The sequence below is a fragment of the Eumetopias jubatus genome, unplaced genomic scaffold (genome assembly GCF_037043125.1).
Source record: "Eumetopias jubatus isolate StellerSeaLion01/CBP00866 unplaced genomic scaffold, mEumJub1_p1.0 scaffold_12, whole genome shotgun sequence".
Taxonomy (NCBI): Eukaryota; Metazoa; Chordata; class Mammalia; order Carnivora; family Otariidae; genus Eumetopias; species Eumetopias jubatus.
Window position 1 is genome coordinate 51637579 of NW_028274818.1, and position 136459 is coordinate 51774037.

Here is a 136459-nt window from a genome sequence, read left to right on the forward strand (position 1 = left end):
AAGCACAAACACGGATCTATCGAGGAGAGAGGAAAACCCTGAGTCAGCATCAAAGAGAAGGATTGTACAGTGCACAGAGCAGGGCGCCAGGAGTCAGGAGATCTGCTCTCTAGTCTCAGGTCTACCGCGGAGAACTGGGGCTGCTTCCTCCCCTGCCAGATACAAAGGTCTAAGGTGAGCTCTAAATCTCTGCATCCATCATTTGGCATGTGTACCCACTGGAAGTACTACTCAGAGATGAGAGGGAAGGACCGGAAACTCTCCTCGGACATGACATGACCTCCTCTATGAAAATCATCCTCCCAGCCTGAGATATGAAGGAACACGTGTTCTCACTAAGACTTCTGTTGAATTCTCGCTTCAGGAACCTTTAATTCCTTCCTCAAAAGTGAATCCCTAAAAGTCATCTGAGCTGACATTCAGCCACCTCCCCACCAACGTCTTTCTCACTTTGACTATTACTAACTGCCATGATTTTTGTTGCTATTTGACTTCCTCAGACTTTAAACAACACTAGCTGAAAATGTAGTGAGTTGGTAGGATGAGCTGTCCAAGTCATGCCCTAGGGTTTCAGCAACCAGCTGGAGTGAAGTGTTACTGCCTTCTTCACCACCTAGTGATGACCGACTCAGGGTTATGAAGCAGTCTCACGCGCAGATTCCATCTTTCATGCAGGTTGCATGCATGACGTGCTGTGTTGAGAAGGTCAGTGGGAGAGAGTGTCATGACCAGTCAGCATTATCTGTCATGAGGGAAGAAAGCAGAAGCGATGATGATCATGACATTTACTTTCTATTCCTTGGCCCAGGCTCTTGGGCTATCAACCTGTGCTGAAGACGACAATGGTGAAGACCCAGTTCCTCCAGTGATGCATCTTTCCTCAAACAGTGACGTCATGCAGCATTCTCCCCCCCATCTTCTAGAAGATGGTCCCCAGATCCTACCTTGTTCCAACCTGTGCTCTAAGTCCCTCAGAAGCATCTTAGAAAGAGTATCCTATTGTAATATGAGTCCCATAAGATGCCATTAAAAGAAGAGTCTTTGATCCTACATTTGGAAATGCTACATGCTGAATATAGCTAACATTTTCATCTACTAGTTATTGAGCATTTATCATGCCACAGATTCTAAGTGTTTTACATATATTAGTTAAGCTAATCCTCATAATAACCCTAATGTAATGTCCATTTTACAGAGGAGGAAACTAAAGCAAGAGAGATTGTACAACTAGCAACTATTGGTTCCATCTGGAAATCCAAATCTAGAATCTATTCTTTTAACCAGTACATGATGCTGCCTTTCATTTCTATATCATCTATTTCTTATCTATCTATCTATATAAGTCTAGCTAGCATTGTGATCTGTGCCTTCACCTTCATATCCACACTAAATCTATATTTACATCTATGTCGACGTCTATCCTGATGGTTCACAAATCACATTAGCATATCAAAGTCTCTGAAAACTTCTTCTGTAAAGAAATCTATTTAACTCGCTTAAATAGGTGATTTCTAAATTTATTTGACACAAGAATCCCTCTACAGACACTTTTTTCCCTCTGCTTAGCTTCTACTAACAATTCATGCCATAGAATGTTCTAGAGCACCATGAAAATCTGCTTTTGAGGATTTTCTGAAGGAAGAATGAGAATCTTGAATCCCAGATTCAGCTTTCTGCTTTATTTAGGCCAATATTAGTATAACCAGATGATTCAAAATCCACATGAGAGTTACCTGATTCTTCAGGTCCTAAATGAATTTAAAGGGAGTTGGTAAATGTAGAGAACAGAATGGACTCTATCCCTGAATGTTTGATTAATTGTTTAAGTAACTGATGATAGATGACAGATGAGTCAAGTCAAGTCAAGAATAAACTAATAGTAGATGGTGAGCATTTTCACTTACATAAAATGAGAAAAGTACAGGATGGCATGAAAAGCTTGAAAAGTGGATAAGATTTTTGCATTGGAACTCAAATTCAATCAGTAGCTGGAACTATATTCTTTATTATATGCCCAACACATACTATTGTGCCTGGTAGGTGCTCAAAGAAATATCTTGACCTAAACGAATGTTTGATCTAGAAGGATTTACTTACCCTCCCTGGGTCTTAGTTTCTTGTATACAAAATGAAGGCAATAATAACAATTTCAATTTCCAGGGTTGCTGTGAATATTAAATCAGATGATGTATTTGTAAGCTAGGATTTTTAAAGATTTTATTTATTTATTCATGAGAGAGAGAGAAGCAGAGGCAGAGGCAGAGGGAGAAGCAGGCTCCCCGCGGAGCAGGGAGCCCAATGCGGAACTCGATCCCAGGACTCTGGGATCATGACCTGAGCTGAAGGCAGACGCTTAACAGACTGAGCCACCCAGGCACCCCTATAAGAAAGTTTTAATTTTAAAGCCTGATCTAAATATCTGCTGCAAGCGCTATCATCATGAACAGTGATAAACTTAGTTGGATTGGAAACAGCACCATTTTCATTTACATCAGTTCTTTTAGCCATGACTCCCCGAGAGTTACACTGAATGGGGGTGCTGGTCAGCAGTCAGCACGAAGGGAGAAGCAAGCCCCTCACATAGAAAGAGTTATAAGAAAGGCCCCTAGGGACAAAGCAGGGACAACCCCTAACCAACTCAACCTCTGGCTCTGAAGAAAGATCCCCCCCCAAATACCCTTCGATACAAGGACATTCCTTTACCACTGAAACACAGTAGCTGTTTAATAAGTGTTTGTTGAACTCAGCTTATATCTCTATATAAAGAGATGCTAGCCCCTGCAAATCCAAGCACGGTGGTTGTGGCAACGTGTAGGGAGAAAGGATGAACGCATGGCTGCCGGCTGTCTTTCTGCCCTGCTCAGTTGTGTCCCCGAAGGCCGTTTTCATGACCAATCAGGACAATGCTTCAGGAAGTGATGTCCCAGGTTTTGATAAAAACCAATTCTGGTCCCTGCTCATGAATTACTCAGGGTCCTTGTAGTGAAATGCCTTGGATGGTAAGAACTCAGTCAAACTCATTCAGTTTGAGTCCTGCATGGCACCTCAGAAAGCACAATCAGGCAGACTAACCTTTTTTAGAGTGCTTAATTTATGCTAGGCCCCGTGTCAAATGCTTAATACATATTATGTATGAAATACTTCAAACAACCTGTGAGATAAATAGCATCATTCCTTCCAGTTTACAGACGAGGAAGTTGAAGCTGGAACTTGCCCACGATCGCATGACTAGTGTGCAGCCGACTGACTTCAGACCCTTGGGTTCCCAAGTCCCACACCTGTGACACTTTCTTACCTCACACCTCAAGTATCCTTAACTCAAGATCTTAGGAAACGGCTTGATAAGCCCACAGTAACATTTCAGACCTGAGACCCGAGGTCTGCCTATAGCACTTGGGATAAGAATTACTCTCAGTCTCTTTAAGGGGTGAGACTCCGTCCTCCCCGGACCCACAGGGATGTTGGTAGTTGCAGAACGCTCAGAGCACTCTGGGGTGAGTCACCGTCCAGGGTCTTTGAATGAGTCTTCCTTGCATGGTCTTGGTCCCCAAAGCTCTTCCTGAGGCTGCCCTCCATCTCAGCCAGCAGCTTCTGTCTTCCACTCAAACGTGGCCACTTCCCAACTTCCTCTGATGGAACCTGGCAGGTGCAGCGTGGCGCATGGGAACCCAGGGACTTCTGTCCCCCACCTGTCATGTCCGCTCTGTCTCCTGCTCCAGGCATCCCCACCCCTGCTGAAACTTCTCTTCTCCAGAGCTTCCCCTCACCCCTGCCTGAGGGTCAGCTCTTCAGACTGGTCAGAAATCACAGGGTCAGGAGAGGAGCAGACCCTTCTCTCCCCCAGGGCTCTCTCTAGCAGACCTGGTTCGTGATTCTGATTGGGACTGAAACACAATGTTCCCCACCACAGCTATATGTTCAGACACGAGTCTGCACACACATTAATGAGGAGAAGCGTGCAGAGGAAGCTAGTCAAACTGTCAACACTTGCCTGGGCTCCCCGCGGGCAGAGAAGTGTGCGTGGTGCCAGGGACAGAGGGAAAAATAGCTTCTCCCCACCACTGCCTTACCAGGCCTGGCATCTGCCTCACCGGCATGACCGTGCAGCCTGACAGCTGATGTAGACCCAGGTGGACCGTAGACCTGCCTTCTAGGACTGCCCGAGAGAGGGCAGTGTCACTGGGCGGGGCTTCCCCAAGGATAGCAAACCAAGGAATTTTGTTGGTCTGGAGTGTCTATTTCACTAGGCTATAAAATGTACAGTCTCAATTATGTAAATAAACACAGAGAAAAAAATTTTCTAAATACACCAAAATCACTAGTGACTTTTGCTGGATCAGTGTATTAACAATACCACCTTTCTGGCTAGTTTATAATGAATATGTATTGTTTTCCTAATCAGAGAAAAAGAACATTTAAAAAATGTTGACTTTGTTGGTTTAGCTTTAGGCCATTGTGTGGGTATTCTAACTCCCAAGGCGTATAGTGTTTGGGAGGTGTACACCCACCTTGACCCCTGGGACAGGTGGCATTTGCCTCTTGGTTCTGTTGCTGTGTCTCCTCTCCTCTTGGTTCTGACCCTAGAGGCTTTAAACCAGCTCTGTGAATTTCAGTTGACCCTGGCTGCACCCTGGACGTGTCACATGACCCACCTCAGTCTTGCCCAGAATCATGCTCCAGTCCAGCTCAAGACAGCATCACCCCCTCCCCCCGGCCTTGGACCCTGAAGGTGACCTCCTAGGCCTCATGCTCAGCTTCTATAGCCAAGTGAATAGCTTTGACCCTGGTGCTCCTCCTGCTTCTTAGGGTCCAGTTTCAGGGATCCAACACGGGCCAGGAACAACCAAGGAGTAATTTAGGAACCCCTGTGATTCCCAGGGAGCTATATTCTACTCTTTCTCACCTGGGAAAGTAGACCATTCCCTCAGAGTTACTGATCATCTGCATGAAATGATAGTCCTCCTCAACATGCGTGGGTCAAGAAGATGCACCACAATGCCACCATAGCATTTGTCACTCATTGCCACCTGAGCATCCTCAATTGCATTTTGCTCATTTCAACAATCATTAACTTAGCACTGAATGATGATTCACCTTCCTGCTTGTGCCCCCTCTACCTGCTGGGGCTAACAGAAGATTGGGGAGGAAAGATACTGCCATGGCTGGATGTCTCATAACAAACCTCCAGCCCATGCAGAAATGGAACCACGTGATCCTTTATTCTTCACACGTTAGCGATGCTGATGCTGTCCCATCGATTACGTGACACTTCATAGTTTATACAGGATTTTCACACACACTTGATTCTCACTGTAAATAATTCCCACTTCACAAATATGGAAACTGAGACTCAGAGCCATCATATGACATGCTGGATTTCGTAAAGCCAGTGACTGAAAGTGGCAGGGGACACAGAGAGATGGGTTCTTCAAGGCAGATGCCCTGCCCACCAGGCAATGACCCCTCTCTACAGTCTCCCTGAGGTGGCCCCCAAAGGGGACCATCTATGACCCGGCTCACAGCCAACAACCTCCATCAAATCCAAGGGCAAAGAAGGCCCCAAATCACTCCTTCATTCCTGAGAAGAATCAGATAAATCCATGAGACTGACAGAACCTGAGTAATCAGAGAAATCAGCTTTTCAGCGAAGATGGACATGCAGCAGGCAAAGACAATTAGGGGGTGTGAGTGGTCTGACGGGTACCAAGGTCGATAATAAGAAACAATGTGATGGGCAGCATTAATCAAAAGAGAAGTGAGGGGGAAGACCTATAATCCTGAAGCTATCAGTGAGAGAGCCTGGAAAGGGATAGGCAAGACATTTATTAACCTAACAATAAACTGTGCCGATAGCTAGCAGGACAGCCTGTTCCCAGTCCCCAGGGCCACCTCACACACTTCAGCAGCAGTTCTCGGGAATAACATGGCATATAGGACAATTTCAGAAACTTTGGAAATAGGAGAAACCAATCTGTGGGGAAAATGTGGACACCTAAGTAGGTAAGGCTGGCTGAAGCCACATCATGTGTGTATGTTCATACGTATTTAGATAAAGAGCCCCTGAAACTTCGGTATCTGTGCTATATGCTGGGACAAAAGATAGCCAGGATGATAGACCTGCCCTCTAGGGACCCTTTGTTTGGGGGCAGACGCAGGGAGGAAACAACTCCGTAGATAACTATCCTGTTAAGTGTAGGAACAAGTTCTATGTGAGCTGAGAGAGAGATCATCGTCGCAAATTCCTTCTTAGGTGAAGGCTTCCCGGTCCACTGGTTACATCCTTTGACATTCAAAAAGTTTGAATCTTGGTGCCCTCACTTAAAGACTTTGTGATTTTAGACAACTCACTTAACCTCTCTGTGACTCAATTTCCTCCTCTATAAAATGGGACGATCATGGTCGCTTGTATGGTTGCTCTGAGGGTTAAATGAGTTAATATGCAAAAGCCTTCAAAGAGTGCCTGGCATGTGCCTGGAATATGTATGTGTCAGTCAGAGAAAGCCCTCCCTTTCCCTCAGAGCACAGTCCTGCAACATATCCCAGTGGGGCGCAATGCATAGATCTTTAAGGGGTGGGTCTATACTAATGAAGGTATAATATCCTAGACCAGGACAAGGACATATCACTGCCTACCTCATAATTATCTTCCAACATAGCCCCTGACGGATAAGGCATGGAAAATTCTCAGCGCTGGCTCAGGAAATCGTTCACTGGCTTTAGGCTTCCTATTCAGTGAATCAGCTGGTGTCTTGCTCAGCAGGGGGAACTCCTATAATGATTTCCCTGCAGGAATCCTGTTTGATAATGCAAACTAGGATCAAAGGGATACGTTTTCCTATTACAAACTCCAAAGAAAGGATCCAGTTTTTATCTGTTCTTCGGGAAATCTGAGAGCTTCTTGGGGGTATAGTCCTCAGGCTCTTCACTAGAGGAGAGCTATTGAGTAAATCCACAGAGAGAAACAGAGAAAGTCCCTTATGCACTGACTAGCTTGGGCTTCTCCACTCCTTCTGGGCCTCCGCTGCCAGACCCCACCCCCATCTCCAGCCCTGCAGCTGACAGTCAGTGTCAGTGAGCCCTCTGTCCCTACCCCGGTCAACTGCTCATTAAAGCCCATATAAGTGGCCAAAGTGTAGATAAAGTAGAAGACTGAAACTTTTCTCGTTAACTTATAGAACATATTTTTTTTTTTTTGCTGAGAAATGAATAAACCTGTGCCTTTATTACTATTATTTTTAATGTCACTGTATTTTCCCAGTTTCCCTGTGAGGAAAACAAACTCAAGAAGATGTGAGCCAAATTCCTTTCTACCCTGTAAACGTGCAGAGGTTACCCTGAGAACCCTTGATTTCTTTACTACCAGCTTCACGGCATGTCATTCACAGGAATAAGTCTCAGTTTACCCCTCTGTAAAGTGGGGCAATATGCCTACCTTACGTATTTTACAAAATTCACGGAGGGATGAACCAACATTATGTTTATGAAAGCATTTTGTAAACTATAATGAGCGCTGTAAATGCCAGGTGTTCTGGTCCTCTGGTTCCTTTTAGTGCTTTTCAACGGGAGGCAAGGTGGAAAGATCCATGTGAGGGAAGATGCTGAAACCTTTCACAGGCAATGAATCTTATTCTCCGCAACTGCATGAAACCACACTGAACCATGTCCACCGTTAGGTTAGATGAGGCTGTTGTTCAAATGAAAATGTCACTGTTATTTATGGTCTAAGGCCTACCTGTCTCCAAATAGGTTTTCAGAAGGTGTTAATTTATTGCCAATACTGTACCTTGTATTACTTTGGTATTTGACTACTGAAGGAATGAGGCACAGAGGACAGGTAAATTTTAAGCAGAACTGGGGACAGGAGGAAATGCCCAGGGTAAATCACCCTCCGCAGGAAGCCATGTCTCTGTGGGTACTCGCAGGGATGAGCTCTGGAAAGCCATGCTCAGTCAGTGAGGACACTGCATCCAGACTTCTAGGGTGAGTAGAAGCTGAGCTGCTACCATCTTTAAGGTCCAACAGAGGTGATGGGAGTTGGCAGAGAGGTTACTAGAATCTAGAAAGAGAGTCAGTGGTGTAGAGAATGCCACCTTGAGAGGGACACAGCTGGCCTGAGCAACCTCCTGGAAGGAAGCCAGGACCCTGCTCTCCTCCAGACTCCAGCTGTGGTTATCCTGCTGGGCCTCCCCCTTCCGCTGAATCGGAAGATCCAGGGCCAGATAGAGAAGGGCTTCTGGGGAGAGAGATGAGGGGAGGAGAAGGGTGGAGAGATGGTCTGGAGAGGTCCATGGAAGAGCTCCGGAGCTGAGTGTGCCGGGAGAGGGAGTGGTGTGCACGGAGGCTCCCTCTCTGGTCAGGGGAGGAAGGAGAGCTCCCGTCGAAGAGAATAGGGCACGATGCACCAGTTACTGCAGGTTTAAACCCACCCCACCGGAGACATTTTGCACCCTCAGTGGGCTCTGTTGTACTTTTCTGTACCCTGTATGGATCACGCATGGACTCTGAGAACCTTCAAAACACGCTTCGCTCACCAACGCCTCAGCAGCCTGGCCACGCTCAGAGCCACCTCAGAAAAGCAGCTGCTTGTAGCAAAATGGTCAATTCTTTTCTTTATTCAGATTGAAAACATTTAGAAGTCCAATATTTTACAATACATATCCTGAATCGAGCAGTTAATAAGACAACATTGGCATTCCACTGGAGCCTCCTTTTAACAATAATGAACAAAGATGATGCTGTATAACTTAATGGAGAACAAAATGCATTTTGTCAAGACCGAGTGAGAGCAAAGGAATTTAAGAAATTATGTACCCTGCAAAACCACTCTGGAAAGTAATGAGGAAAGCTAATCTGAGCCTTACTGACTAAATAACTGCAAAATAAGATAAACGACAAGCAAACAATCTTTTGAGTTTGGCAGATTAGTATTTATCTTTGGCGCCAATTGCTGCAGCAGATGTCAAAGCGTTTCTTAATCACGTCACGCCCTGCTTACAACACGTGGAGGGCTCGACAGGCCCACAGAGGACAAGGCAAGTTTCCACAGATGCCAGTCAAGGCTTGCTGACAACTTGCTGCCTGAAGACACACACACACACACCCCTGCACCACCACCACGGTGGAGATGGTGCCCTGCCTCCGGCATGATTTTCCTAGTTCTCTACCCCTCACTGCCCACAACTGCCTTTCCCTCTGCCTCCTCCCTTCAACATCTTCCTAATTCTTCAAGACCCAGCTCAAAGGCCACCTTCCCCACTGAGCTTTCTCTAGAGTGTCTTGCAGTTGAGATGCTTCCTTCTGCTGGGCCCCCCCAAAGGATTTCCCCCAGACTTCTGTTACGGCACTCGTCGTGGTCTCCTGTTTCTTCTTGGTTTGCAAATCCCTCCCTGCCAGGTACACAGGGAGTTACCTGAGACTTCTTTAGCTCACCCCTGGCGTCTCAAATGGAACCTGGCATGGTTGCTGGCATGCAATCAGCATGTAACTGAGTTTAATTAAGCCAGTTGTGCTCCATATACTGGTACCATCAGAGCTTCCTCGAACATTGGTGAGCAGATAATGATGTTATTTCATGCTCTAGAAAATATAATTCACCTATGTGTCATCTCTGGGTCAGGGTGATGCTATTTCATGCTCTAAAAAACATAATTTACACAATGAAGAAAATAACTCCTTTAGACCTCTAGAGCTGAACTTTTATAAGTTGCCACCTCCAATATACAAGTCATCTGATGAAATTAATGGATATCCGATAGGAAAGCAATTATTCGGTTCCTGCTGGAGAGATCGACTCTAACATAGTTAGGTCATATAACTGGAAACAGCATGAATTTGATATTTGAATCTGTCATTAGGCATTTTTAGGGTGGATGAATTATCTCATATTCTGGATGTGGGTGAGTATAATTTTTGCAGGTGACTACTCCTAAGATTTGTCTGTTTCTAAAAGGTTTCAATGTCCTAAGCTCAAGCAAACAATTTCTACATTTATAGTTAAAATTACTTAGAGGTTTGGAGCTCACATTTATAAATTGGCATGGCCCTGAGTTGGCCTCCTGGACCCATTGGCCCATGGACATAAGCCCTAGAATCCATGCAAAGACATGGCCAGCTCCCTGATCTCAGAGATGCAGATAGGGCACTTATGTGTTGTTTCTATAATCTAGTTTTAATTGATTTTAAGTTTTTGTAAAGACTGAAGATGGTGCCTCCAGAGGGAGAGCTACCTGGCCTTTGGCCTTGGGACTCCAATAAACTCTGCTTATGCTACACCCTTTAACCCCTCTCCCCTCTCCCTACTTGCCCTCCACAACTCCATCTAACTTTCCAACCCCTCACCTCCATCAGAGGTGGACTGGAACCTCTACGTCAGGAAACCTTCTCTGGCCACTGCTCCCACACTTAGCTCTGTTCACCGTGTGAGAGATACCTGTTAAACTTGGTTTGAGGATCTCCAGTGTAATAAGAAAAATAGACTGCCTTGTTTTTTCTTTAGGTGTCATGTGTACGAGTCTAGTCTTCTCAACCAGGTTGTAAGCCCCATGAGGACAGAGACCACTCTTATGTGTCGAACCAATTTCTGTGTTCTCAGGAGTATCTTAGGCGGGAAAGAGAAACCATTGATTTGGGATGCAGTTAGGTGGGCAGTTCCTCTTACAAGGCAATCTTCTTTTAAAAATTTATTTATTTTAAAGATTTACTTATTTTAAGTGAGATAGAGCAGGAGCAGGGGGAGGGGCAAAGGGAGAGGGAGAGAGAATCTCCAGCAGACTCCCGGCTGAATTCAGAGCCTGACGAGGGGCTCGATCCCACAACCCTGAGACCATGACCTGAGCTGAAATCAGGAGTTGGGTGCTTAACTGACTGAGCCACCCAGGCGCCCCATCTTTGCGTTTTTATTAAATGTAAAGAAGAGGGAGATGAAAAGTAATATGATGACTCTTCAAGAAGAATAATTGAAAAGCAAATGGTGACATGCTGTTCTCTCAGCTCAGTAAACACCAACGAAAAATAGCTATTAATGATAGCAAAAGGTCAGACTCTTGGAAGAATTTGTGACCAAAAGGGTGGAAATTGATGAGGAATTTATTATTTATATTCGACCTACTTCCAAAGGATAGAGGCAGATGATGTATGGGGGCTGTGGCATCTATGACTGAACCAGAAAGTCTGGAAATATGACTCAGGATTTAGCTTGGTTCTAACTTACTATGTGTAATTGGGCAAATCATTTCCACACTTTAAGCTTCATCTATAAAATGGGAATAATCCCCTGGACTGTTATGAGAATTAAATAGGATTATATTCAAAAATAAATATATATTTTATTATATTATAATATATTATGGTATTATATATTATTGCATTATAGTAATATTGTTAATATATTACAATATAATAATTAGTATATGATAATCATAGTATATGTTAACATGCAATATATTAGGTCATTATTAATATTTTATATTATATATTTTCAAATATCCTACAGTTGCTATAAAATATTATTAATGTATTAATCAACATAATATATTACTACATTAAAATCTATTAACATATTACATACATATATATGTTCAAATACAGAATTATTGAGGATCTATAAAAATTGGATACATTCTCAGCTAAATGGAATCTCCCTTTACCAAAAATCATGGGCAAGCATGGAAGGAAATCAGTGCTGTCTGCGGGGGAGGGGGCGGGCGGGTGTGGAGGGGGTAAGACTTGCCCAGCCACCTGTATTTTAAAGTGGGAATTCAACCCGGGATGACCTCATACTCCCTTCCGATCCTGAGATTTTATTAATCATTTGGTAATATTCCCATGACTGATACTCAAGACCCCATACTTCAGGTGAAGAAGGCGTAGCTCTGGGCGGTCAGGCCAGGTAGAGTGCTCGGAGGTAGCGCCAGACCGAGCCAGGCGGGGAGCCAGAAGCCAGACTGCCCGTCCCAGCCACCGCGGTTTCTCTAATCCGCTCTGACACAAAGTCACCCACGTCCTGGGCTGACCATTTGTGCCGAAAAGCGAATGTGGCTCCGTGGGATTCGAGACAGCAGACCCTCCCTGCTGATGCTCAGGCGGGGGGCACGGCGAGGCGAACGTTCACCCCTCAGGAACGGGCGCCGGCCAGGCCGGGTGGCAGGTGACAGCCGGCCTGGCCCCGCGTCTCCTCCCCCGCCACCCCGCACCACTGCGTGTCCTTCCTGACAGCTCGGGGCCAGCCACGGGCCCTGTCTGCGGGGAGTTTTCTGCTCTCGGGTTCTTTTCAGAAATCTGACAGGCTCAATAAGGGCGCAGTGCTGAGGGAGACTGCGGGCTCGGAGCCCTCCCCTAGCCCGGGCTGTGCCTCTGCAGACACAATGGGGCCGCCTGTAATCACATTACACCCTCGTCTCTCATAATTACCCTCTTTCTCCGAGTGACAGAACATCCCAACGTCAGGGAGGGAACTATTTTTAAACTAATTCTTACAAAAAAAAAAAAAAGGTACAAAAAAGAGTGTCATTTTTCCACAGATACAGTTCTGGTTTATAAATTCCCCCCAGGGACAGAGTGGGGACTAAGTTTGGCAGAAGCTAGAAAATCCAAACAGAGTTCTGGCCGCCCACCCCAGGAGATCACCTCTGCTCACCAGCCCAACAACCCACACACTCATTTTTTTCTCTCCTGGCGTTTTTTCCTGAGGTATTTCCACCCATCTTGATCTCTCACATCTCCTCTCTAAATCTCGGGGTTGGGGGGGAAAGAAAAGGAAAAAGGAAAACCCCAAAAGCATAGCTTCTGTGTGAGTGACAAGTGGCTTTTCCTCTTGGTCACCTCCCTGTCCTTTCCCACCCCACACCCCCACCTTCTGGAGACCAGCTCTCCTCTCCCTTCTCTGTGCCTGTTTTTCCATAACCACCACAAAGCATCTCAAGGTGAAAAAAGAAAGCCAGGGGAGGGCCTGCAGAGGAGGCCAAGGGAAGGAAGAGCCCCTGAAGACCAGCTTCAGCTGGGGCAGGTGCTCCAGGAGAGCTGGGTGAGCAGGCTCTGCCCGCAGGTCTCCGGAGAGGAGCAAGCACTTCAGCCACAGGGTACCAGCTCGCCTGGAGGACCGGCCTGCTCTCCGCCTCATACAAATTACCCGGAGACACCTCTGGTGCCGGCCCCGAAAATTGCACTGATAAGGAAGCGGGGTGGAGGAAATGAATCAATGGCCCCGCACGGATTCCCTCAGTATCAATCTATCGAATTACTGCAACTCTATTGCACTCTTGTTCAGAGGATCATTAGCTATCTGTCTTGCTCACAAATGCTGGTGTATCACTGAGGCCCGGGTGTATCATCTGTCCCTCAGGTCTACATTTGCTTTCTCTGCCTCTAGAAGTCTTGTCTGAGCCTCTCGCCAGCTTGACGCCTTTCCTGTGTTTCCTCCTCCACCTCCCCTGCTTTCTCCTCCTGTCCCCCCCGGACACTCATATGCATCACCGCTCTGACCAGCCCATTGTGGTCCTAGTGTTGGAGTCTTATTAGTTGTAGTTGGATGAGCCATCTGAGAGGTAGGGAGACCGTGAGGGGATGAGGAGGCTCTACTGGTCCCCTCCAGCCTAGGTCACCTCTGATAACAGATTTTGCATCTAGCTTACAGATGATGCCACCACCTCGCACCGAAGCCAGGTCATGGGTCTGAGAGCAGGTGGGACCCCTCTACAGGAGACAAGCTTGTTGAATGCAAGCACTCATGGATATGCCACGGGATGAGGCCAGGCCTTCCTCAGAGGAAGCTGCAAGGTCCTGTCTGCCAGCTTCCCTGAAAAGCACCACGGAGAGAGACTGCATGCAGAACGGTCAACATTCTTTGTTGGAATAGGAGGTAGAGGTAGAGGATGAAGGTTTCAGGGACGCGAGAAAGAAAAGCCACTTGGAAATAATGAAGTGACATGAGCTTAGCCCAACTAAGGGCATATTTAGTCAGTCAGCATTAAATAAACGTCCGTTTCATTCCGCTTGCCCTTCAGCAACATCAGATGAAGTGAGAAAAATGGAGCCCTGCATGCCATTCACTCCACCGTCTGTCTCTGCCTGCCCCCAGAACAGCCATGGAAGCCACATGGAAGTGTAGACACAAGAGAGAAACAGAAGGACCTGCGGTGTGGTCTGGGGTGTGCTTGTGGCTGAGCCAGGTGGGCCCTGGTCTCCATAACTCCTTGGAAAGGACAAGTTTTTAAGATGTCCCCTAACTCCTCTAAGATCAAGGTTTACTGGTTTAGAATTGTTCTTGATTCTTTGGGACACGGTGGAGGCTGGGCACTTTTAAATAAAAAGCCCATCAGACAAGCCTTCCCTCCAGCCAGAAAGACTAACGCGGTTTCTAGGGTAGCTGCCTGCATTGGTGGGGAAAACATTAAGCTAAAAGTCATCGCTGTCAAGATGTCCTAAATCTGATTCCGGGAGAGGAGAGTGTTGATTTTTAAGAGCTCTGAGTCTTTTCATGAGAATGGTGTGTGGCCACTAATTAAAACTGGCTGAAAACAGTAGTTAGGAATACAGACTATGGTCAGCAAAATCTGGGTTCAGTCTTGGCTCCTCTGTTCATTAGCTGTGCAATCTTGGTCAAATTCCTTAGCCTTTCCTAAAGCTCATTTTCCTCCTCTCGAATAATGGAAAGAAAGAGGACCTAGCATGTTAGCAAAATCACCGCAGAGCCCTCCCTAATGGTTGTTTACAGAGGGTCTGACTGATTGGTGCTTTCTTCTGATTGGCTGTGGCCCGAGCCAAGCCAGTTGCTCAATATCTTGACTCCTAAATATCACTCCTCCCTAGTTTATAGGATTATTGTCAGGAATGAATACAAGAATATAAGAAAAATGCTTAGCTTGTTGCCTGGTAAATGCCCAATTCACTGTGGGTTTTGTTATGGGTTGAATCGTGTCCTATAAAGAATATATGGTGAAGTTCTCACCCCCAGTACCTCAAAATGTGACATTATTTGGAAAGAGGGTCATTGCAGACGTAGTTAAGATGAGGTCATACTGAAGTGATGGGCCCCCAATCCAATGTGACTGATGATGACCATGTGAAGACACAGAGAAGACAATATGACAATGGAGGAGGGAATTGGAGTGGCCCATCAACAAGCCAGGGACTGCCAGCTAGGCGAGGAGTATAGATTTTCCCTCAGAGCACTCAGAAGACACCAACCATGATGACACCTTGATTTTGGACTTCTGGTCTCCAGAACTGTGAGACAATAAAGTCCTATAATTTTAAGTTACTCAGTTGTGGTGATTTGTGACAGGCCTAGGACACTAATGCAGTTTTATAGTGAGTAGACTTCTCAAAGCCACATGAGACCATGAATTCATAAAGTGTCAGGAACAAGGAGATTGTAATGTCCATTCTAGTTCATCCTCTCACGTAATGCTTGAAAGCCCATCTTCAGCATTCTTATTAAGTATTCTTTCCACTTGTGCCTAAATACATCTGGTGACAGGGAACTCACTACCCACCACGACAACACAGTAGTTCTGACTGTTAGAAAAGCTATTCTTCATATGGAGCCAAAATCGGTTTCCTTATAGATTACCCCACTTGGGGGAAACTACTTCCCTTGGACCTTTTGCCAAATAAAAGTCCAATCCTTCAGCCTTCCACAGTCTTTCAAATACTTACATTGATTAAGCAAGTGCGTGCACGATGTTTGTTTGCTAAATGTTTGTTTACTAAAACACACGTCGGAGTTTTAGCAAATGTGATGTCTTTCGCACATGACGCACTTCTGCTTTCTCTACCTAAAGAGTAATCCAGTTTAGTATCATCTCCTGATAGGCTAGGTTATGCTGTGGGAAAAAAACAATACCAAAATCTGTGCTTCAAAAACCGAAAGATTATTTCCCCCACACATACTGCCCATTCGTTGTGGGTCAGCAGGGGGCACTGTGTTTGTTGTCGTCACTCAGGGTCCCAGACTGAGAAATAGCCACCGTCTTGAACCCTGCTAGCCACTACAGGAGGGAGAGAGCTCTGGAGTGTTTCTCATCAGCACTGAACGCACCAACCCGGAAGTGACACACATCACTTCCTCAGAACTGACCGGCCAGTCCTAGTAGCATGGCCGCACTGAACCAAAAGGAGGCCAGAAAATGTAGTCCTACCATGTCTGGAAAGCCGGGCCAGAAGTCCTTGGCAAAGGGCACTGACAATTATGCTACCCCATCTCTAGCTGTCCCTGCTACCCCTGACTGAGTCATATTACCTGCAGCCCTCTCTGGGCATTCTGTGTATGTGTTGGTCATCATAATTATCACATCACACTGTTATTCTATTTATTGTGTTTTCATCTTCTCCACAAACTGAGAGTTTCTCAAGAATAGGGACTGGGGGGGCACCTGGGTGGCTCAGTCGGTTAAGCATGAGCGTTGGGCTCAGGTCATGATCCCAGAGTCCTGGGATCCAGCTCCGCATCTGGCTCCCTGCTCAGTGGAGAGCTGCTTCTCCCTCTCCCTCTCTCTGTCCCTCCCCCTGCTCATGCTCTATCTTTCTATCTCTCTCAAATAAATAAATAAAATCTTTAAAAAAAAAGAATAGGGACTGGGTCATAAGAAATGTTTTGTTGGGGATGCATTTTAAAAGAGTAACCATATAGCTACAATAAAAGACAAAGTCCTTATAGTGGTTTACAAGGGCCATATCTGACCTGGCCCCACTATCTCTCTGACATCTCCCCACATCTGCTCCTTCATTTGCTTGGCCACAGTCTCACTGTTCCTCAAACTGTTCCTCAAAGTCCGGCTCCTGCCTCAGAGCCCTCACATTTGCTGTTCCCTGTCTCTGAAATGCTGTTCCTCCACCATCTGCTTGGCTCACCATTCCACTTCTTTGAGGTCTCTGCTCAGCTGTCACCTTCTCAAAGAATCCTTCCCTGACCGTGCCCTACTCCTTCTGCCCTGTTAGTGCCCTGGCCCCTCATCTTTTATTCCCCTCCATTTGCCACTTGCTGATACAAAAACCCACAAATGAATGTTAGATCATCATACATTAAATACCATATGCTATGCTTTGTATGATACATTATATATGATATACAGGTTTCCCTGCTATCTGGAAGTAGAGTGTCCCTATGAAAGCTTTCATAAGTTGAAATGGCATAAAGAGAAGAAGCATGTACTATTAATTTATGTGGAAAAGTTTTTGAACCTTCCAAGACCCAAAAAATAACCTCCGTTGGGCTTTTCTAATACCTTAGGATACATCTTGCTAATGGATGCACAAAATAAATTGAGATAAAGCACAGATGCTCACAGACACAGTTCAAAGCTCTCACGACTTGATGATGAGATGCTGAGTGTTGTCCCCAGGAAGGAGCAGGGGGGCACCCGTCTCGCTGCTTGGGGTATGCACTGCCTCTATCATGGTGTACTGAAGAATCAATGCTGAACACTATTTTTGCTTTTTGCCCAATTTCCCAAATGCGAAAACCCTTTGTGGAACTAATATAGGTCTCTCCTGAGTGCAAGGTGGCATAATGCAAACTCTCAAAAAGCAAGAACTACCTGCACACGATTATTTTTACAATTTATTGTTTGTCCTCCTCCTGACACATACATACAAACACACTTGAATGCAACTTCCCTGAATGAAGGAACCAGCATATGGTAGGTACTCAATAAATATCTGTCAAATGAATGATAAAGGAAACAGTGTACCTCCTGAGTCTTCACTGCTCTGGGTTCAATGCCAAATTCCTCCCTCTCATATGACAAGACTGAGTCCCTTCAACATCCTGGCCACCCAGAAGTGATCAATGATCAGTGCAGTAGAGAGTGAAACAGCCCCTTGCTTCTCCTTTATTCTGTATTTTAATTCATAAAACCTAAATTTAAATAAGATTTTGGCGGTTACAAATAACACGCTGTCAACTGACTCATAATAAGTTTTGTTATTGACTAGGATCTTAGGTGTTGTTCAGAGAAAGCTAAAACTTTCTCTCCATAGATACTTTTGTAGTTGTTGCTTTGGATCTAAGTGTAGGACCTGACATTTTTCCCTTTTAATTTTCCTATCACTTGCCTTCCTGTCCAGTTATAACATAATTTATTTGTTCACTTATTTATTGAGGGTCAACTATGTGCAAAAAAATCTACATTACATGCTATGGGTTTTACATGATAATTTTACAGTTCCTGGGTTTAAAAAAAAAAAAAAGCTATTCAGCAATAGCAACACGGATCAGAGAAACCAACGTTGTTGAGTAAAAGAGATAGCTAAGTCTCCTCAGCCTTCAGTGTGAGAGTGAGTCTCAGTGACTGATAGCAGAGCTGTTCCTGGGGAGCTTTCAGTGATAGAAGGGGCAGAATTGACCCTCCAAAAAGGCAATGGTTGGGTACCTGGAAATGGAGAGTCAGTAGCACCTTAGATTGAGGGCCTTGGAAAGAGTTGACAGCCATGAAGGTAATTTGGTTCAGACACGTCACTTCATCTAACCCCGAGGTTGATTTACCTCGTCTGGATGTGGTCAGTGGATCGCCACCTCCCACATTACTCCAAGAACCTACCCTTGTTCGAACAAAGGTATGCTAAGTTTGGGCTTTCCTGCTGTCCACTAATGGATGAGACTTCTCGCATGTTTCAGTGATTTCAGGGCAGTCCTTGGATAGGGGAAGAATCAGAACTATTATTCTACTTGTCTGCAAACCATATGTATTTATTTTAATTAACGCCAGGTACTAGGTAGGTATTATACAGATAAAAACTCAATCATCAGTACAATTCACTACATCAAAAATCACTACTACAGGCATGTACTGTTATAATCCCCACTGTATAGATAGAGAAATGGGTTAAATGATTTACCTACAGCTAGAAAGTGAAGGAGCTGGGTCTGAACCCAGACATTCTGGCTCCAGTGTCCATGATCTTAACAGCTCTGCTCTGTTTCCTCTTCATATTGGAAACAGGGACCATATCCAGTTATGGTCTAATATATAACATAAAGGCTGAGTAATGAGACATGGGTTTTATACTAGTAATACAGATTACTCCTACCAAAATTGACCCTCAGACATTATTCAGTTGAACTGAAAGGGACAAGAATAGTGAATAACCTGAGGATAATGGAAAGAGATCAAATAAGTTGGAGAATGATTCAGCCCTTTGCTCACTGGGCATTCACTCATTAATTCATCTGTTTATTCATCCTTCTAGGCGTCCATTCATTCATCCAACAGCCACGTATTGAGCACTTCTGCTGCCCTAGGCACATGTCAAATGCTGCAGATAAGACGTGGTCTGATGAGAATCGATTTAGCAGTCCAGGTGGGGAGAACCAGGCAAAGGAGACATAGGTCTAGCTTGAGAAATGCTGTCAGAGGGGCTTAACTTTGCCTCACTGGGGAGAGCAGATGAAGCGACAGGAAGGAAAAGGTGAGAGGAGGAGGCTTCATGGAGGAAGGAACACTGGATCTGACCATAGCAAAACTTTTTAATCTCAATATTCCCGGGAAGATCCTAGAATTAACACAACTGCCATCAGAGACAACAGAAAATTGAACATGCTTGTCAAGAAAAGCACTAGAGCAGTTAGGAACACAGGATTTCAGGCTGTGAAAGTCAGTCAGGCCTGCATTCAAATCTTAACCTCTCCAGGAAGAATTGCCTCCATCATGAGATGGGGATAATCACCAGGCCCCCTCCTAGGGCTGTCCCAAGGGCCAGGAATATCATGTGCAAGGTACACAGTGCTGTCTGGACACCGAGCACCATCAGTAGGCATTAGCCATCATTCATGTCTTCTCTGAGTCCGAGCTAGCCTTACTCCATCCCTCCGTCCTTAATCTTCTTAGAAGCTCTAACACTACCTTTAAAACCAAAGTTTGTAAGCCTCTTTCCTCTTTTACATAGGGGATAAAAAAGAAATATAATTTCTGTAAAACTGATTTGCATTACAGTAAATTTATCGTCCTCTGTGGGTTTTGGTGACTAGGTAATCAGCAGAGGAGCTAATTCATTATTTTAGCAATTTAAACAGGACCTCGGAAGAAAGGCACCCCGTGGTCACAAAGCACCGGGACTAAACTAATGAGAAGATTAAAAGAAAGTTCTGCTCACACAGTCCCCAATAATCACAAATGTACCAAGGATTATTAACAACCACAATTACCTGGAACTATATTATCTGCCTGGTTTGTTATTCTAAAGTCAACTCTTATTGAATACATGAACTTAGAGGAGTTAATAAGTTATTTTGAAGTGGCTGGCGGGGCCCCTTGCTAATAAATATGTGGGAAAATATGAGGGTAAGCCTGAGGCTCCGTGGTACCCTTCTCACCCAGATGTGAAAGGAAGCTCTGAGCTCTCCTTGGAAGAATAGCCTATCCACCAAGCCCCAGTTGTCAGTCTTCACAGGTCCACTGTGCTGGGGCTACTTGCCCACCATGGGGCTTGGAAACGTGCATTCTAGGTAAGCCTTTTGGGAAATCAAAATGTCCTCCTGCAGAAGCAGTGTCCATTTTCAGGAATCCATCCCTCTTGGGGACAAAGTTCTGGGCTTCTGTGACCCTGGTAGCTACTGTCCCTTCCCAACCTCCCTGTGGAAAATCTTAACTGCCTATTCTTTAGCTTTGTAGGATTGTGCCCAGCCGTGGTGCTCTACACAGCTCTCAGGGGTCATCTGGTTCCTCGGTTTCTCTTGCAGATTCCCACAACTCTGCGCTGTGCGCTGCAGGCTGGTCTTGACCCGGGAGCTCTGGCTGAGAGGATGGGGGTGGATGGGGAAACCGTGGTCCTGAAGAACATGCTCATTGGCGTCAACCTGATCCTTCTGGGCTCCCTGCTCAAACCCTCGGAGTGTCAGCTGGAGGTCACCACTGAAAGAGTCCAGAGACAGGCGGTGGAGGAGGGAGGAGGGGTGGCCAAATACAACGCATCGGGCAAAGAGCAGCCTATGGTCTTCAACCACGTGTACAACATTAACGTGCCCCTGGATAGCCTCTGCTCCTCGGGGCTGGAGGCCTCTGCCGAGCAGGAGGTGAGTGCTGAAGACGAGGCGCTGGCAGAGTACACGGGCCAGACCTCAGACCACGAGAGCCAGGTCACCTTCACGCACAGGATCAACCTCCCCAAAAAGGCCTGCCCGTGTGCCGGCTCGGCCCGGGTGCTGCAGGAGCTGCTGAGCCGGATCGAGATGCTGGAGAGGGAGGTGTCGCTGCTCCGGGACCAGTGCACCAGCAACTGCTGCCCAGAAAGTGCAGCCACAGGTAAGGGCTGGGAGCTCTCGGGTCCACCAGGGGCAGCCGAGGCGCGGGGGGATGGGGGACAGTGCGCCAGGGGTGAGCAGCCCCTCCCGCGAAATCCTGCACCTCCTCCTCGCACGGAGGGAAAAGTGCGCTCCTCTGTGCTCTAGTCGGCTCCTCTGCAGCTCTCCGCAGCTCTCCGCTACTACATCTCAGATCTAAATGCGGTCCTTCCCGGGGGAATCGGGGCAGGGATTCTCTACACTGCTCAGCCAGTTTGAAATACATTAACCTGATTTGGGGGGCATGAGTCAGGTAATGGTACATCGGTTCAGCGCAGCAACTTCTGTGGCGAGCAGGGAATTTGGTGTCTGTCTTCATTCATCTTTGGTTTTCACAGGCTGTTGAATTGATACCTCTCCATGTTAACCTCAGGGACTAGAGAACGCAGGTGCTCTGTTCGCTCAGCCACAGCCTCTCTCCCATCTGAGTAAATGATAGTCATTAAGGTCTCAGAGGACCTGTTCCCATCTTCTCCCGCAAGATGCAGGTTTCAGCTCCCTCCACAGACACACGCGTGGGTGCGCATGCACGCACAAACACCTGCTCACGTGTGCGCGCGCCCAGACTCACACACATTTGCAGAACTGATTCCACGCCCCCAAAGGCTGAGGGTCCAGGAGATTTACCTCTCGCCTCACCCACCCCCTGACTAGAAACATTTAGGAATTACTATTTTGACCTCTCTGGGAGAAGTCATTACATCTTCAGAGACAGACTCCCTGAGTTCAAATCCTGGCTCTGCTACTTACTAGCTGGTATTTAAGCAAGCTATATAACCCCTGCCTTCCTTCCCACCTAAAGATGTTGATAGACTATACAATGATAGGGATTATTACATATAAAATTTGGGCTATTCAGATGAAAGGCTGACTTCTGGTAAGCATCATATATTCAACAGCTATCAGCTGACCCTTAATAAATAAAAATTGTGTTAGTCCCCTTTTGTGCTTGGTCCTTTCACCCAGAAGGTATCTTAGACCCATGCCATTCATTCTTTAATGAGAAAAGGGATTCGTCTTAACTATCTTGGGTTCCAGTTTTCACCTCTGTAGGGTCTGGTGTCTCAAGGCTTTCACAGGGCAGAGGCGGGAGGTGGCAGGGATGACATGTAACAGGGCATGGATGACCTGCATATCCAGAGGGGTATCAGACATGTTCATCCTGAGACACACCAAAATTAGGGGCAGTTTCTGCGTGGTGAAATGTTTCACAAGTTTTCTCACCTCTTTCTCATCCTTATAACCAAAACTATAAATAAACAATGTGAAGAAGAGAAAGCCCAGTCATTCCGTCTCCCATTCTTCTAGTTCTTCCCATTCTTCGGTGAGAACTTTCAGGCCAGTTTGCCTTTTCAGCAGAGCTGAGGAATACAGGGATGTTATAGGTGTCCGCGTACATGAACTCTTCGCTGCCCAAGAAGCCGGGTAGCTTCTGAGTGGGCTTTCTCCCAGCCTCCCATCAGGCTCCCTGGCAGATGTGAAAAAAATCCACAAGCAAAAACTACATTAAAGCAATGTGAGCCTGGTGTCCTTTCAGACCACGGGGCCAGGTAAAGTGGCAGAATTATAAAAGGATATAACTTGGGCGCCTGGGTGGCTCAGTTGGTTAAGCGACTGCCTTCAGCTCAGGTCATGATCCTGGAGTCCCGGGATCGAGTCCCGCATCAGGCTCCCTGCTCGGCAGGGAGTCTGCTTCTCCCTCTGATCCTCCCCCCTCTCATGTGCTCTCTCTCTCTCTCTCTCTCTCATTCTTTCTCTCAAATAAATAAATAAAATCTTTATGAAAAAAAAAAAGGATATAACTTGCTTAACTTCATCTCCCCAGAGCCAAGTGCAGAGAAGGATGCCAAGCAGGTACTGGGCTCATGTTTGCTTTATTAGTGTATTTGACTCATGCTAGACAGATAAATTAACCCCTGTAGTTAAGGTGTGGTAAGGGCTAGGACAGAGATATGCCTAGAATCCAAAAAGGTCACAGCAAAGAGTAACTAAATGAGGCTGAAATTCTGGGAAGCCTTAGAAGTGACCCTGGTGCTGAGTTGTGATAAATGAGCCAAGTTAGCTAGATGGCAGGAAGGAGAGGGAGCAAGATGGTCTGTAGCACATATGATCTTGCCCTGCATAGCAGACTCAGCACTCAGTCTACATCCCCTTGGGTCTCCATCAGTCCCCACAGCCAGCTCCTGGGCATCTTTGTCAGGGACTATCCTTGAGCTGAGGGAACCTCCTTGGCTTGCCCGAGGAGACAAGGGAAGAGCTGGAACATTTACACCACCCCAGGACAGCCCGTAAGCCATGGTGAGGTGTGACCTGTGCTATGGCCAGAGCATTCTGCAGGATTAAACCTGGTTTATCCTCCCTGAGACTTCGCCTGTTAACGAGCCCTGGCTTGAGCTCCTCCCTCCCCAATCTCCCCGTCTCTCTGACCAGTTTCTCCTGGGAGCACTTTCTAGTAAGTCCCCTTGACCTGAGTTCTCATCCAAGGTCTACTTCTAGGGAACCCAAGCTAAGACACACTGAAGGTGAGCTCCTGGAGGACAAGGGGCCAGATCTCATTCATCCTTGCCCCCAGCACTGTGCTAGATACAGGCAACCCAGATTGGGTGAAAATAGTTATGAAATTGGATATGTACCAAACTAGGTTGAGCTTGACTGTCAGCCACACAAATCTGACCAGAGAGCGAGGAGAGGTCTCTGTCCACCCCTCCCCATGCGCCACTTACAGGAGGTGCCACTGCTGCCCTTTGACCTCCTCCTTGACTCTTCCAGGACAACTGGACTACATCCCTCACTGCAGCGGCCATGGCAATTTCAGCCTCCAGTCCTGCGGCTGCATCTGCAATGAAGGCTGGTTCGGCCAGAACTGCTCAGAGCCCTACTGTCCACTGGGCTGCTCCAGCCGGGGCGTGTGTGTGGACGGCCAGTGCGTCTGTGACAGCGAGTACAGCGGGGGCGACTGCTCTGAGCTCCGGTGCCCTACAGACTGCAGCTCCCGGGGACTCTGCGTGGATGGAGAGTGTGTCTGTGAAGAGCCCTACACAGGCGAGGACTGCAGCGAGCTGAGGTGCCCGGGGGACTGTTCAGGGAAGGGAAGATGCGCCAATGGCACCTGCTTCTGCCAGGAAGGCTACGTGGGGGACGACTGCAGTCAGCGGCAGTGTCTGAATGCCTGCAGCGGGCGAGGACACTGCCAGGAAGGGCTCTGCTTCTGTGAAGACGGCTACCAGGGCCCTGACTGCTCGGCAGGTAGGAAAGGGGGGCTGCATAAGGCGTTTGGCAAACTAACCAGAGGTGGAAAGAGAGATGGGAGGGAGGATGTACTTCGTGCAAACGAATTCCCAATTGGGTTGTGCTCATTTGCTTTCCAAGAGAGCCAATTTCTTAAGTCGGTCACAGTTGATGAGGCGGACTCAAGGAGGAAAAGACAGACACCATAAAAGGTCAAATTTAGGCTGAAAGCTGGATCTTACCCCTGAGACTGAGCAGGGCCAGTGCTAGTAACAGTAACAGCACTCCACTGTCCTTGTGGTGGAGGAAAGCAGAGAGTCATGCCATGGTACCACCTTAGGCAAGGCAACTTTCTAGGTCAGGGGGCTTCTGAGAGCTCCACCTGCCCCCAGGTATCCCCCTTGCCTGTTGCTATACTCCAGGGACAGGACCTTTTCCAATGCTACTGCACAAGAGGTGCTTGGTCTATGATAAAAAGACTAGCTAGGCACTCTAGTTATTTCATAATTTATATATTACAAGGGCTTACTAATTGATGAAATGATCTAGTGTCCACACGGAAAAAAATCATTTATAGGCAAGGAATTAAATGTAAACAGGAATAAAATCCTAAAGTCATCAAGCAGCAACTTACATTCTAACAATCAGTACAGAATATTAAAAGGCTGTGACTCATTTTGCTCTGGATGACATTGAGCAAATTGGAACCCATACGTAGTCTAACGCTGTGGAAACTGATACAAAGGTGATATCCTGAAATGAAGATCTAAATCCAGCAGAGTGGAAAATATTAATATCTCACTGGAGTTTTTTTTCCTAAAATTAGATGATTTTCATCATTTCACTGTTATTGCTCATCTTTTTCTGACTGAAGCAGTGACTCTTGCTGATACGTTTTGTTTGTGTATCAGGTTATGTGATTGATCTTGATCCTTTCCGTTTATGATTGAATCTGTAACAGTGGGTTCAGAGTGCCCACTGGGAGGACTTAAAATAAAAAACTACAACAATCAAATATCTTTAGACCTACTGATGGGTTGTCTCCTGGGAAGTCAGCTTCATTAGCTTTCTGTTCTTTAGCATCGCCAGCGATCCCCCCCAGATAAGCAGACCAGTCCAACAAGGTCCCTGCACCTGTGACTTCAACTTAAATTCTTTTAAAAGACCAATGGCAATAATGGGGGGAAAAAAACCACAGTAACACACTGCTTAGGAAAAAAAAATCTTTTCACGTTCCTTCATTTTTTTCCATATTATTATTTCATTTAGCCTCCCAATTTTGTTTACTGAACTGAAATGTCTTTCTAAAAACACATATAGTTGTCATACCAATTGTTCCAAAGGAAAATTCAAGCAGAAGTTAAGCTTCGTCACTACGTGAAGACTTGTTTGAATCCAAAGTCACAAGGGAGTTGCTGGCAAGGGGAGGTTGAGGCATGGCCCTGGGTTCCAGCCACAGGATGAGGCTTTGGTGAGGGGCAGAGGATGCTAAGGGTCAGCTTGAGCCATTGCTCTGGATGGCTATTCTGTAGTCCACCTGCTTCTTAATAGAGACCTTTGTTCGGCTATATGAACCTGCCATATTCCTGCCATATTCCTGATCCTGCTTTTCTACAAGAATGGGTCCATTTGCAAACAAAATCTTAATCTGATTCTTGATCCAGACTGAACTGGAGATAAACCCACCTCGTCACTCAGGGAAGATTCAGCCTCTGCTGGCATAACCACAACTGGGTGGAGTCCAAACCGTGAACCCATGTTATCTCCAACATGTTACCTCTGTGCTGTTTGAAGAAGACTTCAGGAGGCCCAGATGAATTATTTTACAGGTTCCAGAAGCATGTGAGGAAGGGCAGTTGCATAACCTCCACCTGTTTCTATAGCAACCCCAGAGCCACCACTCATTGCAAGAGGTGCCGCTCTCAATGCCTGCCTTTTAAACCGAACACCACAGGTCTCTTCCAGAGAAGTATCTAGGTCATTATCTAAAGTGCTACTTTGCTTGCTCTTTGAGAGAAGGCTGTGGGAGAGGGGACTATTTACCCACTGTTTGACATTTCTGGCCAGATGCACACACCATGGCATCACTGCTTTCCTCGCCAGCAGGAGTGAGGACAGGAGAGAGAAGAATAAGGAAGGTAAAATCATGGAGATCCACAAAATATACCTCTGCACGAGTCCTTCTTTTCTCTTCAGCAAGGCCACGGCATATAGCTGCCCATTGTGTGGGCTTCATTCTGAGCCCCCTAAACCACCAGAGCTTAGATACAACCGAATAGCATCGACAAGGCCACTATATTTGACTCCAAGCCTTGATCTTTGCTCATAGTGTGCCACAGGACAAAATCTCAACCCTCCTGCCCCTGTTCTCTGGCCATGTAAAGATAATAGAACGAAAAAGTCATGAATATGAACACTCAAAACAGGCTGTAGAGAGAAGCTACACTGAGCTTCTCATTTTACAAATTTAAAAAGCAGCAGTCCAGAGAGACAGAAAGATTTTTCCAGAGCCAGACCACTAATTAATGGCAGAGCAAGAATGAGAACCTTGGTCTCCTACCAACTTCTAGCACTCTTTAATCCTCTCTGGGATGCTAAGTAGAGCGGAATTGAAAAATAAAAATTGTAAAAGCCGCATACACAAAGAAATAGTCTTTTGATAGGAAAGCTGAGCCCTGTCAAATGATTTTTTTTTAAAGGCATTAGAGGTGGAGGAGAAAGCACGTCAAACTATTTGTCCACATCTGTCCCCAGTGAAGGAGGTTAGCACAGGATCTGTCCAGTGAACTGGCCAAAACTCACTATGAGTCAGCAGGATTAAAGAACCACCAGAGCAGGACTTGAAACAATCCAGATTGCTGTTCCCTGGACTTCAGTCAGACCTGTGGAGATCCATCAACGTCAGCCTCTGCCTCTGCCCGCACTGCAGTCAGCCCAACCTTTGGCACCTGAAATTACTCGCTCCTTGGAGCAAGACACTTTGTGGAACTGGTTCCAACTGCTCTCAGCACATATGTGCACAACTGAGGCAGGATCTAAAAAGTAAACAGCATGGAATCTTCGCAGATAAGGCAACTTTAATCTTTCAAGTCACATTGTATTCCTTTTAAACTGCTTGCTTTTCCCCAAAGTTCAAAGTTGGGACTCCAAAGAAAGTAAGACTATGAATACTTTGCTTCCATCCTCAATTCATTGAATCAAGGCATATGGCTCTTCTACAATCTCTTTTAATAGTTCAGTATCATTTCATCTTATGAGAATTACTGACATCCAATGTACACTGCTGTTATAGGGCCAGTGCCGGTGGTCATGGCTTCTTCCGTTGAGCCACGGCCCCCAAGAGTACTCCCTCCACAAACAACACCATTGCTGCTTTATCATCACAAGTGAAGGTGGTGTTTACCACCAGGCTCAGGTCTCAAGATAAAAAATTTGCCAGGTTAAGCTGTCAAGATAAAAAATCCTTCTACACTCCCTTCTTACTTTAAAATCCCAAAGTTCTCTGCTTCTATCATTATTAGCTTTATTTTCTGGAAGAAGGAACCAAAAAAAAAATACACTGACTTGTCCCAAGTGCCCTAGGAGTTGTTGATGACTTGAAATTTGGAATGGTCATTTCTTTGACTATGACAGGAGAAGTCCCACTTAGGAAATTGGAATCATTTTTGTTGAATCACAAGAGGCAGGCAGTAGAGAATCCTTTTTAAAATAAGTTTCTTACCTCTAGGATAAGCACCAGTCTGGAATTCATATCTTCAAGAATGGTCTGAACTCTCCTTCACTGTAGTTTACTTTAGATGGCTGTGTATAAATGAAAAAAGGCATTGGGCACAATTCGCAACCTGTCCTACAAATTGTAGGGGAAAGAACACTAAGTGTAGAAGATCTGGGTCTGAGAACCAATTCTAATCCAACTCCCTGACTTTTAGCAAGTCCCTTAACCTGGGTCTCAGTTTCTCCATTTGTAAAGTTGGGACAATTCTATCTACCCAATCTACCTCATAGGGCGGCCATTAAAGGACTTTATACATTTCATTTAGATGGTGTATCTGAACATGTTTTATAGACTGTGAAATGCTGTGCAAATGTAAAGTGGTATTGTTTACTGTCTTAGAGGTTCTAGAGCCATTCTGCTTGGTTGAAATTCTTGCTTCTGTGTTTGCTGACTATGGGAGCCAGTTTCCTCATCTATGAAATAGGGGTAATAATAATACCTATCTCATAGTATTGGTGAGAGGACAAAACGAGACAGTCCACATAAGAGTGGTTGGCATTGTGCCTGGTGTACAGTAAATGTTCAATAGAATCATGCAAAGTACTGACAGATTCTATATATAAACTCACCTTCCCTTGTTCCAGGGGCCAGGCTCTCCCAAAGATCTTAGTGCAGTTCAGAGTTTTAATAATGTCAGAATTAGAAATGATATAAGCTTATAAATGATCATTTGAAGTTTAATTATTTAAATCTCATTTACATATATTTAGTTTTATAAATTAAATTTTTTTAAAAAAATGAATGTTTAATTTTTGTTTGTTTGTTTCAGTCAGCATTTGCCATCTCCAATCACAGGGAGCTCTGCTTTCTAGACTGTTTTATACAATGAATGGTTTGGGGCAAAAGCAGTCAAAGCAAATGCCCAGCACTGCAAATGTATGGTCCTAATTTCCATCCCATGAGTCTGAGTTAGAGGGCTTGTCATTTCTGACTCTGCTGAGGATTTGAAGGCACAAGTGTGAGCAGAACAGAGAGGACAGGTGCTCTCCACTCACACAGTGTGTGAACAGCAGCTGGCTCAGTCCTATGCTCTTGTGAAGATGAAAGAGTGAGGACATTCAGAGGAGACATCCAAAGCCAGTGATGACTCTTAAACTAACATCTTCACCACATGTAAATTTATAAGTTAGTTACGACTATTTCAATATTGTTCCCAATTTTTTATTTAATCTCTGGGCAGGTGCAATGACAAGCACACTGGAGTTAGCCTCCCAAAGGGTCTTAAAGTTTCAATTATTTAATACCCACACTCCTGGTGAATCTTCACTTCCTAAGGGAACCATACATGAAAGACTATTTCACTGAGGCTTATTCTTGGGTGATACTTTGAGTAACATTTGAGATGTGGAACAAGAGAGAAAAATAAGCCCTCAAGAATGCTTCTTTATCATCATCCCCAAGATCAAGGCTAATAAAAACTAGTCTAACACAAGTTACATTTCTTTCAAAACCTAAACAATTTCTTTTTAAGAGGGAGAATAATACAATAAAGGGTTATTGAATGTCTTCATTGGGCCATGGCATCCAGGACTTACTGTTTTGGCTTCTCATATTTAGCAAGATAACCAGGAATAAACTTTTATTCCCACTTGCCAAATCAAATATGGGTTCCTAAGGTAATCTGATGACATAGGCTTATTTAACTACCAAAAATGTTGGCCAGTGGTGCACTGTTAAATACGTAACAACTAGCTCTCTGAGGGAATAAATTAAAAACCCTACTTTATAGCATTTTCCAGTTTCAGTGGTGGAACTACTCCTTCCATGGCCAATTTCAGACTACCAACATGACATATGTCACTCAACATGGGTCTGGAACAGCTGTGCAGTAGAATCCAGTTCTATAGTATTTCCACCAGAGAGGTGCGACACACGTGAATTACCTCGAGGGCATGGATAATGGTAAAATGTCATGAAATAATTTGAAAGTGATGAGTTTTGAGTATTTATTCCCTTTGTTTTTAATACAATTTACTTAACTGTACGTTTATACAATTTAATCTTTAATGATGGCTGTATTTAACAACAGTCTTGAAAAATTCCTGAAAATTTGACATTCAACTTCCACAAGCTAGCAAGAGCTGGTCTGGTACACCACTAGCTCATGGCCCTATGGAGAGAGAAGTACTAAGCACAGAAAAGACAAGAACCTGCCCACAGAAGGAGTTACAGATCACTCTAAGCCAGTGAGAGGAGCAGGACATATGGACAGGGTGTGTGGGGTGAGATGTGAGGAAGAAAGTTGAGTCCAGGATGGGGAAGGCAGTCCTCTGAGCTCATGCTTATCTGTGTATTGCCTCCTGGTAGTTGCCCCTCCAGAGGACTTGCGAGTGGCTGGTATCAGCGACAGGTCCATTGAGCTGGAATGGGACGGGCCGATGGCAGTGACGGAATATGTGATCTCTTACCAGCCGACGGCCCTGGGGGGCCTCCAGCTCCAGCAGCGGGTACCTGGAGATTGGAGTGGTGTCACCATCACGGAGCTGGAGCCAGGTCTCACCTACAACATCAGCGTCTACGCTGTCATTAGCAACATCCTCAGCCTTCCCATCACTGCCAAGGTGGCCACCCGTACGTAACATTTCCCCAACCTACTTCATTTTTCTTTTTTCCTACATGAGATCATGGGCATTCATGATAGTAGTGTCTTTTCTTAATTCTTCAGGGATGCCTGCCATAATCACTGCTCTTGAGGGGAAGGGTTTCTGACATGACCCACTTGGAAAAGGGTAAATCTTTTAAAAAGGCACTTCTGATTAAGAGAATTTCCAAATCCAGGCAGCTCCCATCAGTTATAGAACCAAAAGGACAAAAAAGCACTTATTGAGTTCTGACATGTTATAAGCTTGAGTCTGATTAGAAGTCAAAGAAAGTATGAGACTTATACAGACTTTGAATCTAGTTAGGGATTCAAAACCAGAAGATATGAAATAGGACGTATAATAAGCAAGTGCTAAATGGTATGTTACAGATGGTAAGTGTATAGCAGAGTGGGAAAAAAAATCTTATTTAAAACCACACTGACGACACCCACTTCTCCTCATAGAGAGGTGGCATAATTTCTTCATGGTCTTTTGTTTAGCAAAATATAGTCTATTTTGATTATAAAAGTTGAGGCTCTAGAGGATAGTTTTGAAAGATTCAGGGAGAGAAAGAGAGCTTGAGACAGACAGAGGCCAGCTAAACTGCTCTCCATAAGAAATAGTTTTTCTTTTTTATTTAGAACAGGGGAAAATTCCTATAGGTGCCTATCTGTATTTTACATGTATTCTATTTAAGCATAGAAAAATTTTAAAAGATTGCATACCAAGTGTTAACATTGGCTACATTGAAGAGTAGAATAAGAAGCAGATAGAAAGGCACTTGTTTTTTTTCTTTATACACCTCTGGTTTCTTAAATTGTCTTTTCCAATACTGCTCCTCTACCTCTCAGATGCTGGGAAGGTGACTTACAATTCAACTCTGACACTATCTACCTGAAGTGAGTGTCAGGTCCCACAGCTTAGGACCTGAGTCTCACAGGACTGTCCCCACCTCAGGCGCCACTCACAGGTCCAAAGCGGGTACTTCTGACTGACCAGCTGTAAATTCAAAGGGTTCCCACAACACTTCCTTAGGTTTGATAGTTCCTTAGAACAATTCACAGAACTCAGGAAAGTGCTTTACTTGCTCGTACTGTCTTATTTCCAAGGATACAACTTGGGAACAGCCAAATGGAAGAGATGCTTATGGCAAGAGATGGAGGGACGGCGTGTGGAGCTTCCGTGTCCTCTCCGGACACATCACACCTCCCAGCACCTCCCTTCACCAACCTGGAAACTCTCCAAACCCTGTTGCTTGGAGAATTTTATGGAAGTTTCACTATGTAGGCATGATTGAATAGGTTACTGGCCATTGGTAAATAACAGTCTCCAGCCCGTCTCCCTTCCCTGGAGGTTAGAAGATGGGGCTGAAAGTTCTGATCTTTTAAATCATGCCGTGGTTTTTCTGGAAACCAGCTATCTAGTTATCTCGCAATCATACAATAGATACTCTTATTGCTCCGGAGATTCCAAAAGTTTTCGGAGCTGTGTACCAGGAACCCAAGGACAAAAACCAAATACTTTCTATTATATCACGCAGAGATTTTAGCAGTAGCAGGAAACTGGATCAGGAAGTAATCGTGAAACAGAAGCCCCTGGGTCAGGAAATGGGACTTCTCACCAAATAAGGGATAAGAGATATCAGTCCATTTTATGTAGGTCTCAAGGGACAAGATGGTATTTGGATAACAAATGCCATGAAAGTTCAGGGAAGGGAGAGGTCAAAGTAAGAAGAGCTGGCCTTGAAGGCTTATTGGACTCGATTGCACTCGGAAGGATAGGGACCGGCAGAGAGGAAAGGATTTAAGAAATCATCCCGTCCCCTTGCTTTCCAGGTGACAGAGCTCCTGTTATAATACTGGATTCCCCCTATGAATGCTGACTTTGTAAATATGCCTATAATTATCTCTGTTTATATTTGACCTTTTTTTCTAAATTCCTCTGGGGCCTGAGAACCAGTTTTAAATATCTTCGATGATTGTGCAGAGAGGCAGGTCACCATCTGCTGCTTTTCCCACCTTGCTCCAGGATGAGTCACCACAGCAAGTGCCTGGCCCGACTCCCAGGCGTCTCTTCTCTCGTGCACGTGCACGAGCAGTTATGAGGTTTCCATCCCCCCGTGGCATGCATTACGCCAATTCAGGGCATCCCCTAGGGCAAGCTCCCAGGTGACAAGGACGAAATCATGTAAACTCACCTGACATGCCTTCAAGTGGTTTCAGAATCAGACCTGCCTTTCAACCAAGAAGCATGAGGAAGTTTCCAAACAGGAAGGATGAGAATCTGTCAGTTTTCCAATGGAATATCCCACAAGAGGCAAAGCTAAAATGGGAGCAGGCTCCCTGGAGAACTGAGAAAAGTCATGCTGTCGTATCTCAGGGCTGGTAATTGGAACTCCATTAGGACAAGCATACCTCCACCTCACTGAACCTGTGCATGCCTCCGTCTGTGTGTGTGTGTGTGTGTGTGTGTGTGTGTGTGTGTGTGTTGGGGGGGATGGGGTTAGAAAAGGGGGAGATTAAGAAAGGAATGAGAAACAAGGTAAGTGAGGCAAAAGTAAGTGAGGGAGAGAAGAGACAAATAACGAAGAACTGGAGAAAAGAGGGAGACAGTAGAGTGAGAGCAAACATCCCAGGATCTGCCATTGTCCTTTGTGTGTGCCTTTGGTTGCCTCGTGTACATGAAATGGAAATCTTAGACCATCCTAGACATGGTGATTTGAGCTGAACTAAATACTCTGACTGCACATTAGATGATCAAGAAAGGCATTCTAGTCTTTATTCTGAAATTGGCTTGTGTCCTTAGCCAACTCTCTCTGTGCCTCCCTCTTCCTGGGTGTGAAATGGGAACATTTTATTGCCTTTCAGGAATCCTTAGAGCCTCCAAAGATAGTGTTCAATTCTCTGAGAAAGGCATCGTATTAAATACCAAGATTTGCTGTATTAGTAAGGAAAGGAAAGGTCGTCTTTTTTGTATTTTAATATTAACCTATGATGGAATAGAAAGCATTAAAAAAGTATTTATTAGGGGCACCTGAGTGGCTCAGTTGTTAAGCATCTGCCTTCAGCTCAGGTCATGATCCCAGGGTCCTGGGATCGAGCCCCGCATCGGGCTGCCTGCTCTGCGGGAAGCCTGCTTCTCCCTCTCCCACTCCCCCTGCTTGTGTTCCCGCTCTCGCTGTGTCTCTCTCTGTCAAATAAATAAAATCTTTAAAAAAAAAGTATTTATTAGATTATGTTTGTTAAGTTCACTCGGGTATCATCAATATGGAGCAGCACCAGGACCATGACAGAGTGGGCCAATCCTGCACCTGGGTTCCTCATGTTTGCAATAAGATTGGGATTGCCCACCTCACCCAAGCTGTGGAGGGATGACACCCAGGCAAAGCTCCAGGTGATGCTCTCTGTCCCTGCCAGGGATAGCCATGACATGGTCACCCACATTGCTGTGTTCCAGATCTCTCCACTCCTCAAGGGCTACACTTCAAGACCATCACAGAGACCACCGTGGAAGTGCAGTGGGAGCCCTTCTCATTCTCCTTCGATGGGTGGGAGATCAGCTTCATTCCAAAGGTAATGTCCACCTGTGACACTGCCAAACAGCCTCATTTGGAGTATTTACACCCTCAACTTGGAATAAGGGGCTGCCAGGACAACGCTCCCCAAAGTCTCTCTCCATGTGGCTAAGGATGCAAAGGGACCTTTGGTGGTGTCTGGGCTATAGAACATCTCTTCCACAAAGGCATGTTGGACTGACTAGCAAGAGTGGCCCTGAGCCTCACACCCTGACTTTAGAAGACAGGATGTGGGAAGCAGCCACCAGGCCCAGCTCTCTGCTCAGAAAGCTCTAGGGTTTGGCAAGCTATGATTTTAGCAAATCTAAAAACCAAATCTTCAAAATGTTGGGGCTTTTCTTTAGGACATAAAGAAAGCCAGACTGAATCAGTCACATGGCTTCGTTCTGTGCAGAAGATGCACCAAAAGTCAGCTTGCATGGCCAGGCTCTCAACATCTGAGGCATAACACAAAAATACCTTTTGTAACCTATTAATTGAGAAAATTTGTCCTTAAACAAATTATGTTATTAGTTTTTGAGTTAAAAAGTATCCCAATTCCTTTCTATTCTTTAAAGTAGCATTTTATTGTGTTAATCTAGAACTAATTTTTCCAAGTCGCCAGAGGCGCCTGCCTAGTTCTGGTTTTCCAGAATTTATTGGCCCTACTGATATTCTCCCTAACTCTACCACTCATGGGAGTGTAATGTTTACTCATAGGCCTTAACCCATCTTCATCTTTCAATATCAAATAGCATTTTTCCAGTCATTCATCAGACTTAATGACAGATGACACATATTTGGCTAACAAGACAGTGATCTCACCATTATTTTACTTCAAAATTCTTCTAGGCATGGACTGTTGGAGCTACCAAAGACCTTCAAGTTCACAGAGTATGACCCTTCATTTTCCATTGAGTTTGTTTAGTTTAAAGAGACTAAGACTCAGCAAACTTAAACAACATCAGATAGCTAGTTGGTGGCAGGCTTAACACAAGAACCCAGGGCTCCAGAGTTCTGTCCACTAAAGTAAGACTTTCCTTTCTATGTGGATAGAGTCATGTCATGGCAAGCTAAATACATCTGAACAGGCATTCTGTACAAATACCTTCTTATATGTCTTATCTGCATTGAAATGGCCACTAAAGTATGGTAGGCAATGGGGTGTATAACAGGGCCGAGACAATCCTATCACCCTGATGCTGAGGCAGGAAAAAAACTATGCTAAGTTGGCCTATTTTACATCTAATATGTAAAATTCTAAATAAGACCTTGGCCAGGGCATGCCAAGGTCAAACACACGGCCACTGTGTGACCTGTAGGTTGTAGGCACTGGCTTGGGGGGGGTGCAGGGAGGGGGGTGTGGAGGGGCATGTGTTACAGTGATTTATGGGTATAGTTATAAATTACATATAGGGCACTCTGGGTGACATAAACAGAGTCCAAAGAATAGGGAAGAAGGGCAATAACACAAAAAGAGTCTTCTCGTCCCTTCCATTTCCAGGGACATGCACAGAAAATGTATAATAACAGACAGATGGAGAGGTAGGTAGGTAGATGATCCTGGACCCAACATCATCAAGTTAATGCTTCTCATTTCCTCTTCCACCAATTTGTCTCTTTCCTTCCTCCTTTGTGTTATTCTTTGTTCCATGCTTCCTTTTTCTCTTCTTTGTACTTCCTAGCTGGTTGTGTCACTGACTCCTAACTCATCTGGATGAAGAAAAAACAACACACTGACAGATTTGCACCCAGTGTAACAGCATGGAAAACTCCAGATAGAGCAAAATAATAGCTCCAGCTCATTCAAAAACTGTGACTGTCTTAGTTTGAAAAATGTTGTATATATACATAAAGATAGATATCCACAGGCACACGCAGATACAAGTTCACTCTTCTAAATAGCCAAGGGCATGCTCATTATAATAAATGCCCCAAAATCTGATGGATGTTAACCGTAACCATCAAATATGGAATCTTTGGCAAGAGTCAATCCACATCACCTCATGACCAATTTTTATTGGCAAACTCAAAAGACTCAGGGAAGGCCAAAGAAATGTTCTTGAAAGTTGATTCTCCATTTGCCAAATCCTCATAGAGTGGTAAGATTCTTACTGAGTCTGCTGGGAGTTTTTCCTGGCTCCAGACATTCAGCTGTCAGCATCACGGGAATAGATGTGGGTCCCATTTTTGATTAACAATTCACAATCGATGTTCCACACTTTTCTCTCCTGGTGATTTTTCTCTTTTGCCTTTTCTGCCTCTCCTTTCTTCCCACCCTCCAGAATAATGAAGGAGGGGTGATTGCTCAGCTCCCCAGTGATGTTACATCCTTCAATCAGACAGGACTAAAGCCTGGGGAGGAATACATTGTCAATGTGGTGGCTCTGAAAGAGCAAGCCCGGAGCCCCCCTACCTCGGCCAGCGTCTCTACTGGTGAGTGCTTCCAACCCTTCTTCCTACATCTAAGCATTAGGTCATGCTGAAAAAAGGACAACGAATTTCCCAAGAAGTAGAGAGACAAAGGGTGCTGGGTTTTCTCCCAGAGCTGAAAATGATTTGGATACCTGGAGATGGAGCTACTCTACCAGATGCTTAGCTGAACATCTCCCCTATTGCTAATCCTTGCAAGCACAGAAATCTGGGAGAGTATTATACAGGGAAAATTCTTTGTTAAGATTTCCAGCATATTTCTTCTGAGCTTATTGATTAAGAGGCTTCATTTGTCAGCCCCTAGTATCTTGAGCTTAGGAACCAAGTTCTTGAGCAAGAACTAACTCTTATCTATTGTGATATTTAGCAAAAGTCATCCAACCCTTCCCAAACTTGCCATCATTTTCCAGTGATGAACGAAAATACCTCCTTCTTTGAGTTGACATGAGGATTAAATTAGAAAAAGTACACAAAGTGATTAGCACTATGTTGATGAGAGAGTGCTCAATACCCAGTGTATATACATATACTTAAGAGAACACACTTAGAAGTGAGAGCAGGTGGGGGTGCCTGCATGGCTCAGTCTGCCTTCAGCTCAGGTCATGATCCCAGGGTCCTGGGAGCGAGCCCCACATCGGGCTCCCTGCTCAGCGGGAAGCCTGTTTCTCTCTCTCCCACTCCCCTTGCTTGTGTTCCCTCTCTCACTGTGTCTCTTTCTGTCAAATGAATAAATAAAATCTTTTTTAAAAAATTAAAAAAAAGAAGTGAGAGCAGGTGGAAACAAATTATTTAAAACCAGTATGTGTGAGTTGAGCCACTGTTCAAGGTGATGACTTAAATTGATTATTAGTTCATCCCCACAGTTAATCTTATGCAAGATCGTTGTTTCTAGATTCAATTCAGTAACTGCGTCATCTCTTGCCTTATTGTTTTCTTAGCTAACAAAGGATGGCCAACTTCAATGTTGTAAATTAGCAATTATGATGCATATGTGTGTGATCTCCCAATTTCTCAAAAGTTACAAGTAGCATCTGGTATCATTTTTTGTCTCATTTTATTGATGGGGGAGCTGAGACTCAAAAGTTAAGCACTTTTCCCTTTTAGTTAACAGAAACTGAGATAGGTGAATGTTGGTACAGCTTTATTTTTCATAAACTGACATTGACACCTAAGAAAGCCAGTTATGGGTTTAGGACAAAGGCCAAGTTGGCCAGAAAAAAGAACGACAACACCGTGTAATGAGACCATGTTTATGGATTAGTGATTCATACTTTGCTAATTGGATCCAAACTAAATAACATCAGGTGCTGAGGCTTATGCTCAGCCTAGAAAACATTGGTTTTAAACTATTGTGGCATTAAATTATGTTCCATTAGAGCACTAAGCCTCCATGGCAGTGGCTCAAGGCAAGGATGAAGGGGAGATTCAGGCCTCTGATTACATCCACACCCATGCCCAACACAGCCTCCAACCAAGGCAGCTCCACCTGTTTTATATTTTGTATGGTCAATTAAGATTTTGTTCTTTAAAGGAAAAGAGTATTATTCCCCCTAAAAAGACTTTAAAACTACTGTTCTAATGCAAATATGTTTTAGAAGAAACGCCATAGCCATAAAACCTAGAAGTTCTCTGTAGGAATTTCTTCAGATGCCAGTGACTAGAGTTTTTACAGAACTCCGTTCCCCAAGATTATGCTGGAACCTGACATTTCATGACATGTGTAGATGCTCCTCCTCTGGGATGAAACATTTCACTGACTCCAAGTCATTCCAGAGAACTGATATTAAGAAAACATGACTGGAAAACAAAAGCCTAGACAAATAAGATGGTTCAAAAGAGGGCAGAGAGCATTGCAGCTGTAGAAAGTTTTTCCTCCAAATTTGGGGAAGATAGTCTCACCCGGCCTCAGTTTTCTACTCAAAGCACATTTTTACGAAATTTGCAATATTTTTTGGTTTGGAAGTTCCTTAAGATTCAAATTCCAGATTTAAAAATTTGTGGTAAAGCTAGGCAGATTTTTTTTTCAATTAAGAAAAATGTCCTAGTTAATACTTTGGCATTGCATACAGAGTCATGAAGAAATGGAAAGAAAAATATTTATTCCAGTTGACTTTCTGAGTAGAACTTGTGTTTGTTTAGAAATTAGGACCTAAATTGAAAACAAGCTGATACCAACTTGACTGGAATGGGGACACCACTACTGAGTGGCCAACAGAAGGGCAGAATCCAAGCGTGGCTACAGAAAAGAAGGTTGTCTCCCAACCCTGTCTGCTGTTTTTAGGAAATGATTGGTTAATTATTTCCTTCTGCTGAGGTCTGACAGACACCAACCCCCTCCTGTGAAGCTCTGAGTCCTCAAAGGCACTCAGACTGGCTTCTTCCCAGCAGGCCTTTAGGGAATGCAAATTACTAGACCTCCTGCAACTAAAGCCCTCTATGCTGCATGATTATATTCTAATATGGACAATCCATTATGATTAGGGTCTTGGGGGTTTAAAGAGTTAAAAGGACAAAAGCCTTCCAATGTCATTTGAGTTTCTGTGACATCTTTTTTTTTCTCAAGAAGCTTGACTTCTTTGAAATGCTTCCCCTTCTTTCTCATGGATACAGAGGATATTCATTCATTTCATTTACTCCACACCCATGTACTTAGTGTCTATGTTTCAGACTTTATGCTTATATAGCAGCTAGAAGACCACTTCTCCCATTTTGTTATTAAATTAAATTTAATTTAAAAGCCCCAAGTTACCAAAAGCCATTAAATTCAGCATGCTGAAAACATCTGGATGTGTTCTGTTAAATCATACTATTACCTCAAATATGAAAAACAGAACTTCATTTTAACTCCAAACCAGGTGGCACCAAAATGGCCTGGTGATTTTCATTTGGCTGGTACTAAGCCAAAAATCCTAAGCTGCTTAATAAAGAACAAAACTGGACTAGACCCAGAAAGAGGGAGGGGTGCCCAGGAAAAGACCCAACTCTGAAAGATTGAGAAGCTCAAAGTCAGGCTGAGTCCATCCTGCAGAAGGTGCTCCATTTTGGAGACAGTAGGAGGTGGTGCAGAGTGGATTGGTTTAAAAAACAAGTCTTAGTCAAGACTCTCTAGTAACAAGGAAGAAAAAAAATTTTTAACTAGCTAAAGCAAAAAAGAGAATTTACTGGAAGGACATAGAGTGTCTCCTAAACCCTAGGACCAGGATATATCCTAATGTCACAAAAAACTGAAGAATGGAAAGCCAGGTTCAGGTTACTCTCTCTGTCTTTTCTAGAAGCTCCACAGAGTCACTCATTTCTCCTTCTCTATGTATATGTGTTCCTAAAATTCTGCACCCAATTCCAGTGTGTGTGTGTGTGTGTGTGTGTGTGTGTGTGTGTGTGTGTTGAAGAGGGAGGTCCCCCCACAAAGCAATTCTCTGGGCACCAGCTGGGTATCCTACAATTCCACTCAATTCTGACACTATCTACCCAGAGACAGGAACAGATTCCACAGATTGAGGGCTCAGTCCCATGAGACTGCCCTGCACTTCAGATGCCAATTGCATATCCAGGTCATTACCTGTGTTTCTGTCCAGCTGGCTATAAATCAGAGGTTCCCACCACCCCCTCTTCAGGTTTGATTAATTTGTTAGAGAAGCTCCCAGAACTCAGGAAATCCATTTGCTCACAAGATTACTGATTTACTACAAAAGATATTAAAGGATACTAATCAACAACCAGATGAAGACACACATTGGGCAAAGCCCTGAACAAAGGAGCTGCTGTCTCTATGGAGTTTGGTGGCCCCTCATGGTGGCACATGGAAGTGTTCTGGTTCCCAAACCTGGAAGCTCTCTGAACCCTGTCCTACTGGGTTTTTACAGAGGCTTCATTCCAGGCAGGATTGATCTTACCAGAGGTCAGAAGCTGGACTGAAAGCTCTAGCCCTCTAATCACATGGCTCACAGCCCTGGCAACCAGCCCCTATCCTCACCTCATTAACATCACAAAAGACATTAGTACTCTCATCATTTAGGAAACTCCAAGGGTTTTAAGGTTTGTGTCAGGAAGGGACCAAGACCAATATGTATTTATGATAAATCACCCTCTCCCTTCTTCACTCCCCTCTCACCTGTTTTCTCTCTCTTCAGATCAGATGTTTTCTATTTATGTGTGAATATGGTAGAGAATGGTCTCATACCAGCCCTGGCTCTACATGGTCCCAAACCATCTAACCAGAGAAACTGAGCCTCTGGTTCCAATTCCAAATCCTTGAAGAACATTAATATTAATATTAAAAAAAAATCAGCTCCAGCCAGAGAGCCATAATCATATTATAAATGCAGACATGGAAGCTGGGCCTACTCTTTTAGAAGGTAATGAGTAATTCAAAAAGGACACATTGGCCATGCAGACCTATCATGAGGAGTTGAGGACAGCATTTTCTATTCTCCTCACGAAGTTCTTTCTTTTTCTATTTCCATTCTACATTCTCTCCCCTTCCCCAACCTCACTATTGTCTAATTCACTATGAACCAAGTGGGTGCTAGAACCATAGATGCTGGGCCCCCTGGGCCACCACTCAGCTTTTCTAGGTCATGCCACCCCACAATGATGTTCCCCTCAGCCACTCAGTGGCAGAGGCCAGGGCTTAGGAGGGACACACAGTGCCCCTCTAGGTCAGGAATATGCAAGAACAGGTGCAACAAAATAGCCCACAAGATGCTCTTCCTAAACCAAGGTCCTTTTTTGTTTTTTTCCCAGAAGAGCAAGTTTCCCCAGAAGGCATGTTTACGTCTGCAGTGCAAATATCTGCTGGGTTGTGGTACTCTTAGCAACTAGACTGACTGAGTTGTAGGTGTGGCTGAGCAGGGACATCTTTTGGACGTTCACGATGCCCTCTTTGGCAACCAAGTTGGAATTCTGAAATGTTTACATGGGGCTGATAATCTTGTAGATCTTTCATCAGGGCTCAGAGAAGGTGAGAGAAGAGCAGAGCACACACACCAGAAGCACATCTCGCAGTTCTCTGGCCCGTTACCTCCAGACAGAAGCAGTGCTGGCCTCTCAAGCCAGTGGGTGCTCTTCCCCTGCCCAAATGGAGAGTGCCAGGGCTGAAACACCAGAGCCTGCTGAGAGCGAGATGCAGGGGAACCGACTTCTAATGTCGCTTCCCCTGTTGCGAAACTGTGTGTCCTCAGGAAAGCAATTTTGTCTTACTGTGTCTCATTTTCCCCATCTGTAAATTGGGATAATAATACCCATCCTCTCTTTGACTGACCAAGCTAACCTAAGGAGGAGAGGAGTTGATTTCAAACACCCATTTCTCAAACTCTTTTTTTCTACTTGATCCTTTTCATTCAGTCATTGATGGGCCCACGCAGATCCTGGTTCGAGATGTCTCGGACACTGTGGCCTTCGTGGAGTGGACCCCACCTCGAGCCAAAGTCGATTTCATTCTCCTAAAGTATGGCTTGGTAGGCGGGGAAGGCGGGAAGACCACTTTCCGGCTACAGCCTCCCCTGAGCCAATACTCAGTTCAGGCCCTGCGGCCTGGCTCCCGCTACGAGGTGTGGGTCAGTGCCGTCCGTGGGACCAACGAGAGCCAGTCCACGACCACCCAGTTCACGACAGGTAGGCTGGGGTGGCGGGGGGCACCGGGGGGGGGAGAGAGGGTTGAGCCAGCGGGTGCCATGTCACATCAAGAGGGGTGCCGAGGGGGCACAGGTGACATTGCTTGGACGCTCACCTTATCACAGACCCAAGTTATAGGACAGCACAGAAGAACACACCTGTTTGAGAAAACTAGGTGCCCAACCTGCCTCTGCTACCAGCCAGATCTGTGACCTGATCTAAGGCTCTTCTCCACGGCTCTCAAGCGTCTCCTTGGTAAAATTAAAAGTTCGTCTTGAAGGCATTTACACGTCCATATTGCTAGCCCAAGTGGCAATTTTGTGAGAGTTCAGGAAAGGTGCTCTCCCTCGAGGTGCTTTACTGCTATTTGCTGGCACTTGTAATAATTCTATAAATTCATAATGATTATACAGCATGGTGGTGCCCCAAGGAGTTGTGTGAGGCCCACATTGTGCAGCTGGCAGCAGGTCTTCTGCCTGAGACTCCGTGACTCACTCTGCCCTTTGCAAACACTAGCAAGAAGCCTCATGGGAGGCCTGCTCCCACAGACAGTAGGCAGGATAAGTCCCACCTGCGTCACTGTGATGACCACTCACCCCCCTTCCCAAGGCTGTTAGAATTTGGAAAGAGCTTCCCCCACAGTCAAGAAAGGCCGGACCTCACCGTGACCTGCTCCCTGACTTTCCCGGAGCCTGTCAGGCTGGCCAGATGCGGGCACCATCCCAACACAGGCTTCCCAGCACTCTCACTGGGTCAACAGGGGCCGGGATCAGATAGTGAGTCTCCACTTGACCCAGATTCTCAGTCTTGGTTTCTCTCCCTGGAGAGGTCACACAGCAAGGAATGTCTGCCAACTCCAAGTTGTGCAGAGATCAAGGGAAACTGCTAGCATCTGTAGGATCTGAGAACCAGCATCTTCTGAGGGGGTAAAGTAGGAGAATTAGCAATTCAAGCATCCTACTTGTGGTGTGGCCCAAGAGCTGTTATGGGATGGGATAAACCAGCTGAGGGGCTGAGGGGTTGTTCCATCAACAGCACCATTATCCTCCACCTGCATTTAAAATCAACGGACAAAGAAGGCAAAGAATAAGACAGATGGAAGCCAAAATATCCCCTGGATTGGAGCCTGTAGCTTAGTGTTAGTGCCAGATGGGCTTGCAAGGTCATGGTCCCTGCGGACCTGGGCCAGTCCTGCCGTGCGGCGGAAGTTAGAGGACTACTCAGGTTAGGATTTACACCATGGAGGAACACACAGAGTCCTGATGCCTGGGGAGAGCTGGCTCCCATGAGAGAGGGGAACAGAAGAGCAGAACTAAGTGCCTAGGTCCTGCGACAAAACTCACCACTGCGGGAAGTCCACCTTCCCCAGTGTAAGGAAAAGGCCAGAGTCTTATAATGGGGCTCCCTCTGCACAGAAAGACTAATCGAGAGTGGGAAAAGCTTCCCTGCTAAGAGGCAGCAAGTGTGGACCCTGATGGCAGGGTTTGATTTGAAGAGAGAGGTTCTCTCCCAGGTCCTGTGCCAGACTCCACCCCACCCAGGGGATCGCGGGTCAGATTGTTTACTGAACACATCTTGGGATCACCAGTGACTAACTATGCATCTGAAGAAAAAAAAAAGGGAACTAAATTCTGCCCATTTCTCTTTCCTTCTTCTCCTCCACTTAATCCACATTGCTCGGGGCTGAGCATGACCTGACACGATGTCCTTTTGTGGAGAGTTCAAGGTCAGCCGTTCCCCCCTGTCACCCCTCACACCCCAAAACACCACCCACTCACTCGGGTGGTGGGATCTCCTGGGGACCACAAGTCCTGCATTCTGTTCTGAATTTCAAGACGGTTTTTGTTTGAAAAGAGGTTTCTTTGTGCTTTGCTCAGATAAGGAATTTGAAGAGACAGAAAAGGAGAAGAGCGCTCTCAAGCAGCACGATGAAAGGCAAATTCTTGATGTTTAGGTCGACAAGATGGAAGCAGGATTGGCTGGTGGCCCAGGAAAATTCCAATCAAGACAATTACATTCTGCCTCCTCCGAGCTCCCCCTGAGTTTCAGCTCACTGCTGCGTGATTCTGTTTCTGGTAGCCTGGCAGATCAGCAGCTGTTAGGAGGCTGCCTCCTGGTCGGCACCTCCAACCTGCTCCCCTCCACTCAGCAGGGGAGGGGCCGCGGGGGCGGGGAGACGCCAGGAGCTTTGCAGAGGAGCTGGGCGGGGGTGGGGGGCTGGCTGCCAGCCGAATGAGGGTGGAGGGGCCCGGACCCTCGCAGTAGGGCCCTCAGTCATTTCAGAACTCCGGTTAAATTCAAATTAGCCAAAGTGCTTTTCCAGGTGATGTCTTCGACACTAGGAGCACACTAATTGCCCCGGCAATTAAAGCAGAGATTTGTTCCCTGCATGGTGAGTGGGATATTTACCTGGGTCTTGGAGCTGCTCCCAAAAAGGAAAGCACCCTGATGGGAGCACAGTGGTGAGAGAGCAGGCCAGTGGTTAGAGGTCAATCTCGAAAACCTCCCTGCCTCGGGTGGCTCTGGCTTCAGTAACCTTCATGAAGGCAGCCCCAGGACTCTTTCTCTCCATTGGAGGCCTTCTCTCTGAGCATATCCCTCAGGGCACCAAACTCGGCCTCCAGAGCATTTGGCCAAAGCAGAGGCTCCTGCTGTAATCTGAATGCCCTAGATCTCTCTTGAATGCTGTTATGAGTTGAATTGTGTCCCCTAAAAAAATGTTGGAGTCTTAACCCTCAGTCCCTGTAGATATGACCCTATTTGGAAACAAGGTCTTTGCAGATGACTAAATTAAAGGAGGTCATTAGGGTGGGCCCTAATTCAAGATGACTATGTGTCCTTATAACAAGGGGAAATTCGGACACAGAGGAAGGTACACAGGGAGAAAGCCATGTGAAGATAAAAAGCAGAGATTGGGGTGATTCTTCTATAAGCCAAGGAATGCCTAAGATTGCCAGTGAACCACCACCTTGCCCCAGGCATCCTCATAGCGCCCCCCAGCCAAAATATTGAACGAGACTTTTCTAAAGGCTTTGAGGTGGCAGACAACACCGAAAACTGAAAATTTTCATCCAGGCACTTTGCATGTGCGTACTGAACACCCAGCAGATGCCAAGCACTGTTCTAGGCACTGAGGCTCCAGAATAAACAAGATAGACAAGAGCCTAGTCCCTGTGAGTTACATTCCAGTGGGAGAAGAAGCAAAGAAACACACAGGATCCTTCCATCCTGAGCGCTATGCTCAGAAGTGAAAGGGATGCTGGAGAGGAAAGGCTGCATGGGATTGAATCATTCAGAAACACCTCACTGAGGAAGTGAAGTTTTAACCAACACCTAAGTGACCTAAGCCATGTGAGGATCCAGGAAAGAGCCTGCCAGCAAAAGCAGCAGCCAGTGCAAAGGCCCTGGGGTGGGAGTAAGTTTGATGTGTTTCAGGAGTAGAGAAAAGGCAGTACAACTGGAGCACAGTGAATTAGGGTCGAAGTCTTGTGAGACAATGTCTGAGAAACAGAGAGCTGTGCAGGGGACAATCGGGAGTTTATAATAGGAAGCAACAGGCAATTTTTAAGCAGGAGAAATGCTTGGTCTAATTTATGTTTTGGAGACTAGATGTGGCTATTACCAGAATCCACAGCCCCAAGCGTCTCCACAGGGTCCCCCTGGACATCGGTCTTTGCCTTCCCCCGGCTTGCTGACGAATTACAGAGACCAGACCAGCTCCTACCCCCAGGGAGGGGTGACCTTGAGTCATCCCTCCTAGAGGTCAGGCTTCAAGACCCAGGGGAGGGGCCTGAGTGGCTTAGTCAGTGAAACATCAGATTCTTGATTTCAGCCCAGGTCATGATCTCAGGGTCCTGGGATCAAGCCCCTCGTCAGGCTCCATGCTCAGTGGGGAGTCTGCTTAAGGATTCTTTCTCCCTCTGCCTCTGCCCCCCCCCACCCCCGACTGCTCCTGCTCTCTCTCTAAAATAAATAAATCTTTTAAAAAGAGAGAGAGAGACCCAGGGGAGCAAACCATTTCACTCCACCCCATTTCTAAGACCTCTCCCTGTTGCCAGGTGGACTGGGGAGACCTCAGGCCCTGAGGCTGTGACCCAGCCTGTCCAAAAGATGTCACTGGAGGCTCTTGGTGTAACCATGAGAAAGAATTCAAGGACAGACACAATACAGCAATGAGCAGTACAAGCAGGAAAGTTGATTAAAACAAAAGTACACTCTGGAGACTTGAGAGCGGGCAAGCTTGAGGGAGAGCTGTGTCCACTGGGGTTTGGGTCTCCATGTTTTATTGACAGTTGTTAACAAGGAAGTGGAATATTCATTACTGGGGGCAGGGATTTCTTGGAAGCAGGGTGGTTTCCTGTCACAGCACCCTTAGAGAGGAGATTTTAGTAATGTAGTCTAATGAAAGAATAATGTGAACTTTGGCCTACTTTGTCAGCCATCTTGGGCCTGTCTGGTTTGATCCAGTTTCTTGTGGTTTTGTTCTCCGGTGCTGCCAGGTCAGGTCAGGCCTCTGACTTTCTTGTAGTTGGCCATGACTTCCCCTTTGCTGGCCTCCAGGGATCCTGTAAGAACCTAACTAACTGCCTACTCTAACATTCCCAAGCCCTCATTCCCAGCATTGATCTCTTTTGGCATCACGGATCCGGAAAGCGTCTGGTCCCTTCAGAGACAACACTGCCCCCTATCCACAGTGCGCAGGTCCTAAGGCCAAAAAACTCAAGAAAATCAAAAACCATAGTTTCCAAAGTCTGGAAGTTTTAGTTGTGAAGAGCAGTAGGTGGGTACAAGAGTCAACCTAAACCCTAACCCTAACTTCTTTTTTACTCCAATTCCATTCAGGCCACACACCCCACACCAGGTCGGGTCCCTCATCCCAGCCTCTGCTCCTGCATAAGATTGAGTGGCTTAGGGTCCAACTCAAGCCCATTCTTCCCACCTGCCCCTGTATCCAAGCTCCTCTCTCCATCTGACTCCTCTCTCCATCCACACAGCACGTCCAGAATGCACAGAATCCGGCACGCTAAATCCACACTGAGTAAAGAAACATTTGTCAGAAAAATAAGCTGCAGAGACATAAATCTGCTAAAAGATTCACCTAATTTACATCACTAAACAGAACACTTCTCACTCTGAAGCAGTTGCACTCAGATTGATTCACAGTGTTCCCCTCTTCCCCAAGAACAATCGGTGTATACTTGCCTGGCATTTGCAAATTAGAAGTCTCCTGGAGGTTTTCTCAGAACAAATGGCTGGTCCACGTCAAAGTTAAATTCAAGTCCCAAAGACAAAACTTATTAAAAACTCTTTAAGTAGCAGTTTTTCATGGCTGCACCTTCTTCCCCTGTGAGTTATTTGTGTTGTTTTTGCCAAGAGAAGTCTGAGGACATGACCAGTCCAGGGAGAGAGAATCGGCCCCTCTGGATCGTGGGAGAGACAGTGTGCTGGTGGTTTCTCCTTTGCATGGGAATCTCTGGAGCTCCAGAGAGCAAGCATTGGGGTGGGCCATGTTGTTGGAACTCAGGATAAGCTTCAGAAGCAACAGGGAGTCCTCCCAAGGCTGGGCCCCTGTTTATGCACCAGGCATCACGCCACATACTTCACATGCATTGTCCTATCTGTACAATTACTAGGCTATTTTACAGATACAGACATCAAGGCCCAGTGACACCTCACTTGACCAAAGACTTGATCATGGTCCCATTATAATAAGAGACAGAGCTAGGGCTCAGCTTGAGCCCCGATCCCAAAGCCCATATTCTTTCCACTACATCACATCCCCTATGTGTTTACTTAATTTCCTACAAACCTTGCAGCAGTGTCTATGCAGGTAAGTCCGGGGAAGACAGCTGATACTTCAGAATCTTGCAATCAACTGTCTTCTTTTAGCCTGGTGGCCAAATTTGATATTACCGTATTTCATCATAATCACTTAGAAGCTGTCTCTGATTTTTTTCTTGCTGGGGTTTCCCTTACTTAGTTTCAAGCTTACGATAACTGGCTCATTTTTAAATTTCTAGGATACCCCCACATCCATTCAGGAAATATTCTAGAACATACCCTGAATGGAAATGGAGCAAGTGTAAAGCGTGTTGATAACTAACTCCCACGTAAAAGTCTCCAAACCACCAATGGATCTGGCAGAGCAAAAGCTCAAGGGCAGACCTGAGGTTCAGTCAAAACAGGAGGCAGAGGGTCAGGAGATGTGAGCTCTCAACCCAAAACTTGTTAAACTTCAAGGCACATGACAAATGCACATTATCCCATGTGATTTTGGTGATGACTAACTCTTTTTAGAGATTGACGCCCCCAAGAACCTGCGGGTGGGCTCACACACGGCTACCAGCCTTGACCTCGAGTGGGACAACAGCGAAGCAGAGGTCCAGGAGTACAAGGTTGTGTATAGCACCCTGGCGGGCGAGCAGTACCACGAGCTGCTGGTCCCCAAGAGCATCGGTCCAACCACCAGAGCCACCCTCACAGGTGAGTACACCCTGGCTCCAGGGGCACGTCGGCTCCCCAGTCCACACTCTCACAGCTCTCTCCCCGGTCCACCCAACCCCCATCCAGCCATCGCCAGATCCCACTCATTCAATCTCTCAAGTACCTATCACATGTCTACTGCTCTCCATTATCTGCTGTCACCTGGCCTAAACTACTACTAAGTCTCGTCTTCACCACTGCAAAAAGCCTCCGCATATTCTCTCCTAACCCCCACAATGTCCTCTTCACACCCTCAGTGATCTCTTCAACGATGCCGTCCCATTCTGCACACATTGCAGGGATTTCCCATTGCTCCTGAGATAACCCCCAACCCTAGTGTGGCCGCATCCCCTGGTCTCCCCTCCCTCCCGCATCCCCTGGTGCTCCCCTTGCTCCAGGACCACAGGTCTGCATCAGACAGTTCCTCAAACACCTTTTCCCTGCTGTCATGGGGCTTGGCGCATGCCGTTCCCGCTGCCTGTCAGGCTCTCCAACTACCCTCTTCACCCAGTTATGCCTGCTTCCCTGGTTCACTTGTCACTTCCTGGGGAGACTATGTAGTCCCCAGGTGAGGTCAGGTCATCCTGTCCCGCTGCCTCATCTCTCTGGTGACCACTATCCTCACAGCGCTGCTCAAGTTATCACTGTACGCTTTTGGGTATGATTATTCCATTGTCAGTGTCCGCCCTAAATCTAAAGCTCTATGAATGAGACCATATTTAGTTTTGCTCATTATTGTCTCCCCAGTGTCCAGAGAACTGTCTAACACTAGGTCCTAGATAAGTGATGGAAGGATGGATGGATGGATGGATGGATGGAAGGATGGATGAAAGAAAGTGCAAACATTCACTATGGGGGCATAGACTACAAGATAGGGTAAGAGCCTGCTCATGCCTATACACCCCATAAAGGGTTTGAGTTTATTCTTGAGAGCAATGGGGAGTCATTGAGGGATTTTAAGGAAGGTGATGTAATGATCCATATATGCAGCTGCTGCATGGAGAGCGGGGGGAGGGGGACAAGGTCAGGGGCAGAGATAGGTCAGGTGGCTCTGCTGGAATCAAAGGGTGAGCTGGTGATGGCACAAACAAAGTCAAGACCCTAGGTCACCATGCCACATGGCTGGGGAGCACTCTCTCTCCCCATGGGGATGTGGGCCCCAGCCAATGCTCCTCCCTGGCCCTTAGACACACCCATCCAGGAAAACCTGCCCGCTGGACTTGATTGAAATGTGGGCCATGGTTTCCAGGTGAAGGAGACGGTGCAAAGCAGCTGCCCAGGGGCCGCAAGTGTGCTCACAGAGACACTGTTTAACTTGTGTCTTGGCTTCCTGCAAAAGCATTTACCATCTTAGTAGACAAGGGACACATAGCACAGAATGCACACAGTAAACAAGGGCAGTATCATCAAAGTTGCTTTCCTCCCAGATTGCCTTGCAAAATGAGGCCAGTTAAAGTAAATATAATAAATGCTTTTTCCAGACAGACGCACTCCTAGAAGCCCAGCAAGGAGATGGAAAGATATGCTGACCAAACAGGTTAATGGGGGTGAATTAAACATAGCAGGAACACACCAGCTGGCATAAGGCCCTCTACAGAGAGATGGAGACATTCACAAAGATTAAGCTAAAAAAAAAAAAAAAAAAACTGAAATGATGCAGGAGGGAACTGAGTCTAAATGCAGCCCGTCGCTGCCTAGAGCCGCAGGCTAATTTGGCAATTAGCAATTTACAAAAATGATGGCTAGTTGTTCAGAGGGAGAATATGCCATAAAATCATGAGTGGTATAGAGAAGACTCCAGACACATCCTCGTTATTATTTCCCACGGCTGGCAAAGAAGATTCTACTTTCATTCATCATCTGCCTTATTCCGGGCACCCTCACGTAATCTTTACAATGACCTCGTGACAGATGTTACCATCCCCACTTTATGGATGAGGAAATCGAGGCTCAGAGAGTTCGGAAACTTGCCCAAGCTCACAAAGCCAGCAAGGGGCACAGCTGTGGCTCAAAGGCAGTTCTTTGGAGACTTGCCAAAAACCTCCCATTGCATGGCTACTGGTACTAAAGAACTGAAATGCAAAGGACGGTCAAGACATAAATGCTGTAGACTTACACGGAATGGAAAAGTTATTATTGAGGAGTGGGCTTAGCTGGGTCAATTTTTTGATCAGAGTCAGGCTTGTGAAATAAAACTATAAATATATATTACACATAATTATCCTGGGGAGCTCACTGCTGGGGAGATTTATAAAGGCAAATAGCTTTATGTGATTTAAGAAGGAATTATAGGCATGTAAGGAAATCAAGTGTGTCTGTACTTGCTGAGATGCGAATTACAAGGGTTGTTGGCTCTCTTGCTGTGGTGTCTAGGGGAAGAGAAGAACCAACCACGCAGGAGGGAAAGCAAAAGGTGGGAGACGTTTGATCCCAGCTCTAGATAACTTGTGTTCTTTCCCTCACTCCCCAACTTGGACCCTAAAGAGGAGAGTTTTTCAGCCTCTGAGGCCTGTGTTGTGTTATGTTTTGTTTTGTTTTCTGGCTCCAAAGAAGTCATTTGTTTGCATGTATAAAGCCAGACCCTGGCCACCGGGTGGGAAGGGCACTTCAGGCTCACCTGTAGCACTTCATCCCTGGCCAGAAAGAGAATGTAGATACCTCCCACTCTCCCCATCTGAACTTTTCCTATCTCCTAGTCAAGAACAACTGGGGAACCCACAGATACAGAGAACAGATTGGGGATTGTCAGGAGTAGGGGATGGGGGGGAGGTGGGCAAAGTGGGTGAGGGCGGTCAGAGGCACAAACTTCCAGTTATTAAATAAGTCATGGGGATGCAGTGTACAGCGTGGGGACCACAGTTAATAATACTCGACTGTGTATAAGAATGCTGCTAAGAAAGCAAATCTTAAAAATTCTCATCAAAAGAAAATATTGGAACTCTATGTGGTGATGGATGTTAACTAGACTTATTTTGGTGACCATTTCCTATATTAATATTGAATTGTTATGTTGTACACATGAAACTAATGCTTTATGTCAATTTTTATCTCAATGTTTTTAAAAAGAGAAAGAAAAATAATAATAATTGAGACTCCTAGCATAAGGTCCCTTTGTGTCTTGCCCGTTTTATTTGAATGCTTTGTTCTGTGGTACTTGTTAAGAGCCAGGACTTTGGACCCTGCATCCAGGCACAGCCACTTCCTGTGTGATTTGGGATAACCGACTTAACCTTTCTAAGCCTCTGTTTTGTCTTCTATAAAACGGGAATAACACCACTTAGCTCGTAGTGTCATAATGAGGCTGATAAGGCTTTAATGAGATCATGTGTTTAATAAGAGTAAAATAGTGCTTCTCACATAGCAAACTCCATATGTGGCTGATGATGGTGATGACATGGAGGAGGAAGAGGTCTGTGAACTAATGGCGGGGTTAGGACTTCCTGTAATGGGTGTAGCACAGAGTAGGAAATGTGCCTCTCACAGAGGGGTGTGGGCACCAGCAGCAAGGCATCACGGGGAGGGGGTTTACCCTCTCCCCCCTCCCAGATCTTCCCAATCAGAGCCTGCATTCTAGAAGACCCCCAGGGGATTTACGTGCCCATTAGTGGGTGAGAAGTGCTCATTCAGTGGCTTCTGAAGTTGCCCACTCAGGTTTGAGACTAACTTGGGAAATGTGCATTTGGGGCAAATTTCTTCAACGTCCCATGCTCCCATTTCCTGGTCCAAAGGACATGGTGTCTTTCTCCTGGGGTTGTTGGGAGGATGAAATGAAGTCACACATATCTACATATACCAGCACTGCATGAAGACTGGTTCCTGGAGAACATCCAACAGCCATTTGACCGTCTCTGGTTTTGAATCCCCACTAAGCTCAGACTGGATCCTCAGCAAGCTGGCCTCTGCCCAGGACAAGTTCACACTCCCATTCCTCTCTTGGCTGGCTCTAAGCCCCGCCATCCTGTGGCATCTGTACTTGCTGCTCCCGGAAGAAGCCCTCATCTTCACAGCCACCATTTCCCCTCCACCGTGGGCCACCGGCCCTCGCAGACTCTCAGCGCCTTTGAGTCAGGCAGAGGGCTCGCAGCACGCAGCCTCCAGCAGAGCCTGCCCCCCTCACATCCCTCCTCCTGGGCAGCACAGAGGACAGGCTCAGGCACAAAATGCCAAGCATTTCTCTTCCATTATTCTCTCCAGTCGATGCCCAGAGAATTCCCTTGGGAGTATGAATTTGGTTCTGAACCACAGACTCAGTGTCTGCAATGATTTTTTTTTTCTTTGCTCCGGTGGCTTCTGTGTCCTTAATGATAACATTTTTAGGCTCAGCCTCTCCCCCGGGATGATGTGTGCTTGGCCTGTGTACCAGACCCGGAGTCCCAGAGGGGTCCTGAGTGTTAGATATTTTATGGGCACATCAAGGGACCTCGAGGTTAGAATGGGTAGCACTTAACCAAGGACGGACACCACCACTGTTTTTTGGTTAACAGTGGAAAATAACACACCCTGTAGAAAACTCTGAGTGGAAGAGGGGGGAGATGTGGGTGACTCTAAGGAAAGAAGGAGATTCTCCTTTCCTTGACTGGAATTTGCTCAAAAAATCCTGCCTCATACCCATGCAAATGAGAAATACTGCTCTTTTTCTGAGGTGACCCCTCTCTAGCTGTCCTCAGAAAGGCCTGCGGCTTCAGTGCTTTGCCAAGAGGGAAAAGGGGTTTGTCCTCAGCTAACTACACGTTCTTGCCTGGTGCCCCCCCATGAATGGGCGCGCACACTTGAGGAGCCCTGTGACCAAGAGAAAGGTCAAAGGAGCTAGTCCCTATGAGTATGTGAGCATGGGCTCTAACCCAGCCCCCCAGAGCCAGTTCATCACAGCCCTGAGCAACCCCCTGGGGTGTCTGCCTACGAGCCTCCTGATGGCACTTCCCACCCAGCTGCCCCTCTCTGCCTCGTGACTAACTCCATCCCCAGGCCACAGACTGCCAATCAGATAAATCATCCACCAGGCTTAGGAAACCCTTGAAGATTCCCACAGACATCACGGTACAACACAGGATTGCAAGAAAACAAAGACCCACGGCCAGACACACGTGACACATTCACACACACGCACAAGGCTGACACTGCAAGTCGGGCGTATGAGGGACCACTTTCAAGGCCACTGGTTTTGCCGGGGACTTGGAACAGTAGCCTCTACCCAAAACCACATTTTCTCCTGGGGCTTAAATGAGGGTCTAAGGGTGAGAAGGTGGGTTCCTCCAGGTGCAAAGGTAGATGTGCTTGTCCACAGGAGGATTTTCCATGAAGAAATCTGAGCCTCCCAGGGAAGTCCAGCTGGCAAACCAGTGCTGACCAAGGCACTTGATGTTCACTTCACCCTGTCTGCACTCCCTGATGTGCCAGGGCACAAACACCAGACCAAGTGCCAGAACTTCAACTCCCTGAGGCTCTTCTGAGGAGGAGTAGGAGGAGTCGGGCAATGGGCCCGTGGCCTGAGCCAGACTGTGCTCAGCCTCCTTCAGGTGAAGTCACAGTGACCCCAAGTGGCCACTTTGGTAAGGCGCCCTCTGAACAAGGTGCCACCTTTCAGGGGCCAGAAAGTGGGAAGTGGGCTGCAGAGACCCAAGAAGAGAAAGGGCAGAAGCCTCCACATCCCTCCTCCTCACAGAGCTGGTGCATAAGAGCATCTGTCCCCTTATTTGTGTTAAAGGACTGGGACCAGGGAACCAGGAGAAAACCAGGTGGGAATTTTTCATCTCCAGCTTTGGCTTCTTCAGCAGGAAGTGCTTATTCACAGTGAAGACCCAGAGATGGGATGTTCCTGTAGGACAGGAGGTGATGAGCCATGTTTCTTATTAATCTCATTCGCAACAAGAGAGTTGTATTGAAGAATGTTCCTTAGTATTGTTATTATTATTTTAATATAGGTTTGTGGGGCCAGTCCTTAAAGACAGCACACTCAAAAAGCAGGTAGATGGCCTCCAAAGCCTGATTCATTCAGGTAACCCTGGAGAAGCATCTACCATCACCTAGGAAAATAAGGATGGGGAGCCTGGGAGCTTAGACCCCCATTATATTAAAAAGTAGATTGTTGCCCATCTGGTGTGATTTCAGGGGTTCTCAGAAGATCTTCTGTTGTCTCCAAATATTTCCCATCTATGAAATCTCTAGTACAAAAATTCTACTGCTGAACTTTTGCTATCAGGGGCCCTACATTAGCTCCCTGGTTTTCATGAATTATTTCACCAGATCCCCCTTCGCATCTATTATTCCTTCTGCCTGTGATGCCCTTTCTCTACCTAAATACCTCTGATCCTTCAAAACCCAGTTGAGACATCCCCTCATAAGTCTTCCCAGTGGTCCCAGCACCCTGGCTACACTGCTTCTGTGCATCATATATTCCTTTCACTATGCTATGCACTGAATTACATAAAAAAATCAAACCCCTTGACCCAAGACCTAAGAGTCTAGTGAGGAGACCGACATGAAAACTAAAGTAACAGTATAGTAACATGATTGCTGTAAAAACTGAGAGATGGACTACAAACTCTTTGGGCACAGAGGGTCTTCAGGTTGCCACTCCCTTTGAGAGCAGGTGTCCTGTAAATGCACTAACCCTCACCCCAGTTTGGAAGAATGGAGGTTCACAGTTCTCGGGAGACGAGCCCAGGGATTTGGAGATAGAAAGGTCCCTATTTCTATGGGTCCACCTGAATCCCAGGGGTCTTATTCATGTTTTTTGGCTGGGAAGAGGGAGCAATCTCAGCTGCTTGGGCCTGCTTCCCCCCACGACTTCCCTGCCAGCAGCAGGAAGCTAGAAGAATAAGTCTCCTAAACAGGGGGAAGTGAGTCATTCTACTTTCATCACCCACGGTCCTTGCAATGCAGGGAAGAATTTGCTCATTCCTGTTGTTCTTCAGCTCTAATTAATCTCTTCCTGCTCCCGTGCCCCATCCTGCCCACCAGAGCATTCCATATCTCCTTCCCTCTACCTTTCCTAATCTTGGCTAGCTTTCAAGGTTCAACTCGAGTCACTTCTCTAGAAAGCTTCCCCTGGTCACTACCGCCCATGCTGATCTCATCCCTTTCCTTAGCTAGCAAGCCTTGGTGTAGTGCCAAATTCCTCAAATTCCAATCTGCTACTCCACTCCCCTCCACTCCACGAGCCTGTAAGATTCTTAGGGACAGGGACAATGCTATGATAGTTCAGAAAAAAATAAAGGACTTGAGTTCCAAAGCCAGTTTTATTGTCTATTAGCCTCACGACCTCAGTCAAGGAATGGACTTCTCCAAGCCTCTATTTGTTCATCAGTAATGCCCGCCCAGCAGAGCTGCAGGGGAATTAAACGAGATAATAGGTACAGTCTTTAAGAAACTATAGCTAATATTAGGACTCTTGACCATCAGACACTCAAAAAAATTGCCTTCAATTTTTATCCCTCCTTTCTTCCCTCCCTATTCTTCTATATTACCTACTGCATGCAGCTCAGTGCTTGGCATATTATGGGTGCTCAATAAATAATTTCCTCCTTCAGTACAGAGTTCTTTTTATGTCATTAAAGGAAGGGTAAGGGTGATGTCCATTCAGCTCACCCGGCACAAAGGAAGTCCTCAGTAATGTTTGGTGAGTGAATGAACTGCGTGCTTTGGGAGTTCAGAGAAGAATGGGTGTGCCATGAAAGAGTTGAGAAAAGCATCAGCCTCCAAGCTGAACAAAGGAAGTTCTATAAAGCATGGACAGTGGTGGTTTCCTATGGGATGAATTTTCTGAGCTATTATGAAGCAAGGCAACAGAGCCATTCATGTGCCACCACTTTCAGAAGGTGGATGGAAAGATAAAGGGAGCATTGATGGAGAGCAATGGGGTCTTTAAAAAGTGAGAAATCCCTAGGAGTCCACAGAATGCTGATGTATAAGTGTGCTGGATGTGCCTCCAATACACATTTTCTTTTCCAGCAGAACTGTATTTTACCTGCTAGCAAAGAGCAACAATTCACTTGTAGCACAGGAAGAAAGCTACAGAAAATCAAAGGGAAGTAGCAGGCAGGAACCCATAAACGAGTCCCACTTTCCCATCCCCTAGACAGAAAGCCTGGGACGAGAGTACTTTAAATTCTGCTCTGCCGTTTCCTGGGAAAAGATGATTCCACTGTAAATTATTGAACATTTCATTTAAGCTTCATAAATAAGAAACCCAGATGAAAACATTACATGTTAGATCCGTTTGGCAACATATAATTTCTGTCTTACTCCCTCGATCTGTCACCCTTCATCTACGTCAGAGAATTTCTACTTCATTACAGGCAATTGAAGGTTTCAATCAGATGCCTAAAAAAAGTAGTTTATGTCCCAAAGGTAATCTAATTTCTCCAACCAAGGATGTACCTGGGGCTCGTCGAACATATTGACAGAGATAAATGTGTGCTTGGAATGGCTCTGGGGGCATTACAATCACCCACTAAATCTAGTGACAGGTACTCCACCCAGCCAGGGGTCCGGCTCTTCACTGACAGGTGGACTCCCTGAATCACTGATTTCGTTGGAGCCAACAGGGTAAGCCTCAGCAAACTGATGACAGGTGTGCCGAGGACTACCTTGGACCTGCCTGGGGCACACAAAAAAAGACTCAAGATCTTGGCATAGTCCTCTGAGCAAGATAATAATGATATTGGCTACTATCAGGACGGGCCAGGCACTGTACTTCATTTCATCCTCATGATGACCCTCCGAGATACACACCATTGCTCTTCCCATTCTACAGAAACTGAAGCTCAAAGATATCAAGTATCAAAGTTAACACCAGTAGAAAGTGGCCGAGCCTGAATGTTAATGTAAGCACCACAGACCTCAAAGTCTGTCAAACTACAAACTTGACCTCCACTGGTGTTGACATTTTAGAGAAAGAAAGAAGGGTTGAGAAGTGGATGGAGCTGGTTTGAGAAAGACAAAAGAGGGCTGGTTCTAATGCACTCCTTCAAGGGAGCCTGGTCAGTAAGGCCTGGTGGTTCTGCCATACTCAAGCATGGAGGGATTTATTGCATCAACTGTACTAAAGCTATACTGAGGAGGTGGGTACAGAACCCTCTGGCTACCATGCAGCATTCCCCTTCATTAAACCAAGCCATTTGTGGGGCACGTGGTGAGGGGGTGTAGTCAGTCAAGCATCCGACTCTTGGTTTCAGCTCAGGTCGTGATCTTAAGGTCATGATCTCAGGGTTCTGAGATTGAGCCTCACATCAGACTCTGTGCTCAGCGGGAAGTCTGCTTAAGATGCTCTCTCTCCCTCTCCCTCTGCCCCTCCCCACACACACTCTCTCTCTAAAATAAATGATAAATCTTTAAAAAATAAAAAGCCGTTTGTTAAGGGAAGTTTGCTCAATGCATTTCCTGTCAAAATCATTCCTATTACCTCAGGGATCCAGGGGAAGTCATAGCTGCTCAGGGGAAGCGATGACATTGGGGGCAGGGTGGAACATTCCATTCCCCCTAAAAGCCCTGAATCTTTGCCTTAGTTTCTTTTTATAATATAATGGTGTACTGGTTTGAATAGTGCCCCCCCAAATTCATGTCCAACTGGAACCTGTGAATGTGACCTTATTTGGAAACAGGGTCTTTACAGATGAAATCAAATTAAAAAGAGGTCAAAACAGATTGGGTGGGCCCTAAATGCAATGTGACCAGTGTCTTCATCAGAAGGGAGAAGACACAGACATACAGGGAGAATGCCATAGGTTACAGACTGAATGTTTGTGTCACCCCAAAATTCATATGTTGGAAACCTCATTCCCAATGTAATATTAACTGATAGGGTCTTTGGGAGATGATTAAATCATGAGCAAGGAACCCTCATGAATGGGATTGGTGCCCTTATAAAAAAGAGACCCCAGAGAGTTCTCTTGTTCTTTTCACTGTGTGGGAATACAGCAAGAAGATAGCCATCTATGAATCAGGAAGTGAGGTCTCACCCTATGTCAGATCTATTGGTACCCTGATCTTGGACTTCTCAGTCTCCAGAACTGTGGGAAATAAATGTGGTTTAAGCCACCCAGTCTATGGCCATTGGTGGCAGCAGCCTGAGCTGACTAAGACACCATGTGACAACAGAGGCAGAGCCTGGAATGATGCAGCTACAAGTGAGGGAAGCCCTGGATGGCCGGCGACCACCAGAAGCTGGAAGAGGCAAGGAAAGATTCTCCCCCTTAGAGCCTCTGGAAGGATCCCTGCCCATCAACACCTTGATTTGGGCCCTCTAGACTCTAGAACTGGGGGAGAATAAATTTCTGTTGTTGTAAGCCACCCTGTTGTCATCATTTGTCATGGCAGCCACAAGAAACTAATGCAGATGAAGAAAAGACTCCCCATCCCACTCCTCAGGTTGTGGTGAGGGTCAAATCACATTCAGGTATTTTGAAAAGAACATATGTTATATAAATGCAGAATAGCATGATCATCAAGCCAGGGCTCTTGTGGGCCGACACAGAGCCCCCCTCCCACAAATGCCTACCAGAAGCACTCAGACTCATCACGGGGGGCCGCATAGGTAATGATTTGATCTTGTATTTTTCTACAGTCCCACTTCTAGTAAACAAGGGCAAATTTGATGCTTGTTTGATGCTAGAATAATGGCCTCCAAAGATGTCCAAGTTCTAATCCCAGGAACACATGACTCTGTCATTTTACATGGCAAAAAGGAATTTGTAGATGTGATTAAGTTATACAGGTGGAGCCAATGTAAGAAGAAGGGCTCAGTCGGTTAAGTGTCTGCCTTCAGCTCAGGTCATGATCCCAAAGTCCTGGGATTGAGTCCTGCATCGGGCTTCTTGCTCAGTGGGGATCCTGCTTCTCCCTCTGCCTGTCGCTCCTCCAGCTTGTGCTCTCTCTGCTCTCTGTCTGTGTCTAACAAATAAAATCTTAAAAAAAAAAAAAAAAAGATGGATACAGGAAGATCACTCAGAGTAGAAGATTGGGCAATGGACACAGAGGTTGGAGAGATAAACAGGCTTGAAAATGCTGTGCTTTGGCTTTGAAGATGGATTAAGGAACCACAAGCCAAGGGATGCAGGAAGCCCGTAGAGGCTGGAAAAGGCAAAGAAATGATTTCTCCCCCAGAGCCTCCAGAGGCTGCAACCCTGCTGAACCATTTAGACTTCAGACCTGCTGAATGCTGAACTGCACAATAATAGACTTATGTTGTTTTGAGCCACTAAATTATGGTAATTTGTTATAGCAGCAATAGGAATTTAATATGCTGGTCAAACCACTTTGTCTGAAAATGAATGTGGGAGAGAGTATGGAAACACCCCCAATAATTACAGATATCCTGGGAGGCTCCCAGTGATTCTTTGTATTAAACCCCCAAAGGATTTCCCCAAAGAAGCTTATATCCTTTAGTTGGACAGTTTTTGCATCTTTTCCATCTGCCGCAGTCCCCATCCTAAGATTGAATCCATAACTTCAAATCCTAAGATTGAATCCATAACTTCAAGTACCCTGGGATCTGAATTACCGACCTTGGTAGGGAACCCACAGCCACAGGGCTTCTGCCTGCCCCTACATTAAAGGCCTGATAGTCTGTGCTCAGAAAGTTCATCCAGTGTTGCTCCCTAGAAGGGATCCTGGAGTACCCATATGGTTTCAGTCCTTTAAAAGGTGCAGTTGATGTTCACACACAATGTTCAAGAAATGCTTTAAAGGCCCATGTCCACACAATCCTTCAATTCACAGCTTATACAAGGACTCCCTTCACCAGTTGTAGCCAACCTGAGACTCTAAGTAACACGGGGAGACCTTCCACAGGAGAGCACATTTCTGAAAGTCACCGACAAGGGCAGCCTCACTGCCTTCCCAAGGTCAGCAGCAAGAAGGAAGCTCTGCACTGAGCAATTCATCCTGTTAACTTGGTATGGATTTCCTAAGTGGTGAAATTGGGATTTCGTACTAGGTAAAATTAGGAGGAGATTCAGGAAGGACTAAACATAAGATAGGAACAGGAATCTAAGCTCATTTGCTTCCCTCCTTTCTGCCTTCCCCACCACTGACACACACATGGAATAATGTTTGTTTCTGCATCTACTGACAGATCTGGTGCCTGGCACTGAGTATGGAGTTGGAATATCTGCTGTCATGAACTCACAGCAAAGTGTACCAGCCACCATGAATGCCAGGACTGGTGAGTAGGAAGATTGGTGCAGAAGAAGACCAGGATACTCTGTAGGCCTAAGAAGCCATGGAGGCTTGTCCTGGCAAGGCTGAGTCAGAAGGCAATGCCCCTTAATGAACAGGTCCCTGGATGACAGTTATCAGCCTAGAAACAACATCTACCTGCAGATCTCTGATCTCTGTGCCTAACCTCTGACATCAACATGCAGGATAGTCTCCTTCTCTTCCCCACAGATCTATGCACATCTCCCATGGTCTGAAGGGCTGCCTGCCCACAGAGGTAGAAAATTCCAAATCGGTTAGTGTCATAACAGGTCCTATTTCTTTCTAGACCACCCCAGAACAGGCAGAATGTGATGTCCCTCACCATGCATGACAGAAGCCCTCAGAAAGGCCACAAGGATAAAGGTTTAGATTTGGAAACAACCCATTAAATCTAAGGACAATGGAAAAGTCCACCTGAGACCCTTGTTATTCTGGATCCAGAAGATTTGCTTCCAAATTCTGGGTAAATTTCAAAGTCACTCTAGTACCTTAGGTACAGGCAGCCCGGACTGAGCTGGGGATTTTGAACCAATCCCTGTCCCAAGGCTCATTCTAGTATAGAAAACCTCTCTAGAGAACCACAAGGACATGGGTCCCCAGGAGTTCTCAGACTTGTACACCCATGGCCAGGTCAATCAAAATGGCCTCAGGAACAGGGATAGCTGCTGTTGCCAGGGATGGCATATCCTTACTTAATAGTGGCTTCTATTTTACCCTGGTTGGCTTGCTGAAAAAGACTGCGAGAAAAATGAGTATGGAGAGCTTGACAACCAGCAGCCAGCTTTGTCCCAGAGGTGGATTATTCTAGTGATGTTGGACCTACTAATGCTTTTATGCAAATTGTCCATCTATATACCAAGCCCTTGGCCATCTTTCAAAGAGAAGGTGCTTAAAAAAATGTGAGATAATTGTCAGCAATGACAACCTAATCATCGTGGTCAACAGGCCTGCTGATAGCTTAGAAATCCACAGGGAGGTCCAATTCCAATAAATACTGGCCGATCTATGGAACTTGTGTAAAATAGGCCCCTTATGTTGATCCACAGAACTTGACAGTCCCCGAGACCTTATGGTGACAGCCTCCTCGGAAACTTCCATCTCTCTCATCTGGACCAAGGCCAGCGGCCCCATTGATCACTACCGAATTACTTTTACCCCTTCCTCCGGGATTGCCTCAGAAGTCACTGTGCCTAAGGACAGGACCTCATACACACTGACAGATCTAGAGCCCGGAGCAGAGTACATCATTTCAATCACTGCTGAAAGGGGTCGGCAGCAAAGCTTCGAGTCCACCGTGGATGCCTTCACAGGTACCAGGATAGCAGAAATCCCAAATGGGTTCAGGGATTAATGGATCTTTGTACAAGAAGGTCATCTAGGCAACCGACTCTTTGAATATCCCATTTTGTTTAGAGAAGGTGGAATATGGGTAGAGAAAGAAGAGATAGAGGAGAAATTAATAAATATATCAAGATGGAATGGTTGGAAATAAGGGGGAGAGATGAGCAAAGCTACTTACATGCCAGAAAATTTGTATCTGGTTTTCTACAGCCTGGACAAAGGGGTTGATTCTGTTCATCTTCCCCTGCCTGCACTAAATCAGTGGGCATTCAGAGGATCCAGGCAATCATGTTAAATTTCTCCCAGGATAAAGATTTTAAATCCTGGGTGAGTATTATGAATAACTCACAGAGGTTTTACCCTGCTGAGGGCATTCATTTTTCAGTATGTGGCTTGGAGAAAAGAGAGTGGACAGGACTGGAGAGTGAGAAGGTGGAAGCTGTGAGTCAGCAAGTGAAGGTGTAGTCCTAGTTTACAAGGAAAACAGATTGCTTCAGTCAGTTGGCTCTTCTAGCCCAGGGTCCCACACCTCACATATGTTTCAGAACCATCATCTCCTCTGCTTTGCAGGCTTCCGCCCCATCTCCCATTTACACTTTTCTCACGTGACCTCCTCCAGCGTAAACATAACCTGGAGTGACCCATCCCCTCCAGCAGACAGACTCATTCTGAACTACAGCCCTCGGGATGAAGAAGAAGAGATGACAGAGGTCTCCCTGGATGCTACCAAGAGGCATACTGTCCTGATGGGTCTGCAGCCGGCCACTGAGTACATTGTGAACCTGGTAGCAGTCCACGGCACGGTGACCTCTGAGCCCATTGTGGGCTCCATCACCACAGGTGAGGCTGGAGGACTTGACAGTAGGTGGTGAAGGGAGTTCCTACGAGGTCTTTAACAAGTCAATGAAATTTACAAAGAGAAATCCCCAAGTCGTAGGGGACTGCCTCACTTGGCTAGAGAGGGTTGCACAAAATGTATAAGATGGGAAACTTCCTTTTGGAAGGTAGGATGGACTCAATGTCTTGAGGAGGCCCGGGTTTGAATGCATTGGTCCAGAGGTTCTCACACTACCAGCCTGAAGAGAGCTAACCTCCAAGAGGAAAACCCATCTCTTGACTGCTCAGTAAGTACTGAGCATACAAATGATGCTTCCTCAAAATTATATGGGACCAGCACGCAACCATGTGCGAACCTGAGACAGAAAATGGGGTTGATTTGCATGTTGTTTGGAAAACACAGCACCCTGAGATGAATTGGATCATTCTTGTCTCATCATTCTCAGATACAATCCCAGATATAAGTGTGCATGTGGGTGAAGACATGTGTATTTTTCTGGTTTCCTACATACTAACAAGAACTTACAAACTGGACAAGTGGATTAAGCACTAGTTGGTTTCAACCCTGGGATCCCCCAGTAGTCAAAAAAATGAAGTATCCAGTACAGATGAAATGCAATTTAGGAAAGTGGATTTGTTTTGGACTTGTGCTCTGAAATCCCTCTAGACTCAATAGGCAGTTTTTCCAAATTGAACCGTAGGTGGCTGCTAAAAAAAAATAAGAGAAACAGTTGGGTTTGTCCAAGAGAAGTTGCTCCAGAGAAAACGGCCATGTTACTCCCAGTTCAAAGCAAAACATATGAACTTAAAGGAAGCTTCCCAGTTGGCATTCACACACAGGTAGTAGTTGTTGCACAGCACAGAGCTTGCCAACTTGACTTCATGTTGTTCAAATATTCCCCACGAACATGGTTTTAGCCAATAACTCTGAGGTTTCATGTGAAACTTTGGCCTGAGCACGGCTTTAAGGATGCTCTAGTATAAAGATCTTGTCTGCCTCTGCAACACTATTAGCTCTTGGTCCACATGAAACCAAGGATAGGAATTGCTTTTTCACACTGTGCTTTCTGTCTTTTTCCCACAACTACCTGGGTCCTTGTAGGAATTGATCCCCCCAAAGACATCACAATTAGCAATGTGACCAAGGACTCAGTTATGGTCTCCTGGAGCCCTCCTGTTGCATCTTTTGATTACTACCGAGTATCCTATCGGCCAACACAAGGTAATAAAGTTATTTGATTTCTCACAAACGGATGGGATTTAGAGCTAGGTGAAGATTGCTATAGGAGAACTACATATCCCAGAGGATATCACCCCTCGCCTGCATTCTCCTCCTCTCTGTGACATGTTCCATCACAATGAGAGTGGGCTGAGGAGCAGCAGCAAAGAAACCCTTAACTCACCAACTCCTCTCACAAAAGGTTTAACTGTATTCACCCAGAAAGCAGGCCCTCCATCGGCAGAGTGAACCACGATAACTGGTCACCTTATCTAGGCAGTGTAGTAATGAAGAACCCTAAAGAATTCTGCCAAGAGCCAGGGTTACATTCACTTTCTTGAGAGAGTGAAGTCCAAGACTAGAATCCTGAGGGATGCCTAAAGACTCAGCTGGACCAGATGGAGCCTTAGAGGGAACCACGGTGGTGGTGGTCCTATTTCTGCTACTCCAGCCAAGTTATGAGTCAGAAAAACTTGGCCCAGACACCCCCGGCTTCCTGCCAGTTCCTGTTGGTGCATGCCACATTGTTAACAAAGTAGAGGGCATGCCCACTTCCAGGGAGGTAGTGGCATAGTTTTCCAGACTACCCTGTCTCTGGGCTGCATGGACCACTCTTTGTAGCCATGACCTCTCGACTGCCTTAAGAAGACCAGTATGTTAGAAAACCACCTAGCCACCTTTTTTCTATGATCCAAGGAATCTATAAAATGAGGGGGTCAGGCCAGCATGCAAGGTCTTTTCAAGTTCCAATATTCCCAGTCTATGAGCCATTTCTCCTCCTTCCCCACTGAGTGCTGGGCCTTGCACCCATCTATGCTTCATGACAAAGTACAGCCAGAAGCTTCTATGTAGATTATACCATGAGCTGTGTTGATGAAGGATCTGCTGAACTTTAACAGTGGCTTCTTCTCTTTCTTAGTGGGACGGCTGGACAGCTCGGTGGTGCCCAACACGGTGACAGAATTCACCATCACCAAGCTATATCCAGCCACCGAATATGAAATCAGTCTCAACAGCGTGCGGGGCAGGGAGGAGAGTGAGCGCATCTGTACCCTCATTCACACAGGTAGGCATGTCTTCCTGTCATGAGCCAAGTCAGGACCCTGGTTGAGGACCTGCAACAGACAGAAGAGGCAAACAGTGGAGTTCTTCTGGCTAACACAGAGGACACATATTCTGGGCTCAGAAGCTCCATTCCTGGGTGCTCCTCTGACTCACTGTGTCATGCAATGCAATTTGTGATTTCTCTCCCCTCTGGTATTGCCCTCTAATTTTAGAGTTTAGAGAGTAACCCTCTTCTAAGAGTCTTATTGGTTTAGGTCAGAAATTTTCATGGAATTTTCAAATGGAAAAGTGACCTTTCAAAGACACATTATGGAAGTGAATCCCAGAACAGACATCTGAATCATCTCATCTAATTTTTTAAAAGACTCAGTCAAGTAAATTTTATCTCAGAGAAGGAAAGTGTTATTATTCCAGTAAAAACCCTTGGGTTCCTGAAATTCTTCATCCTGGTCAGAAGCCACCAAGCGGCTGCATTTGTTATTGCTTTAAGATCAAAAGGTGGAGGCCTTCCTTTGGAAAATGAGCTCTTTGGATTGGGCATGGGGACAGGGCTCCTGCAGCAGCTCTATTTCTCCTCTTGCTCTGGCCCCTGAGTCAGCCCACCATGCAGAACTAGGAAAGATTTTCTATAGAAGGCACCAGAGGGGACAGCCAAAGTTTTCTGACCCCAGACTTAACCTCCCAGTTAAGCTATCATTCCCATAGCACATCGGAAATTTCCAGCTTGCCTCTTTAGGAGAACACCAGAATTTCTTAAGGCTGCTTAATTTCCTCAGAGAATGGCATTTCCTGAATGAGGAAAAAGTAACTTGGAATTCCTCACCGATTTTGTAGATGCTCTCACAGGCCCAGAAACATCTGTAGAGTAATGGCTAAAGAAACATGCCTTCAGAACGTTTCAGAACCTAAAAAAATTATTCTTCCAAAAAACACCATAGGATATTCTTATCTTCCCTAGTCTCCTTCCAGGTCTGTAACTACACATAATCCAGCCATGTTTTTGGTCCAATCTTTCCTTTCCATCAAATTATCTGTGACCATTAAGGAATCAAGAAATATTGACCCAAAGTGATGCCCAATGAATCAAAAGAAGCCCCCTCTCACCTTCCTGAAAGTCTTAGAAATTCATGGTAAAAATATTAAACTTTTTCTCTTTGAGGCCTGTAAGATGGATTTCAAGAGCCTCCTACCCCCTAAGGTAAAAGAAAGCAGCAACTTGGGTCAAAAACACCTCATTCCTTGGGTTCTTGGTCATAAGCAGCAAGTATCTGTAAAGCGGATATTCAGCAGTGTACCAACACAAACCACCCTCCTTCAGGTTCAGACAGAGCTATTGTGGCAACTCCCAATAAACAGATTGCCCACAGAAATGTCTTCTTTTGTTGTTGTTTTAATGTGAGGTTTATGATTTTACAACTTTGGGAAATGAGTACTCCTTCAGGGTCTCATAGTTAATCTCAGCGAGATCAAGCTAAATAGTCTCCCAAGACTTTTCTTCTTTGTCTCTTTTCATATGATTGCATTTGAAGAATTTGTTAAAAACACAGATTACGTATACAATTCAGATATTAAAATTTAAAAAAATATTTCACAGTTGTTGCTTCCGAATAAGTAACATAGGCAAGCAATAGAAACCTTCAGTTAGAGAACAGGGCCAGATCAACAGCATCTCTTGGTCCCCAGGAGTAAATTACATGACACTTAAGTTGAGTTGATACCTAAACTATTGTAATAGCATCCATTTCTAAAATAAACCCCAACTTTATAGAAGGGAAGCATAGTAAGAAACAAAGGCATAGATCATGGGTAAATAAGAATATGAACTTGGTCCCATGATGAGGAAACTCTGTTCCCCCCAACAGACACTAGTGACCTTTAGCCTGAAAGAATCCCCATGACTCTCTAGGCCACAAAAGGGATACCCAGGACTCAGTACAAAGGGAGCCTGTGAGTAGCAAAGCAAGAATTCACTCATCATAGGTGGCTTTCAAGGCAACCTGAGTCCCATTCAGTCATTCCACAAGCACTTATTGAGTACTTTGTAAGTTCTAGGTGCTGTGGTTACTCCTTCACTTCATGGAACTCCCACCATACTTTCTGAAGTTCATTAACAGAGATCATTCCACAAGGCATGCTCCTTATATTTATGAAAGTTCAAATAGCCTGGGAGGCAAATTATCTCATTAACGAAAGAAATATAACAATTCCTCTATGTTCTTAGTTTCTCCATCTAGGTTTAAATGTGTAAAACACAACAGCCATACCTTGGGATTCCCTGTAGCACCTGACAGTGCTCTGCACATAAGAAGTTAATGAATGAATTAAAAGGAAGATCTGGGGCCAATCAGGAGAGAACTGGGTACTAGTGAGGAAAGAGGAAAGGGAGAAGAGAATAAGATTAGAAGGGAAGGAAGGAAAAAGGTCTCCACTCACTTCATTCTTTTGTACGGCACAGCAGCAGACGTACATGATGGATGAAACTATAAGAGATAGTTCACTGCACTTCCATCCTTCAGTATCTCCTACCTTTACCTGCTATTCTCTGGCTCTGTTTCAGCCATGGACAACCCTGTGGATCTGACTGCTACCAACATCACTCCAACAGAAGCCCTGCTGCAGTGGAAGGCCCCAGTGGGTGAAGTGGAGAACTATGTCATTATTCTCACACACTTTGCAGGTGAACGTCTTACAGGTCTATGCATCAGGCAGGTGGAAATGGTGAGGACAGGTGCTGAAGACTATTATGAAAGTTGTTTTAAATGGACATTTTATCAATTTGAGGGACAGCTTAGAAATTTTCCTGCTTTACTTTCACTGTAAAGCTCTCAAGTGTTCCTAAACTCTGCAAACTACATCAGCTATAGGAATTCAGAAAGCTGAATCTGAAAGGTACAAGAATTCACTCATCATATGTGGCTTTCAAGGCAACCTGAGTCCCATTCAGTCATTCCACAAGCACTTATTGAGTACTTTGTAAGTTCTAGGTGCTGTGGTTACTCCTTCACTTCATGGAACTCCCACCATACTAGAAAACTAGGAAAGTTATTTCCTTGCCTAAATTATACATGTGATCACAGAATTGTTGTGGGTTATATTCAGGAATCCAGAGAACAGAGATACCAAAAGACAAGACATAAGCAGATGTCTTAATTTTCAAAAATGACGGAGAAAGCCAATATTGTAAGCTGCAAAGTAAACTGATTGTTAAAGCTTAGGAAAATAAAAACCAAAACAGACTATTAAATAAATTGGAAAAAGATACCAGCACAGGTTCACCAAGAATAAGTTTACCAAAGTCTTTTTATATCTTTCTTTTTTATTGGCAAATCTGCTAGCACACTTGGATTTCAGCAAGGCATCAGAAAAACCTACTTATCACTTAGATGGAAAAATACATGATGGATCATATTTGGAGTAACATAGAATGGTAGCTGATTAAATAGCTCTCCTCAAGGAATGAATATCATGACTATAGATACATCATAACCCATCTATGTGCATGCACAATCCATTTCAACTGCTGCCACCCCTCCTTGCATGTCATGGGCCTGCATTTCTTAACTCTCACCATGCCTTCCCAAACCACTACTCATTTGCACGTGTTGTTTCCTCTACCTGGAGATTCTCTCCCCACTTGTCTGCCTAGACAAACCCATCCTCTAAGTCTTAGTTTCAACACCATGTCCTCTGTCAAAGCTTCCAGTATTCCCCTAAGGTAGTCAGACCCACCTGCTCACAGGTACAAAGTACATGCCTCCATCATAGCAACTAACTTCCATTCATTCAACAAATATTTTGGATGTCCTCCCACGAGCCATACACTCAACAAGGATGTAAGGATTCAGAGACAAAACATGGGTGCTTCTCTTCACAGAACTCACTTCTGGTGATGATGAGACCAGTACATTTTACAACCCAATGTGAGCAGTGTCATGACAATAGGCAATCACAAAACAGCTTGAGCCACATGTGATAGATCACTCACTGGAGGTGAGGGTGTTGAGAGGAAGAAAGAAAGCAGATCTTAGATAAAGTTAGAGAAGGAGACTAGAAGAAAGGGAATTCTAAGACTAAGAGCAGCCTGAGTGCATTTGTAGAGATGTGAGAGAACATGAGGACTTTTGAGCAACTGCCATGGTTTGATATGGCCAAGCAGTGATGGCTGGCAGGATGTTGCAAATGAGGATATTCAAAAGATAGAGTCATTATGTTTGCTCTTTCAAAGAGCTGGTTTGAATTTTTACTTGTTTGCATGCCTTCTATGCCTTTAGACCACAAGAAACTTGAAACCTCAGACCCTACCTTGTTTGGGGAAGTGCCCAGTAAACTTTCTTAAATGCTGAATGACTCAGGAGTATTCTAAAGACACCATAAAGGGTGTGGCCCTGCTCTAATAAGCAGTTTTGCTCACAGCTAAATGAAAACAGAGAAGACATGCGGACCACATTTGAATATAAAACAAAACTGTGTAAGTCAATGATATTGTAATAGCACTGTGCAGTGAGAGATGGTAGCTATGCTTGTGGTGAGCATAGCATAATATATGGAGAAGCTGAATCACTATATTATATACCTGAAGCTAATGCAACATTGTGTTTCAACTGTACTTAAATAAAAAAATTTTTAAACTGTGGTCAATAGAATCCAAATTCAAATATATTTCAATAAACGGAAACAGTGGTCCAAAACTTAATTGACAAGGCAAAATGCAGTAGAAATAAATGCAAAGTTCTGCCCATGGGTGCAAACAATCAATACTTTTAGAATTGCCACATACATGTAATGGTGGTTGGGAATACATTTTCTCAGCCTAGAGGAGAGAGGACTTGATTAGGAGGTATGGCGGGAAGGAAGGAGCCATGTAGACAGAGGATTCAGCTTATTCTTTGTAACCCCAGTGGCCTGAGTGGAAGTCATGGAAAAGACAATTTGGCCTCCAAATAAGGACTATTTTTCTCAATTAAGATGCAAAATGCAAGGGGATGCTCATGTGGAATACAATGCTCAATTAAATAACCTTTAAGAGATTCTTTCCAAAACTCTCTAATACTGAATCTTTACGAAATGCCTTTGGATTTGGTATGGCTTTCCTAGGTTAAATAGCCTTATTCAATTTTTATCCATGTTCATCTGATTTCAGTTGCTGGAGAGACCATCCTGGTTGATGGTGGCAGTGAGGAATTCCAGCTCGTTGGCCTGCTTCCTAGCACCCACTATACTATTAATATGTATGCCACCAGTGGGCCTCTCACCAGTGGCACCATCAGCACCAACTTCTCTACCCGTGAGTACATGGTTGGCTACACATCCAGCATCTCTAGATGCTTTTGTGGATCTGAAAATTACCAGTCTCCATGTGGTGCACTGGATGATAGTCTGTAGGCTTTGGACAGTGCAGCTATGAGCTGTTTGTATTTCAGCTGACTGCTGCCCAAATGCCAGTGAAAGTGAGCTGCAGCTCTCGGGCCGCAGATACCTGTCTGTTTCCTGCTCTCATCCTGGGTCTGGCTGACAGCAGTAGAACCAGGCCCAAAGAGGCCAGTACTAGACATGCATCTGGCCTAGAAAAATCTGATGCATATTACAGGGCTTGATATTTGGGAGACAGTTGCTGAGTACAATCATGGCCAGAGAGTAGACAGAGGTATAGATGTGGGAATGATATAAGCTCAAGAGTGAACTCACAGACATGCAGATTTAACAAGGTCATGGTTTCAGACATAGGTCAGATTGGAAGATGTCACACCTAGACCCAGATGCCCAGGTGAGGGAAAGGGGGAATAGTTGCAGGAATGATCATGACACTGACTGATTATCTTCTGACCCAGGAGCACCCTTTCTGCTCCTGTCCAAGCTAGAACTAGGGACAGGGTGTAAGCTGCCCAGAGACCACATAGGTGGGCAGAGAGATAATGTGCCTGGAATGCAATCCAACAGAGAGGAGCTAGATAGGCAGACACTCCTGGCATTTTCTCCTCTTTGTAGTCCTGGACCCTCCAGCAAACCTGACAGCCAGTGAAGTCACCAGACAAAGTGCCCTGATCTCCTGGCAACCGCCCAGAGCAGAGATTGAAAACTACATCTTAACCTACAAATCCACTGATGGAAGCCGCAAGGTAAGATTTTTCTGTAAAGGAGATTTTTCTATCAAGCAATCCAAAGGGAGCAAACTGGATTTGCCATGATAGATACATACATGCTGTTGAAGAAAGAGCCTGAGTCCGCAAGCCAGAGACTTTGGTGCTAGTCCTGGCTTCGCTATTACTCTCTTTACAAGTTGAAGCAAAACAAGAAGCCTCTCTGAGCCTTAGTTTCTGCTCTAGATGATGGGGTGTCTACCTCTACAGCTGTACTTGGTTGTGGTGGGGCTTTCAGTATGATGATGAAAAGCACATTGGAAACTTCCAAGCCTATATAAGTACATAGTTTTGGGAAAAAATTTCGCTAGCAGGGCCAAGCAAACATGAGCAGGACACCAAATTCAACAGTCTTTTATGCCTCTTGATAAGCATTATAAAGGCCGCATCTATATAGCCTGCAGTAAAGAGATGACAAATTTCTGTGTTAGATGATCAGTTGAAACAGTACTTCTAGAGCACTGGTTGTCAAACTTCTGTTCACAATGAAATCTTATTTTTTAAAGTGAAATCATATTCAGAAGCCAAATATACACAATAGATTTAAGCAGAGCTAGTCTGTTGGATATGGAGGATGGAGGCCTGGGATAATGCCTCCCTGGGTCCTGAGGAATCTTGTACAGTCAGAAAACCACTGGATTTGATCATTCACATGCCTACCTTTATGCCAATGTGCATCTGTGAGGTAGGAGCTGCCTAAATCTCACACAGGAGCTGTCCTCTCTGCTTATTGGCTCTGTTCTCTCCTTATTGTGGAATGGAGAACACACAATGGCCTTGGCAATCCTGACCTAGCTGGCCACAGGCTCTAGGCTTCCCTTCCCAGCTCCTTTCAATTGCATGCTGGTCACTCCCTTCCACCTGCCTTCCTCCCTTGTTCCACAGGAGCTTATTGTGGATGCAGAGGACACGTGGATCCGACTGGAAGGCCTGTCTGAGAGCACAGACTACACAGTGCTCCTGCAGGCGGCCCAGGACACCTCCCGGAGCAGCCTCACCTCTGCCACCTTCACCACAGGTGAGAGACACCACCCCTGTGATGCCTTCTTCTTCCCTGAATGACTTCTGCCTCTTCCGCAGCTTCTGCTGAGGCTTGATCAGGGAAGAACCTACCAAAGAAAATCAATTGCCTCTTCCTGTGAAGGAAAATAAGGGTTTCCTCCACTCCTCCCTCCCCCTTCCAAGGCCCTGCCAGGAAACTTCTTACCTGCCAAGGCAACCATAGGAACCAGCAGTACAAATCCCTGGTCCACCTGGACCCACTAAATGCACCAAGTGAAGACATCAGGTTCCTGCTCAGATTTTCTGCAAGTGTTTTCCCAGCAAAGTTCATCCATCCCTCCTTCCTTCCTTCCTCTGCTGCCTGTGATCAGAGAATCACTTAATAAAAGTACCAAGAGTAAACCCTCCATATTAAATTTAGGGTTCTCTTCCATATACAAAGCACTTTTGCATTCCTATGGTCTCAACTAAGTCCCTATAACAACTGGTGAGGAGGGCCTTATTATTCCCATTTCACAGATGATGAAACAGAGTGGATGGAAATCAAGTGACTTACATGGCTAGTAAGTGGCTGGGTCAAACTACAACCAAGGTCTTCTACTACTAAATCCAGCTGCTCCTCCTGCATTCCTCCAATTAAGTATCAGCAGAAATTACCTGAAATATCCATAAGGGATAAGGGTGTCTTAATTTGTCTAAGATGAAATAAACTAATAACAGGCACTGTTCTGACTGCATTTCATGTACTACCTAATTCAATCATCATGACAGCCTATGAAGTATGTTCTATTATCCCTATTTACAGATGAAGAAATTGAGCCACACAGAGGTGAGACAACTCACCCAAGACCCCACAGCTCTTACGTAAGAGAACTAAGATTTGACTCCAGTTGATCTGGTTGTGGGGACTGTGCCCGTTAACAATCCTTTCTGTCACTTCCCAGCGTCCCTCTCTACAGTCTGTATTGTGGAACTGCCCAGTTCAAAGTCCTGGGGGTGTGGCTATGCATATGTGTGGGGCAAGTGTGAGCATTTCCCTTATCCCTAGATGAATGTCCACCTGCCATCTCAGAGTACCAGGATGACAGGAATCCTGCCCATGCCCCAAAGCCCACCCACCCCCATCATGAGGGAGGTGACAGAAGATCCCCCATCCCTACCTAGGTGCCTCTCCCTGTAGACTTGTTCTAAATGACAAAGCAGGACACTGGATCAAATACACCAAAATGTTACCAGTGGTTCTTTGGGGTAGTGAGATTATGAATGAGTCCTCTTTTTGCCTCCTTTTTTATATTTTCAATATCTTACAAAGTGTCTAGAATGAGCAAATTAATCAGAAAAACAATTTTTATTTAAAAAAAAAAAAACAAAAATAAGCCTTGGTCACATAACCAAACATGAATCTAAGATGGGTCTTTACCAAGTAGAACTTGAAGGACACTTGATCCCTTTTGGGGGCTAAAGTCAATTATGCTCACCCTCCATACTCTTTCACAGAGTGGTTTATCTCAGTATCAAGGTGCTACCCTCTCTTGCTCAAGCCCTTCCCTGAATATTCACAGGTTAAAGGGTCTTCCATGGTCCTCTTTTTCAAGCCACCACCCAAAGACCCATGGATTGGAGCTTTTCACTGAATTAAGAATTTCTTCCCCATAGAAAGGACACAGATGACAGAAACATAAACAGAGCTCCCAATTTGCATATTTATTAGGTCTAAACTAATCATTTCATCCCCAAAATGCATGGGTTTCAATGCTTGCTCAGTGTAGTATTAGCTTTCAATTCCCATCCTAGTAATGCCACAGCTAGCAGGTGTGAGTAGTATGATAATATGCCTGAGGTTTCTGCAATATCTGGCAGCTGTGCCTTGCTCCAGATCCACCTGGACTATAAAAGTATACCAGCTTCTGTGCCCACCACTGGCCTCTCTTATATGAAGCTGCCCCAGGGGTGTGTAATAGTATGGGTCTGGGATCTCAAATCCAGCTGGAGCCTCAGAAAGATCCAATAAGCTGAAGGTTAACAATTCATGGAAATCTGTAGACGAGGCCAGGGTAGTGGCTTTGTTTGGTGAACAGTGCAGAGGGACCATCAGGGTGTATTTAGGTGTTTGTTTCTTTGTTTTTATGAAACTCCAATTGACACTGGGCTCCTGGGGCATGACCAACACCAACTCAAAAAGGAGAAAACAGAAGAGCCCACATTCCTGTATAACGAGTGTAGTTACTGACTGAGCCTCTCCATGTAAGGTTTGGGGTACCAAAGAAGGACTTGCCACTACTATTGTGGTACATGGCAAAGATGTGTCCATGTTTGGAAGCCTTTGCAGAGTTTTACTGTAAAGCTCAAATTTAAATTTAAGTCACTGATGCGCACCACACCTTGCTGGTCCCCCTGAAATGACTGGTTACAGAATGAAAAGTTTGTGGACAGAAGTAAGGCATATGAAAGTACCTTGCCCAAAGCCTGACAGATAGCAGACATAACATTCAAAATGTTGGTTGAGTAGAATAGTTAAATCCCAGCTGTAGAGCATGGAAGAGGGGTTTCTGGTGAAACAAAGCTATAGAAGGAGATTTTCAACATCCATCACAGGGATGGGACAGGCAAAGAGGTACCTCCTACAGAGTATGATGCCCAAAGTCCTTCTAATTTCAGGTTCTTCCTACCACCCCAAATGCAAATTTCCCTGAATAAATTACACTAAGCTTACAAGTGTCAACATTAGTGAGTCCACTGCCTGCGCCATGCCCCTCCCCAACCTTTTCTACCACCCGCCCTCCAACTCCCCTGCCAAAAACAAATTTTATGAAGGAGGAAGAGAATACAAGAGTACCAGCTTCCTAAATGTGGGGATCAGGATGTTATCAAGAAGGGAACGATTGGGGTTTGCCTGATGTGTGGCTTGAGTTAGATGCCTTGAGGAAGAGACGAGGAGAAGGGCCTCCAGTGTACAGGGCAGGTGTTACTCATACCAGGACTCTCCTGTCATCCCTGTAGATCTCCTACAGATCCCTCAAGATTAGGCTTCCTCTGGGAAGAGTGGTCACAGTGGCCATGCCTTGAGCCTGATTCTGCCTCCCCTGACCTTCAGCATATCTCAGCTCATCCTTTCCCTTCCTCCCTAACAAGACCCTCACTGACAGCCCCCCGTGACACGTACACATGGGAGCCAAATAGTTCACCCTGCATGCTCCATCTGTGGGCCCCTGTTTGCCTAAAAAAGAAGAAAGGGAGAAGGAGAAGAGGGAAAAGAAGGAGGATGAGAAGGGGAAGAAGAAGGGGAAAAAGAAGAAGAAGGGGGAAGGGGAAGGGGAAAGAAAAAGAAGGAAACAAAAAATGAAGAGCAGAGAATCTTTTCACTTACTTGAAAGATTGGAGTGCTGTCAGTCTGAACCCCATGAATTATTCCTGCTGAGCAAGAGGTCTGAAAAACACCAGAGCATCCTATATGATGGCAAATCAGGGCTGATGGATTTAGAGGCTAATTTCATTCTAGTAACCAGCATCCTTTCCGACTTCATTGACAGTACCTGAGCTTTCCACTTAGCAGCATCCTATTCTTAGGATGGGCTGATCTCAGCTGATCGTTCTAAGCATTTTTTATGCCTTGTCTTACGGAACAAAAGAGCCTAGAGCTGGGCCCCTAAGTGGCCTCCATCCACTGACAAACCCTCCTCTTGCCTTGGGTGGGCCAAAATAAGAGATTCATTTCAAGCAGATGTCTACTTAATGGTCTGGAAAAGAGTTGTGATGTTTGTAAAAATAAAAGAGAAAGAAAGAGAGAACTAAAAGAAAAGAACTCACTCCCACAAAACCTCAAAAACTTTCTTTGATCAAGATATCTTCCCTTGTTGCCTTCCTGCCATATAGCATAAACCCGTTTCATTCTTTCCATCATGTTAATAGCTTCCTGTCCTCTTGTCTCTGGTGTTTGCACAAGACTCGGGGGGGAATTAAATACAAGTAGTATGGAAGAGAAAAAATACGGATACATTATTTATAATTTACTGTTGCCTGAAATTTCATTCAAGGTCTACTTGTCTTTCAGAGACATGAATATAAATGAGGAAACAAATAGTCCCCGTAGAGCAACAGAGACTTGGTGAAATGATCTTCTGAGAGGCAGGTTTCATTGTCTCTTTTAATACTATAAGAAGCAAACAAGACGCTCACTAAAGCTTGTCCTCAGAGACAGTGAACACTATAAAATAGGTTGTCTTGACCTTGAGGTTAAGCAAAGACAATCATTTGTGGAGGTGCCCAGAGATGAGTAATGAGAAGTTTTCTTTATTGCCTTTGCTCTGGTCCTATCCCACATCCAGGCTGAGCTGCTCTCTGGGGCTTTTCACAAAAACTCTGGGAGTCTACTCTAACACAAGCTTCAGTTTTTGAACCTATAAAAATTAATAAAGATTGGCAAATCCTGGGTCCTGAGACAATAGATAGTGGGTCATGCAAATCCACCTAATTATCAAGTTGGGAAGTCCAATGACCACTGTCCACTGCTTTCTACTCTTATATACACCACACTTGCCCCCTCACCAAAGTAGGGAATCAACGGGTTTCTCTCTGCTCCCCTATTTAGAAACAGTTAAAATGCTAGCTTCATTGAAATAAGCAAACCCCCTAAAGAAGAAGTCCATCTTCTCCTTTCTTTGACAACTGATTGTGTGGAAGGAGGCGGGGCACTAAACACCCCATTTGAACAAACCATTCCCATCCAGGTCCAGAGGAGATGTCTGAATTAACCATACTGCTCAGTTTATCTCACATCACCAATGTCAATCTCCAACAAGGTCCCTCTCTGTACTTACTCATTTATTTCCTCCTACCCTCATCTCTTCTTCCGCCTTCTACATGCAACCATTCTGAGGTCTTGAATTTGTGCCGTCATTTATATGTGTTTTTGAAAAATGTGTTCTTGTAAAAGTTTTGAGTAGAAATATTTTAAATGTATGTAAATGGTATTGGATTACATAACTCCTTTGTTCTCCTATTTTCTACTCAGCACTGTTTTTAAGATCCATCCATGTCATATGTGCATCTAGTCTTTTGCTTCCAACTCTTGCAAAACACTGCATGCTCTTCACCCATCACATTTTACCTCTCCATTCTCCCAAGATGGACATCAGATATTCCCCAACCTCCCACACCACGAATGGTGCTGCAGAGAATACCTTGTATGTGTCCACTTATGAATCAGTGAGGCAATACCTTTGGGATATATATACCCAGAAGAATGACTGGGTCACGGGTATGTGTTTACATGGTTTATGGAGTATTGCTCTTTGGGATGGCTATTTTAGTCTACACTCCCTACAACAGTGCAGGAAAGCTCCTGTTTCCTAATGACATGCATCATTCCTAATGACTTGACATGAGCCAGCTTTGTAGCTTTTGACACTCTAATAGGCATAATTGATATTTCATTTTCTAGATGAATTTCTTTAAATAATAACAGTTTGAGTTTAAACATCTCATCTATGCTTGTTAGCTCATCTATGCTTGTTAGCTGAAAAGCTTTTTCTGTAAATTGTCTGTTCATATAGTCTATCTTTCTATCAGAGTTCCTGTGCTAAATAAGTATTAACTATCATTATTTGAGCTTTTGAAGTCTTTATGTCTTTCCCTGCATGTGGGACACAAAGATATCTCCTGTATGTACTTTTATTAGCTTTCTAGAGTTTTTTAATATTTAGTCTTAATTTTGTATATGGTATTAAGTTAGGATGCAGTTTTCTTTTTCTTTGTATGGTAAGCCAATTTCCTCAACATCATTTACTAAATAATCCATCCATTCTCTATTGATTTGTGGTGCTTTACTTTTATTAAGTTCCCATATGTACATGAATCTCTCTCTGAACTCTGAACTCCATGTTGTAGTCCATGGTCTATTTATCTGTTCTTTTGCCAACACTATATTGTGTTTTCATATCTATTACTTAATATCTTAACATTAATCTTAACATTAATCTCTCCATAAGTGGTAAAACAAGGAATTGTTTTACCTCACTTTTCTTTTTCGAATTCAACTTAGCTCTTTGGTGACCTTCATTTTTTCCATAGGCATCTCAGAACAAGTTTATCAAGTACCCCAAAAGAAATCTCAACTTGAATTTAGACTGGAATTGCAATAAATGCATAAAGTAATTTGGGGAGAACTGACATCTTTAGAATACTAAGTCATCCCTTCTATAAATATACAGTGTATCTTCATTCAAATCATCTTTGTGTTGTTTCATAGGACTTTAAGAAGTTCTCTATAACATTATGTTCTTGGTTAATTTCTAAACATTTTATAATTTCTTATTGCTTGGTGACTTGTATCGAACTTTAAAAATTATTTCTAGTTTGTTATTGCTGATATGGGAAAATGCTATGGATTTTTGTATATTGATCCTATACCCAGCAATCCTGCTGAGCTCTTTTATTAATTCTAATTATCTATTATTTCTGTTAATATTTTTATGTAACTGTTTTATATCATTTACAAATAATGATGGTTTTATCTATATATTTCTAATCCTTATGCCTCTGATTTATTTATTTTTCTTTCCTTGTCATATTAGCTGGGACCTCAAGAACTATGTTCAGCTGAACAGTGGTACTAGGTAACTTTGACTCATTCCCATTCTTAAAGGGAATGCTTAGTTGCAGCTTCATGTCGTATACTTTTTGCTAGGTGTTCATTTTTAGACCTCCTTTTGGTGGGGAAAAAACAGCTATTTAAGCTTTTATAAAATGAAAAAATATGTATAATTGGCTAATCTTATGTAAACCAGGATATTTGCTTAGATTTGAAGTTTAAAACATTTAAGTCACAGAATTTTCTTCTATTTGAAGCTAAGAGTTTTTGTGATAAACTTTGTTGCTAAACATTATCCAGTGGCTTTTTTCTGCATCAGTTGAGTTAATTATATGATGTTTATCCTTTATCTTAATAATGAGATGAAGTACATCAATAGATTTTTTTGATACATTTCTTTACATTCCTAGGAGAAACCTCACCTGAATGTGACTTTTTTTAGTGCACTGCTGGGTTTAATTAGCTAAAATTTTGTTTAGCCTGTTTACATCTACAATCATAAATGAAATTGACCTATACATTTTTTCTTGTATATACCTCCTTACTGAGTTTTGAAATCCATGTTTCACTAGCTTCATTTAAAAGAAAAATCTGAGCAGTGTTCATGCCTTTTTATACTCTTTTTGGAATAACTTACAGCAGAACTCATCACTAAAGCCACCTTGGGATATTTTGTTGTTGTTTTGGTTGTTTCTCTTTGTTTGTTTTAGGAACATGAGATGTTCAACTAGTACTTCTACCTTATCTAGCCAAGATCTCATCTTCATCTTGCACCAGTTGTGATGCTTTATAACCTTCTAGGAATTTATTCATTTCACCTGAGTATTAAATTTTAATAGCATAAAATTCTTCAAGAGATTTTATTTTTAATCTCTCATATATCTGGAGCTCTTTTTCCTTTTTCACTTTATTTTTGTCAGCTTCTCTCTTTATTTCTTAATCAGTCTTATTAATATTAATATTTTCAAAGAACCAGCTTAAGACCCATATTCGTGTTTCTGTGTCCCTATTGATTTCTTAAATAGACCAATAGACCTTCCCTGCTGCAATCCAGGTACTTGAGCATGTTCTCAAACCCCTCTGGATTCCTCCTTACTCCCTCCTTTCACCTTCCCCCAAACAAACCCTGTTTAGATTTGGGCTGTGGGTTGCTATAAATAGGCTTTCTTTTTTTTTCTCTTCTTTTGTGATAGTCTTTTATTTAAGGCAAAAGTAAGACATTTTACTCAAGTGTTTAATCACCCTTACTTTTCAGAACTTTAGCATTTGTCACTCTTCTGAATTGTGTGCTTACTCTAGATTTTCCATAAAGGATTTTGTAAGGCAAATCCTCATGAAATCTCATATGCCTAGAGCATTTTTTAATCATACCCTCACATTTGAACTGCAATGTGATCAGAGGTATAAAATGCCAGGTTCAAATATTTGTTTCCTTCATATTTTAAAGTATTCCATTGTCTTTTGATATGCAGTGTTGCCACTGAGAAGTCTGATGTCAGTCTGATCCTTGTTCCCTCTGGAGGCGGTCTGCTCTTTCTAGAAGCTTTTAGAACATTTTTTCTTTCTTTTTTACAGTCTTCCACTTCACTATATGTCTTGGGGTTTGTTTTTCTTCTTATCTTTATTCTGACACTCTGAAAGCCCTTTAAATCTGAGGTGTTTTATCTTTAATTCTGAGACATTCATCTTTATTATTTCTTTAAACATTTCTTTCTGTTTTTATTTCCCCCTTTTAGGACTTCTTTAGCTAGATGTTGGAATGTATATTCTCTCCTCCAAATCCCTTAACTTTGTCTTTATGTTTTCTTTTATCTTTACTTTTAATCTTTTTAGAAAGTTCCTCAATCTGATCATCCAATTCATTTATTTGTGTTCAGCTGAATCTAAATCCCCCATTCATCCCATCCATTGTGTTCTTACCTTCAACTATTATATTGTTCATGCCTAATAATTCTACTAATTATTCATAATTTTTGTTCTTTTTTCATATTGTTATTATCCTTCCTTACTTCCTTAAAAAAGTGACGTATCATGCTTAATTTAAACTTGGACCCTCTATTCTAATAATTCTTCATCAGGTGATGGGTGTCACACTGCCTGTGGTCTTTCTCGGTAGTCTTATTCTTTAATGGTAGATATTCTGGCCTGTGGGCTCATGTTCCTTTGGCGTTATCACCTGTTATGTCTATTACGGGTGCATTAGAGAAGAACAAAGTACATGTGAAGAGGTAGGTAATGATTAGTCCAGGACAATACAGGGGAGAAGCAAAAACGGAACTTTAAAACTTTTTTCTAACCTACTTTCTCTCTCTTTTTGTACTGTTTTTGTCTGGTTTTTGTATCAGGGTGATGCTGGCCTTATTGAATGAGTTGGAAATGTTCCCTCCTCTTCCATTTTCTGGAAGAGACGGTATAAAATTGACGATGTTCATTTTTAAATGTTTTCTAGAATTAATAATGAAGCCATCTGGGTCTGCAGGTTCTTTTTCTAAAGGTCCTAACTCCAGATCCAATTTCTTTAATACTTATGATATTATTGAGGTTATCCATTCATCTTGGGTGACTTTTGGTAGATGGTGATTTTCAAGGAAATGGTCTATTTTATCTAAGTTTATAAATTTATTTACATATAATTGTTTATACTATTCAGTAGGACAGGGATATGTGATCACTCTATGGGATAGAGGGCAGTAAATTTCATCAAACATCAAACCATCTGCCATAGGTGGTTAGTACTGTGAATGTTATAGAATGTTATATGTCACTATATACAGGATTTGATCTGGCCAATTTTTAATTGTATTGTCCCAAATGTTTTCAGAAAATCTAACTTTAATTTCCCTTTTCATAATCATAGGGATGGATATAGTGCTCATATGGTATGGTACATTTAACAAATATTGATTGAGCATCTACCATGGGTCAAACACTGTTCTAAGTTCCGAGGATAAAGTGATGAACAAGATGAGCCAGATGCCTACCTTCCTGAAACTTATATTCAAGGGGGATAAGCCAGTTGGGAATAGACAAAGGAAGGAAATATGGTAATGTCAAATAGTGATAGTATTATAAAAAAAATAAACAGTAATGGAATAGGGACATATATGAAGAGCTAACTTCTAGGACATTTTGTATGGGAGGAAGCATTTTCTGATTGTCACTTTCTTCCCTTATCACAGACTCTGGCCTCAACTAGGATGGTCAGGAAAGGCCTCCCTTCAAGCTGAGACATTTGAGCCAGGACTTGAATGATGAGAGTGAATCACACAAAGAAGAACATTCCAGGCATAGTAGGAGTAATTATTATACCCCAAAGAAGGAATAAGATTGACATGTTCAGCAGATTAGAAAAAAGCCAGCCAGAAAGGGTGGGAAATACAAGGCATTGCCAGAGCATGCAGGGCTTTGTAGGCCAAGGTAAGGATTTTGGATTTTCTTCTAATTGCAAGAAGTCATTGCAATTGCAGCCATTGCATTGAAGAAGCCATTGGAGGGTTTTTGGCAAGGGAGAGATAAGATGAGATAGGATCACATCTACATTATAAAAAAAAAAAAAATCACTCATTAAAAAATGGATAATGGATGCAATTAGGGTCAGAGTAGCAGGAAAAGACCAGGCAGGAGGTATTACCATGACCCAGCCCTCTCCTTGCCATGAGCCCCTTCCTGGGGGCTAATAGCTGGCAGTCTATGATCAAAACTAATCTGCCATGGAACTGAGTCTCCTGATATAAGTGAATCCAAGAAATAAGGCAAATTATGTCAGAACATATCTCTATCAGGGTGCCTTCAGCTGATCTTTGGGAAAGGAAGATTCAGAAGTTTATTGCATTTGCCCATGGTGGGTAGAAGGCAGGTGATCTGCAGAGCTTGAGGATCTTCCTCAGAAATGCTTCAAATAAAGGCATCCAAATTGTCTATTGTTCAGTTGATTCTCCACTCCTATTACATCCTTAAAAGCTTTTGTCACCTCTCCTCCCAGATTCCCAACTGAATGGGGTCTTACTTATCTCTAATCTTACCCCCATCTAATTCATTCTCCACCCCACAGTAAGAATAATCTTTATAAAAACTGAGCTTAAAGTCCATAATCTCTTCATTCTGTAGCCTGCCTGAGAAGGTTCAACTCCTTATAAATGGAATGATCTAGTCCCCCCCTTGCCTCCCTGAGTCTCTCCCTTATCCACCCAACCCAGCTTCTGGCTAACTCTGCAGTTTCCCAAATAGACCATGCTTTTTGTGCAGACTTGGGACACCCTTCCCCCACCAATTTGTAGCTAACTTCTATATCAGCTCCTAAAATAAGAAGTGCTTTCTGATTAGCACTTGCTAATCCTGCCCCATCCCAAGCTCCACTGTTGGCCCTACCCTCATCAGCCCCAAACTTCACTACATACCCACCTCCACGTTTTGATAGCTCCCTCTGTTTATCTCTTTCCCAGAGCACTTAGAACTTGGGGTTATAATTGTCTGTTTCTCCCACAAGAGTGTGAGCAAAATGAAAGATGGGACTGTATCCTTTTACTTTTTATATTCCTATCTCTTAGCCCAGTTTCAGAACCCAACGATGCCCCCCATATGTTTGTTGAATAAATACATAAAAGAATAAACAGGTAAATGAATTAAAAGATGCTATTAAAGAGGCTGAAGTGGTAGGTTTTCACAGCCCATGTGGGCTGAACAAATAACTTTACCCTGTCCATGACCTCAGAGTGCCCTCCACAAACCTGCCAACCAGAAACCCACTTCTGGGAAGAACAATCTAAGCACTGGTGAAAGAGGCAGTCACCTGTACTTCTGTGGAGCAGCACACTTTGCTGTGTAGTTACACAGAGATCTGCTAAGTCTGTCCTCGGAGGGAAACATTGGCATCATGGCTTTGGTCCTGATGCTTAAGGCCATAAGAATGGGCAGGAAGCAAATGCTCTCCAAAGCCATCAACTCTGACCATTTTAAAGACTGCATCCAAGAATACAAAACAAGTAAGAACAGGGCAGGGACAGAAAAGTCTCTTCCTTCACTCCCAGCCAGCTGGGGGTTATCTGATCGTGCTGTGTGTCACGTAGCTCACTTCACCCCACTCAGCACTCAGCCTTCGGATGCCTAACACAAACCAATTTCTGAGCAATTCTTCCGCTGAGTGCCCCAGTCCTGTTGATCTCACAATTTCATCTAGAAACACTTAACCATAAGACATTTCAGTGTACCGATCACTTGGCATTGCTTTCCTCTTAACTTGGTAAACACCACAGCTTGTGCTTTAAAAAAGAAAAGAAAAGAAAAAGCCTCTTTGTCAGGCCAGGCTCCGGTTATTGTATGAAAGGAAACAAAAACCTTCCAGTTTTGCTCTTGGTCCTAAAATTTCCGCCTTGGGAAGAATTATTGGAATGATCTATGTTAGGGTGAAAGGTGAGTTTCCGATGATATTAGATGATGTGACATCCAGAGAGCTAGGGATGCCTGAGCTCTGCCCTGACAACCTCCTAAGAATGTATGAAATCACAGTATACATGCAAGGAACACAGCAGAGTGAGAATCAGTGCATTCTTTATTATTAGTTAGGTCTAACAACCCTCAAAGCAGAACTTAATGGGAAAACTAGAACACAAGGTTTAAACTCAAGAATAAATAGAATCTCTTATTCCCTCTCTTTCCCCTGTCACCCTGTCTAAATCTTGGGACCAGCCCACCCAAGACATACCTACTTGGGGGGCACATGGGTGGTTCAGTCAGTTAAGTGTCTGACTCTTGATTTCGGCTCCAGTCATGATCTTGGAGTCATGAGATCGAGCGCCATGTCAGGCTTTGTTCTCAGGAGTCTGCTTGAGATTCTCTCTCTCCTCTCCCTCTTCCATTCCCCCGTGCTCACTCACAGTCTCTCTCTCTCTCTCTTTCTCATAAATAAATCAATCTTAAAGAAAGACAGGAAAGGAAAGGGAAAAAGGGATAGAAGAGAAGGAAAGAGGAGAGGGAGGGAGAGACCGAGAGACAGAGACATTCGGTCTAGTCACTAGAGCATAGGACCTAGGCAGAGAAAGCAGACTACCAGGCCCCTCAGGGGCATAGTCTAGCTCTTACAAAATTCCACTTCTTGGCCTCTTTGAGAAGAGGAAAATATACCAGAGAAAGAGTGGGGTTCCAATCCAGCTGCTCTTCAGACTCATCAAGGAGATCTGGTAAGACACTGATCCCCTGCCACCCCCCAACATTCTGACTCAGTTCATTTGCCGCAGAACCCAGGAATCTGAATTTTAATAAAGTCCCCATTTGGGAATAGTTAGTGAGCCTCTGACTCCTCTCATCTGATGAAAAGGAATAATGATTTGATCAAGGACATGTGGTATGAGGCAAAACTCTGGCAATACTGAGGGCCAGAGAGGGGTTGAGAGGAGTGGTTTCATGGTAGACATGTCTTCTCCAAGTGCCCAGGATGTAAAAATCCCAGTCACTGCTCCTGATATTCTATGCAGGCAAAATGCTTGTTGACTGAATTTCCATTAATGCCACAGACTAAATCAAATCTAGAAACAACCAGGTGGCCTTGCAATTTGTCAAAGGTAAGATAAGTGTACCCAGCAACTATGCATCAGCCCTGAACACATTTGGTGAGCCCCTCCACCAACCAGCCCAGTGTGGGGGCCCAGAAGGACAAAAACACAGCCCTTCTTCTCTCAAGGGTACAGTCTGAGAGCTTCATCTCATCCAAACTTTTGACACCACTTAAATCCACTTTTTTCTTAAGTGATTTTATTCCCATTTTCTGACTTTAAAAAACATGAATCCCTTTTTTATATGACATTCTTTCAGATATGTAAAAACTTCTCCAGAGCAAGCCATCTCAATTACTATATTTGTTTTTGGTAAGTCTATCTTCAAGGCAACTAATGTGTTTGAACGCTTTTAAAGTATCAATAACTTAAATAATCAACATCATCAAGATGAAGAAAGTAAAACATTATTTACTTACCTATTCTGAAGTTTGGCTTGGTTTTATAGGTGTATTTATATGAGGTTGTCATTTTAGGTTTAGAGGAAGATGTTCTGCTGGGAACATACTGGATACTGAGGAAAAAATGGGAGTTCTGGCCCCTTTAAGGAGCTAAATTGGTTAAGAAAAAAAAAACTATTTAGTGCATAAGGTAGGAGGAGCTGAAGCCCAACATTTTGTGCTGATCTCATAAAATGAGAAAGTCAGGCAATGAGAGAAGAGTGGAGAAAGGAAGGCAGACAGGCGGGTTGCTGCAGAGACCAGGTGGAGAAAGGTCTGGGAGCCAGGACATAATCATTTGCTCCCAAAGTAACAGGGAGAGGGGAAAGAGCTCACTTGCCCCTGTCTCCTGACACGTAATTGTAACCTCTAGGAATTACAAAATTCCACTTCTTGGCCTCTTTGAGAGGAATATGTGGGATCAAGAACTCCGTCAGGTTCTAGGACATGCTGCAGATGAAAATTTAGAGCTTTCCTGCAGCTATTTCAGAAAATCAGTTTGGAGGATAAAGATGTTTAATTTGAACATAGAACTTTTTGAGGTAACTTTAACCTTTGGGGTTTTATATGCTTATAAGATAAATACAGACATCAATTAATCCTTTGCTGTATGGATAGATGTAACTCCTGTAAACTGTATACATGTTACATTGATTGTTTAGTCAAGTGCAGGGAGCACTTGAACTCAAAACTTGAGTTCAAATGACCTGTGGAAGTTGTGCAATCTTGCTGAGTGCAGTTTCCTTGTCTGCCAAATAACAATCTGTCTGATCTATGACAATCTCCCTTACTCTCAAAGTTTCTTGCAAGAATTAAGTAGAAATAAAACACACCTTGTCAAGTACAAGTTCTATAGAAATGTATTGTTACTCCATGGTGCAACCGTGCCTGAAGTAGGCAGTGCCCTTGTTCTAAAGTACCTCACATGGGAGCGAACCTTGACCATGGTATGGCCCCAAACTGGACAGTCCCTGTGCTAAGAGTTAACAGATCTACTGAACCCCGACAACCTCTTCCTAACACAAGATGCTTCACAGATGATCTGTGACAGGAGCCTTAGATGACCAGGGCATTTAGTGAGGACGTTACACCGCCTTCCCCGTGTGGCATTATGCTGTCCACTTGCTCTGATTTCCCTCCCCCACAGCTGACTCCAAGCAGCCCTCTGGCAAACCTGTAGTGCGCCGGTGCTACCACTAGGGGTCACTGTAGTGCCTGCCCTACCCGCCCACCTTCCTAACTGCTACAGTTCAAGGATGCAAAACCGCATCAACCGCCTTTCATTGACCCTGAGCATCATTTTATGTACAGAGCACCCAAACCACTTTTCCTTACACGGCAAGCTCTCCCTTTTACTTGCTCTTTCCACTCCTGCCGTCCAGAAATCTCCTCCGGTGGAATCTCTGCTTCTTGGCTTGCCTGCTAAGCATTGAAATTTGCCCCGAAGCTAAGCTCTTCAAGATACATGATTTAAGCTTCTCTTCTAGCTAATTAGATATTGTTCTACAAATTGGGCTGTTCTCTCTGAAAGATGAGCAGCAATTTATTTCCCCTGCCCTTTCCTTAAACTTAAACTGAACTGTAAAACCTGGCCATTTGATTGTTTAGTCCAATCAGGAGATTATTTTGTGCAAGGAGTAGAGATCCATCTTCTTGCTAACTCTGAGCTTGTTTAGGCATTCCTTCATGCTGCTGTGAGGATGACAGAAGGTTTTGCTTAATGCCTGTCATCTCTTTGAAAGGCCAGCCCTACCGGGGCGCCTGGGTGGCTCAGTCAGTTAAGCATCCAACTCTTAATTTTGGTTCAGGTCATGATCTCAGGGTCATGAGATCGAGCCCGTGTCAGGCTCCGTGCTCAGTATGGAGTCTGCTTAAGATGCTCTCTACCTCTCCCTGTGCCCCTCCCCCTGCTCATGTGCACACGCTCTCTCCCTCTCTAAAATAAATAAATAACATCTTTAAAAAAAAGAAAGAAAGAAAGGTGGGCCCTACAGTGATCTATTGTGGCCCATGCATCTGTAATCATCACCTGAGTAACCCCACTAACTGCATCAACACACTTTTTTTGTCTAAAGCCAAACAAATAATTAAGAGAAGGAGCCAGACTGTGAACCCAGATCTTTGGTCCTCAAATACCGTAAAACTGTATATTGTTTGTTAAATCCAACATCATCTAGAGAGGGGGAATGCAGGATGATGTGGGGTTCCCCACACTGCTTGAGATCCAGTAAAGATTTCTTACAGCTCTTGATGAAGTACCACAAGGCCCTCTACAACCTTCTCCAATCCAAGGGGTCATTACACATTGTAGGATAAAGGATCCTTTCTGAAAATTTCCTCTTTTCCTATGCAGGGGGCCGGGTGTTTCCTCATCCTCAAGACTGTGCCCAGCATTTGATGAACGGAGACACTCTGAGTGGGGTGTACACCATCTTCCTCAATGGAGAGCTAAGCCAGAAGTTACAGGTGTACTGCGACATGACCACTGATGGGGGTGGCTGGATTGTAAGTACCTGTGGCTGTTCCCCATACACACAAACATCCTCGGTGTCTAGTACATCTGGCTCAGCATCTATGGATCCAAATTTCATCTCCCTCTGACCAATCTTCACCTATCCCCCATTTGTCCATGTTGGGGCTCTTCCTTGCCTCTGGGCCTTGCTCAGCAGCACAGTCATAGGTTTGGCCAAGCACTGGAAGGATTAAGCATATGGAGGCAGCAGTGGCCTGGCCCATTGAAGGGACCCCAGGAATACTGTTCCTTCTGCAAGAATAGTTAATGCAGGAGGCTGCCAGGGAAAGGGAGGAGTGGCTCTGATAGGCCCAGGGCTCTTGCCTGCTGAAGGCTGCAGCTACAGATAAAGGAGCAGAGGGGGTGGATCCTCTGTAGGAGGAGGGTCCTCTACAGGAAGAGGTGAGCCTCAATGGGGAGGCCTATGGGATGACTGCATATGGGGGAGCAGATGAGGGGCAGAGAATGAATAGCTATCTCTAGTTACCAAGACCACCCCATCCCCATCTTCCCTGGCCTCCCTGGTTCTTCCCCAGAGCTGCCACAGCCTTCCGAATGCACCAGTAGTCAGGAAAAGAAAGACACCCTCCTTCCACAGCTAATAGGGCAACACCAAGAGAAGAGAAAGGACAACCTCACAAATGGCCCCGCCTAGCAGTGCAGCCCACTATGCGTACGGGAGAGTTCCTGCAGCCTGACCCTAAAGCAGCCCAGCATTAGCTGAGTCCTGCATACATGCAGTCCCTCTGTCCTCCTGTGGTTCCCCTCCAGCACTGCTAACACACAGCACTGGATATTTCTTGGTGCAAAATGGATAGATTTTTAATGGAGTTAAATGGTGGCTGTGCTCATAAGCTACTCTTGGGAGACATTTTCTTTTATGTTTCTGACATATTTGTGCCTCCTTCTTAAAGCATAATTGGAAATTGAAGCTGAGGCTGATGCATTGGAGGTTAAATGAAATTAGCACTTAAACAGCTCAGAAAGTAAGTGATACGTAGTTGCTTTGCCTACAATAGGATGATGACATTTACTAAGCTGATTTGAAGATGGTCCTGTTCTTTTGGTGAGAAATGCTTTCTACTGCACTCTGTCCTGCAAAAAGATTAATTTGAGAGCCAAGCCTATTTCCCCTTGACTAGTTGGGGGCTTGAGATGGATCCTGAATCCTTTCTACATTGCAGAGGTGCAAATTAGTGTCAATATCACACCCTGGCCTATTCATCAGGGGCCTCTGCACTTGAAGAGAAGGGCTCTGAGCATCTTTTACGAAAATGGCTGTGTGAAGACCGAGCTCTGTACTGCAATATTCCTTATCTGAGCATCTTTGTCATGGCAGATAGAAAACTCAGTTACAGCGATTTTACTCATGAGGGTTTATTTTCTTCAGCATCACTTTGTTTCTCCCCCTTGTCTCCCCGACAGGTGTTCCAGAGACGGCAGAACGGCCAAACAGATTTTTTCCGGAAGTGGGCTGAGTACCGTGTCGGCTTCGGGAACCTGGAGGATGAGTTTTGGCTGGGTAATCCTCCTTTGTGCTTTCCCTGGGAACCCTACTCTGGCTTTTTGTCCCTCTCCCTCCTTTCTGTGTCCATCTGGGATGATCAGAAACGCCGTGTCTGTTGGGAAGTCGACAGCTCGTGAATTGCTTTCAGTACCTTTTGCTCTGTTTGGCTCCACTATTGATCTGTTTTTATCTTATTGTGGTGTTTTCCTCTTTGCTCTGTCTCTTCCCATCCTCTTTAATAGTCTCTTATGCTGATGGATCTTGACATGAGGCAACTACAAAGGAAGTGAGCTGTCTGGTGGGGGAGGGGGCGCAGGACACAGCTAGCTGGCTGGTCACCTCTCAGAAGCTGGGCACCCACCGGTCAGCCTGCAGGTCAGGAGAGAGAGAGGAGGCAGTCGCCCTGCCCCAGCTCCCCGGGGGAATCTTATTACCTGACTTGGCAAGGGAAGAGAAAAATGAAAACAGCCTTGGAGGTGTCCTGCCATCTCCTAGAGGTCTGACACAAGCAGGAGGTGCAGATTGAGAACAGAGCTGGTGTGAGAAGGTGAATACACACCCCATCCAGGCAGGTGGCAGTGATGCCAACCCCAGAAAGCAGTAAGTTGATTACCTGCATCTCCCTCTGGTTTAGATTTTCATAGTGCTATGTACAGGGAGGCAGGGGGACAGCAGCATAACCGGGTTCCATATTTGCGGTCTCCTCTCTATATCTTGGTCACTACATCATCCAGGCCTCACTATCTTTCTCCTGAAGGCCACACGACGGCTCCCAACCTGACCTCTCTGCCTCTGGGATCACTCCATTGTGCACATGGCCATCTTCCTCACACCCAAAATCTGAGCTGTGGTTAACCTCATTTGTAAACCCTTTCACTGACTCCTCATCACCACCAGGTGAAAACCAAACCCCTTGGTTGAGGTACAAGGCTCTTTCTAATCTAGCTCTGGAAGCAGCTCCCCGCCACTGAGTACCCCACGCCTCTCACCCTCACCCCCATACACACGCCAACACCAAACTCCAAACCTTCAGAATCACTGCAGCTTCCTCTGCAAGGAATGTTCTCCCAACCCACCATCCCCCTCCTCTGGACACCTTGGTCCCCATCTGTGTATATTCAGAGAGCCAATTAAACTCCTCTTCCTTCGTAGAACCTGTCCTGCCCAATTTTCTCACCCTTTGCCTATGGGAGGATTGGCTACTCCCTCTTTTGTGGGCCCAAAGCAGTGTCCAGTTTTTCTTTCTGTCTCTTTTGACTATGCTACAGAAACTTCTTTCAGGACTGGGACCACATCTTGGTCATGTTTTCATCCCATTGCCTCTTATATATAGTGTCTGAGGTGGTAGGTACTTAAAGTATAGGCACTGATCGGTCTGTCAATGATAAGAATTTATCGAGTACCTATGGGATGCCCAGATCTGTGTTGGCTAATGTAGGTAATAAAACTACACGATAAGAACATTGAGAGAGAAATCAGGTGATAGGAAGTATTTTTACCTTCTGGGAGTTTGCACACAGCTTGAGGGACAAGTACAATGCACACAAATCAGGCACCTGGCAGACAGGGCTCGTGTTCCCCGGACCTCAGCAGCTGTGCACCGATTCCACCATTTTTACATTATCTGTGAAGTGGCTGAACTATCCTGCACTTAAATGTTGTCTATATCACTTGCTTTATTTAATTAAATCAACTGTTTTGTGAAAGAAACTTCATAGAAAGCTAGTTATCACGTGCCGAAACAAAAGGGAGCCTTAAAAATTCATACAAGGAAAAGAAAACAATATTAATATTATAAAATGACAGTTAAATATAGGGGCTCCAAGCCTGATGTTGCTGGCAGTGATACAAATGATGGTTAGCAAGTGTTGGGTGTTTCACCACAAAGTACTAGAACCAAACTGAGACTGAAAGTCAAGGTTAGGATCTGAGTTACAGTTTTTCCTTAAACTATTAAGAAAGAAATAGAATTTGGAAATACCTTTCTCCCTATATGTTTAAGTTTATTTTAGTCCTTATTCCCAAAGTATTTCTTCTATCATGAGAGATGCCATCCCACACTGAGAAACACTGTACTAACCGATGAACTACCAACGAGAAGGCACAGATACTCAGAGAGAGGAGGGGTCAGCTTTGTGGAGGAGGCTTTGGGCAGTCAATGAATAAGAAGAATGCAGGAGGGAAAGGGACAAGAAAAGAGGGAAGGCAGGGATTCTTTTGACATGTGCAAATGGGATAGTAAAGAAACCATTCAACCAGAGGAAAGATGCAGGACAGGGAAAGAAGAAAATAAGGTTAGGTGGGTTGAAGGAAAGCACATTATGGTATCTAAAGCCAGGAAGAGAAGTCTTGATATAATGCCATAGGTAATAGGGAGCCAGTGAGGGCTCTTGAATAGAGGCATGGCTTGGTGATCTATAGTTTGGCAGCAATACTCAGGTTGGGGGTAACTATGACCCATGGTTTATATCCCAAGTTGGGTTCCCCAGAAGCAGAAGCAGAGTTCAAGGGATCTATTAGGGGAGTGCTCTCAGGAGTAGGGGAATGGAGGAAACAAGGTAGAGCAGAGGAAAATATGCAAACGTAATTTTCGTGAGAGATGATCTTTAGTCTGATCCTTAGGAAAGATCTGGATTATGAATTGCTCCTCGGAGTTGGTCCCCACCAGGACAAGGGGGATGGTCTTTCCTACCCCCTACATCAGGCATTAATGTAGGTCTGCTTCAAGATACGGGGGAGGGAGAATGTAGTTGCTAAGGGGAAGTGACTCCTGTTTGGTCAAAGGCAATTGTCCAAGAAGAAGGCAGCTGTGAGCTGTTAGCAGCCAACACATCCAGCAGCTGGGGGACATGTCCACCATCTACTAAGGGCATCCGAGCAGGTACACCCAGGATCCACTATATCCACACAAGCACAAGTCTAGGGTAGGTTGTGGGTCAGCAACCCAGCGAACAGCAAATAGCCCTCAATTTATAATTAAAATGACTCAAACAGGTAGGGAAGCAGAAAGATCCAGGTGGCCCTCAGCCAATAATAGCACCTGTGTAGATTTCAACCTCTTTTTCCACAAAGAGATTAGCCTAAGTAATCTCTAAATACCCTTCCATCACTGCAATTCTTTTATTCTCATCATGGTATACTCTGATAGATATCAGATATGACAGCAAAGCAAAAGGACCTTGGTTCAGTAGGCAGATAGAAATCAGGAGGACTCAGAGATCACCAGCAATGCAAGGTGAGTGGCTCAAAGTCTGGACAGGTAGGTCAAAATCAGAAAGTCCCAGAGTCCAGCCAGCCAGGGCAAACGGACAAGAGAATATACACGAGAAAACATCGCCAAGGAGAATGTGGGCTCACAGAGGTTTGCACCTTACTATTAGACCAAGGTCCGGGAAGCTTAGAGCCCAAAGGGAAGCAGATGGGTGAAAATAACCCCCAGAAGACCAGTGCAGACGGGGCAAAGCAAACTGTAGCAGGTAGATTAGACAAAAAGGAACTGAAGTCAGGGGGCAAATGGCAATATCCCCTGACCAGGCTATGGGAGCCCCAGGAGGGCTGGAAGCTGAGAAAGGGCAAGGCAGTGTAATACAAGGTGAACAGAATCTCTTTTGCAGGCCACTAGGCGATGGTAGGGTATCTGGCCCTCCTAGGCCCCTAGCGCCTGTCCTGAACTCCTCTATCAGTGTTTCTACCTCTGGCTTCCTATCACTCAAGCCAAAGAATTCACGCCTATGTAATAGCCTTGTCATTTTCACCCAACACCATGGTTTGGAGTGGAAGATGGTAGGGGACAGGGCCAGGAATCCCAAGGCTCAAGGTTTGTCTGCTACTGAGTCAAGACTGGATGTTAGGACCCCTGAGCTGACATGGGGCAGGGCGGGGGGCAGGGGGGATGTACCCACCAGCAGACCAGGGTTTGTCTTTTTGCAGGAGGAGTTTCTGAGTCTGGCAAGGTCTGTCTGATAAATGACCTGAGAAGGGCTGAGGGCAGAAGCAATCCAGATCCCCCTCCCCCTCTGTAACATCCATTGTGAGGCCACAGCCCCATTTCGCTCCCATTTCCAAAGCCGCTGGGACGGGGCCCCCACCTTCTCTGCTCTTCTCCACAGGGCTGGACAACATACACAGGATCACATCCCAGGGCCGCTACGAGCTGCGCGTGGACATGCGGGACGGCCAGGAGGCTGCCTTCGCCTCCTACGACAAGTTCTCGGTGGAGGATGGCAGAAACCTGTACAAGCTGCGCCTAGGGGTCTACAACGGCACTGCAGGTACCCCCGCCCCTGAGCAGACGCCGGGCCGGTGGGTGGGCAGCAAGTACAGCGCCCCCGCACCCCCCTCGGTCTAAGCCTGAACTGCCCCGGGAAGCGGCAGCACCCCCACAGCGTGTGAATTCCCTGCCAGCCAAAGAGCAGGGCAGAGGGAGGGCTGAGAATCACTGGCGCTGGTCCCTTCGGTCCCTAACCACCCAGGTGACCTGAAACCAATTTTTCAGGATTTCAGTTTCCTCATCTGGAAAATCATAATAAGGATGCTTGCCCTACTTCACAAAGTAGTCAGAAAAAGATGCGACCAGTGCAGCAAAAGTACATTTAAAGTTTAAAAAAAAAAAGCGCAGTGTGAGGGCAAAGCATTATTTTTCTTGTCTAGATTAATCAATATGGGTTCTTATCCAATGAGAGTATAATCATCTACTGTCTGGGGAGAAATGCCCCCCTGTGATGACATCCAGGAAAACCATCTTGCAACTCCATATTCTGAGAACACCCCCTCCCCTCAGTAGTCATCATAAGGCCTTTGTCAGGTGCAAGCAAGAGCACTAGAATGACCCTCACTGACCACGTTTCTTTTCATTCCTCCACAAGAACCAAATACATGCTCACGTTTCCTGTATAGATTTTTATGACATTTCTACTAAGTAGAACAACCATCTCTATAAGCTCTGTTGCATTAATAGTTTTATCGGAACATAATATCCAGTCTGCTTCTTAGGCTTTGCCAATCTGTTTCCTGGGTTCTATTATAGCACATTTCATAAAAACCTGTTTTGCCAAACTTTCTACTGTTTGGCACACAGTTATTAGTCCTTTCATTAACTCCAATTTTAGGGCTAAATGCTAGTGTATAATTTTAGCAGCATTTTTATGCCTCTGGGGATTAAGAAGATCATCAAGGTGTTGCCCTTCCGAATACTGCACCTGTCCAAGTATTTCTCTTCTCAGCCACGTGTTGTTACTCCATAGGAAGACATGCTTTGTTATTGTTCATATTGGAGATTATTCCCAATGGCAGTTGGTCAGATCTGCCTGAGGTGCCCCTAATGATAGCTCCAATTTACTACACGTTGGGCATAAAAGAACCATTGAAATGGAGTGTATTAAACCAGATATCAGACTAAATCATTTCAAGAAAACCTGATACAATCAACTCCCTAAGATTAGAATGGTGCCTATAGAAAAGTAGTTCTTATTCTTCCCACAGGAAGAAGAGCAAGCCTTGCCCCTTGCTCCCATGTCCCACCTTCCTCCCACCTCTTCACCTGCTCCAGGCCTTTGCTTCTCTCTGCCTCCTGTGGGCTCAGCCACTGCTTCCTTTACCGCAGCTCCGTCTTGCTGCTGGGCCCCATGGAGGGCAGGACTGTGGGACCGCACTCAACTCTCATGTCTCCTAGGCAAATCCTGCCAGCAAACTACCAATCATCATAAATTAATCACACTCTGACCCCTCCCTTCAAGTATTCAGTTCATCTTCCTCAAAAGATGAAAACCTGGGCTTATGTAGGCTGCCCCCTTCTCTGGGCAACTCTACCCAATGGTTGCTCTGTTGAGACCAGAAGGACTCCAGTGGGCAAGAGCCCATCCTCTCTTTCTGGCATTTACCATTGCCCAATTCCCCTGGTCTTTATCTTGACCTGTTGCTCATTTTATTGGCCCTACTGGCAACAATGCATCCCATGGCCTCCAATCCACCTTCAGCCCTTTCTCCTGTCCCCATTTCTCAAGGCTACAAAAATCTAAGTCTCTAGTCAGGACTCTAACTGGAGTAGAACTGAAAATTCCAAATCAAGTTGTCAATAAGAGGTTGTTGAGCAAACCCTAGAAGTTCATTGCACAAGTTACAGGGACTCAAAAGAAGCATAAGACATGGCCTCTGCAAGAACTAAGCATCTATTTTTTTTATTTTTTTTTAAATTCATGATTTCAAAGTGTTCAGGTCAAGAGCTTTTATTTTATTTTTTAAATATTTTATTTATTTATTTGACAGAGAGAGAGACACAGCGAGAGAAAGAACACAAGGAGGGGGAATGGGAGAGAGAGAAGCAGGCTTTCCAAAGAGTAGGGAGCCCGATGTGGAGCTCGATCCCAGGACCCTGGGATCACGACCTGAGCCAAAGGCAGATGCCTAACCAACTGAGCCACGCAGGCACCCTAAACATCTATTTTTTAAAAAGAACCACAAAAGAAATGGTACTCATTTCCAGCTTACCAGGCACTCGTTGGCCTAGGAAGGAACAACATCTGGCTGGTGTCCCAATGGTGAGGGAAGGCAAACCCTGGAAGAGAAGTCACGGAAGGAGCAGTTACCCTGGAGGGAGGGCCCCTGGCTCCCCAGGGCAGGGTGTGAGTTCAGAAGAAACAGAAAGAAGATTGGGGGAGGAAGGGCCTTAAAACCAAGGGACTATGGTGAGCAGTGAGGAGCCATGGTAGGTCCTGAGTCTTTTGGATTTGGGGGTTTTAGGAAGATCAATGTGACGCCATAAACTGAATAAAGTAAATCTGAGTGAAGAACAGAGACAAGTTGTCGGCTGCTGCATTAATCCTGGTAGGAGATAATAGGAGACTTAACTAATGCCAGGAATTAAGAGAAAGGTATAAATCTGAACAGCAGTTTGAGAGAGAAAAACCAAGACTTGGACAATGTACTAAATATATGAGGTGGGTATGAGGCAGAAATGGGAAGGGAAGCCAGATTTGGGGAGGAGATAAAGACCAATGCTGGGATGTGGCCAAGGCAGCTGCAGGCAAACATCGGAGAGGAAGCTGGAGAGCATGCTGCAGGGCAGCGGTTGAGAGCACATTCTAGATTACAGAAGGACAAGCAGGAGATGAGAAGATAGGAGGTGAGTAGAGGCAACAGAGTCAAACCGATGGTAAAGAAAGGGTCCCTAGAGAATAGGATTAATCCAAGAAGTTTTAAAGCTAAAGGATATGAATATGATTTAGGATTGGAGGAGATAAATATGCTAAAATATATAAATATGAAAAAGAAAAAGATAAGAAATCTTTTCTGCCTTCTACCAGACCTGGAAGAAATGGGAAAGAATGAGTTTCAGGGGAGCACCTGGGTGGCTCAGTTGGTTAAGTTTCTGCCTTCAGCTCAGGTCATGATCCCAGGGTCCTGGGATCAAGCCCCACGTGGGGCTCCCCACTTGCGGGGAATCTGCTTCTCCCTCCGCCCGCCCCTGCTCATGCTTACTCTCTGTCTCTCTCTCTCTCCCAAATAAATAAATAAAATCTTAAAAAAAAATAATAAGTTTCAGGTAGTGGGATTAGCTCTCAATGGACACAAAACCAGATTCCTTGGAGAAGATGAAAAGGAGGGGACAGAGACATACTATGTTGAGTTAGGAATCCAACTGATCTGAGGGGATCAGGCTTCCTCATAGGATAAAAATCATCCCCTCAGAGTTAAGCTGTGGCAGGAAGCAGTGGAGGCATTGAGTGGCCACCATGAATGCGGACTCAGATACCACAGATGACCTAGAACGGTGGTCTCTCGTAGTTTAAAGCAACCTCAGAAGCATCTACAATAACATTGATTCAACAGCATACGCCCCTTCACGACATCTCCAACCACAAGTCCCACCAAAAGTTTAGCCGATAGTTATAAACTAATTAAAGTTTGATCCCTCGCCTCAAATACTCAATTCATATGAGTCCCCTGCACAACATCCCAGCAAGACAACATCCAGACACCTCTGTTTGCCTCTAAGGCTAGAGATCTTACCGCATCTCCAAGCAGTCTATCCCATATGCAAACTTCCCCAAGATACAGCCCTGCTTTTCCCAACCACTTCTCGGACATGATTAGAATTTTCTCATCATGCTTTCTCCTATGGATAGGAAGTCGAGCTGGCTGAGATCCCTCTTTACATGTGGCACCAATTTCTGAATGTGGGGTTTTGGGTGAGGGTTGACCCGGCCTAATAAACCATGGAGAAGGCCAGGCCGTGGATGCACGGTGGTAACCCAGATTGACTCAAGTGGCCATGGCTCATCACTGTCTCCTCTGGGGACAAAGGAATCATGAATATTGGTGCCCAGTGCAGGCCTAGAAGAAACAGATAGAGGTATGAGGTGGACTGAGTGGACAGAGCTCTGAGCAGAAAGTCAGAGGGATGAGGAAATGGGTTGCTGAGAGCAGCAAGGAAGCAGCTGACCCAGGGGTTAAGGTAGAGTGGAGTTCCGTACAGCCCAGCTGAGGAAATGGGTGGAAACGGGAGAGGTAAATGGAAGGTCCCTTAAGTGGAGGCTAGGTGTGTTGGGAGTGGGTCAAATGTCCAGACAATCCTGACAAAAGAGGGACAAATCAGATGGCCTTACGAAAGCATCTTTTTTTTTTACAGGGGACTCCCTCAGCTATCATCAAGGACGCCCTTTCTCCACAGAGGACAGAGACAATGATGTTGCAGTTACCAACTGCGCCCTGTCCTACAAGGGGGCCTGGTGGTATAAGAACTGCCATCGGACCAACCTCAACGGGAAATATGGAGAGTCCAGGCACAGTCAGGTAGGTGAAGCTCGCCGCCGTTATGAATGACCCAGGGCTGTGAAACCCACCGTCACTTAGCTTTATGTGTTCAGTGCACAAGTGGGTGCACTTACATTTCCCTTTGTTAAAAAAAAAAAAAAAACTCAGTCTTGAGAAAGGACCATCGTGAAGAGGAAAGTAAGGCAGGCCCTGAAATAAGGGCAGGACAAAGCAGAAACCAGAGGAGAGAAAGAGAAGCATTTGGACTCAGAAGTTAGAACTCACCCAGAGAAGCCTTTGATCACCACTACGTTCCATTTCATTTCTTCATCTAAACCATCCCATGGAGAGCTTATCAATTTTAGGAACAGCTTCACAGGCTCAACCTTATCTAAAGAAGGGTCCCAGGAAAGGAGAGATCAGAAAAACCAGTGTAAACTGGACTATGTTTCCCCATTAGAGACTTCAAGTCCACAGGCTGGGCTGGGTGATACGATGAACAACTGGGACTTTCCCAGTTTTAGCACCCAAAGGCCAGCAGCCAGGGAAACCCCTCAGTCTTGAGCCAACCAAGATGGCTGGTCACCATGGGTGGAAACTACCTGACTCTCCCATCAGGAGTGAGCAGTCAAACACAATCATTCTCCACAAAATGCTCGTATACTGTTGGGATTTTGAAATTCAACACCAATAACCGGTACATGCAAATCTTAAAAGCCAAAAACATAAAGATGGCAGTAAAAAATGACCTGATGTACAGGCCTGATGAACACTCAGGCCACAGGCATGCTTAAAAAGAAAAGCTGGAAAGAGACCCAGCTCCTTGGACAGTATCAGGAGCTGGGCCGCAAAGCTTCCCGTTAGTGGAGAATGGCTAAGTCCTCATCTTGGATTCCCTGTTCCTGGTGTTGTCCCTCTTTTCAAGCTGGGTGTTCCACCGGCGGGGGGAGGGTGGGAGGTGGTGACCTGACATGCATGTCTTTCTCCTTCCTAGGGGATCAACTGGTACCACTGGAAAGGCCACGAGTTCTCCATCCCTTTCGTGGAAATGAAGATGCGCCCCTACAACCACCATCTCACGGCGGGGAGGAAACGGCGGTCCTTGCAGTTCTGAGCAGTGGGCGGCCACGGGCCGACTGACCTTTTCTGTCATTTGTTTGTATTTTATAATATGAAACAAGGGGTGGGGGGTAAGAGTACTGTGCTTTGCAACAAGGGAAGGGTGTTGGAGGAAGCAGGATGTAGCTTCTCGTGGGTGCCTGCTGTCCCAGGCCTGGGCCTCGGTCTCCATGCTCCCACCCCCCTAGTCATCCTTAACCTTCGCCTCCTTTCCCACCAAGGAGGGCAAGTCTGGAATGTTTTAAAGAGACCAACTTAAAGCAAGTCCTGGGGTCAGATTGCTATGGCACCAGGCCTTCTTTCCCTGGACTCCCAGGAGTTGCCTTTCACTCCCAGATATTCGTGCTCTGGTCACTGCCTTGGATGGCCAGGTTCTCACAGCAGCCCCTGGGAGAAGCCTCGGGAAGAGAGCTCTGCCATCAACAGCCCTTCAGAGGAAACAGAGTAACCTCACCCCATCCCAACAATCCAAGTCCTTTTTAGTGGGCCAAAGATTCTCGTCTTCTGACACTCTTACCAGCCAAGTGTCCTATTACCTTTTAAGAGCGGTGGCCTCCTTCCCAGCCCCAATTAATCCTGTGCTCCGTCCATCCTACCCTTAGGCCCCCACGGCCCCACAAGCCCAAGGCATTGTCCACACCTGGCTCTGGGCTGCATAGTGGCTGTGTTCCCTGAGGGTCATAAGTCATTGCCCCCTCTCTAGGGTCAGCCAGACAGAACTTCCCTTGTGGGTGAAAGGGGGAGATGGTTGCGGGTTGAGCACTTTGGGGTCAGACACTGAGGAAAGGACAAAAGTAGAAATCAGGGCATCTGCCATTTGAGATTACAGGTACCGTGGGAAACACAGACCTTACCTAGCTCTATTTTCTTATTTCTGGTCCTATTTGTCATGGATTTTTTTTTTTTTTCTGAATTGCAAACGGAAGGCCTCATTTCTGTGTTCAGCCAAGCTCTCCTTAACGTGGGTGGCTTAATAAGGGTCAGAAGAAGAAGTTATATGACCAGTCAGCCATTCCCCTGACTGATAATTCCTGGAAAGAGGTGAAATTCAGGAGGAGATTGTTTTTGTTTTTTGCTCTTTTTTGTTCCTGTGGGAAATAGGAATGACCTCTGTAATGAGTTGACATCATGAGAAGCCTTTCTCCATCTTCTTTTATTATTCTGCCTCTGAGAGGAAAAATGAAAAGTGCCAGAAGAAATTACATCTGGAAATCCAAAGGTGAATAGGGGATGACTGTGTGCCTACCTCCCATTTTATGAGATGTGCTGTCTTCACTACGGTGATTTGATTTTTAAGCCCAAGAGAGCTGAAGGCTCTAAAAACCATGACCCTTTGGCTTCTCTAAATCCAATGTCAGCGGTAGCTATCCCTGAGGCATCTGCCAAAATACTCTCCTGGCTCCCCAGCTGCCCTCCCCTTTGCCCCTCGCGTTCCTCTTCTGTTTTCTGTAATGCCCATGGTTAGCCAAAGTGGGTCATTTGTTCCTTCCCCAACCAGTTGCCGGAAGAGCCGGAGAGTTGGCAGTTTCCTAATGGAAACAACTACACTCTAACCCAGCTCTGATCCCCAGGAAAGGACAGTCCCTTGGGCTGCTGATCACACTTTATGTGGATGAAGCTGGCTGCCACTAGCTGCAGGCACCCTGCCTTAGCGGGCCTCCAAGGCCTTGCCCACCACTCTGTGAGGCTGTGACTGACAAACCTGGGGCTTGGAGACATGGAGACCACATCACCATTTCTCAGGTCAGCATGGGCTTCAAAAGAACTAGGAGAAGGAGGAAGAAAGGGAAACAGTCCTTTCAAGAAACATGTAAATTAAATGTGATTCAGCTAGAGAGTGGGAAACCAATGAATAGTAGGGAGCACACTGAAAGGAAACTGGGGGCTAAGGTATAGGCCCATCTCTGCCATGTTGTTTGCTCTGTGACATCATCAGGGAGGTGGTTTTCTCTCTCCAGGCCTCAGGTCCCCCCTGTTGAATGGAAGCTTGGACTAGAATGGCTATCAACTTCCTTTTTGGTTTTGATAGTCAATAATGCTAGTTTCTGATCTGAAAATCTAAGTAGAAATTGGCATTGATGAGAGAGCATGACTAGTAATGGAAATTCACCAGAAGCCCTGCTTTATTTAGGAAGGAAGGAAGGAAAGAAGGAAGGAAGGAAGAAGGAAGAAAGGAAGATTCAGAAGTCATAAATAAAACACACACACACACACACACACACACACACACAGGAAAAAACACTGCAGAAAAGGTAATGCCAAGTAAGAGGCTGAGTCCCTTTTGCCCATAAAAGCAGAGCCCAGGGGCCTGGGTGGTACCAGTACAGCCTACCTCATCAAGGGACCTGAAACGAAAAGAGATTATGATTCCTTGTGTGGTCAGTTCAGGTGAAAGCCAGAAAGTATCAGTGGAAACCAAAACTCACTTTTCATTACAACCATTTTACCCTATGGAACATTTTTATAAATAGTATCTGCAGCATTGCCTGAATTCATTTCAAAAACTTTTTAAAGCAAGAAAAGGACTTCAAAGATTAGCTCACCCAACCTCCTATAAAAGGATGTATAGATTCCTTTTATTAAGTTGAGTGATTTTCTCATGAGCTTTTACCATCTTCAAGAGACACTGTGCCCGTTCTCTCCCTAAGATCCATGATCAACTAAGCTCAGAGCTTCTTAACTTCACTCACTGATTCCTGCTTATCTTGTTCCTCCAAATTTGTGTTCTTCCCAAGGGTGGATCCAGTAAGCGATATTCACAATGCACTCACCTACACACACCACTTGCTCTCAAGGGACTCACAGGAATAGAAGTGGACTCTGCCCAGAGGCAATTTAAGTGCAGGATTAGGATTTAATCCCAATCCTAATATAGGCATTTACAAACCAACAAAACCTACCAATGACTGCAACAGACCCACTGCCTAGATCCAAGATCCAGTTTTTCCTTTTCTCATTTCCCCATCAGATAAAGACAGTTCCCAACACAGTAACTCCCGTTCTTCAGGGTTCTTTCTGGAAGGTGGGAGAGAGCGGCGGGGGGTGGAGACCACAAATCTGTGGAAAACACCCGCTGGCTTTTAGACTGGATTTAACTGGAGGAGGGAGACTTGCTAAGTGTGGCCACAAGGTGGCGATCACCATCCCCAGTCACGGCCAGTAACTATGAAACATGGTGGGGATTGAGGACAGCCAGCCCCTCGGGGTCTCCAGAACTCACACCAAACCAAGTTTCAGGAAAACCAGCCAACTGATTTGCACACGGGATTGAATTGTTAAAGAAAAAGAACAATAAAAACGGCAGCAAGGAAATGCAGAGCAAACTTCCATAAATAGTTAAATCCACCCTACGCCTCACCTACACGCCCCCCAACTGGGCTGCCCAAGCAGAGGTAAGCCACCTCCCACCCTGTTCCCTGGAAACCAACCAGTTCCCTGCACACTGAAAACTGTTATGTCAAAGACAAACCCGAAGAACCAAGGTTGCCAATGAGCTCAATGCCAAACCAAACAACCTTAATCACATTTATACTTTTAAAATCTGGTCCCAGCACAGAGCTGTAGATTAAGGGACAGTAGGTCATTATGGAATCGTTTCAAAGAGCTCTTTTAAAAGCATCAGTTGAGGAAAAGTGGAACCTATGAGCAGTAAATGCACCAAGCTGAGGAGGCTGAAATAGACGAGCTCATGACCTGGACTTGCAAGTATTCCTGGGAAATGAAAACATTTTTCTTCTTTTTCTTTTTTCTTTCTTCCTTTTTCTTTTCTTTTCTTTCTTTCTTTTTTTTTTAAATTTTAATCTCTGCCCAGAATTTCAGGAAAGGTAGAACTACTTATTCAGGGTCTGTGCTTGCTTTTGATCACTTGACTCCTATTCAGTCTCATTCCTACTTCCTTTTCTTTCCCTCCAAAGCGGACACTCTTCTTGTATCTCACTGTCTAGTCCTAAAACTTTGAAAAGGAAAGATTCAAACTTCAGTTTAGTTCCAATAATCCCACAGAAGATGGAATAATTTGTTCATTGGCTTCAAACTTGCCAAGGTCTTGGGACCTTGGAGGCCTGGGGGGGCGGGGGAGATCTCTGAAGTTTGGGAGTCTGCCTCTTACACAAAGCTCCAGATGCCAGGAGCAGCAGACTCAGCTCCACCCAACCTCCCTGGGTGGCCCGTCTTTCTCCAGATATCAGTAACAGAGAGGTTCCACGCTCAGGAAAGGCGAGACAACATGCTGGCTTCTGGGTGATGCCTGTAGCCTCTCTCTGGCTAGACCTCCTGGTCCTTTGGCCATGTTCCCAAACATCTTTGACTAAATGCTCCCCCATACTTTTGTTTCTTCCATAACTCCACCCCACACAAATGTGACCAAGTTTCCCTCAACTGTACTCTAGCATTTTGGCACCACCAGGCCAAATGAGAATTCACAGAAAATGAGATCTCCAAAAGCAAGGAGGGAAAAAAGGTCTAGTATACTTAAGTGGGTGTGTTGTATAGATACAGGTCCAGTTTGAAAGAATGGCTCTGGTTCATGCTAATGGTAGCCACATTTGATTTGCTTATGTCCATTCTGTGTACTTCAAGCTTTGAGAAATAGCAGGGAAGAAGAAAACATAAAATATAAAACATAAAATAAAATAAAACAAATAAAAGAAGCTGATGGATGATTGGAGACTGAAAGCAAGCCTTCTACCAATGGCCCACAGTAGAAGTACAGAGAGCAAGTGTAAGGGTCTAGGGACCTGCATTAATTCCTTGAGTTCTGGTTTCACCTCCCACCAGAGAGCTCCTGTCAGTTCACCACCTCAGGAGAAACTAAGGCACCAGAGCCCTGTCACTGCAGAAAATGAGAAGCAGAAGGGCTTAACCAGTCCTGCTTGGACCTCACTTTTCCTTCACAGCACTCGCAAGCCTGATTTGTCATCTCCAGCATTTCTGAGTAATTTTTCAAGGTCACCCCTTGCCTGAAGCATGACTTCATTGCACCTGCAGCACTTCATTGTCCAAATGTCCTTGGCAAATCTCACAGTCTTTGGACAGTGTTGCATTTTCTCCAAACCAGAAATCCTCCCTCCTTCCCAAGCTTAATAAGGCTATTGCAGAGTATCCAAATAACACAGCTCTTGTTTCTCAGATAGCTCTGCCCCCTCTGTTAACTTGACAAATCAGCTCCTCCTTGTCTGCTGTGAGGCTGGGCTGATGCTAAATTTCCAATTCAGAAACATTTAACCCTTTTCGGTCTCACCGAATCTGCCCTTCCAGGTACTGGCTTTGGCTCATTGGCACCATGGGCTTATGGAAGCAGAGCAAGATCCCAGGAGGCCTGAAACATCTAAGCCACGGAGAGGGTCCAGATGTGTGACCAGGAGGCAAGTGCTCCAAGGAGAACTATTGTTTTCTTCCCATTTCTGGTTTAGCAGCCCCAGGGACACCCTGTGTTGCCAACATCCTGCCATCGGATGCCACTGTGTTCAATGCTGCCTCCAAAAGACAAACGTTGGGAACATATCTTCAGAGCAGGAGGGAACTGGAGACCATCTAACCTGACTCTCTCATGTCATACTTCAGGAAAAAGAAGTCCAAAAACGTTAAGCAACTTGCCCAAGTTCACACAGCTAATTAGTAACAGAGCTGAGATCAGATCTGGCATAGGCCTTTTAATACTTCTCCCCCAAAATAAAGACTAAGAGAAATGGTATTTATTACACTCCTACTACTTTCTAGATGTACTGTGCTAGGAACTTTACCTGTATTACTTCATTAAATCCTCACCACAGCCCTGACTCAAGTTTAACCATTTGACAGATGAGGAAATGGAGGCACAGAAAAGTTTAGTGACATGCCCAAAGTCACATAGGTCTAAGGAGAGCCATAATCGAATCCCTCTGTCTAATTCTAAAGCCCTTGCTTTTGCCGTGTCAGGAGACTGCTGCCCCTTCTACTTGTTTAGCCAAGTGGCCGCCATCTTGGATTTACTAATGTTTGCACAAAGGGGCTTCTGAAGCCACTTCTCTCTGTCTTCTAAGAAAAGGGAGTTCTTATGTTGTTTTTTGCCACATACTCCAGGGGACCTTCCACCTCACCATCAGAAGTAAGAAACAGCCAGATAGCTCTTTCCTTTTCTTTCTTTCTTTTTTTTTTCTCTTTTTATGTTTTTAATTGGGGAGGTAAGAAAAAGTTCCACAGCAGGTTGGTAGCAGTTAAAAAAGACTAGGACACAAACATTACGTCCCCAACCCTACTCCTTTGGGAATATAGTGGCCTCTTTCCCACCCAACATTAGAAGAGTAGGGAATTCCAGAGTCATTCTTCTCAAACTGGGTAGACAGGGTTGGCAAGATTGGGGAGAATAAACATGGTGCATGTTTCTGGATCACCAGTTTTACTCCAGAACTTAAGAGGAAAGGAGTTATATTATTAGTATATTGAAACCAATATAGGCAGTATCAAACGTAGAAATCCCATGAATTTTTAGGCTAAAACTAGCAGGCTGCAGACTGAGTGGGCTCTTTCCTCCCAGACTTTCATGAGTACCATGAGAGTGTCCTCGTAGGGACACATCAGTGGAAAAATTGGGGAATGAAGATAGAAGAAGGCAGTAGACGGATGTTACTTACTCCCCTTTTCCAACCTGCCTCTACCTCCTCAGTGGGGATGTGTGTTGTCATGGGGTCTCAGAGAACAGTTAGGTACAATCTCAGTTCTCTTTGCCATACTGAGGAGTTTAGAAGGAAATTGGTACTGGGTAAATTGTATCTTTGGCAGCCAGGCCCAAACTCCAGAAATGAACCCCTTCCTCTCAACTGAACACTACTTAGCCATAAAGGAATAGATTTCCCCAAGAAAGAACTTGGCATTTCATGGTCCTCTCCCATATGGAGGCTGCTGGGGGAAGGTGAGATACCTCTGTGTTAGATGCAGCAGACGCCATGGTTTCTACAAAAATGTCAGCCAAGTAAGTGCCCCCCTACCAACCCCCTTTCCCTGCCCATGCCCTCTAGATTCACACCATGGTTCCACAGACTCAAGGGTCAAAATCTAGATGCGTTACCAATAACATCAGTCTCCTCCTTCTTATCCTGAACACACACCCAGGCATCCAGTCATTCCGACTTCAGATGCACCCCAGGCCCACGGGGCCTCTCAGGTACCCTGAGCAAGTCTCTGTGACTTTGAGGGAGCTGTTATGTTGGGCCCGGGCAGCTGAAACCCACCCTGGTGGTCTCTAGATTGTTGTTCTGAGAAACCATAAGCACCGAATCCTCCAGGCCCCCCGAATTTGAGTTTGTCGTTTTAACCTTTAACGGCCTTTTCAGGTAAAAATAACACCGACCAATTTACTGCCTTTGTAGCTACACTGTGCTTGGGAAAAGCATTTACTTAAAAGAAAGACTGGAAGGAAGAAAAAAAAAAACAAGAAGAAAATGGAGTACATACTCCTCAGGTGATGTACACTTTAATGAACTGAAATAAAAGTAAAAACAGAGGATGGGAGAGGAGAAGCCAACCTCCCCCTCCTTTCGTGGCACTGTAGCTCAAAGACTGGAATCTCCGCTTGTTAACCATTGTTAACTAGTATTTTTAGTCCTGATTGCTTTTAGCTTCTGTATAGTTCCTTTTTTAAACACATTTTCTATACGTCAATAAAAGATCCAGAAGGAATGGTGTGCGTCTTCTGAGTCCTATGGGGAACTGGGGAGGCATGCCTTTCTTAATGGCCAGCCTGCCTTCTCCTTTTCTCTGGGCCTCCTCCCCTCCAGGTTTACCACCACTTCTGCCAAAAGATCTTCTCTGCATCACCTTGTTCTCATCCCTGAAGGTCCTGCTACTCCACCTGTGTCCTTTGCCGTCCTTGATCCTGTTCTCTCATTATAGCCTTGCTGCCCCTACCTTCCTTCCTCTTCCCACTATCTACTCTTCCTCTCTCTGCCTCTCTCTCTCTTCCTCCTCCACCTCCCACCCGCTCTGAATTCTTCATCTCACCCATTGCTTTTACCCTCAGAAGAGGTCCCTGACGGGTGCTAGCCTCTACTGGATGCCCCAGCTTCACCCAGACCAGTCTGGTCTATGGTGTGGAGCCCTTGATAGGCCACAAAGACTGACTTGCTGTCCGGTTCCCTTGACCCAAGAGTGCCCAGTGGTAGCTGGATCTCCAAGGCTCTAGTGCCATCTAGGGGCACTGGCAGAGACTATTTAATTATCCTAACTTGCCCAGCCTGTCTATCCTCAGCTCAGTCTCCAGCTCCTGTGACCACCTGCCTCTCAGGCGTGGTCACCTGGGAAAGCATTCCCCCTTTCCCTCCCTTGAAAATGAGCCCTGTGCACATTGTAAGATCAACTCTCACCTCCAGACCCTACAGGTAAGACCCGGCCAGGTAACAGCCCGAAGAGCAGGGGCATGAGGGAAACTTCCATCCAGCTCAGCTCCACAAGCATGCAAGGTAGAAGTGTAGAGGAGACAGTAACAGAGCAGAGTTGGGGGCCTGAGCCCAGACAAGTCCTCCCCACACCCTCATTGGAGAGGGAGGGGCATTCCAGGAGACTACCTAAGGGGAGGGGCGTCTACCTGTCTGAATCTTATGACAGTAGGTATTACCCAAGGGGGACGGTGAGGAGGAAACCGCACAAATCAGAGTAAGAGGGCATGGAACATCATAACCTGTAGAAGCAGGGCTAGGAGTGGCAGAGTCTTCATGTGCTCCCGGCTCCCTGGCACCCCAGAAGGAGTCTGATGACAGAGATCGCCACAGGCCAGGGGTAGATGGAGCCTTATGAAATTCCAAGGCAAAGAGGGAACAGTGTTTCTCCATGTTCCCATGTTAAAAGGGAGATAGAATACCTTTAAAGAGGACTTAGAGAATACTTTAAAAATTTGGAAATAAAATTGTTTTTTTAAGTTCCATTCCTCCCAGGATTTTCTAGGCTCCAGCAGTCCTGTTCCCAAACCTAGGCCACGTGAGCAACAGGGTCAAAAACCCCAGCTTCCAGTCACATGGCAGTCTCCCACTGAAGCACCTGCCCTGTGCCAACACTTTTCAGAGCCTGTTCCCTGTGGCTCATTTCCTCTTCCCTCATAATTTCCTAAAAAACATTTCTGTGAAGGCAGCAAGAGAAGACCTTTAAAAGCAGCCCCATTTCCTGGTCTTCTTTGAAATAAGCCACCCCGGAAACCCACACCTCAGGATGGTGTTACCTGAGGAGGGACCGTTGTAATATGCAGATAAAGCCCATGGCCTGAATTTCACTCTGGGTGTTATCTGGGAAATGGAAACTAGACATATACAGTGGAACTTAAAGGAATTTCAGTAATTAGTATTTATTCTTGAGGTGGCTGAATGCTAACATTATGTTTTAACTTAAATGAGTATGATTCACCCATTGCTTAAGACCTCTGGGTGCATTTACAAAGATCTGAACACAAATTTAATAATTGCTGTGTTGTGGAAATGAAGAACTGCCACAGGGAAAATTAAAAGTGGATTATTAAGCAAGAGAAATGTTAGCAGCATTAGTAATCAGTGCAATTACCAAGAACCCAACCTAAACACAGTAGCGTCTTCTCTCCCACAATGACCCCAGTGGCCCTGGGGACATGTGCCTCCACAGCCACCTCTTGCCAGTCAGCAGAAGGACATCATTAAGGAATAAGGGCTCCTGGGACCCATCTCTCCTCTCATGTGATGTGCACTTGTACGCTCCACTCCACTGCTCAGGCTTTCCAAGAATCCTAGAAAGAACATGTATTGGACTCATAAATCCACACATAACCATGTCTCTTGTTCTTCTTTCCTCATGTCACAATCTGAGTTCAGTGAATACCTACCATGGATCCGACCCAATGCTGGCTCTGGATGGCCGGGGACAAAGGCCTGGTCCCTCCTTGAAAAGATAGAGTCTCTTTTTGCCTCATTCTCTTTCCATCCACTTGCACCAAATTCCCTGCTCCCCAGCCCAGATGTTCCACACATATGTGGAGGAAGCCCTGCACTTCAGAGGTTTTAAAATAGGTTAGGGTAAAATTTCCAAATGTATGTTTACACATTCATGAGGAACTGGGAAGAGATGTACAGTAAAAGAACTCAGTTAAATAGGATGAGGGTTGTCATTTCAATATGGACAATATTTTTTTTTAAACTCAGACACATTTCAACCACTTCAAATGTTAGGGAGTGGCAATTAAGGAGCTCCTCGAATCCAAAAAGCTAACAGAACCTTCTCAAAGGACTGATTACTATAGAATCTTCCTTGGTTGGGGGAGCAGAGGGGAGGGAGGGCAGTCCAAAAGGTTCTGGTACTTTTAGATGTTGATGCCCTTTAATGCTTGAAATGAGACTTGCTATGATCAGAGATCACAGCTAAGAACTCATTCATAGCTTGTGTGAAAGCTTTGGGTCTACTCTTCGTGACAAACAATAAGCCCTTTGGAGATTTCTGGGAAATGAGTATAAATCACAAGAAATGCAGTAACAATTATGAAAATTCAATATGCTAGCTGTACAGGAAATTTAAAGATCCAAGAAAAACAGGGAGAACAATGAAGAAATGTATAAATTACTTCTGGGCGCAGGGAGGTACCCACCGTGATTTGTGACCCACGCTCACTTTTTATGACTTTTTTTTCCATAAATAAAACCCACAGAGTAATAACCAAAATTTATATTTACAACCAAAGCTACATGGAAACAATGACAACCTAGGTTGCTATCAAAGGCAACTCAGCTGACTTGTTGACACAGGAGCATGAGGAATCACCAAAGAAGGTCAAGGTGGAAACACCTGTCCTCCTCTCCAACCATCCCAACCCCATCTGTACCATTTAAAGACCTTGAGAGGTATTCATGTAAATTTAGTCTTCAACATTTTCTCTTCCAAAGAAACGACCTGAATTTTAACTCGGTTTGAAATGCCCATGCTTGCTACGAGGCAGGGTTTTAATACAGCAGTGCTCTTGGCATTTTGGTCAGATAATTCTTTGTTGTGGGAAACTGTCCTGTGCATTGCAGAATCCTTAGCAGCATCCTTGGCTCTTCCCTACAGAATTCCAGGAGAACCACCTCCATCCTACAAGTTGCAACAACCAAAAGTATCTTCAAACACTGGCAAATGTAATTTTGTTGTGGGGGGCAAAATCTCCCTCAGTGGAGAAGCACTGTTCATAGGGAGATTTATCACAAAAAGATGACTTCAATCCAGATGTCATCAAAGCAACATTTTAAGAAGCCAGTTCATTTCAATCCAAAAGACTTAGGAGCCCCCTAAATGGAACACTGCTGTAGCTTTTCTATTGAATTTCTTTTTATATAGTTTCTAAATGTTTGAAAAGCATGTATCTGTATTTTATTTTATTATTTTGTTGGAATCACTCAGGGTATTTTGGTGGTCCAAGATTAGATTCCAAGGCAGGGAGTAGAATTCATAAGATGGTGCTTACAGAAAATGAGAGTTTGACTCTGGTTTAATTTATCATGGCTATCCAGAACTCAATTAAGTTTCAAATCAAGGGTCACTTGTAAATTAGACCTTTTGGCTCTGTTGCTTTACCTGATGGACAATAATAAATGGTATTGATTGTTTAAGATCTCCAAATACCTCAAGATCTCATGTGTCCTTTTTTCTCAAGAAAAAAATGAAATCAAGGCTGGGGGAGGGGGGCTATGTTAGGCACCAAAGATAGGAGGAAGGGAAGACTTTGTCTCAAATCAAGGCAGCTTGGTTCAGGATTCTGATCATCTGAACAGGGAAAGCCAGTATCACTGCCCAGGCCCCCAGAAGAATGTGGATATCAAAGTCACATGCCTAAGAGTATTCTGTGGTGTCAGGGAAAGCAAAGGGTTTAATTGACACACACACACACACACACACACACACACACACACACACATACACCCAAAGAAAACTTTGGAACAAAGGGAAATGGAGCAAAAAAAGAAAAGAGATAGCCGTCCATGAAAGAAACCTACTGTATTTTCAGCATGGGGCAGAGGAGGACACCTGCCATTGAACCCCTTTACCTAGCTCACCCTCACAAACAAGCACTTCAGTACCCAGGAATGGGGATGCAAGGAGGGATGCCATTTTTACTTCTAGCATTTCAAAGAAGTCACAAGGTCTATCTTTCTTTCCTATTGTCCCAGCCATGCCTGTGGGGCCACTTGGCCTAGTTTTGTGCTCAGAAAATGCAGTCACCACAGTAGATCTCTGCAATGTTCTGTTAGCTGTGAAGGTCATAAGGGATCAGGAAAGGGTCAATATGCAGTTGTGACTGGCCAAGGTCACCCTCGCAGTTGCTTCTCCTGGTCAGATGGGACATCTCTGGTTCAGTCCCTGGGAATCCAATGAGGTCCTTTCCTGCAGGGTTGTGCACAGCCACAGAACTCACAGCAAGGGAAGAAAATTGGGGGCTCACATTTTGGTGCCAAAGAAGATGTCCTGCTCTGGTTCATGATGGTTTTCACCACAGGGTCTTCTTCCAGATCAAGAGCCACTGAAGCAGATCAAAAAGTGCCTGTCCCATTAGGGTCTGGCTGCAACCCATTATCAGATTTCCAGAATCACTTACTTCTCTTCTAAGACCAAGCCACTTGGAGAAGCCAAGCCCTCCATTTGGATGGAGAAAAGAGCTTATTTTCTTTCCTGAGAGTAAGAGGGGATGGGGAAGGCATTGGAAAAGCCCCAGTGAGGCGTGAGCCCCTCATCTGTGAGCCCCTTGAGGGCAGAGCCTGGGTTTCCCATCCCACTCTGAACAGTTAGCTCAGTGCTCCTCATAGACCTAATGTAGAACTGATATAAACAGAACTGAATCAGTCCTACCTTAAGTCTGTGAAAGAGACTCAGTTAACTGCTATAATTATGTTGAAATTTAGGATAGATCCCTAAAATAGCATACTTGGAGACTCTGAAGAACAGAGGAGAGAACGCTGGACTTTAGGTCAAAGGCTTGTGTGGCATTTTGCCACTTACTGGTAGTGTGCATGAGGGGAAGTCCTCCTGCCTCTCCGAAGCTTAGTGTCCTTGTCTTTAAAATGGGAATAAGAATAACTGCCCTTCCTACTTCACAGACTACTGTGAGAGGCGAAATTCAATGGGCAGAAAAGGCTTTGAAATGGGTGTCATCACTATGGGAGACAGTGTTAATTTGGTGAAAGTTAAAGGATATTGACAAATGTCCTCCAATCTCAAATACCTTCCCAGCAGTGTTATGACCTAAAGTGTCGCTAATCTGGTTCCCTAAAGCAACTTATTGCCTTTAAAAAATGCCCTGGGCAAAGTAAGAGCATCAGCTGGCTATCGGGGATTAGCTGAGGGCTACCTGAGAGCAGGAAGGGGACAGAATGGGGAAGGGGGCAGATGAGAAGCCAGAGAACAAGGAACAGAGGACACAGGAGGGGAACAAAGCAGCCATGCTGATGCCAGCCCCATGGACGACTCTTCTAGAAGACAGAGGAGAAAAGGACCAGGCTGCATTGAGAGCCAGCCCAGTATGCTCCAGAACTACAGACTAAGGACAGTGTGGTTCCAAGCTATTTCCCCACCCTTCCCTGGGACATAGAATGAGGACCAGAGGAACCTTAGGGCACTCAGCAGCCACCACAGAGATGCTTAGTAGCACTCTTTCAGATGGGTAGGGTGAAGACACTGTATTTATCAAAACTCCCACCAGGACACCACACTTGTGGTTGAGGTCTGCTAGCTTCGGCATGAGCCCCTGGAGGCCATGCTTTTAATAGCATGAATGATGATTTCTAGGGAGGGGGGCCTCTGTCTGGTTTCCAGGAGCTGTGGACTTCAGTTTTATTGAGTGTAGTATCTGGGGCTGGAGCTGAACTGCTCAAGGGACAGAGAGGCTGAGCACAGCCATCAGCACACCCTGCAATCCCCCTACGAGGGCCCACACACTTAGTCCCACTTCTACATAAACATGAAACAAATATTTAAAGAATGTTCATTTAACATATGGTCCTCTCAATTGATGCAGAAAAAGCATTTGACAAAATACAGCATCCTTTCCTGATTAAAACTCTTCAGGGGCGCCTGGGTGGCTCAGTTGGTTAAGCAACTGCCTTCGGCTCAGGTCATGATCCTGGAGTCCCGGGATCGAGTCCCGCATCGGGCTCCCTGCTCGGCAAGGGGCCTGCTTTTCCCTCTAACCCTCCCCACTCTCATGTACTCTCTCTCTCTCATTCTCACTCTCTCAAAATAAATAAATAAATCTTTAAAAAAAAAAAACTCTTCAGAGTATAGGGATAGAGGTAACATTCCTCAAGTTCATAAAATCCATCTATGAAAAACCCACAGAGAATATCATCCTCAATGGGGAAAAGCTGAGAGCCTTTCCCTTAAGATCAGGAACACATCAAGGATGCCCACTCTCACCACTATTGTTCAACATAGTACTAGAAGTCCTAGCAAGAGCAATCAGAAAACAAAAAGAAATAAAATGTATTCAAATTGGCAAAGAAGAAGTCAAACTCTCTCTTTTCTCAGATGACATGATACTTTATGTGGAAAACCCAAAAGACTCCACCCCCAAATTACTAGAGCTCATACAGCAATTCAGTAATGTGGCAGGATACAAAATCAATGCACAGAAATCAGTTGTTTTCTTATATACTAACAATGCATCTGCAGAAAGAGAAATTAGAGAAACGATTCCATTTACAATAGCACCAAAAACCATAAGATACTGTGGAATAAACCTAACCAAAGAGGTTTATACTCTAGGAACTGGAGAACACTCATGAAAGAGATTAAAGAAGACACAAAAAGATGGAAAAACATTCCATGCTCATGGATCAGAAGAATAAACATTGTTAAAATGTCTATGCTACCCAGAGCAATCTACACCTTCAATGCCGTCCCGATCAAAATTCCAATGACATTTTTCAAAGTGCTGGAATAAACAATCCTAAAATTTGTATGGAATCAGAAAAGACCCCGAATTGCCAAGGAAATGTTGAAAAAGAAAAACAAAGCTGGGGGCATCATGTTGCCTGATTTCAAGCTATATTACAAAACAGTGATCACCAAGACAGCATGGTACTAGCACAAAAACAGACATATAGACCAGTGGAACAGAATAGAGAGCCCAGATATGGACCCTCAACTCTATGGTCAAATAATCTTCAACAAAGCAGGAAAAAATATGCAATGGAAAAAAGACAATCTCTTCAATAAATGGTGCTGGGAAAATTGGACAGCCACATGCAGAAGAATGAAACTCGAACATTCTCTAACACCATACACAAAGATAAACTCAAAATGGATGAAAGACCTCAATGTGAGACAGGAATCCCTCAAAATCCTAGAGGAGAACATAGGCAGTAACTTCTTTGACATCGGCCACAACAACTTCTTTCAAGTCACATCTCCAAAGGCTAGTGAAACAAAAGCAAAAATGAACTTTTGGGACTTCATCAAGATAAAAAGCTTCTACACAGCAAAGGAAACAGTCAACAAAACAAAGAGGCAACCCACAGAATGAGAGAAGATATTTGCAAATGACACTACAGATAAAGGGCTGGTATCCAAGATCTATAAAGAACTTCTCAAACTCAACGCCCAAAAAACAAATAATCAAGTCAAAAAATGGGCAGAAGACATGAACAGACACTTCTCCAAAGAAGACATTCAAATGGCTAACAGACACATGAAAAAATGTTCATCATCATTAGTCACGGGGAAATTCAAATCAAAACCACACTGAGTTACCACCTTACACCAGTTAGAATGGCAAAAATTGACAAGGCAAGAAACAAATGTTGGAGAGGTTGTGGAGAAAAGGGAACCCTCTTACACTGTTGGTGGGAATGCAAGTTGGTACAGCCACTTTGGAAAACAGTGTGGAGGGGCCTCAGAAAATTAAAAATAGAGCCAGCCTATGACCCAGCAATTGCACTCCTGGGTATTTACCCCCAAAGACACAGATGTAGTGAAAAGAGGGGTCATATGCACCCCAATGTTCATAGCAGCAATGTCCACAATAGCCAAACTGTGGAAAGAGCCAAGATGCCCTTCAACAGATAAATGGATAAAGAAGATGTGGTCCATATATACAATGGAATATTACTCAGCCATCAGAAAGGATGAATATCCAACTTTTACATCAACATGGATGGGACTGGAGGAGATTATGCTAAGTGAAATAAGTCAAGCAGAGAAAGTCAATTATCATATGGTTTCACTTATTTATGGAACATAAGGAATAGTATGGAGGATATTAGGAGAAGGAAATGATAAATGAAAGGGGGGAAATCGGAGGGAGAGATGAACCATGAGAGACTATGGACTCTGAGAAACAAACTGAGGGTTTTAGAGGGGAGCAGGGTGGGGGGATGGGTTTGCCTGGTGTTGGGTATTAAGGAGGGCAGGTACTGCATGGAGCCTGGGTGTTATACAAAAACAATGAATCGTGAATCACTACATCAAAAACTAATTGATGTATTGTATGGTGACTAACATAACATAATAAAATAAAATTTAAAAAAATAAAGAATGTTCATTTGAAAAGACAATTATTCTAGATGCCCACATGTCTCAACCCAGCCTGTCCTCAAATTCTCACAGAAGCCCCACATAGGAAAAGTGTCTGTTTCTGCCCCTTCAGAATGGACCTGAAACCTCCCACCAACAGAAGCTTGGTCTCCCAGAGAAGGCCCCCATATCCACTCCAGTCCAGCTAGAAGCTGGGCACTTGCCTCTCCTCCAAACCCCTTCTAATGGACTGAGATTGGAGGAATGGCTTGTCACACCCAGCCCTGATTCTGTCTGGTACTCTAGGGGACAAAGAACTCATAGCCACCTTCACAGCCACTCACCTGTCCCAGGTCCTGACCTATAAAAAGAAGAGGAACAGAAATGACCACATTCACACTTGGTGCTTGGTTCCTGGGAACACAGACAAGTTGGCGGTTCATTGGGCCAGTAGTTTTCACTTCGGTGGCATTATATGGACTGTGACAGATGTGCTGGGGCCCCGGAGCCTCTCTGCTGCAATTTTCCCCATCAAGGCATGACATTCACCCTGAAAGCAAGGCAACACCTCCTCCCCCAGAGCACCCAGTGCCAAAGAGTCCTGCCAGGTGGAGAGGAAACCATGTCTTTCAATGGAGCTTCTCGCCTGAGTCACCCAGGTGTTCTTGCCCTAGAGCATTCCTTCACTCGTTCTGTCCCTTGTCCATACAGTCATTCATTCACGCACTCAACAAAGAGTCACTGAACACCCCCTAACAGTCTGCACTGTGCAGGGAACTGGTGGAAAGCCAGGGCGGCTGGGGCACAGCTGGGTGGCTAGTGGGTACCATGGATACAGATGGGAAAGAGGGCAGGACCTAATCAGGCAGGGCTCTGCAAGCCATGTGCAAATTTGAATCTATTGTAACAGTGGCAGGAAGCCACGGGAGGACTCTAAGCAGGAGTGCGAGATGACCATACACACATTTAAAAGAGTTGGTTGTGGCTGTCGTGTAAATGGTGAGGGGATGCAAAAGATCTGGGGGGGAGCGGAATGCAGTAGTGGGTCAGATGAGAAAGAGAAATACTTGGACTCAGGTGGTTTTAGTAAAATCGGAAAGGTAGATATAGTCAAGAGATGTTTGGGAGTAAACGGACAGAAATTGAACATGTCGATGAGGAACAATACACAGAATGGTGTATAGGATTCTGGGTGGCCCCACTGGTTGGACGGGGGCTACCCAGGAAGGGAAAAGTCACTGAGAGCCAAAGACAGGAACTGCATTTTGAACAGCAGCTAGAGACTCTCTGAGATATCCAGCCAAGAGGGAAGTTGCATGGGCAAGACTAACGTCCAAAAGAGAGCCAGAGGTAGAGTTCTTTGGGGATCACATACAGGGCTGGCTTCATGGCCGTGTGACTTATACAACAACACAGGGCCCCACACTTACAAGAGCCCCACACTTGGGTTTAATGCTCTGCTTTCACCACCTTGACATTTTTATTTTGCATGAAGTTCAGAAAATTCTAGCTGGACTGGGGTAGATATGGGGGCCTTCTCTGGGACACCAAGCTTCTGTTGGTGGGGGGTTTCAGGTCCATTCTGAAGGGGCAGAAACAGACACTTTTCCTATGTGGGGCTTCTGTGAGAATTTGAGGACAGGCTGGGTTGAGACATGTGGGCATCTAGAATAATTGTCTTTTCAAATGAACATTCTTTATTTTTTTAAATTTTATTTTATTATGTTATGTTAGTCACCATACAATACATCAATTAGTTTTTGATGTAGTGATTCACAATTCATTGTTTTTGTATAACACCCAGTGCTCCATGCAGTACATGCCCTCCTTAATATTAGCTGGTCCTAAACATATAATATCAATAAAGATACAGGCATGGATTCATTCATTCATTCCACAAACATGTATTGAGCACTCGATAAAACAAGAAAAATTAGCATAATATACAGTATGTGAGACAGTGATAAGCCTCTGAAGATAAATAAAGGGGGATGTATTAGTCTGCTGGAGCTGCCATAACAAAATACCACAAACTGGGTGGTGGAAACAACAGAAATGTATTTTGTCACAGTTCTGAAAGCTAGAAGTTTGAGGTCAAGGTGCTGGAAAATTCTATCTCTGGTGAGGACTCTCTTCCGGCTAGCAGACTGTCACTCCCTCACACGGCCATTTCCCTGGGTGAACAGGGCAGGAGAGGGGAGAGGAAAAGAGTACCCAGGTGTCTCTTATAAGACTAATAATAATCCTGTTGGATCAGGGTCCTACCCTTAGGACCCCATTTAACCTTAATTACCTCTTTAAGGGCCCTATCTCCAAATACGATCCCTCAGTGGGTTAGGCCTTCAACACACAATGCACCCCATGCACACATGAATTTGGCAGGAGGGACACAATTCAGTCCATGACAGGAGGTAGGGAATATTGAGGGGAGAGCAGAGGCTAACAGCTCTCCACCTGTGTCTTCTCAGCCCACCTCTGAGGTCCCCTGTGCCTTCTGTGACTCTTCCCATTCATGTGGACAACATTTTACCTCAAGCTCCAGTGCTGTTCTGCAAAGATGTTAAGGAATGAATATCCCCTGAAGCAATCCTTAAATAATTAAGGAAAGGAGCTGATGGACATCCCTCAGCTTCCTTGCTTCTGAGTATGACAGTTCAGAGGTGTGTGCTCCACATCATTTCTCAGGGGGCCTTCTGGAGCCCTCAGAGGTGGCCTCTCACTGACCAGCTCTATGGGCTTTCAGCCCTCCCCTTTCTCAGTTCCACACTACCTCACTGAGCTGCCTGTGAGCACCTCCTAAAAACAGACTTGCACTCACTGTTTCATGGTCTGCTTTTGAGACAACCCACATTGAGATAGGGATTTTCCATTAAAAATAAATAAATCAGGCCGGCGAAAGCCTCAGTGAGAAAGTCACATTGGAATAATGACCCATGAAAAAGATGGGGAGCAAGCCTTGGGGATATCTGACACTACAGCCTTCCAGGCAGAAAGAATGGCTTGTAAGAAGATGACCTCAAGCTGGAGCTCGCTCAAGTCCCAGGTGAACCAGCAGAAGCTGGTTTGGACAGATCCGGATCCAGGGAGAGTGGCCGGAAATAAGATCTGCTCCGTGATGGGAAGCCAATGGAGAGAGAATGAGAGCCACATATATAATTTTGAACTTTCTCGTAGTTCACATTAAAACAAGTAAAATGGATTTAATAATATTTTATTTACCCCAATATATCCAAAACACTGCTTTTCAACATGTAATCAATATAAAAATTTTAAAAGATATTAGATTCTTTTTTGATATTTATCTTCAAATTCTGGTATGTATTTTACACTTACATAGCTTTTCAGGGGACCCACAATATCCAAACTATTTTTCTAAGAATACTAAGGTAATGTTTACCTTTTTCATCGCATTGACATTTGCACCGATGGTGGTAAAACTGCAGGCACTTTATCACAAATCAAGACAAATGGCAATAAACCTTGCACCCATAACCATATTTTTTACTCACAGGAAAAAAAAAAGCCAATTTCACTTAAGAAGATCCTTGATGAAAACGTAAAAATTATTAATTCTATTACATATTGACCCTGAGTTCATGTCTTTTTAATTCTATGTGAACAAGTGGAAAAAATGTTTAACGTACTTCTACAGACTCTCAAGTACACTCATTGTCTCCAGAAAAAAGAATTCGGGTCATTGTTTGAGTCACCAGCTGAACTAGTTGCTTTTTTCATAAAACACCATTTTTACTTGAAAGAACAACAGACAAATATGGGTTTTTTGACATGGGCATGTGGCAGAAATTTTCTCAAAAATAAGTCAAGTAAGCCTGTCATTTGGAGAAAAACAATTGATTTATTTGTTGCTAGTGATAAAATTTGAGCTTTCAAAAGAAAACTAGAATTTTAAAAAACTTGTATCTATTATGCTAAGCTTGACAGCTTCCCAATACTTAAGAACTTTCCTGATGATATCAGTGGTGGTGTTAAAAGATGTGATTTTTTTTTATTTTATAATAAAATATGTCAAATTGGGAAGATCTATGTAGCTCACCGAACATTTTTTTCTATTAATTTGCCTGTTGATTTCTATATTCTAGTAGGAAGCATTTGTCTGTATGCGCATTTAAAATATCTTGTTGCACTCTTGTTTTTCCATTCCCTTGATGGTGTCTTTGACTAAAGAGAGTTTCTGATTTCAATATAATCAAATTATCAATCTTTCCCTTCATAGTGTTTGTTGGTCTTGTTTTCAGATTGGAAATAAGAATGCATTCTCTTGTGTTATTTGTGATTTTACCTTTTGCATTTAAGTTTTTAGTCTACCTGGAATTTTTTATTAGGTAGAATTATATGAAACCACTTATGTTTGACTATTTTTGACCTACAAAATGAAGGTTCTATATGGTTCAACACAATATATGATGTGAGGCAGGAATATATTTTTATTTTTTTCCATATGAATAACTTTTCCCAGTACTATTTATTTAAAAGTTTATCCTTGACCACTGATCTGCCCATGCTACCTTTCCAATATAAGTCTTTTTGTCAATTCCAGCCCTAATACCACATCATCTCAATTAAAATAACTCTTGTTATCTGTAGGGCAAGACCTCTCACCTTGTTCTTTTTCTTCAAGAGAGTTTAGCTATTCTTGACTCCTTGAACTTCCAAATAAATTTCAGAATCAGTTCGTCAAGCTCCACCCAAAAAAATTTTTTTTGGAATTTTTATGGTAGTGCATCAATTCTATACATCAATTTGGAAGAATGGGCCTCTTTATGATGTTGAGTCCTCCAGTCAATGAACACAGAATATCTCTCAAATTATTATATCTTCTTTAATGTCTCTCAATAAAGGATGGTGATTTTACACATATTTTATTAGATTTACTGCCAAGAAATTTTGGGGTCTGTGATTTTATTTTACCCTACCTCCAAGCTAATAAGCTAGCCTGTTCTTGTTTGGTGAATGCTAGTAGAAGATGTGAGAATCCTGCAGAGATTAAAACTCTTATTTTCCACAGCAGGAAGTATGTACATTTATTTTCCTTGATCCAAGTCCCGTGGAGGAGCCCAGATGGATTCTATTCACTCACATAGTGGGTTTGCTTTATAGCTAAGGATCACTGAGCTCGGGAAACCCGTTATTTAATTGCAAGTACTAAACAAGTTTCCTCTTTGTCCCAGAGGAAGACATTACTTCCGGCCTTGAGATTTCTTGGTGCAAAAACAACCTTAAGATAAGACCCACGTAAACAGTTGTCAGGACCTTGCATTCTTGGCATACCCAACAAGACATAGCAGAATGAAAGACTCATGAAGGAGTATCTCCCAATAGCACTTCACATAACCTTGCAAAAATTACATTTTCTAACTGTTTGCTGTTAATATTTTAAAAAAATAATAATTGAATTTTGTTTATTAATGTTCTACCTAGCAATTTTACTAAACTCATTAATTCCAATAATTTATCCATGGATTCTATAGAATTTTCCACATACAGAATCATACCATTGTTGAAAAATGAAATGTTTTTTTCATCCAAAATTTCTCTCTCTTATTCCTTTACTTTTTCCTGCTTTATTTCACTGGCCAAAATGTTTCACTGGTTTAACTAGAAAAATGTTGAAAGAAATAATAATGGCACTTTTATCTCATGCTTTATCTCAAAATGAAAGCTTATAATGTTCCACTATTATAAACAATGCTTTCTCTAGTCCACCTCCTCTTTTTTTGCGAACATTCTTTATTAAATTAAATAATTCCTTTCTGTTCCCAGGTTGCTAAGGGTTTATAATAATTAGATAACTTTTTTCTGCAATTATTGCATAATTTCCCTTCATTTATCTAGTAATGTTAGAGCAAATTTAATTTTCTCATGTTAAAAGCTTGCATTGGAATAAACTCAACTTTGTCACAATATGTTATCGATTTTATACTCTTAAATTTGATTAGCCTTTATTTTTACTTATGTTGGCATTTTAGGTATAAACTTCTCTTCAAGTACTACTTTAGCTTCATCTCACACATTTTGATTTGCAGTATTTTTTATTATCATTCAGTTAAAAACATTCTCTAATTTGCACAAGCATTTCTTCTTTGAACCAAGGATTATTTAGCAGTGTGTTTGTAATACTTAACATACACTTCTAATTATGATTTATCATTGATTTGTAGCTTAATCAGATTGCTCTGGAAAGACCCAATCTACATTATTCAGCCTTTCAAAATTTGTTTGGGTTTGCTTTATGTCTCAGGATATAGCCATTTTTTGGTAAATATTCTGTGTATTTTGAAAAAAATGCATATTCTAGTCAAGTCAATGATACATGCCCATTAAATCAAATTTTTTCATCATGTTCAAATATTCTATATTTCTACTGATGTCTTTATCTGCTTGTTCAATCAAAGTACTGAGAGAGGGGTATTAAAATGATCCACTATAATTATGGATTTGTCTATTTCTCCTTGGAGTTATCAATTTTGGCTTGAATATTTAGAAGTCCTGTTGTTAACATACATATAATTGTAAATTTTTATATCTTTTTGGTGAATTGAAATTTTTTAATGAAGTGAACCTCTTTCTCACAAGTAAGGATTTTGGTTGAAAATCTATATATTTTCTGTTTCAAATTATATTGAAATATTTCAAGTTATATTTCAAATAACTGCACCAGCTTCCAGTTGGTTAGATTTTGCTCAACATATCTTCCTTCACTTTTTCCTTTCACCCTTTCTATATCCTTGTATTTTAGATGTTTCTTTTATAAATAACATATAGTTGGATTTTTTTTCAAGATTTATTTACTTATTTCAGAGATTGGGGGCAGAGAGGGAGATGGAGAGAGAGAATCTCAAGCAGACTCCTTGCCAAGCACGGAGCCCATCACAGGGCTCCATCTCACAACCCTGAGATCACGACCTGAGCTGAAACCAAGAGTCAGATGCTTAAACAACTGTGCCACCCAGGTGCTCCTGTAGTTGGACTTTCTATTTCATCCAACCAGACCATCTTTTTTCTCTTAACTCTACAGCATGTATTCCTTTTTTAAATTATTATTAATAGACTTTATTTTTTAAAACAGTTTTAGATTTACAAAAAAGTTGCAGAGATAATTCAAAGAGTTCCATATATCCCACATTCAGTTGCCCCTCTTATTAACATCTTACATTGATATGGTACATATGTTATAATTAATGAACAAATATTGGTATATTATTCTTAACTAAAGCCAGATTTCCTTCTTTTTTAGCTAACATCTTTTTTTCTGTTCCAGGATCCTATCCAGGATACCACATTACAGAGGGTCCTCATTTCTCCTTTGGCTTCTCTTGGTTGTGATGGTTTCTCAGACTTTCCTTGTTTTTGATGACCTTGACAGTCTTGAGAAGTACTGGTCTAGCATTTTATAGAATGTTCCTCAATTGGAATTTCTCTCATGTTTTTTTCATGATTAGACTGGGATAGTTTGTTTAGGGGAGAAATACCACAGAGGTTAAGTGCCATTTTTATTACATCAGCTCAAGAGTACATATTATCAACATGACTTACCACTGTTGATTTTGACCTTGACCACTTGACTAATAACTTGATAATGCTTATCAGTTTTTTTCCACCACAAAGTTATTCTTTTGCCCCCATCCAAAGCACAGAACACTTTAATGCCACTTTGCCCCCATGTGTACCATATCTTTTGGAAGGAAGTCACTATGTGCTGGCCACACTTAAAGAATGGACTTATGTGTCACCTGCCTGAGAGTACCTACATAAATTAGATGAAATTTTTTCTGCATGAGAGAATTGTCTCTTTTCTCCCATTTATTTATTTATTCCATCATTTATTTATGTCAATACAAACTCATGGATATTTGCTTTATAGTTTGAGTTAAAACCGCTATTTTATTTTGTTGCTCAAACTGCTCCAGCTTTCCATTGGAAGCCCTTTTAGTAGGCTCCTTTATTTACCTACATCATTATGAGGTGTTTATTTGTTTGTGACTTGTTTTTTGAGCACTTCCTGACTTTCTGACATCATAACAGCTCAAAACTCATCTTGCATATTTCCTGCGTCAATCCTAGAATCAGCCATTTCTCCAAGTTCTTTTTATGAGTTTATGGAATTATAATCCAAGATCTGGGCACTACGTGTGCTCATTACTACTATGTGTCATTGCTTTTGGACTCTCTCAGCTGGCAAAGCAAAGGAATTTATATGTGTATATTAACTACTGTTAATTGTATGTAACCATTTGTATCTATATTAAGTTAGACATGAGTTGTTCTTACTGATGTCTCCAATTCTAATCCATTACCATATGGATGCTTCTAGCATCTCCCCAATGGTGAGAAACCAAGCTGCCACCATCTGCCATCATTTACTTAATTGTTCAGTTCCAATATACATGTATAACAGTATCAGAATTGGTAGCCTGTACCTCCATGGGAAGCAACTTTATCAACTAGAGTATAGTGTGATGCTCAGCTGCTTCTGCATTTGGTCTCACAGATGCTATTCATTTCCAAAGCTACTTAGGACAGCCCCTTTTCCCCTTCCTTTTTAGTGAGGTTTTTTAAAAAATATACTTGTGATACAGTTAGATTCTATTGCCATAGTTTGGATTTTTCCTTGGGATCCCTCAGACTCCTAAATGAGGTTTTCTAATTTGCATGCATTGAAGTTCAGTGCTTATGTTTTGAAGTTTATATTTTTCTATTGCATGGATGTACCAGCTTGTTTATCCATTCACTTATTGAAGGACTTCTTGGTTACTTCCAGTTTGGGGTAATTATGAATAAAGCTCTTATAAATATTTGTGTGCAGGTTTTCTTTTGTGCATATAAGTTTTCAGCTCAACTAGGTGAATACGTAGGAATATGATTGCTGTGTATGGTAGGACTCGTTTAGCTTTGTAAGAAATCACAAAACAGTCTTCCAAAGTGGCTGTCCCATTTTGCACTCCCACCAGCAATGAATGAGTTCCTGTTCTTCTGAATCTTAGCCAGTATTTGATAATGTCAATTTTTTTTTTTTTGGATTTTGACTATTCTCATGGGTATGTAGTGGTATCTCATTGTTTTTTAATTTGCAATTTCCTCAAGACAAATAATGTTGAGTATCTTTTCATATGTTTATTTGCCATCTCTTGATCTTTGGTGAGGAGTCTGTTTAGATCTTTTGCCCATTTTTTAATTGGTTTGTGTATTTTCTTACTGTTGAGTTTTACATGTTCTTTGTATATTTTTACTTGTTCTTTTTACATTTCATGAAATTACTGATATATTTCTGTATATATTCCTTCACTTTCTTTAGTGCTTTCTATTTTTGTTCTTTTTCTCTCATTTTTTGTTTTTTTTTTTGTTTTGTTTTGGTTTGTTTTTGTGGATTTTTTTTTGTGTTTTTTTTTTGACTAAGGTTTCTTCATCCTCCCATTTTTTCTTCCACTAACTTGGAAATTGTACATTATATTTTATTCTTTCAGTAACTTGCATAGAAAATACAACATGCATATTAATTTATCAAAGTAAGTTTAAACAATACCTTTACTCTTTGTCTAGACAGTAAAAGGACTTTATAATACTTTGATGCCATTTATCATCCTCCAGACTTACTATTTTAATTAAGTAGTCTAAGTTATTTTAGAAAACACACAGACATAAGATGTTAATGAGCTTTTTTTTATGTAGCAAATGAGTATTTGGATTTACTCCTGTATATACCACTTTTTCACTCTTCATTTTTCCTTGATTGTAAGCCTTCCATCTGGGATTGCTGCCCTTTTGCTTGCAGTTCATCCTTTAAATTTTCCTTTATAGAGGGTCCTCTTGCAGCAAATTCTCTTGGTTTTTGGTTTTCTGAAAATGTGTTTATTTTGTTCTTGTTGAAATATCATTTCCTTGGGAGCAGAACTCTAGATTAATGGTTATTTTTTTCTTAGCACACTGAAGATGTGATTCCAGGTTTCTATTGTTGTTGTTGTTTAATCAGCTGTCTGACTATTGCTCTTTTACAGGTAATCTGTCTTTTTCCCCACTCTGGTTGCCTTTAAGAATTTTCTTTGTTGTTGATGGCCTACAGTTTCACTACAATGTGCCAGATGTGCATTTTTTATTTATTCTCCTTATGATTTGCAGGGATTTTTGAATCTGTGTGTTTTAGTCTCCAACAGTTATAAAGAATTCTCATCTATTATCTCTCTGAACATTTTCCCTAATCCATTCTCACCTCTCCTTCTAAATTCCAATGAAATTTTTGTTAGATCTTCACGTTCTGTTCTCCATGGCTCTTGATATGTTTTTCATATTTTCATTCCATGTGTGTGTCTCTGTGCTACATTTTGGATAATTTATTTGACCTATCTTCAAGTTCACTCATTTTCTCTTCACCTCTGTCTAATTTGCTGTTAAACTCACCTACTGGGTTTTTTAATTTTATTATTATCATTCCAATAAATTATATTTGGTTTTGCTCACATCTGTGTTAAATTCATTTAAAAAGACCATTAAACTGAGGTGCCTCTAATGCCATGGTGGCCTATGCTAGCAAACTAACATCTAAGCCTGTCAATGCCTCCAGGTTACAAAATCAGAATGCCAAGGACAACCAATCACAAACAGCCAAATGGGCTTTCAACTGTAGCCAATTAGTAATTTCCTTACTTTGCTTCTGCACTTTTTCTATGTAAATCCTGCCCTGGCTTCTCTCAGCAGAGCACTTCTAATCACTTTTGTATTGGTGTTGCTAGATTTGAATTGCTATTTGCTCAAAAAAACTCTTAAAATTTTTAACATACCTCAGGGCGCCTGGGTGGCTCAGTCATTAAGCGTCTGCCTTCAGCTCAGGTCATGACCCCAGGGTCCTGGATGGAGCCCCATCAGGCTCCCTGCTCAGCCCCCTGCTTGTGTTCCCTCTCTCGCTTTGTCTCTCTCTGTCAAATAAATAAAGAAAATCTTTTAAAAAAATTTTTTTAACATACCTCATTTTATCTTTTAACACCTATTTAGACCCTCATTGTAGATGCAAAACTAAATGTCCCCTACAGACATTTTGCTTGTCTTTTATGTCTTTAAACATAGTAATCATATTTACTTTGGTTTATGAGATTGATGATTGCAATACCAGAAACCTGTGCAGATCAGTTTCTTCTTTCTATATATTTAGTAATTGTTCATTGTTAGCTGCACCTTTTCCTTTTCCTTTTCCTTGTGAGAATTCTTTAAAGCCTTGGCTGGAAGTAGATTCCTTCAGAGAGGATTTGTGCTTGCTTTTTCTAGGTGGTTGGGGCATTGCCATTTTGGGACTACTTTAAAATCTGACTTGAAGTTTTGTGGACCACCCAGGTCACTAGAATTTGACTTACATGTCTACACATAGGTCAGTTTAAGATTTTAATTAATCACTCTCAATCAGGGAGTGGTTTGGACTTTTTTAAAAAATCCTGTTTTGTCTGGTGCTTAAGCAACTTGCCTTGAAATTTTCTTGTGTGTGAAAGAGGTGCAGTTGGGTTTAGTTCTGGCTCATATTGACACTTAGCATGTCACTGAACTTTTCTCTTTCTTTCTTTCTTCTCTCCTCTCTCTTTACACACACACACACACACACACAGGCATTTGTCCTATAAAACTATAAAAATTGAAGCTCAAGTTCATCAGGTTCAGCAATAGCCCTCAGGGTAAAAATTTTGCTTACTTCTCTTGGGTCCTCCTTTCCCTTAGATGTTGGGCTAATAAATCCTTACTGCTATATTTTACCAGTTCTCCAATGTTTTTAGGAAGATTTTTAAAATATACATTAACTAACATTTTTCATTTTTATTAGCAGGAAGATTGTTCTAGGTGTCTTGCCATTATATTACCAGAAACAAAGCTATGCATTTTCTGAACACGCAAGTTTGCAACAAGTAGATTAATTCAGATTGAATTCCTGCTAAACAGGACAATGCAGAGATCTATAGCTTGACAATTTTTCAAAGGGAACTTAGAGAAATATGATAGTAATTGCCTTTATATACACATTTATACCAAACTAGAAGTTTCAGGCTAGTAAGAATTAGAGGTTCAACCTCTGTCAGTGAGGCCCAGCAAAATGAGTTCTTCTCTAAGGAGACAGATGTTATTAATTCTACAGATACTTATAGCACATACATTCTAGATTCTGGGGATACAGCAGTGAAAAAACCAACAAGTCCCTGTCCTCATTGAATATAAATTCAAATGGAGATTCATGCCCGTGCCTTTCTCAATACCGTGTTCTAACCAGCAGAGTTATGTAGCACAGTTGGAATACAGCTATCAGTGAGTGTCATATTTCCTGGGGCCAACTCAGCAGGTGAAAAAACTAATAAAGTGAAAAGTGTTTTTTTTCCTTTAATAGCCAGTGCCCCACAGATGATCCATTATTTTTCTTTTCTCTGTTTTAAGTCTCTTAAAATGTCTGCCCTTTTCATACTGGGCATAAATGGGAGCAAAAGGAATACTGTGTGTCCATTTGCATGACAAACCCTGCTGCAGTCAGTCTGTTGCACTTGAGTTTCCTCCTTTGAGGAAAATCAAATTTTCTTCCTTCCTTTATAGTCCATGTCAAATCACTGTGAGATGTCTTAGCCTTAAGCTTGGGGAGTGGAGGGAAGTTGAATATGCTCTTTAGAGAGTTGGAAATGCCCAAATAAATGTAGTTCATTTCAGCATTAAAAGGTCTTGGCCCTAATTTCAAGTCCTGACAATGTCCTTCTACCAGAATATATAGCAGAGACCAAGACTTGGTCTGCTAGCTCAGAGCAGGGGTTCCCATTTTCTCACCTGCTGGATGATCTCAGGTTCACACTTAGAGACCCCAGAGACAAAAGGAGAGAAGATTCTTCCATGCAAACTCTTGCCCTCAAAGTCCTTACGATACAACATAGAAGAATAAACTTCATGTGCCCTGTGACTACCATTATATAGAACACTTGCATGTGCAAAAATAGCAAAAGGCAGCATTTTATAGCATGTGCACCTCAAAATCCTTTGAAATGTTCCCATTTTCTCACCTGCTGGATGATCTGTTTCACACTTAGAGACCCCAGAGACAAAAGGAGAGAAGATTCTTCCATGCAAAGTCTTGCCCTCAAAGTCCCTACGATACAACATAGAAGAATAAACTTCATGTGCCCTGTGACTACCATCATATAGAACACTTGCATGTGCAAAAATAGCAAAAGGCAGCATTTTATAGCATGTGCACCTCAAAATCCTTTGAAATGTTCCTAGGAGGGAAAAATGTAATTGTTTATCTCTTTCTTGAATCTTCTCAAAGTGAATTAATATACTAAGGATTTTGAGATGTTAAGTATTGAAGTAAAGAAAACTGTGTAATATTATCAGAACATTTTCCAAATTTGCAAAATCATTTGATAATGGGGACTTTTTCTGTCCACATGACCTCTATTGTCCATGGAAACATTTTGGGAAAGTCATGATGGAATCATAAGGTCATTGTTTTTGTGTTAAAGTGAGGATTTATGGGTACCTTTTACCTCCATTTCAAACATTTTGCAATCTAAATTGTTTTATCATTTCACCTGTTTATTTATTTTGGTGTCAAGGTTCTTAGTTGTACGCTGGGTGACTGGGGCAGAAAGGGAATTATTAAAGGCTACTGGATTCGTTCATGGAGGCTTCAGGAGAATCTGAATTGGGTTTAAATGCATCCATCCAGAGGCACCTGGGTGGCTCAGTCATTAAGCGTCTGCCTTCGGCTCAAGTCATGATCCCAGGGTCCTGGGATCGAGCCCTGCATCGCGCTCCCTGCTCAGCGGGAAGCCTGCTTCTCCCTCTCCCACTCTCCCTGCTTATGTCCCCTCTCTCACTGTATCTCTGTCAAATAAATAAATAAAATCTTTAAAAAAATAAAAATAAAAAATAAATGCATCCATCCAAGAAAAACATCCAAAATTCTCTCAGGACTGATTCTATGAACATGTAGTTGTTGCTTCTACTGGACAGAGAGGCAACTGCTCATCCCACTGACAATGTTGACACTGGAGGCTGACCCCTCTGCTAGAACTGTTACCAACATGGACTCTGGAAATTGGATCTAATTCTACTGGGGCCATTAGCCCCCCCAAGATAGTGTCTATATAGCCCTAGCTCTCTCGGATTCCTAGCGTCCAAGTCAAAGTCCTCTCTTGGTAAACCTGATCCATGAATCATTAATCATGTGACTAGGGTTTGCTGTAAGGAAAGCTGAAATGGTAACTAGTTTTTGTGGGAAGAAGAGGACTCAACTCTTTGCCCAGATGGAGAATGTCTCAAAAGATAAATGGGGTTGGAGGGACTTGAGTAGGCAACCAAAAACAAGCCAACTTTCTCACTTCATATTCAATTATACTTTGTTCTCCTACACACATTCCATCTCCACAGTCTAGTACAATTTTCAATACAAATATGAAAAGTTTCAAAAGCTAATCCACAAATACCTGAGACTCTCCAGCAAGCTATAATAGGATGTTATTTAATGAGCCAAGCTCACTCAAACCTGTGGTTCTGTTACTATTGGCAATGACTTGGGTTTGAAAGTTTTGACCAAAACTTCCTATGTTTTGTTTTGTTTTGTATGTCCACTTTACCACTCCTTCCCCCAAGGAGCCCTATAGGGCTTCACTATAGACAAGTGCATTTTTAAAGGAAATTTTATTGATTTACCATGACACTGGAATAAAAATGTACCTTCATTCTACCCTTTCCCTTATTTGCACACACAGTTGGTTGGGTCAGTGTTGTAAAGTTGGAGAACACCTTCCCCAAGAAGTTCTTGGGATTCTGTGGGAATGTTCAGGGAACTTCTTGACCTTGATGAAATATTCATGGACCCTAAAGTAGCTGTCCAGTGATAGCCCTGGTATGCCTGGAGCCCAATAGAACAACCACACCATGACTGAACCCGGTGGTAGAATGGGCTTGGAATTTGGAGAAGCAAAGTTTACAAGGAGGTGTGATGTGGAGCCTGACATCACTTAATCAAAACCCTCTTAGATGGGGGCACCTGGATGGCTCAGTCAGTTAAGCATCTGTCTTTAGTTCAGGTCATGATCTCAGGATCCTGCAATGGAGCCTCACATAGGGCTCCCTGCTCAGCGGCAAGTCTGCTTCTCCCTCTGTAAACTCTCTCACTCTCACTCTCTCTCAAATAAATTAATAAAATCTTAAAAAAAAAATCCTAGATGAACCAACCAGTCTGGGAAAGAGGGGTGTGGAGCAAAGAAAGACTGTGTTGCTGAGGTCTAAGCTCTGCTGTGCAAAACACCTCTGAAAGAGCTGATCAGAAGAGAAAGACATTTCCCAACTACTCTCCAAGAGGGAGTAGAGTTCCAGAGGCCAGTAGGCTATCTGGATATATATGCAGACTCCCTGGTTGGCAGATATCTGTGACCAGCCAAGCACAGGGATGAGCTGTTCGCAAAGGCTATGATTACAACTGAGAAACTGCTGACCCTTATGTACATTCTACAAGGGTAACCCCAGGGGACCAAGGGAACATTTGAGATGTCCAAACAAAACCTGTGAGGGTTGGCCCAAAAATATTTAGGGAAAGAAACTCCTGGAAGCAAGAGGACTTCCTGCCTGTCAAGGATGGATGGGCTCTGAGCAGTGATATTTGGGTATTGTCATAAATCTCATGTGATTTCATAGCCACAGATCTAGCTCTGCCACAAGAACATCTTGACCTTCCAGGTAGAAGGGTTGGGGCTCCTCCTTTACACTTTAATACATTCCTTTGAGTACTCAGGAGTTCACAAGTATAATTTCCCTCATGAACCCCAATTCATAATCCCTTTATGGGGAGGGAGAATTGTCATAAACTCCAAACATAAGCTTCAGGTGGAACCTCATCTTCACCCTCTCCTTACATATGTGGCCCAACTATTCTATCTGGAAGTAGTCCTATAGGTCAAGAGTTCACAAGCCACAGAGCTCTGGAAAGAGTGAGGTCACACTCAGGTCAGATGAAGAGCAATATTAAGGCAGAACAATCACACACTTCCTAGGAGACCCCATTTCCATATGTATGACTGATTTGGATAGAAGACTCTATAAAAATAAGTTTCTGGAGATATTGGAACACATGAATCATCCCTTTGACTCTATTGCAAGCTTCTTGAGAGTGCAACCCATATCTGCTCCTTGTTTTTATCTCCACAACTCTTGGAATAGTGGTAAATATTTGAACGAATGAATGATAAATATTTGGAGCAGCAATGCTGTTCCAGTGACAAATCGACACCATCCATTCATATTACAGGAAGGCTTTTACTTTTCTAGGTGAAAAGTTCTTGGCTCCTGCTAAGAAATTACTTGAAGGACAAGATAATTCAACACACTATTCCCTGGTCAGTTTCAGCAGTTTATCCCACTTAAGGTTTCACATTAAAAAAACATAAAAATAACTAATCTAAAGAATGTAATAATAGGGTTGGCCAGGGCCCATGAATCCCTAGAAATGTTCTCATGAAGTCATTGTAAAAACCCAATGTTGTGTGTCTAAGTGGTGTCCTGGGTGAAAACACAGTTCCCTCCCAGGAGAGGTGACTTGGAGCATGAATAAAGTTTTAGCTTGCGTTAGAGAGGTGGGCATTAAGAAATAACTAGTTTCAGCTGACCAGTTCCTGGGCCCCAAGTACCCTGCAGTCTGGCTTCTGAATACTGCTACTCCAATAAAACTATTCTAAGGTTGCTGACAACTTCTTTGTAGGTAAAATCAACAGCCTCCTTATTGTCCTTATTTCACATCATCTTTCCACAGCTTTTGGTACCTACCGTGCACCTGCTCCTTCAAATCTCTTCTTCGTAGCTTCTGGATACTCGTTGGATTTTCATTACTATTCTAGTTGCTCCTTCTTAGCCTCCTTGCAGTATCCTCTTGCTCTGCCCATCTCTAATCTGTTAGTGTCCTCTAGTAGTTATCTTTGGCCCTCATCCAGTTTCATCTAATCTTCTGACAATGACTCCAAATCTTCATTCCCTACCCTACTGACCCAGTTCTTCTCAGTTAGCCTCTACAAGGACATTAAACCCTAGTGCCCTTAGGCTTCCATTGTATATAATTAATTAACTTCTTTCCTGTGTATCTAGAATAAGAGTACCTATCAACCCCATCTTGGGGGAGAATTGAGAAAATAATCACTTGGATCATTTCCTGTGGGGCTTAATGCTCTTTAAGAACCCTATTGAGGCTGGTTGACACTGGTCCCATAGAGCCAACTGCCTAGGAGATATCTCCACTTGGCTGTTTCACAGCTACCTCAAAGGCCACACTTCAACAATAAACCCATTGTTCCTTCATATTTCCTTTTCTGCTTTTCCTATCTTGATAAAGACCATCATTATATTACTAATTCCTGATTCTTCTATTTTTAGACATAACCTATTGATTTTCTACTTTGGAAGATGAAGAGTGTTCTCTCACACATGCCTGTTCCCAACATACACTTTCCATCTCTCCATCCTATTTGTAGTTTAGAATTTTAGTAGCATAAATATCCTGTGTTTATATTATTATAACTATGTAAACACATTTCATAACTGAGTTATGTAATATATGATAATTACTTTTCCTTTATGGCACAACTTTCTGTTTTCCCAAGGTTAGTAGTTGTTTTTCATTTGTTTGTTTATTTGCTTGGATTTCTATGGATATACCCTTAATTTTTTCTGTGTACTTATCTGTAATTCAGCTTCAGAGTCTCCTCTAAATGTGTAAACATGTAAACAACCTTAATAAATTAGACTTCCTACAAATTTTACTTCCTTGAAGGAAGTGTCTATAGATGGACTTTGGTCTTCATTATTGATATCTCACTGGGTTCCCCATGGAGGACCTGATGTCAGTACATTTATTTATTTATTTATTTATCTTCTTATTTATTTTTAAGTAGGCTTCATGCCTAGTGTGGGACCCAATACGGGGCTTAAGCTCACGACACTGAGATCAAGACCTGAGCTGAGATCAAGAGTTGGACGCTTGGGGCACCTGGATGACTCAGTCGGTTAAGCTGCTGCTTCTGCTCAGGTCATGATCCCAGGATCCTGGGATCAAGTCCCACACTGGGCTCCCTACTCAGTGGAGAGCCTGCTTCTCCCTCTCCCTCTGCCCCCCCCACCCCCCTCATGGGTATGCACTCTCTCTCTCTTGCTCTCCTTCTATCTCAAATAAATAAATAAACAAAACTTAAAAAAAAAAAAAGGAGTCAGACACTTAACCAAATGAGCCACCCAGGTCCCCAGTGTCTGTACCCTTAAATCATTTTTTGTCACTTGGTCACATTTTCAGAGAAGGCTCTTTCCAACTCTCTCCTGAAAGATAAAGATAAAATTGTCAAAAAGAAAAGATATAGTTGTCAAAATTTTGAGAGCTTGATAGGAGATCGAAGACTGGAGTTCACATCTCTGAGTATGTAAATTTTCACTGACTCACTGTATTTTTAATATGATATCCCCATACTCAACTCTATATGGTATCAATTTTACCCCTCAAGAGAATAACCTTCTTGTTTTCTGTAAGAGTGGAAGTGGGAAATCATCTTCTGATATAGATGGAGAAATTATTTGAGGGTCCAACTCTTTGTTTAAAATAATTTGAAATGATTTTTCTGGTTTTGGTTTCTCCTTTACCTCTACTTCCAGAGTGTCCATTAACTCTGATTTCTGAGATTTGGAAGAGGAAATCTATGGTTTAAATCATCTTCCTATTTGGTTTTCCTCACTGTTTATTTAAGATTAGAATTCCACTTTCTCCAATCTGCTAAATCAATTGCCACTCTTCCATATATTCCCTAGCTTCTAAAATTTTGTTATTGTTCTGTATTTTTCCCTGTTCTGTTTGTTCTTATAGTTTATCTATTCATAAAAATCCCATTATCACCCCTTTGACAGAGTTTTGGCAGGGAGAGATATAATGCATTATCTTCTTTAAATAAAAGCTCCTTGGCCTTTTAATTATGTCACTTGCTACACTTGCAAACACACTCACTTATGCTTCTTCAAATGTACCATTCTCTCTTTCTCTCAGTCTCTCCCTCCTCTCTCTCTCTCACACACACATCTTTATGTGACTCTCTCCCCTAGGATGGCTTTTTCCACTCTCCTTGCCCCACATCTATCTGAAGAACTTCTGTTCATCCATCCTTCACCATCAACTCTCACCTCCACCAGGACATGTCCCAGACCCCCTCCTGTAATTCTGTAGCTCCCTGGACAACTCCCTCCCTCAGCTACTTATCTTCCCTGATAATAACTGCTCATTCACTTTTCTGTCTTATCCACTGGACTGCAAAGCACACTCACAGATCTCTCACAAGCCTTCTTCCTCCAGGAATGCTTCTGGCAGAAGGAGACACTACACGAGATGCTCCCCTAAGGCAGTGTTCCAAACCAAGAGAAGGCTTCATTCTTTTTTTAATAGTCTAAACCATTCTTTTTTAAGTGGTCTAAATCATTAAAAATTATTATTATTATTATTATTATAAAAGTCTCTTTCCTACTCTCCTAGAATAGTTCTCAAAGTTAGACCAGAAATTAACTGCCCTAGAAATTATGTAGTGCTTTGTAGTCAAAGCACTTTAGCACTCATCAATTAATTATGATAATTTACCATCATTAGCCAGCTAATTAAATTTGAAACTGAAGCTCCAGAGGAGAAAGACCAATTTAGAAATATCACTCCAGGCAGATGTCCATAGGCCCAGCTCCTCATTTCTTGACCTTCCATAAAAAATAGTGGGCTCTGGACTGGAACTAGGCCAAGCAACCATTT

The 136459-nt window shown here is 43.9% G+C and overlaps 1 protein-coding gene across 2 annotated transcripts; it reads left to right on the plus strand.

The window, feature by feature from the left end:
• Positions 1–20737: 20737 nt before the first annotated feature.
• TNR (tenascin R) lies at positions 20738–100201 on the plus strand. 2 transcript variants are annotated; one of them, XM_028123060.2, is made up of 21 exons: positions 20738–21236; positions 24044–24520; positions 30585–30848; positions 34316–34431; positions 36698–36848; positions 42189–42458; positions 48756–48941; positions 61015–61104; positions 62186–62449; positions 63051–63320; positions 64420–64539; positions 65456–65602; positions 68159–68278; positions 70742–70885; positions 71587–71717; positions 72624–72756; positions 88671–88822; positions 90255–90351; positions 94446–94607; positions 98963–99126; positions 100082–100201. In XM_028123060.2, exons 1-21 carry the CDS (start codon positions 20738–20740, stop codon positions 100199–100201), a joined length of 4077 nt encoding a protein of 1358 aa, XP_027978861.2. The 2 variants fall into 2 exon arrangements, with proteins under 2 accessions (XP_027978861.2, XP_027978862.2); XM_028123061.2 differs by lacking the exon at positions 20738–21236 and having other exon boundaries at positions 24440–24520; positions 30689–30848.
• Positions 100202–136459: the final 36258 nt, after the last annotated feature.

Bases quoted from the DNA above. Each gene is read 5' to 3' on its own strand.
- TNR (XM_028123060.2), top strand. From the start codon at position 20,738: ATGGGGGTGGATGGGGAAACCGTGGTCCTGAAGAACATGCTCATTGGC. The intron at 48,942-61,014 runs GTGAGTACACCC...ATCTACTGACAG, and splicing joins CACCAGAGCCACCCTCACAG to ATCTGGTGCCTGGCACTGAG. The intron at 68,279-70,741 runs GTGAACGTCTTA...ATCTGATTTCAG, and splicing joins TATTCTCACACACTTTGCAG to TTGCTGGAGAGACCATCCTG.